The 142131-nt window shown below is 45.0% G+C and overlaps 4 protein-coding genes across 5 annotated transcripts in view; 2 read left to right on the top strand and 2 right to left on the bottom strand.

Moving 5' to 3' along the window:
• Nucleotides 1–1826: 1826 nt before the first annotated feature.
• HEXA (hexosaminidase subunit alpha) lies at nucleotides 1827–12381 on the bottom strand (the record flags this gene model as incomplete). Its single annotated transcript, XM_082005190.1, has 14 exons — nucleotides 11973–12381; nucleotides 8222–8320; nucleotides 7781–7846; nucleotides 7577–7623; nucleotides 7123–7233; nucleotides 6192–6293; nucleotides 5960–6092; nucleotides 4740–4920; nucleotides 4372–4458; nucleotides 3958–4030; nucleotides 3325–3505; nucleotides 2895–2985; nucleotides 2391–2495; nucleotides 1827–1890 (listed from the first exon to the last, which is right to left on the bottom strand). The coding sequence occupies exons 1-14, from the start codon at nucleotides 12211–12213 to the stop codon at nucleotides 1827–1829; spliced, it is 1581 nt and encodes a 526-aa protein (XP_081861316.1). The 5' UTR covers nucleotides 12214–12381.
• Nucleotides 12382–21461: 9080 nt separating this feature from the next.
• Nucleotides 21462–85757, top strand: ARIH1 (ariadne RBR E3 ubiquitin protein ligase 1; the record flags this gene model as incomplete). The annotated part of the gene is made up of 14 exons (XM_082005017.1): nucleotides 21462–21830; nucleotides 47098–47165; nucleotides 55998–56142; nucleotides 61763–61855; nucleotides 62236–62291; nucleotides 66422–66488; nucleotides 67667–67773; nucleotides 68287–68329; nucleotides 69446–69517; nucleotides 77686–77816; nucleotides 77915–77972; nucleotides 79261–79521; nucleotides 81251–81363; nucleotides 84176–85757. The coding sequence occupies 14 exons, from the start codon at nucleotides 21462–21464 to the stop codon at nucleotides 84258–84260; spliced, it is 1668 nt and encodes a 555-aa protein (XP_081861143.1). The 3' UTR covers nucleotides 84261–85757.
• Nucleotides 85758–86952: 1195 nt separating this feature from the next.
• BBS4 (Bardet-Biedl syndrome 4) lies at nucleotides 86953–127352 on the top strand (the record flags this gene model as incomplete). Its single annotated transcript, XM_082005442.1, has 16 exons — nucleotides 86953–86976; nucleotides 89112–89163; nucleotides 106296–106375; nucleotides 110299–110362; nucleotides 111154–111265; nucleotides 111882–111954; nucleotides 113789–113842; nucleotides 115403–115530; nucleotides 117371–117425; nucleotides 118917–118985; nucleotides 120256–120408; nucleotides 120540–120711; nucleotides 121191–121260; nucleotides 124923–125064; nucleotides 125441–125651; nucleotides 127195–127352. The coding sequence occupies 16 exons, from the start codon at nucleotides 86953–86955 to the stop codon at nucleotides 127350–127352; spliced, it is 1617 nt and encodes a 538-aa protein (XP_081861568.1).
• A 9601-nt stretch (nucleotides 127353–136953) lies between these two features.
• The window catches only part of ADPGK (ADP dependent glucokinase), a gene marked incomplete at both ends in the record, with an annotated part of 9605 nt that continues 4427 nt past the window's right edge, over nucleotides 136954–142131 (bottom strand). Inside the window, 5 exons of one of the 2 annotated variants that reach the window (XM_082005187.1) lie at nucleotides 136954–137505; nucleotides 138473–138571; nucleotides 139410–139606; nucleotides 141469–141589; nucleotides 141840–141902. In XM_082005187.1, coding sequence (XP_081861313.1) covers nucleotides 136954–137505; nucleotides 138473–138571; nucleotides 139410–139606; nucleotides 141469–141589; nucleotides 141840–141902 — 1032 coding nt within the window. The remainder of the gene's footprint in view (nucleotides 137506–138472; nucleotides 138572–139409; nucleotides 139607–141468; nucleotides 141590–141839; nucleotides 141903–142131) is intronic. The other variant, XM_082005188.1, reaches the window with a different exon arrangement.

Raw genomic sequence — 142131 nt, 5'->3', positions numbered from 1 at the left:
TCGTGGCTTTTAGCACATTTTAAATCAGCGCCCTGAGGTCTAAAGCGCTGGAGGACACCGGCACGGACCAGAAGGTGAAGCTCCTGCTCTACAAATACCCAAAGCGCTTGCGCTGTAGGGCAACACTTCCCAAAGCTGACCCCAAAAGCTGTCGTGGGCACGCTGGGTGGCATCAGCGGGGACGTGGGTGCTGGGGCTGGAGCGCAGAGGAGCGGTACCCTGGTCCTCATGGGGACGAGAAGCTTCCGCAAAGCTTCAGCCGATCAGCGTTCGCTCGCGCCAGGCCCGGGGGGGAGGAAGGAGCACGGATTAGAGCAGCTTTTCGGAGCTCTTCAGGACTTGACAGCACATCAAACCCCAGCAAAAGGAAGCAGCTATTATTATTTCGGGCTTCTGGGTTGCTCAATTTAAGGGAATTGCCGTGGGCAGATGGGCAATCCTGGCTCGCTCCACTCAGCCTTAAACACAAGACCGGGAGAGTATTTACAACCAAAACGACAGCAAAAAGGGACACGCATTCCCCACGGAGAGTTGGAGGAAGCAGAGGAGCATCTTCACCAGGGAAGCAGGGCAGAAGAAGGAAGCCCTTCCATTCCCACCCAGAGTAGGAGGAAAAAATATCCCCCTTTCTCCCAAATCTGCTCGGGGGCAGCTGGGCTTCACAATCTTTTATTCCCTGCCTTTAAGATTTATCACCTAGGAGGAGGGTAAAGAAATGCAAGACTCAACAAGTTCTGAATATTTTTAATTCCAAGTTAATTCAATATTTTTAAATTAAAGTTCAATGGTAAAAGGTTTCCAGCCAGAACAGCAGAACTCACACATGTAAGACCAAGACACATGTACAACAGTCCCATCAGCCAGGATTCCTCCCCGGGAGATTCCCTACTTTAAGCTGAACATGGTTTCTCACGTGGCAACCCCAACCAAAGGATGAGAACCACAACTGTCCCAGCTCCCCGGGACAGCAGCACCCACCAGGCTCTTCTCCAAGGAAAATGCTATCCAAACCCAACCCGCCTCAGATGCAGAGCTGAGCTCCTCACTCCAAGGACAACAGAGCAGGAGAAGGATGGATCAGTGGGTTTGAGGTCTCCTTGGAGAGGCTTCAGGGTGTTTTCTTCTCAGGAGAAGCCAGAGGAGGAGGTGGCAGCGTCTACAGAGATGGTGGCTTGCAGGCAAACCTGCTGCCTGGACATAGGGGCAGAGAGAGAAAGGAGACAAAGACAGGACCAACACAACACTGACCGCTGGTGCATGGACAGCCACAGAAGCAAAACCAAGGTGGGGGTGTCACCATGCAGGAAGATCCTGGCACATTTGACCTCCCGCCACATCCAGGTATGGATGGAGGGAGGTCAAGGTGAAGACTGGAGGAGCCCACACCTTCTCGTCACCTTCTCTCTGCAGGGATGGAGTCTGCAAGAGCAGCAGAGACTAAACGCGGTTTGTCCAACTGAGCAGGCACGCAGCGAGCTCCGGAGCCACCAGATGAGGCACAGCCAGATGCTCCTCCACCAGCATCTCCGGAGCAAGCCCTACCCATCTCCTGCTAGCAATAACCCTTGCACGGACTCCCAAGCCCCAGCTAAGCATGGAGAGGCACCTTTTTCCTCTTTAAATCTATAAATAAATGACCCCAAAGAAATAAAAGTAGAAAAAGCAGCAAAGAGTGCACACTAAGGGGAAAAAAAAAGTTCATTGCAACAAAGCACAAGCAGAAGCTGGGGACGGGGAGGTGTCCCTCTGCCAAGCCAGCGGCTTTTGAGAGCGAGGGATCAACTCCTCCTGCGTGCACAACGACCAAGGGCAGCAGGACTCTCCCTTCAAAACCCGTCAAATTCGTTTTCACAGTATCCTACGAAGAGAGGCTGCGCCTGGACACCGCGCCTGGAAAGAGAGCAGAGACCGCGTTACACGGAGGGCACAGGCAGAGCCCACGGTCAGGTCCGAGTGGTCAGAGGAGCGCAGGGTGGCCATCGGTGCCCCGTTTCAGGTGCAACAAGGAGGGAGCGGCTTTCATCCTGCACTTACAGACTCAGTTTTTTGCTCACGTGTGGGAGCACGGGGTACAGGCAGGTTTTCTGGGGGAAGCTGGTGCTGCAGGAAGGGTGGCAATAGCTGACGGGTCCCCCTTCCTCAGCACAAAACCCTCGGCAGAGCCACCAGCCCATGCTGGCAGCAGGGGCTCGCTTCCAGCGCTGTACAAAGCAAGCTCTGCCCACGCACAGGCAGGAGAAAAGCTCAGGACTTCCCATACAAACGGGTCATTTTGCATCCAGGGAAAGCCCACTTCACCCTCACCACCCTCCCCGGGATTGTGCCCCAGAGAGGGTGGCCTTTGTGCTATCCCCCTGAGCCGGCATCCAGCTGCGAGGAGGGACGGTTACCCGAGAAGCTTGCAGCGGAAGTCGGCCAGCCGCACGTAGGCATCTTGCAGGTCCCTGACGGTCGCGTTACTCCACAGTCTTTCGGCTACAGCTCCAGCTCTTGGCCTTGAGGAACGAGGGAGAGAGGCAGTCAGGTCGGGAGGGGCTTTGAAAGCTTCTCGCACAAAGCCCTCAGCTCCCAAATGCTTTCCCGACCAAAGTCCTTCAACACACATAGACACGCGGCTTCTGTATACCAAAAAACCCATTAGGCACATGCGACAGGACAGAGACCAGCATTAAACACATACTGGTTGCAGCAGCAGCAGGTTACAGCCGTGCAAACCCTCATTTAAGCCTCAGTGAAGCCATTACCAGCACAGAGGCGCTGCCAGGGGACAGGGACAAGCGCCACGTGCAGATAAAAACTGCAGCGTTCGGTGCACGTCGCTCTGTGCTGATGGAAAAAAGGGCCCGAGCCCTGCCCCACACGACTCGAGCTAACCTCCCCACGGCTTCCCTTACCAGAGCCTGGGGACCAGGTTAGTGACGTCCACATATTCACCCCACATGCATGCCTCTCCGCCGATCACCCGATCCTTCTGCTCAGGGCTGCCTGCCAGAGGACACAGCATTCAGGTGATGGGCTGCTGTAAGGTAACGGGGTGACTTATCACCCTGCCCACAGAGGCACCTCTAACAGCGGTGAGTGGCTCAGCTATGGAGGCGATAACTTGCCCTTCTGAAAGCCCCCACTTCAAACCCTGGGCTTGGGGAGAGCAGCGCTGTTTTCTGCCAGCAGCAAGGGAACGGGACATAACACATGAACCAAGGACACGGTCACTCAAGCACCTTCACACCAGCAGCGAGAACGGATTTGTGAGATAGGCAGCCCTGGTGCTACCTCCGAGTGACAAGTCAGCTGCCATATGGGACAAGGACACAAGGAACACACCTTCGAACTTCAAGGGCTCCACCTGGTAGGCTGCCATCCAGTCCTGCCCGTAGGAGATGCGGTTGAGGTACCACGGGGCGGAGAGCAGCGCCCGGTAGCCAGCCTTGGTGACATTTGCCATCTCCTCCATGTATGGCGTGGAGTTCTCCTTCCACACGTGGATGATGGTGTCTGGCCTCACCTGAAGAGCACACGTGAGCCCCGTGCGCAGGAACAGCGTGGCAACAAGAGCACCACCTCCCCTCACAAGCAGAGTGCCCTGACCCGTCCACAGCTACAAACATCCCCAAAGGGAAACAGAGGCAGACTTTGGCTTGACTTTTGAGCCACTTCCCATCTGGTTTGTAGAAGCAATAGAGGGAGGGATAAGCCCATGTGCAGTGTCCTGGACAGGGTTAAAACCTGCCTCTTGTGGGTGTATATACAAGAAACTGGAGGGAAGAGACCATTGAGCACACTGTGGCAAAGCCACCATGAGGGCAGCTCACTGGCACCACCATCAATCCCACTCCCATGACAGAATACCCCCTGCCAGCCTCAGCACGGCACCCCCAGAGCACACCGGTGTGGCTGGCTGGGCTGCTGGCACTCTTCGCCCCAGCACAGGCGTTCAGGAAAGCAGGCGGCTCTCACCTTCACTCCGTTGTCAAACACCTCCTGCCACACAATATAACCTTTGCCGAGGGAAGAGATGATGTCAAGAAGCCTGGAGTGGAAAAAGTACTGAGTTTTGGGTCATCCTAACTACACTCCCCTCTCTTTGCTGGTTGCATACACCGATATTCCCAACACCCACAGCAGGACATGAAGGTACTTCTGAAGAAGGGAGAAAGCACGGCCCCTTATGTGGCTTCTTTCTCCTCAGCCCCAGGCTTTTTTGTCATCAATCTCCCAATACAACGCAGCGAGGCTATTTCCTTTGGGGTCAGGGAGACATGCCCAAATGGACGTTCTGCTGAAAAGGAGATCTGGTATCCCCAAGACAGCAGAAGACATTTGTGCTGGTCACATACTGCAGCTGTAGGCCCAGGATGCAACCGTCCTTACCTCTGGATGTAGAACGACTCCAATTTTTTGTAATCTTCACCAAAGCCCATCTCCTTCATGAAAGCACGAATTTTTGGATTGGATTTCCTGTGTGCCAGAGAAACCCAAGCTGTGGAGTAAGGCCAAGACGTGGCCAAGTCCTTCCCACATTGGTCCAAGGCTAGCCCCAGCATTTCAAGAGCTGTGGCTGCACCAGCACCAGCGGCTTCCCACAACCAGCATCACCACAAGCACAGAAACCCCAGGCACCAACATACAGAGCCTGGGGGGGCAGGACACCAAAGATCTGCAGACGATCATGACCAAAAAGCAATGGGCTGGGACTCCAGTCCCAGGTAACTTCCCCCCCAGACTGATCTCAGACTCACCAGCACGTAAAGTCCACCTCATCGCCACCGAGGTGAAGAAAGAAGTCTGGAAACACAGCGCTGACCTCTTGAAACAAACTGGTCACAAACTGGTAGGTGCTGTTAAGGATGGGGTTGATGGGCCCATACGTCCCAGAAGGATCTTTGCCCAAGTAGCAGGGAGTCAGGAGGCCCGGAGCACCTGGGTTGTAACAAAGACAGGACAGTGAGGAAGGGGCTAAATGTGGCCACATCACTCCGTACAACCCCCCTGGACCCTCCTCAGCATGGCCCAGGGCCTGCCAGGGGACCTAAGACCCAGGCATGGTGCACAAGCCATAAACACAGCAGCAGAAAAATGATCTCTGGCTCAGGAAGCTTGACCTGACAGGGAGTGTTCTGCACTCCTGTTGTACTCCCCCCACGCACATCCACTGCTGCCCCAAACACGTGTTCCCAGGTGAGATCAGCAGGGCTTTTAGGCTGGACACCCCTTCTTCCCCGCCTGCAACAGCTACCATGAGGATGGGACACAGACACACCAAATCCTTGCAGCATGCTACAGCTTCCACCCTTCCCAGGTTTCCCCTTGGTATCTCTCATGGTGGGCCCCACTGCTTTTTTGGGGAGATTCCTATGGGAAACCACACATAGAGCTGCTGGGGAAAGATAATGCCAGTGCAGAACCCAGCACCCTCTCCCAGCTCCACGAACCTGCTGCAGACGGGGAGCTGGGGGCAGCCACAGTTTTGGCTGTGACCACACGCACAGGGTGCGGGCCACGGCATTGGAAGGAGAGAGAAAGACAAGGCAACATTTCCCCGGAGCTTCTTGCACTTCCAGAAAGGGAAGAGGCAGCACTTACAGTCCTTCGAGCAGAGAATGGTGTGTCAGGACTGGGGTACAGCTGAGCAGAGCAAGGAAGCTTGGTCAGCTGTACCCCCAGTTAAACCCAAAATCCTTGCAATACCCACGATGTTGGTTTTGGCAGAGCAGATGTTCCCCCAAAAAATCACCCAGCTTGGACCCAAGAAGAGATGGAAATGTTTTCCCTTCGGATTTTGTTCCGGAAGTTGGACCATTGGGTTCTCCTTCCCCTAGATGCTGGTTTGTTCCTCCTCAAAGCTAGCCCGTGGGACACGGCTGCCCACACCCGGATTTTGGGATCCAGATACCCTTCCTCCCTGCGGTACAACTACAACTCTCTTGAGAGCAGCAGCAAGCAGGGTTTTGCTCCTCACCTGGACCCCAGGAGAGGGTGTGCCCAGGAGTGTCGAACTCTACGATGACTCTGATGCCACGCAGCCGGGCATACTCGATCACTGTCTTCACATCACTAGCTGTGTACACGTGGGTCATGGCATTGAAGGCTCCCTGGGGGGAACATGGGAAATCTCGGCATCTTGCTCAGGTGCCAAGGGAAGGATCTGCTCACCCTGGGCTGGAGGCTACACGGTGATCGGGGTGGGTTACCTGCTTGCTGAGCTCTGGGAAGGTGAAGCTCTCATAGGGGAAAGATGGGTCGTCCACAATGTGCCAGTGAAACACATTGAACTTGTTGTAAGCCATGACATCCTAGGAAGGAACAGCAACAATGATGAACATGCCCCGTCCGTTCTGAAAGGTCACCCAGCTTGCCACACAAAGGGGACAAGGGCCCTGTGCTCCAGAAGGACAAGGCAGAGTCTCTAAACGCTCCCCAGGATCCAAGAAGGATTTGGACACCTCTCTTCAAACACATCAGCACCACAAAGAGCTGCAGAAGGCCAGCAGTACTTCTGCTCACAACGTGATCCCTGTTCTCCCTATAACTGAGCCCATGGTGGACACCTGGAAGTTTAATTCTGCTTGGGATGAACACAAAACCACCACCCACCTTTGTCTAACGTGGCTGGGAAGCAGTGAGTGTTTTCCCTTTTCTCAGAAACAACCCAGCCTTGGAAAGTAATCTGGATTGCAGGAATCCAAGATGCCCCAGGGTTTTCTTCCTTATCCTATTTACAAAGGGAGCTGAGAAATCACCCATAAGAGGCAGCTGTGAGTTACATCGGGAGCACACACAGCCATGGGCACTGGGAAGGATCTACAGCACGGAAGCATTTTTCCATGATGCACATCTGTATATTAAGAATTGAGGTCATGCTACCATCCCACCCCAGCCTGCTGCTTCATCTAGGGACAAGCAAACTGGTTTTCTTCAAAAAGCCTAGGTTTGACAAGCTCTTCCTCAATGAGATGTAGACGCAGTGACCTACAAGTTAGCTCCTAGGATCTTTGGAAAGGAGCAACACAAAAAAAAACATAAAGCCCTGTAGGCCACGCAAGGAGACCTCAGTTCTTGCAGAGGAAGGGACACCCAACTAAACCAACTAAACCACCTCGTCTCCCAGCACAGGCACCCTACCAAAGTTTCCAGGATGGCTCTCAGAGGCAGGTAGTGACGAGAAGTGTCCAGCAACAGTCCCCGGTGAGGGAAGCGCGGAAAGTCCACGATTTCTGTCTTGTTGATGTAGTACTGCACGCAGAGAACACCAGGAAGAAAGTGAGCAGGGCTTTGGGCAACACAGTCATTAGCCCGAGACAACCAGGGTCACCTTTGTCCCCAGGGCTGGCAGGACGAGGAGGGGTACCCTCACTGCCCTGAGTGCAAGTTAGCCAGAAAGAGCTGCAACGCTGTCCCCGCTCAGAAGTGGGGATCTGGCTCGATTCATGAATCTCTACTCGGCCCTTGGAGAGGCTGTGCTGCGCCGCTGGTACCCCCCTCATCCCGAGCATCCCGGCAATCCTCAGCCTGTCCCCATGGAGGCAGGAGCATTATGGAGAGCTGACTGTCCCCAGGAGATGAAGCCAGGACTCACCGTGCCGTTCTCATCTCTCCCAACGAGCTGGCTGAACGTTTCCAGGCCTGCAGGAAAACCACACATAGTCCGTTTCTCATCACGCAGTCCCCCAAAGGAACAGAGCTCAATTAACAAATAAGTCTATGGAAAGAGAGAGGCAGAGACATCCCCACAGGCCTGAGGCAGGGAGAGCGGGAATGCCCTGCACAAAGCACACCTCACCTCTGAGCGCTCCCCAGACGGCATCCGCGGAGAGCAGCAAGGAGCCTTCCGAGACAGACAGCTTATCTGAAACACAGCATCGGAGGTGGCATTAGGTCCTGCGCTCCATCACGCACTGCCACGGGCCACGACAGCCCCAGCAACAGGGCTGCAGCAGCACCAGGCACAGGTTTTGATATAGGACTACACCCTGGGATCCCAGAGAAACGATTTTTCGATTTTTTATTTGTTTGTTTTGTTTCAAACCTCTCCCACGGCTTTATCAGCATCCTCAGGTAAGTTGCTCCCTCCCTGCCCCAGTTTCTGATTAATACAGTGAGGATTTCTGCCTCCCTAAAATTGGGGGTGAGTGCTGCACAGTGCCATTTCCAACTGATGGGCACAGAAACAGCCACACACCCGCTCCAGTCACTCCCTCCCGCTCCCAACCTCAACACTTACAACTCTCTTTGGAGTCCAGGCTGGGAAACCCATCGCAGCCTGGTGTGGCAACAAAGATGAGGAGCTGAGTGCAGGGCATCCCCCAGGGCGGCTCATTCTCTGCAAAGGACACAGATCACAGACATCAACGCCATCCTGGCTCTTTTCCCTGCTTCCAGTCCACTGCTGTCCTCCCAGCCCATCTAGCGATGGAGGAGCGTGAGTGTGTGGACTTTTAACACATGTGGCAGAAATGGGCACCCCCTCCTTCACCCCAGAGCAGGTACAGGGGTGTTCCAGCGGGGGCTTCTTTCAACACAGGCAACCAGGAGCACATGAGCTGATCCCAACCTTCAGCACAGAGAAGGTCTGCTGGTGAGGAAACCCCCAGGGAAGGCTTCACAGTGGAAGCTTAAAGGAGCACACAAAGGAGGAGAGACATCAGAGTAGGGTCTAGCAGCAGCTCCCAAGGCTTTGGCACCAGCCCCTGCTCTTCGCAACAGCCATGACTACTCAAATCTTCTCCAGGGGGGTGAAGCGCTTCATGTTTCCAAACTCTCCCAGCCCTGGGGAAAAAAGCACGCTCCCAAGAGCTCTGCTACCCTACCCGCATTTCTTACAAAGGGTAAAGAAACCCTGTAAAAAAGGGTGGAGAATGAAGCCGAGCATACTGCAGAGCTGGGCTGAGTTGGAGGCCACCAAAAGGTCTTGCCCAGCACAGAAAGGCTCCTGACCGACTTCACCGCCTGCAGAGCAGGCCCCAGGCACACAGTGGCTGGAAAAATACACCCAGTCACATTCAGACCCCAGGCAGGAGCTCTGGCCGTGCTTCCCTATCTGAAGGGGCACTTCCAAGGATGCACAGCCCCAAGCCCTCACTGGAGTCGCTCCCCCAACTCCAAAGCAAGGTGTTCAGCCTTCACCAAAACGCATGGGTCTACTCACAGCAGTCTCTGGCCAGGAGGAGCATGGGTTAGCAGGGTGAGACCCTGCAAAGGCCAAGGTCCATGCCTACACCCCCCAGGCATCCCCAGGAACAGCCAATGCTGAATACAGTCACTAAAAAATATAAAAGCTTGGCTTTGAATGAGCTTGGTCAGAAGCCGGGCACCAAGCAGACTTCAGAGAGACCATGGCACCACCAGTGTTCAGGTGAAATGCAGAGAGCCCGTGCTCAAAAGCTCGGAGGAGCCAGAACCCCCAGATTTCTCCATGAGGGAATGGCGAAACCTCCACAGACAGAAGGGAAGTGGCTGGAAGATAGCCCTCTGTTTTGAGCTCTCCTCTCGGCTACAATGAGCCGGTAGCCAAGGCAACCTCGCAGATGCACGAGCTGGCGTGCCAGCATAGCAAAGACCCGCTCCCTCTGCTCGGCAAGACGGCAGCTCACCAGGGACAGCCACTCTCGAGCCTGGGGACACGGGAAATACTCATTCTGTTGAGAAGCCTCGACAGAATCGGTCCCACCACCATGCACCACGTGTAAACCCGCCCAGGGAGACACTGCCAAACCCAAACACGGCTTCCTTGGCCAAGGAGCAGGCAGGCACCACCACCATCACACCTAGAAGGCAATGCAGATGGGCGCAGCAGGGATCAGCGACCCATCAACCACAAAGGCTGAAGTTCATGGTTCAAAAGAGCACTGTGAAGGCACACGTCAAGTTAATTACAGTCACGGACTGGAAGACAAGGACAATAACACAATGACTGCAGCAGGTTAGCAGCAGTAGGACATCAGGGATGGAGGGTCCTGGCTTGAGTTCCATGCAGGGTCCTGGGTCTCTCCGAGAATTGTTTTGGAGCTGCTCAGCTAGAGGACAAGGGAAGAGCGGCAAGGGAAATCCCCATTAGAAGTAAGGAAAAATACATTCTTCACCTTGAGGGTGGTCAAACACTTCAGCAAGGGCTCAGTTCTCCATCCTCGCAAATACCACAATTTCCGCTGGACAAAGCCCTGAGAAGCTTGACCCAAAAGCTTGACCCAAAGCTGGCTCCAACTCCAGGTTTGGCGCTATCTTGAGCAGGGGCTTTGACCAGAGACCTCCATACATCCCTCCTAACTTAAATTAGTCTCTGTTTTCATGCTTGAAGTGCAGGATGAATGCAGAGTTTGGACATAATCTAGCTTGCTTGTTAAACTGACATAGCAGCTTTCTAAAACATTCAGAAAATGGTTTCTGCCATTTATTTCCTCTATTAATAGCAACTATTTCCTTCCATCCACGGTTCCCGCTGCCTGTTCTTACTAACCACCCATGTGGAAAAAAAGAAAAAGGAAGGGAAAGGGGGGGGAAAGCCTTAAAGTTAATAGTGTAGTTTGAGCATCATAAAGCAGGGCGTACAGAAAGCGATGAGTATGAGCTCAATCTCGTGATCACATGAAGTTGCTCCAAGTGATGTGATGATCATATTTCCCCTCTTGAGAGGAACAGGAAAACATGAATATTAATATCAGCTGGTTTAAGTTTAGTTCCTAGCAGCAAAAAAGAAACAAGAGGAGTCTTCTCAGCTTCCAAATCAAAATTTATTTCTATTGCTACTCACAACAGTTGAGGAAATAAAATAAGCCAAACGGTTCTTCTCTGTGTTTCAAACTTGCCTTTGTCAAAGCATGATGCGCTTGAGATGAAGCAGAGTGGCTTCCAACACCACTACCTTTCTCTGCTTTGATCAGCAGCGACAGAGTTCACATTGACATTTAAAACACTCAGAGGCAGAGTTACTAGCTCTGATGTTTTGATGAATGAAGCATTTCATATTCCCCAGATATAGAGCTTCAGGCTGCCGCAGACCCACGCAGGCACTGAGCATCCATGCGTGCCGGCTCCCCAGCCTGTGTTTTTGCCTCTGTGAAGGCAGCCAAGGGAATTTCCTGCATTTCATCCCAGAAATGCAACGGGCGCTATCACGAAGAAGTCAGGGTGCAAGAAACCTTTAAAACCTATCCCAAATCAAGCCCAGGCCCTCAAAGCTTTTGCCTTTCCTCATCTTACCCTACAATTTCAGGATGAATCCAAGAGCTACTACCTCTCTGCCAGAGAAGCCACGCAGTCTCGGGATGCTTAGCAGCAAAACTTCGGCAGAAGACGTACTTGGAAGAAAAACACACGAAGCAACAAGAGTCTTTCCTCAAGGCAAAGCTTCACACTGGACACCAAGAGCTGCTAGAAACGGGAAGAACAAAGACTTGAGAAAAACCCTGAAGCTGGAACGATTGCAACACCGGCAGCAGCTCTCCCTGCAGTTGCAAGAAAAGGAAGCAAAAAGAAGCGCTGGGGAGCTGAAACACGATCTGGAGGAGATAAAAAATAAGATAGGAGCAAACTCTTCACAGCAAGAGCCTAAGTCCTTGAAAGAAATGCAAGACAACTAATGCTCACTGTGCCAAACAGGATGAGATTTTATTTTAAAACGTGTATGCCACCGGCATCGCCCTCCACGTACGAGCGCAACGCTGCCCTTCGCTTGTGAGACTCAATTCAAGCCTCCGCGCCATCAGACTGCGGCCACCATCCCACCTCGCCACCAGCCTCCAAGGAACTGAGGAAATAAGGGGCTTAAAAAGCAGATCGCCACACAAAACCCGTAGTCTGACCCCAAAAATAAACGAGGGTTTGGTTTTGTGGTTGGTTTTTGGTTTTGTTTTGGGTTTGTTTTTTTTTTTTTAAGAATAAAGCCACACGTGAAAGGGTCGACCGCCCTTCCAGCGGCCCCGCGTGTGGAGGCCGCAGAGCCCCCCGCCCCGCCGGCAGCCCCCGCCCCGCCTCACCGGTCGGGCTGGCGGCGGCGAAGAGCAGCGCCCGGTACCGCTGGAAAGCCGCCTCCAGCACGGCGCAGCCCGGCCCCACGGCGGAGCCGGCGGCGTAGGCGAAGCTGAAGCGGCGGGGAGGCAGCGGGCAACGGCCGCCGCCCGGCGGGGAGCGCTCGGCCTGAGGCTGCGGCCACACGGCGACCGCCGGCTCCAGCACCGCCGCCAGCAGCAGCAGCACCAGCGCCCGCCCCGCCGCCATGTCGCGCCCCGCAGCCTGAGGGAGGGGGCGGCGCCGCCCGCCGCGGGAGGGACGCCCGCGAAATGGCAGCTCGGCCCCGCGGGGCCGGGCCGGAGCCGGGCAGCCGGGCCCGCCTACCCCGGGGCTGCCCGCCGCCAGCGGGCCCCCAGCGCCCTCGCAGCCCCCTCCGGCGGCGGGCAGCCCCTCCGCCCTCACCGCAAAGCCGCCGGGGCAGGGGGGGCGGTGTGTGTGTGCGCGCCTTGGCCCAAGCAAGCGCCTCTTTACTTTTAAATAAATCCACAAAACCCTCAAGGAGGGTCATGTCTTCCCTAGCCATCAAAATCCAGCGCCTCTCCGCCTTGCTCTGTCCCCCCCGGGGAGTCTCAGCAGCCTGACTTGGGGTTTGAGGAGAAGAATAACGCCTAAAACCTCTTTCAGCTGCACCACTTTTCCAGCTGGTGTGACTGAACATGCCCATGCTTTGGATCCACCGTGGGTTTTGGCATCTTTTGTCAGTACCGTGCATTTTTACGAATCATGCTGAATGTAAATCATCCCTTGCGCGGGTTTCTAGGGGTATTCTATAGGTGGCGGCCAAAATATTGGTTGGCTTGTGCAAAAAAAAGGGCTTTATCCCATGGTGGAGCCTCATGCCGAAGCATTGCAGAGATGCTCTGCACAGAGGGTTTGGCTTTTGCAAGGAAACCCTCAACCTCAGCTGAGCCCTTTATTTTGCCTCCTCCCTCTTAGCTCTGCATTCCTCAGCAATCCCCAAGTCAAATAAGGACTTTCAAGCCCAGCTCTTACCCATCTAATTGCCAGCACAACCCTTCCAGCTCCTACATGGGAACCAACTCCATCAAATAATTAAAAAAACTTTTATCCCAGCCCTCCTGAGCAAGCAGTGAAGCCACCAGAAAACTCAGAGCTACCAGGAGTGTTGAGAGGCACAGAGAGCAAGCAAGAGATGACACAAATGCCATGGGAGAAAGCACAAGGGAGGTGGTCCCATCACGCTAGCACAAGATGCAAAACCACTTTGCGTGAGCAGGACACAACCATGGAAGGGGCTGGTGGGCAATTTAAGGGATTGCCCCTCATGTGAGCAGCACAGGGAGAGCCAGCGCAACAGGAGAAAAAAAAGCATTTTGCAGAAAAACCCTCAAGGAGCTTGCTGTCGAAGGTTACAACAGCACCAGCACAAAGCTGGGGACTGATGGTGAAAGGAGAAGAGCTGGGAGGACATGGGGGAGTTTCAGTGGAGCTAGGAAGGAAGGTTTCAGAGGGTTGGAAAAGGCACTCACTGGGGTGAGGGAGCCTGTGAGGTACCAGTGAAGGTTTTGGGGGTGTCATGGAGGTGGAGAAGTCATAGGGATGCTGGGCAGCAGGAGGGGATCACAGTTAAGTTTGGCTCTAAATGGAATTGTGGGAATTTCTTGAGATCAGTGAAAATTGATAGGGAATCTCAGGTCAGGGAAAGCAGGGAGGGGGCTAAGGACCACACATAGATGAGGGAGCTGGGCTCCACCAGGAATGGAGTCTGAGAGAGCCGGCTAGTATTGCCATGAGCTTAACACCTACACAGTGCTGCATCCTTCTTCCACAGCCCCGTGGAGCAGTAAAGACCACCCATCCACCCAAGGGAAGGTGAGCCAGGACCTAGGATGGGCACAACACAAGACAGGCAACAACCTTACCAGCTGGGTGCAGCCCCACAGCCAGGTGAGCAGAGCACAGTGGTGGCAGCAATGGGGCCCATCGACAGTCCAGATGTCACCAGACAAATAAAAAGCACTAAGAGAAGTTCAGTGTGGGAAAGCCTAAGGCACCTATAGGAGAGCTCAACAACAAAAAAGTAGTTGCCCAGATCTCAGCTTAAATAGAGCTCCTGGAGCAATGGGTCATGGGTGGAGGTCCCAGGTGAGGCTGATGGGAGCAATTAAAGCCTGTTGGTATCCTCAGGCTTTTGACAATCCTCATCTGTCTCTTGTTTTCCCTATGGAGAGGTGGCAGGACCCCAATTCAGGACAGTAGCATGTGTCAGGCTGCTTCTTCCCGACTCCAGTGCCATTGCTCCAGGATGTTGGCCCTTTTCTGTCTCCATCCACAACACATGGCAAGAAGGTACGTGGAGGAGAATGTGTGTATTCCAACCTGCTTCAGACCTTTGGGAAAATGGCTCCTGTCATTCCTTGTGCTCAGGCTTTCCTTTGCTTGTCTCACGCCTGCTGCTGGTTTACAGGCAGCTTCTGTGATCTTGAGCAGGGTTTGCTGCCTTTCCCTGTGTGAATCTCCCAGGCACCAGCTGTTGCCACTGCTTTTCTAACAAAATCGATTGATTCCAGTACCCTGGACTTTTCCTCAAGTAGATTCACTGTATTATAATTGCAGGAGAAGGAAAAAAAACCCCACCAAACCCAAGACAGTTTGTTGCTGTGTTGCATCAGGCAATGTCAGCGGCATCTCTAGGGCTGTGCTTCCCAGTGTGTGAGACTGAGATGCGAAAGTGCCCTGGCCTGAAGTGAATCCTTATTTCACACTGGGGAGGGTGCTGTGTTCGCCATGCTTATGTAAAGCATTGTGTTCATAGCTTTCAGTAGTAATATTCAAGCCTTTCTATGGATTCTGTTATTGCTGCTATTTTAGGGGACTTGATGTCTTTGGGGATGACTCAGAGAAGTTCATCTGTATCTGGCCGGCATTAATCTTGACTAACAGTCTCATTCAGGAATGTATCCTTACGTAAGAAAACTGCTTAAGCATAGGCTTAACTTTGGAGCTTGGCTGAAAGAAACTGGTTTACACACTGTCCTGCATCAGGCATGGAGCAGCAGTAGCCAGAAGTTGCTGATGCTCTTCAGTAGCTCTTCAATAAACCAGATCACGGTCTCGGAGCGTATCTCTAGGGCGATATATCTGCCTGGGAAGGTTGGCCTCTTCAGGCTAGTTCAGCAGGGAATAAATGGGAAGACACAAGGTTCAGACCTGACCTGTCCTCCCCACTTCGCTCCCTAAACCTAGACTGCCAGCCTCGCAGCAGGGGTGTATCGGCTCGGGGCACTTTAATGTCAGCGTGCAGGGTTAAGCTGGGTGCTGAAAACATCACACTGGCCCAGCTGGGTGATGCTCGTTGCAGAAGTACCTGCAAACCCCTCTTGTCATCTCTTTGACTGCAAGAATTGGAAGCCGAGTTGCTGGGGGACTCTGCAGAAAACTGTGCTGCACCAGGGCTCCACTGGATTACCTGCTTACTACCAATAACGAATTGATAGAAATCCAGATTCATTATTCTGCCATAAATTGTTATAAAATCTGGCCGGTGTCAGCTTGGGTCTTTCTGGTTTGTTCGCCTTCGGGGCATGAAGGTGGCCTTTGGACTGTCAGTGCTGTTCCTTGTTCCACAGCATTTTTTTAAGGTATAAACCCATTTATTATGCTGCGCTTAATTCCCTGTAACATTGCCTGCTTCTGCATTTAATCAGGAAGGTGTTTTGCATACAGATTCCTCTGCTGGTGAGAAGCGCATGAGCTGGTGAAAGGAGAACGGAGGAAGCCATTCATAGAAACCTTCACAGAGCATGAATTTTCTGTTTGCTTTGCTCTTTGAGCCAAGCGCTCTCTAAGCACCCTCGCTCCTGAATGAAACCAGCTCCCAGGTCGGGTCAAGGGACCTGCTGGTGGTGTAGCTGGAAGAGAGCTTTGGAAAACACAATTCATCTTCTGGAAATATCTGCAACTGCCTGTAGACCTCTTACTTGAGTTTTGGCATCTCAGAAGCTTTCTGGGCAAACTTACTCTTTCCATTTGCTTGTTTACCTTCCCTTTTGTACTTGGTAAAATGATTATGGTATTTGGATTGCAACCACGAGGGTTGCAGCCATGCATTTGTTGAAGTGACTTTACTTGTGGTGGTGATCCGGGGGCAGTAAGGGTCTGTATGTGCTGGGTCTTTGCGGATGTGGACCCTCTGGTTGCATATCTCCATATTTTGGGGAGGATATTGTTCAGCAGAGTGTCACGCAGGCGCTGGAAGGGAGCAAGCCATCTGCATGAGTTGGTGCCGGTAGATCTGTTCCAGCTCATGGCTGCTCTGTGTGGACGGAGCGTATGCTCCGCTGGAGATGTGATGACAAGGACGCATTTCCTCCTTTGGAGTGACATCGCTTTTCTCAGACTAACTCTCCTGAAGTTTGCTGTGGACATGGGTGCACCAAGCAGCAGTGGCAGGCCACCAGCCTCACTGTGCTGTGACCCGAGCTGAGGCTTTCTACCAAAACCAGAGTGTTGCAGGAGAAGGAGTGAGTCTCCCACCCTCTACCCCCTCTACCAGAGATACCTGTCCCTGAGGGGGTGGCGGGGGGGAGCAGTGTCCCTCTGAGCCCCAACACTGTGGACTGGGAGCTGGAGAGGCCAAGGTATCAGCACCCATTTCATCAAGCAGAGGGGTGCTCACATTTAAACACTTAGCAGGAGCCAGGAGAGATGATTATTGGAGCTTTAGCACATGCACAAAGAAGATCCTAAACCAGAAATGACCCTAAATCCATGTCCAGGGTATTTTCACCAGCCAGATCCTTCACTCACAGCTCAGCTTATGGGGAACATCCGTGCTTTCAGGGGCTGAAGCAGACTGGTATGCGGCAGGCTGCTTTCAGAGCCACAAGCACATATCCTGGCGCTTTTCAAACGCACAGGATGACTCGTTTTCCTATCTCTACATTTCCACCTTGACCGCTGTGTATCACGCTAGATGCTGCCATCGAACGGTTTAGCACGTGGTAAATTAATTTCTCAGCACAGATGGAGTTGAGCAGAAGGGACCTCTTCAGATGGGAGAGCACATGTAAGGGGAGCGAGGCCTGGGAGATTCAGAGCGAGCAGGCAGGAACCGGTGTCAGCAAGGAGGAATATTTCAACAATTATGAACTTAAAAGTGGAGTTTAAGGCAAAAAGCTTGAGGTGAGATGTGTTAAGCAGTCTGAAGGATTTGGGTTCCTCACTCAAGCTCAGCCTGGTGATATTTGCACTATTGGTATTGTTTGCAAGGCTTTTTTTGTTGGATTATCTCCAACTCGCACAGCTTTGGGGTGGCTGAACAAACGGCCGTGATCCAAGGGGCACCTCAGCCCATGCTCGCAGTCGAGGTTGTTAACGGGTGCGCAGGCAGCCAAAATCAAACCCAAGGCATCAAGAAGTCTCCCAGTGCAAGATCTCCATGTGCCTCAGGTGATGGAGGAGAAGGGCTTCTCCTGGAGATCCCACCTGGCTCAAGGGTTGCTGGAGCAGGAGGGAGGCTGGGTGAGATGGGAGGTTCACCCCAAATCCGTGGGTGAACCTCCCAGGTCAGGAGCCCCGGGGCAGTTTTGGCGTGGAGCACCAGCACTTTCGCAGCATTTTGGTATCACGAAATGGGGCTTGTCCCGAGGAGATGCTGCAAGTCATTGCAGGGGCTGAGTATTTGTGGCTGCTGTCCCTGGCTGCTCTCAGTCACGGCTGTGGGGCTGAGCTGGAATCAATCAGAGCCCGTGGATGCGCAGTGACAAACTCCTCGTGCGCAGAGGCCCTGCTCCCATAAATCCCATAAGTATGTGCTTAACTTCATGGAGCAAGGTGATTGCAATGCAATGTTTTATTCTTGTCAGCTTCAGCATTAACAGTTACTAGAATCACCTGGGTAATTAAGCTCTTGCAAGAATAAAATGAAAAAGTGCCAGGTGCCTATGGAGATCTAAATCATTTTTCAGAGTGGGTAGAAGAGCGATTCTCAACTTTCCTTGGTAGCTGGAGTCCTAAAATTCCCAGAGGCAGCGCAGTTTCCCTCGGGATGAGCTGAAGGCAGCTGCCCTACTTTTCTCAGGTACCTTTTGCCAACCATCTACACGGAGGCGGTGGGTACCCAGGGCTCCATGCATCGCGTTGGGTTGGAAACTTCACAATGGAAGGAAGACCTTTTGCAAAGGGCATGGCTAAAATTTTGTACCAAAGAGAATTTTTGAGAAGTATTAGTGTTTTAACTGAGGAGTAACTGGCAGCAAAAAGCTGATCCCTGTCTTAGAATCATAGAATCATTAAGGTTGGAAAAAACCTTTAAGATCATGAAGTCCAACCATGAACCCAACACCACCATGCCCACTAACCAATGTCCCAAAGTGCCACGTCTACACATTTTTTGAACACCCCCAGTGATGGTGACTCCACCACCTCCCTGGGCAGCGTGTTCCAATGTTTGACCATTCTCTCAGTAAAGAAATTTTTCCTGATACCTAGTCTAAACCTCCCCTGGTGCAACTTGAGCCCGTTTCGTCTTGTCTTGCCATGGAAAAAGATAAGGCTCGGACTGTAGGAGGAGAACGGCATTCCCATGTCTGTGGGATGGCACGGGAAAGATCCCATCACGGTTTATAAATGTTTATTACTGGGTTTATACGAGAAAGGGAGACAGTCGGGTGCCCAGGGAGGTTTGAACGTGTTTCTAAGCGGCTGTGCTCTGCGCTGCTGAAGGATGGCTCTTCCCCTTGGGTTTTGAAGGGCTGTGCGAGGCGATGGCTTCAGCTTGGTGTCTAAGCTCATCTCGGGAGCTCTGCAGCCTCGGCAGGGGCCGGGAGAGGGCAGCGGGGAGGCGCTGGGACACCCGCGGTGGCGATGCCGGGGGGCAGCCGGGGGCCGGCCGGTCCCTGCCCCCGCACCGCCACAGGCAGCCCGGGGCCGGCGGGGGAGAGAACAGGTTACCAAACACACCGGTAACCCCGTCCCGGAGGGGAAGGTCACCTCCGGCGGAGGGTTGGACCCGGTTGTGCGGCCAAGCGCGGGCTCTGGCAAGCTGCAAAGCTCTGCTAATGCTGAACCCCGCTGCCAGGTCAACCTGTCCCGGCTCCTTGGGGCTCGGTGGGCAGCTCTGCTGCCCCACGCCTGCTCAGGTGTTGGTGAGGAGCTGAGCATGTCACCAGCTGCGCAGGACAATGCCCCGTGGGGTGACGCACAGGGCCCTCGCCGGGGACAAAGTGTAGGGCGAGGACCCAGAATGACCCACTGAGCCCCCGAGGCTTGATGGGGGAGATGGGACCAGCCTGGCAAACAAACGTCCAGCTGGTAAGTCCGGAGCTGAACGAAGCTGGGGCTATTTATATTTATGTAGGGCAGGATGATTATTGCCTGGGCCTTGGCCATTCCAAATAAGTAGGGTAATTAGGGAACTGGCTTTATTTACTAGGTAACTTGGTGTGAGGCAACGTGCGTGCCCGGCCCGTGCTCCCCTGTGCCGCTCCTGACCCAGGGCAGAGCAGGGCTCGGGGACCGTGGGCTGTCCCCAGCTGCGCGACAGGGACGGCTTTGCACAACAACCCTTTGGGGAGGACAGCGGGCGGTCGCGACTGTAGTGAGCTCGCTGGAAGCGGCTGTAATGCTATGAAACGCCCAGAGCCGATTTTTGGAGCTGCTTGTGTGTCTGAAGATGCAGACTGGTACCCAGTGACGTTTCTATAAGTCATCTACCCAGGATGTCGGACGCTTAATCTGCTTGGATCCCCAAGGGCACCTGCTTGCGTCACCCTGAGCTTAAACTGTCGCTGTGGCCATCATTACGCTTTCCGTGCTCCAGCAGAAAATAAACACCCTTTTGGAGGCGGCTTCTAATTTTCTGCCTGTTTCACAAGGTATTTTGTGCAGGAGCAGGAAGCAGGATCCCGCTGTGCCGCGTGCTGCCTAAACACAAAGCACCGTGGTGACTCCTGCCCCAAAGAGCCGATGAAACTCGTCACACCTACGCCGCATACCGCCAGGCTGAGTCTCCCCCGCCCTCTGGGTGCCGGGGCATCTTCATTGGGGTGGAGCAGGTGAATAATATCACCACATCAGAATGTCCCCACTTCATCCAGGGAAGAAACAATTCCCCGGAGCGGGAGGAAGTGGAGGATTAGCGCCAGTGGAGAAGGTATCCCTGGAGCCCTCCCGGGGCTCTGCTGGCTTCTTGCGTCTGCAGTGAATAGCAGGGGAGGGTTTGGTATCAGCTGGCTCTCCTCTGGGCCAGGCTGCAGCCTTGTTTCCAAGCCAACCAGAGTCCCTCACACTCCCCAAACGGCTGAAAACAATAAGCCCAGCTCGCCTCCCCCGTACCAGGCTGAGCACGGCTGATGCTGGAAGCAGAGCTGCTTTGGCCGTGCTGCCGCAATGGCAGGGAAAGCTGAGGTGAAGGGTGCTCAACCCCTGCAGCACCCCGACGTCTGCCCTGTCCTTCGCCGGCGGCTCAGTGTCCACGCGAGGGGCCCCAGCAGGGATGAGGCCACCTGGAAATGGCGCTGGCCCCACGTCCCTGACCTGCCCGGGGCGCTTGCCGATGCCAGGCTCGGCCCCAGCTGCCTGCAGGCGGCAAAAAGGTCTGTCTGTGGTCTGGCAACAGTCACTCGTGTATTCTTCCCCCCTGCAAAATGTCAAGTCAACAGAGAAGAAAGTGAATCAAGCTTGGCACCACTGTGAAGAAAAACTGGGTATTTTTATCTCTGCTGAACCAGAAGGCAGAGCTGGAGCTCAGAGGTGCCACCCGGCATGGCTGGGGTTCCCTCGGGGGACGGCAGCCACGTGTTTATCCCATGGTTTCACATGAACTTCTGTCTGGAGGGTCTCAGTGCAATTTTATTCTTATTTTGATGCAGAACAACCTATTTTCCCTCATGTTTTTCTCACAAGTCGCTCCACACAGGAACCGCACCACTCTTTACGTAATGGTGGTGCTGAGGGCCTTGCCTCCGGGCTCTGCTGACAGGACACCTCAGGAAGGCTCCGCTCCCACACCTCCACCACACGCCCCGCCACCCCAGAGGACCCAGACCCGGGTCGGTAGCGGGTGAAGCCGGTAACCTCCCCCCCGCGCCACCCACCGCACTCAGCATGGCGACATCCCACACTCAAGATGGCGCCGTGCCACACTCAAGATGGCGCCGGCGGACGGCGGGGTTAAGGCGGGGGGAGTGTGTGGAGGGGGGCGTGTGTGCGGCGCGCACTCAAGATGGCTCCCGGCGCAGCGAAGGGGAGATGGCGGCCGCCGCGCAGGCGCGGCGTGGCGCGTCACGCGGCGCGGCATGACGTGCCGTGCGTGCGCGGCGCGCGGTGACGGAGCGGGTCGGCCGCGTCCCTTTGTTGGCGGCGGCGGCTGAGGCGCGGCGGGGCCGGGGCCGGGGCCAGCGCCGGAGGTGGGGGGGCGGCGGCGGGCACCAGCCAGGCCGGCGGGGTGGGGGGGGCCGCGGGAGCCGCCGCCGTTTCTTCACCGCCTCGCCATGGACTCGGACGAGGGTTACAACTACGAGTTCGACGAGGACGAGGAGTGCAGCGAGGACAGCGGCGCGGAGGAGGACGAGGAGGACGAGGAGGAAGACGAGCCCGACGATAACCTGGACCTGGGCGAGGTGGAGCTGGTGGAGCCCGGGCTGCGCGTCGGCGGAGAACGCGACGGGCTGTTAGGCGGTGAAACGGGAGGGCTGGGCCCCGGCGGCGGTGGTGGTGGAGGCGGCCTGGGCGGCGGGCCGGGCCCCGGCGGCGGCGGCGGCCCCGAGCAGGAGGAGGATTATCGCTACGAAGTGCTGACGGCCGAGCAGATCCTGCAGCACATGGTAGAGTGCATCCGCGAGGTCAACGAGGTCATCCAGGTGCGACCCTCCGGGACCGGGGTGTGGGCGACCGGGATGGCGGGGAGGCGGGGCGGGCTGCGCCGCCAACGGGCCTCGCCTGAGGGGCGCCGGGCCCGGCGCTCCCGCTGCCCAGACTCCCCCTCACACACACAGTCCTTGGGGAGCCCCATGCCGTCCGAGGAAAGCGGGGGGCTCTCCGGCACCCCTTCCCCCGGGAGGCCCCTCGGGGCAGGCCAGGAGCTCGCTTCCTGCCATGGAAGCGTCGGGAAGGAGGCCCTTGGCTTGAAAAGGGCTCCTCTTTCTTTGTGTGGTTTCCAGCCGGTGGGCTGTAATCTGTATTTTGCCTTCCTCCCCCTCCTTCTTCACGCTGGCCGGGGGTGGTTTTAGCCCCTCCGGTTCCTTCGGTAACCCGGTGAGTCGATAGCAAGCTGTGGAATTTGAGGAGAGGCAGCCAGGCACCGCTCTGGTTTTGTTGCCTTCTCTCTTCCCTTCCCCCCCGCCACATACAAACGCTCTCCTGCTCCCGGGGTTGAACCTTGCCGTGTTTATTTCCAGCACAGGCCAGGAGGGATGTGAGCAGTTGCCTCAAAACAATAACTTCCCCCTTTTTTTTTTTAGCATGCCGCTTTAAAAATGAAGCTGAGTTCAAAATACCATTTACTGTCTTCAGATAAAAATATCTAAGTCTTACCTCTTAGCTCCTGAGCTTTTGGGAAAAAAAACCCACAAAACCAAGCCACTGAAACTGTCTGGCACCCTTTTCTAAATCTTTATGGCAAGGTTTTGTTCCAGCTCACCATAAAGTTTCTGATGCCGTTCACTTTTTCTGCAGGTGACCAGAGTGCCTGGCTTTTCCTTTGTTCCCATTTACGTGGTATTATTTAGAGTTATAACCAGTAAATAGAAAATGCTTCTCCTTTTCCGACATGCAAACAGGAATAGTGTGAGAAAGTGAAATCTATGGATATTAAATATTGAAGGACACAGTGCCCAGAAAGCAGTTGTTTTACTAGTTGTATGTACTTCCAGTGTTGGTAAATCTGTTTAAATATGAGATACTTTAGTGACTTTTTTGCCCAACTATTCTGTGTTCTACGGTGGCTATAATAGCAGCTTTAAAATGTTGCTTTATGTGCTGTAAATCCACAGTAGTTTATATGGAGGCTTGATGCAAACAACTGTAAAAGTATTTGCGTACTAAATTAGTAAATGGCATTTCTTAAGTCAAATTAAAGTTTATAACTTTAATAATAGTACTGTACATGTAAAGCTGAATAAAGGAATCTGTCTAGATTAGCTGATTACCCTCCAGTTAAAGATCCCATGGTTAAGTATGGATACTTCTTTGCTACTAGTTATTGATTGTAACATAGGGAAGGAAACAAATGGCAAGTACATGTGCTAACAGTTGGTAACTTAAAGTTTTTATCCTTTGAAATAGCAATTAAAATGGTGAGTCTGTATTTAATGACTAAGACTGCAAAAATCATGACCCATACTGATTGCATTGAACAGGTTTTGCCATTTGTCCTATCTTTGCGTAAGCAAAGCGATGGAAAAGTTCATGCCAGCGAGGAGGAGTGAGTATTCCTGCTCGTGCATTTCCCAGACCTGGCCGGTATGGTGAATTCACCTATGTCCTGAGTTCTTAGACAAGGTTCTGCTTTCTGGTCTATGGGTTTTTTTCCCTGCCTCTTATGCTGCCCTTGATCCATATGAACTTGACCTCAGAGTTGCAGAACTAGTGGAGAGAAGTCAATATAGGTAGAGACACCCTTCTCCTGCTCCTGTACCTGGAGTGGCGGTGGGAGGCCTGACCCCGCCATGGAATTGGCGGCGCTGGGCTCTGCGGAAGCTTTGCAAACCACCTACACAGAACCACTGTGGCTGCTGCTTATGCTTTAGTTTTAGGTTTGCAGTAGTTATTCCTGGTTTAACAGAGTGCAGAAAGCCAGTTTGTTTAGAATGTCATGGGTAGACTCAGGACCTAAAATCAGCTTAAGCCCTGGAATGTATGAGAAGAGAGTAGAAAAACATTCAGCTGCTCTGAATTGATTTTAAATGCAGGCTTACTGCCATTATATTTCTAGTCTGTTCAGAGGTAAGTGAACTGAATTCAGTTGATGCTTCAGTATTTGCTCATCCTCGCTTCTGTTGCTGGTGGTGAAATCTTCCAGGGCTCTGTTCTGTTTATTGCCTTGCTTTTTGGCGCTCAACCAGGGTTGCTGCTGCTGCTTTTCTGGTTCAGTAAACCTTTTCTGGAGTCACATTGGCTCAGGATCCTGCTGCGGATCCTCGGTTGCAGTGCTGTGATTCACTTGTTCCAATCGAGTGCTGGATGGCTTTTGGTCTCCGTGCATCTCCGTTGGGTTCTTGGTATCAAATGATGATGGTTGCGGTGATGTTTTGTAGAGCTTGGGAACTTATTTGTTCAAGCGAGGACGTAATGCAGAGCTACCTCATACCTGAAAACTTCAGCTGTGGGTCTTGTTCCCTCTAATCAGTGAAGGTGCTGATTTCTTCTGATCAGGAGTAAGGTTTAAATAGGATTTTGTTTTTTCAGTTGATCATCTTTGCAGCTGCAGTGAGCCATGAAGTATCTGCAAGGGAGTATCTGAGCTGTGGCAGGTATAACTTTGTCCATATTAAAACACTGCATTTGAACAGTTCATTAGCTGATAGTACTACTAGTTGAAGGGACTGAATTAAATTTATTCTCCCATCCATTTAGTCATTTCCAAACACAAGCTGTATAAGAAAAACATGAACTTCTTCTTGAGATCAAATCCATGTCCTGAGACTTTGCAGAAGCAGTAGCTAACTTGTGGTAAACTTACTGGTTACAGAGTGTGTAATTCGTGCTGTAGCGTGTAATGGGCTCTTGAAGTGGCTGCTCGATGCTGAGGTATCACCTTTTTATATTGCTTGGTCCTCTAAGACCACTGAACTTGCAGTGAACGAGGGAAGCTTCAGAATGAGTCAAATATTCAGAATATTCGGCATTTACTCTTTCTTGGCTGAGCATAAGTGGGATTTCAGGTGTTTAATGATGATTTTTGCAAATTGTTTAGCATTTATGCTCATAATGTGGTTTGACTCTTGTGTGCTGCACAAGAATTCCCCTTCCTCTCCGAATGCAAAAATAGGGGTATGAGTAAGCCCCTTAACCTTGTGCTGTCGATTGGCTGAGACTTTTAAACCCCACCTCAGATCACGTCCATTAAATTATTATAATTACATGGAGTAGAGTGTCATTTGACATGTTATTTTGAATTTTAGCTGTCAAAGTAAACAGGCAGATTTCTGTTGGTTTTCGAACTGCTACTAAACAATTCTAAAACAAAACTCTCAAAACCTGGACATAGAGATGGTGTTGAACAAAAGGCTTTCTCCTCTCACAGGTGTTTTCCCACAGTTGAACATCTTCCCCATATTATTCCTCTGTGAACTTTTGTCCAAATAATTTTCTACCATAGTTACATCTTTTTTTATATCAGCTTGCTGTTTGCATCATTACTCTAGAGTTTCTGAAAATACTTGAAAAAAAATGTTTAGAATAGCATGTTTATTTCTACTGTGAGTAGAGCACATGATCTGTGTCTCTGTTGTCTTGCTTGGCCCAGTGCTCCCTTTGTCTTGTTGCAAGCTTGCGTGATTTCAGTATTTCTGAGTTGGGTTAATTTCCCCTTTTTGGTCACCTTTTTCTGGAGCATTCCAATGACATTGTTGTGATGTCACTGACCATATTCTTTCTGGACTTTGTAATGGTGAGGTGTTGAGAATGCTGGGATGATGCTCTGAGGTGGCTGATGTTTAAAACAAAGCATGGAAAAGGGAGTTGAGCCTCTTCTTTTTATTCTCCCCACCTTGCAGCAGAGAGTAGGATCCTGGACGTGGCTCAGTGTTGTGCCCAACCCGCTGCGTGGTTGTGAGCCTGTTGAGCTTTGAACCTGGGCTTTCTCTGGAAGGAGGTGGCATCACCAGATCCAACGAAAGCTAGTCTAGCTCAAAAATACCTTTTCTCTTTACTGTAGCCTTTAAAATACCTGTTCTTCTCTGAAGAACCTTGATGTGTAACATCAGAGCATTTGTACTGCATCTTGGTTTCTCATTTAGGGGACAAAGCTGGATGACTTCTTTGAAAGTAAGGTCAGGTCCTTACTGGGTAAAAGCTTTGCTGTTAAAATAAGCCAGAACTCCAGACCACTCCTAAGTGACAGTGCTGTGTGTGTTAAATTTGTTGAGGAGTAGCTTTTTTGAGAGGCCAGCAGAGTTGAGGCGGTGCGGATATCCCCCAGAATGCTGCAGCTTTGCGGTTAAATAGAGCTCTGTTACGGCGAGTGTGAACCCATTGTCGCTTGGCAAAAGGAATCTTATTAAAGAGTGGCTTTACTTGCTTGGACAAAACATACTGATTTCCAGTCATAACTTAGGAAATTTCCCTGGTGCTGGTATAATTCAGTGCTGTTGGCAATACGTTCCAAATACGTTGTCCAAAATAGGAATGACTTACCATTGAGCACCAGGAATTGCTGCTGTCGTACAGGGTTGTGCTTAAAACTGTATTTAATGTTAGAGATGACATCTTGAAAATTCGGAGTACTTGAAGCTGCTTGACAAGCATTAGGTAGGAGTCTGTGGGAGGAAGCACTTCACGCTGATGCTTCTTGCATTTGGGTCTGCTCGTGCTGCCTGTGCGGAGTTGATTTGCAAGCCTCTAACTTCTCTTATTGTGTGGTTAGTTATTTGATAATAAAATTCTTGTTGGGGCCCTAAAATGTTATGATGCTGGAAGGAAATGCTTTGTTAAACTCTGTGTTTCTGTCACGTGGCATTTATAAGGTGTTTCATTATAGTAGGAATGCATTTAATATTTCCAAGGAGCAGAGTGAACTTAATTGTGACAAAGCATTCCTGAAATCTGGTATAAGTGATTACTGCAAAACTTTTGGAAATGACATGGTATCTGTTTCCTGGCTGCCTAGACATGTAATTATGAATATAATAGACTTTATTTTTCTTAGAATTATTATAAATTTCAGCATTGCCACGTAGAAGAGTCTTGTTTTATCTGTTAAGTCTCCAGAGTAATTTAAACTTTGTACTTAAATGACCCATTTGCTTAGTACATTAGATTTCCATTTCTGTTAGGCCAAATGTAAATCTCATGGCTGGCCATGAGTGAAAAAAAAAAAAAAAAAGCTGGTTTCTCTTGTCTCAAGATAGTTTTGCAAAAATCACAACAAGGCAGCCTTCTCTCGGGGGGCCTTGTGAGTGCAGATGGGGACTGGCATGTATTAGGGATGTTTTCAAAGTGAAACTGAAAACACTCTTTGTTTTCTAAAAGCAAGAAAAAATAGCTAGAAACAAGTGTTTAATAAGTAGTAAATGCAGTTATTCCTATTCCCTGCTGGTTTAATTTTGGTGAGCAGGACCATACTTGCCATGCAAAGTGGAAGTGTTACTTCTGCTATAAATTGGAAACTGGTGTGCCACAGAGAAGTCATAGTTGAGACTGCAGTGTTTGTGGTCCTTGATGTGAAACAATAGCTGTATCTGGGTGTTAAAGCATAACTAAAAATGAAACTATAGCTTACACTTCTATGCTTATCCTAAGCTCTGAGTTCTTAGTTTTAGCCTTGCATGAGTTAAAGTTCACAGTAGGAAATAAAAACCCAAGTATCTGATGCTCTTTGTGTTCCTGTGATACAGTATAGAAGTACAGGGCAGTCCTGTGTCTATTCAGAAATATTTCACATTTCTTGCTTAGCTCTGGCAAGCAACGTGAAATTTAGGAGCATGGTGCACAGAATTTCAATTTGATAGTCTCTGCTGCTTATGATTAAAACTGCGACCTGGAAGACTTCAATGTTTGTTCAAAGTGATGCTGTTAACTCATAAATTAAAAGTCATTCCCTGTACAGCACCTCCCCAAGTGTCCTTGCCACCTGTTGAATTGTTTTCAATTTTTTTTATTTTGAAAATAATCTCTCTTCCCCTTTACTCTGAATGAAATAAAGTAAAGAATGTGGTTCTGCTGTTTGGTGTCAGATGTAATAGAGCAGTTTAAGGAAGTGACGGTTGATCTCGTGTTGTTATAGTGAGTCAAGGTTTTCATACAGAAATAATTTGTAGGAGCCTTGTCTGGAGAATGTAGCTGCTCATTCCTCTGCTTAGGAAAGATTGTTTTGAACAGCTGAGAACTGGGAAAAGAATCCCAAATTTGTCACGAGAGCTGTGACTTTCCATGGGAAGTAACTGTGAAGGCTGAAAGTCCTCTCTGTGTGTTTTGGCCCACAGCTTATCTGTTTGGAGTCATGCTTCCAGTCCTCTGGACTTCTATTACTTTTGGAGTTAGAGGGATCTAAAAATACTGCACATGGTGTTTTCTCTTATTTGTGGCTGGCTACGCTGTATAATTGGCAGGCATAAAAAATATTTGGAGGCTTTTGCATGTATACAAGCATATAACCCTGCTGAATTTCATGAAGTCATTCAGTAGCTTCAGAGAGAAAATTGCGGCCTCGTTTATTGTAAAACACACACAGAGGGTTCATAGCTACTCAGTAATGCCAAATGGTGCATTTGAGTGCAGCCCAGAATACAGATGCCTGCGTGTTTGAGAGAGGTCTGCCGAGCTCGTGTAGGATATCGGCACAGGCGGCTCCAGTGTTGAGGAGGTAGAGACCGACTCCGTGTGAGCTGGAGAAAAAAAGTTATTTTTTAATTTGATAATGGAAATTCTGCTAACATTTAAATATCTTCTTCATCCCAGGTGTTTGCTGTTGGAAGTGTTGCAAAACTTGAGTTTGCCTGGTCTATATTTGATTCCTTAGCTTGCTTTTAGCTTTTGATCTTGAGCTGTGATGGAAATATTGTTTAAATAAATGCTTTGAAAGCTGCTATACGAGGCTTCCTCAGTAGCTGAATTTCTCACTTTGGTAGTGTTTGTGCTTCACAAATCGGTGCCTTTTTAGAATTTGAAATGGCCATTTAACTACAGACACTCTTTCAAAAGAGGTCCCTTGTTTATGTGGTGTAGCAATGCTGAGTAATTATTTTTGGTATTCAGAGTAGTTCACTGTGGTGAGTGTTTGCACCCCTGTATATATGCAACACTGCAATACAGCTATCTGTATCAAGTCTTTTGACCGTTTTTAGAGACTGAGAACTTTTGCCAAATGAATAATTTCAGATTCAAAATCTTATGTAGATACTTAACAGTATCTAAATCACTTGGAACAAGGAAGAAGTTAATAAGCCATTTAATTACTTTTTAAAATACTTTGTTGCTTCCCATTGTAGCTTAGCTGCCTGCTTCTGGACATGTTGGCTCGCCTTGTGCAAGTGTCTTGGCAATTGTGGCACTGTTTGGCGATGCCAACGGTCTTGCCCGCTGTTTTGGGCAGCATTTGAGAGCTGGTAGGCATTACCACTGGTAATTACCATTTGGTCCAGTAAGGACCAAAAAAAAAACATCTGAAAAAAATGGCTTAGGAGGGATGTCCCTTTGGCATCCCCGCTTTGGACAAGCGTGGAGCCCAGATAGCTTAAGTGTCCAGCAGCTACTTCTCCGTGACAGTGTTATGGTGTATGCCTCTCCTTGTTGCCAGACTCTGGCATGTCTGTGCGACAGCAAAAGGTTGTAGTTGTCTGCAGATACATTGGAGAAAGGAGCCAAATACTGCTGCTGGGGACAGGGGAGCAATTGAGAGCTCTGTGAGCGGGTGGCTTTTGGCCATAACCTAGGAGTAACTGGGTGGTAGCCTATGTACCTACAGAAAACTCTGCTTCTTGGCCTTTTCCTGAGCGCTACTGACGGTTTCTAGCTGGTGCCTCCTTACGTTGGCATGTTAAGTTCCTTCCTCTGAACCTTTTCTAAAGCATTCTTGGTTTTGTATCTTCATCGGTTAAAGCTTTTCCATCCCAGAGCACTGTGTGGTACCTCTCATTTCCAGGGATGAGCAGTGCAAGGATCTTGTCTTGGCCATCTGCTTCAGAAGTAGGTCTTCTGGGAAAGTACTTGTGGATGAAATGTAATGGTGTGAAGGAGAAGAGGTTTTTATTATGAATTAACTCGATTCTCCGCCTGGCTTCCTTGTCTGAGGCACCCTGCATGTTCTGGGACACCATGAACATGCCTTTTCATGTGGGGAGGGTGCGTGTTAATTCACAAAAGATCAAGCTTTGATTGTTTGTGATTTGAGAAATTTGGGAGCTGGAAGGAGATAATCCCCAATGTCGGAAGTTAAAAGCTTGGATATTTGCTTGTTGCCTTTTACAGCCCTTCAGAAAAACATTGTCTGTGCTTGATGGAGTAGTGTTCTGTGTGTTATTTCACCAGATGAGGGATGCAGACTCTAAACTGTTTTCCAGCGGATAAGCAGGATGGAGTAGGAGTTCCTGCTCAGAAGGATTCTGCTTGTGCTCAGTTAAAAGTCCTCTTCAGGTGGAGAAGGCACACTAAAACATAGAACCAGAACAATCTGTACACTTATATCTGAAAATAGTCAACTGGTAAAATAACTGCCTACTTTGGGTGTTAGTTCAAAGAATAAACTTAATGTCTGCCTGTTCCTGTTAGAGAGAAAGCATGAAGAGTCTTTCTTCCAAGATAAAGAAATGAAAATTTTAAGTGGTTCTGAAGGCTTCTGTTTCCTGCCTGGTGTTAGTAAGCTAGGTCAACGTCTGAAGGAGTGTGTTGAGTAAGCATGTCCTACCCTGGCAAGGTGCATTTGACCTGTTTACATTAGCAAAACTTTTCCACGGCCACAGAAGAAGCAGTTGGTATTTGAACAAGTTCATTATATAAAAACCACACCAGGACATGCTTGATTTTACCATTCCTGTGCCGCTTTGATGTGCGTGTGGAAACTGATGGAATAGTTACTGCGTAGTGAAGTACTTCGCTCCTGGTAGTAAACTTCCTTTTAGGGTTTTTCTTTGGTTTTCTGAGCTAAGGCAGTATGGGCTGTTCTTGGTAGGCTCCCATTGCTGCTTGGCTCGAAGCATCAGCCAGCTCAAACTGTTCTAGTGCTTTGAGGTTTTTCTTTGAGTGTTTAATACTCACCCCAAGTAATGCTTCTGGAGCTGCAGGGGTGTATAGAGATGTGCATGTGCAATCTGAAATGGGGCAGGCATGGTTACATGGATGTTGGTCTTGGCTTAGGCAGTTCCTGTTCCCTGACTGCATGGGTATAGCTGTTTGCAGGGCCAGGTAATGAATGGGATCAGTGAACTTTCTGATTAAATGTGCCTTGTCTCTGCTCTTATCAGTCAGCCCACTGTTTGACCCTGTGAGCAGTTGCTTTGCTCCATTTGCCAGAAGTGATGGTGGTTGAATTGCTCAACTCTGCACTGTCAGCAAAAGAAATGCACACCTAAAGACAATGTTTTTGTGGCCTGTTTTGGGTGCATGTATAACTATATGGACGTATTTAACTTTTGGAAGAGCTCTGTATAGTTTTTCAAAACTGATCCCCTCTGCAGCTGATAATTTGGGTTGCACGTGTTCTTGTGTAACAAAATACAAATGCAATCAGCATTCCTTTGTCTGGCAGAAATGTGGAGAGGGATTAAGGGAAAACAGGAGAATTCACATGAGTAAACAGTCTCCCTTGCAATGTACTTTCCTGTGTGGGGAGAATAATTGAAGAATAAGTTAACTCTTGATGATCTACATGGTAGTCAGGCTCAGGGATCTGAGAAATTGGGAGGGGGAAGGAATGATGTGGAAAAAAGAGGAGTTAAAGGCTGCTTCTGGGAAGAAGGGGGTATGTGTGTGAGCGCTACGTCTCGAGGGACTAACTGAAGGAGAAACTTTCCAAGGCCTGACGAGGTTATACTCCAGAACAGGTGCTCAGAAGTGACAGAGCTTTGCTGATCGGTGTATTTTAAAACTAGGCCAAACAGCACCTTTTTACGAAAAAGACAGGAAAGGAGAACACTCCAATGTTTAGTTAGTGGCTTCATTTCTCTTCTGGGAGCTTTGACAAGCTCTAGTAAGCCCTGACCATGAGTCCTTGCCTTAAAGTGAAGAGTGACAGTTCTCATTCTGGGATCATTTATTCAGGTGTAGAGGAACGTAATAGATGCTATTAATGTGAAGGTTTGGGTTTTGGTTGAAGCGGAAGGCCTTTGGAGTAAAAATCCCACCTGGTATGCATACGGGGAAAATAAAGTAACAGTTTCCAAGTACTATGAAGATCTGATGAACAAATGTGTCTAACATCTTTGTTGTGGTAGTTAGCTTTTCGGTCCTCGCACAAGTATTACTATCTGAGCAAATTGAGGTATTATTCTTGAATTTATACATATTTTAGATATGCATTAGCATGTTCTGTAATAACCCTTTTCTTTATTTTACTTGGTAAAATGATGTATTTGAAACTTCCTTATTTGTATTGTTAAGAGAGCTGAAGTTAATGCTTGAAAATGTACTCTGCTGTAGTTTTATATTGGATGACAGCAGTTGATAGTAAATGCAAGTGTGGTTCTGTGTGACAGTAAGGATCAAGTATCGTGATATAGTTGTCGAATATGGTGAAATGTAAGATACTTTGGAAATGTAAGATACTTTGCCTTCAGTTGGGAATTCTGTATTGACATACTGGAAATGGGTTCAGAGACTGTCTAAAAACTGGTATGATGCTTGAGAAACTGATAAAATGCTTGCTTCTTGTCTTGCTTTCTTAATTTCTGAATCTCATCTCCTTTTGTGTCATTGATCAACTTTGGGGGTTACTGTTTGGGAGCTAGCTTTGTGTATCTGCTACTTATTTTTTAGCTGGGATGATAGCTTCTAGGAGGGAAGCAGAGTGCGAAGACTTGGAGTTGTCTTCAGGGATGCCTGATGCTGAAACTAGCTGGAAGGAAGGTGCTTGGAGATGTTTGAGATCTCTGTCATCCTGGCGTACTGCAGTGCAAGCTCCCTGACCGATGTCCTGCTGTCGCTTGCCAGAGTATCTTCACAGGCAGGCAGCGCTGAGATCTGGAAGAGGCTGGATGCTAACCTTTTCAGCGCACTTAATTACGCTAATGACCGGCAGGTAACGATTCATATTGCTAGCCTCCACATCAGGTATAAAGCAGGACTGATTAGGCGGGTTTTTTCTCTTTCAGAAGCCTGGGTTCTGATGATGGGGAGTAATATCGTAATGTGAAGGGAACAAGGGGTATCCTTATCAGCGGGCATGCAGTCCATCAAATACAAAATTGCACATCCAGGTTTCTTTCTTATTCCCCAACGAAAGGGAGATGTCCCAGGTGCTTTGGAGGGTTGCACATGCTTGCTGGTTTAACCCCACCGATTTAGAAACACTTCTGATAAAATGTATGCAAGTTTGTATAGAGGCAAGTCTTCAAAGCCCTTAACGAGAAAATAATGAAGAAGTTGGAGGCTTCCTGTTCTCTCTCACTGCTGCATGACTTTGGTTTTTGTTATTTCTGTATTGAATCCCAATATGATATTTTCTCTAACTCGAGGGAGCTCAGGTAGTTGGTTAAAAATACCTGCAGCAGTTGGAGACTGCAGTTACAATTTTAGGTGTATCTTGTTAAAGGATGGGAATGAGGATAAACAAGGCACTTGCTAAACGCTTCATGCCTCCAGAATATCCTTTCTTCAAAGGTGGCTTCTGTGGAGCCCTTGGAGGAAAAACTTTTGGGGTGTAAACAGGCAAAATTACTTCTTGCAGTGGAAATCCTGGCACATAAAATAGGATGTTGCCAGGGCTCTGTTTTGTTGGCTATAAAACTAAGTAAGACTAAATGGGCAGAGTATGGTAAATAAACTGCAAAGTCATCATTAAAAAATGGTCTGAGCTAGAAGAGGCTTGTTGGGAAAAGGATGCTGGCAGATTTTCCTAGTGCAGATGCAGATTCTGCCAGCAGAAAAAAGTGCTTTTGCAGGTAGAGCTGCTTTTGTGCAAGGAAGTGATATAAGCTATAGCCACATCTGCTCTGGGGCTTTTGCCAATGTGAAGATGTTGCCAAAGATTACATCCCCAAGACACTGCTGCATGGGCAATGATTTCCTGGGCCTATATAGTTTAAAAGTGTGAAGAGTGCTAAATTTTTTTTTTCCTTGATTGAGAGTTGTAGACTAAGGCATAGGCATCGCTGGGGTAGATCTACTGCCCGTTTATCAAGGTGACATCATGTGTACGGAATATATTTTGCCAGTAAATATGTCAAAGGGCTAAGCTCTTCCTGTTTTGTATTGCCTTGCGATTTGGCAAGACATCTGTCTTTCTGCTGAATGGTGCAGAGATGATAACATGGGTAGGGTCTGCTGTCAGAAAATGAGAATGTGGTGGTAAGAACTGGGATCCAGTTGTGGAGCTGGATTGCTAAATTGGAATGCTCATTAAATCAACGCTGAATGTTGACTGACTGCTGTGACGTTGTACAGCGTTGTGTACCCAAGTGCTTCCTGTAGCCAGGTATGTGCGACAGTAAACAAGTTTAGGGCCTTTTTGCAGTGATGGGGAGATGAAGTCAGCCCAAGGGTGGTGTGTTTTTTCTTTCCTAAAGTACTATAGAGCATGTTGCTGCTTAGGTGAGTGGGTAGAATTTCTTCCCTGTCCAAGTGAAGCGTGCCAGAGAGGGAATGGTGTGTAAAAGTGGGTGCTGCTCTGAGGAAGGGACAAAATCGGAAGCGATAATGGACAGACAAGTGAAGAGCAATACGTAGTGCTTGGATGGTCATCAAACTGAGGCTTGGAGGAGAAAGAGAAGCTGGAGGAACGTTAAGGATTTTTCCTCCATAAAAATTCTCTAATGCTCTTGTAAAGTGCCACTGGCTAAAAATTAATCACCTAAGCCTGTGTTTCTCATCAGTCACGTTGTCTCTGAAGGGGTTAACAGTTGCATGCCACCAGTGACTGTACATCAAAATATATTTGAGCTAAGCTGGCCGTTGCCATGAGAGAAGTTTTTAATTGGGATGGCTTTCGTTTAGTTTTTTGTTTTGCAGATGCTACTTCATTGTGCTCATGGAAGAAGTTACCGTGCATTACCATTTTCTTCTCCCTGTCTGTGTATGTGTTGGCAGATGTTAATTATGTTCTGAAGTGGAAGTCCAGATTCAGGACAGGCTGCACAGGCATGTTATTTTAAGATTTTTGCATAGTAAGTATTTCCCCCCAACTACCTGAGAGTCTGAGAGCTCTGACTTCTGCTGCAGGAGTTAACCTGTCCTTTTGTCCTCATTCTTGTCAGAAGAGGAAGATGCTGGGTAATCAAGCACCACAATAAGTGCTGGGTGAGAAGAACCATGAGTTTGTGCTGGCAGTGCACTTTGGGGTAAAGCTCTGTTCACAGTCAGGGGTTATCCTGGAAACAACTGATTTTGAGGGACCAACTCAACAGCAGTTGTCTTGAGATGATGTACAGTTTGGCTGGGTTATCTTTCTTCTATGATAAACACCTCATCTATATTTGTGTTTGAGCATACTGTGATAGATGTTCTCCACTAGTGCCCTGTAACAAAAACAGGTGGGAGACCGACCACCCGGCAATTTGAGACTAAACCAGCATTTGAGAGACATTTCATGCTGAACATCCTTGGGGTCTGATCCTCTGCTTGCCTGCTATCTAAAGAGAGGACACCCTTTCTTTAATCATCATCTGGAAGGAATTTTGAGACCAGAAAAAGGACAACTTGAGAGACCTTTCAAGAGAATTTATAAGACTTAATCCAGGGAATCAATTAGTTGTCGTCTTGGCACATGTTTGAGCCTACGGACAGACCTGCTATTGGAAACTGTCTGTGGAAGAAGAATACAAGTTATTGGGAATTTATCCTTTCCAGTACTGCTGTGATGCTGGGTGACAGAAAAATATTCTAATCCTTTCAGAGTTTGGTTCATTTCTTCTACACACTTTAAATATGCCGTGGTATCGTTATTTCTTTGAGTTATCCTAGAGGAAAAAAACAGTCTTTTTGACATCACAAAATACTTCTAGGATACTCTTCTAGGAAGGACTTTGCAGGTGTGGGTTTAAGTGGAATAGGCATTTTTTTAGTCAGATACTGTTCAATTATAGCAGATCTTTGTGGATGAAGCATGATAACAGATCCACAGGAATGAAGTGATGGTTTGGCCTTTTTGAAAAGGGCAGGCAGTATGTTGTATATTGTGCTATAAGATACTTCCTGTAAAAGAGCCATCAAAAAAGCAAGTTCTCAGTGCCATTCTGTGTTGATAGAAGACTCTTGTGCAGTACACATTTCTTACTACAGTGAAGTACAACTTGTGATACCTTCACAGATCTGCTAACAGCATCCTTCTTAAGACTTACTGCTCATCAAGTGCCTTTTGACCAGGTGATGCCTTTGAACATGCTTAAAGTAACAAGTGAATTCTCTTATTTTAAGGGTATGCAAAATCCATAGAGAAGTCCCAGTTATTGCTGACCAGTAAGTAGCTCACTGGCCAGAGTTGAAACGACCTGTTCTTTATGTTTTGTGAGCTGCTGGAAACTGGAGCTGGCACAGACAGCAGTTTTGCTACCTGATGGGAAAGGAACAGTGACCGTTTGCTACAGATATATCAAGCCTGTGAAATGGGTACAGCCTTATGGGTGAATCTGGCTCTGGACCAGAATCTGGCAATGTACAATGCTGACTATGGCAAAAGTGAAATTAATGTACTGATTTATATTTGAGTGAGGGAAAAGAAGCAGGGAAAGCTTTTTTGAGACACCTTAAGACTTCTACAAATGATTTAAAGGAAAAAGCACTTGTACAGTTCTTCTTTCGGCTTTATTTCTTTACCCTCTGTTTCTGCATGCAAACAGGACAGTTTCTGCAGCTCACATCGGCAGACCTGTACAGTTCATTCAGAAGTTGAGTCACTGAAGACAACGTTCCCCTGAAATCCAAATGTGGTGCTTATGAGTTGTTTTCCTTCCATCAGCTTGACGGCTAGCTGACCTGACATATGCCACTTCTAGTCTTTCCAACATAGACTAATAAAAGACCTTACCAAAAAAAAGTGTATTTATGTTTTGCCAGGCTCATGACTTGGTTACATTGAGGGCACATCTTTATAGAGATTGGCAGTATTCCTACAGTTTACTATCAAAATCTTATGTTTGGTAGCCCAGCTGAATTTAGCCCACAGACACGGTAATGATGATACAGATGGGGCTAGGTCTGCTTTTAATAGTTGGACTGCACTCCTGAGCAGCCCCCTCCCTCAACGTCTGTCTTGCAAATGGAGAAAGCTTTTGGAAGAAAGATGTTGAACTGTTGCATTTTTCTTCAAGATGAGAAATAAGATTTCTGGATTATGCTTTCTGAGATACAAGCTAAAGTTGCTGGTGGGATAATGGAGGGGAGAAGGTGGGACCTCTGGCTGTAATTTGCATCAAATTATACCCTGATATGCTTTAAAGTCTTTTGGGACAAGAGGATCTGGGGACTCTGACATGGGGAAGACCTAACTTTGACACGCCTGACACATGGCCCTTCGTAGACTGATTTCACAAACAAATTTCTTGGAAGGAAGTCCTTGTTGTCCAGCTTGTGCTAGCTCAGCTGTCTGGCACATTATAACCCCAGTCTGGGCTATAATAAACCAGTGCCCCCCTTAGCCCTGGTCAGTTATATCTGGTTCACTTGTAGCTGTGCGAGCAGTCGGGCTCCCGTTGCTCAGGCCCAGGAGCCAGCGGTTCCATGAGCTTGAGTTGCTGCTGAGTCACTAAACTCCTCTGCCTTTGTTCAGCATCATTTCTTTCTGTAGCAAAGCGTGCTTTTGCATTCCTCTTGAACCAACATAGAATGTTTTCTTTGAGCCCTGCACTAGTGAGTAGGCATATTTGTTTGAGACCAGAACTGAAACCATACCCATGTGTGTTCTCTAGTCTTCTAGAGGTGGGTGGTGGTCTGAGAGACTGTGTGGGACTAAAAGTATCCAATGATGCTGCTTTCTGTCACTGTGGATACTGGTGGTCTGGGAAACCCAACAGTTTTCTTCTGTATTTGATGGAGTCGGATCTGTTTGTGGTACATGTATATGGACAGTGCAGTAACTAACTGGCAGGTCAAAATGAATTGTAATGGGGTGAGAATCTTTATACCGCAGGTTCAGGTACAATAGAAGGGAAAAACAGAGCCTGGGCGTCTGGAAGAGCAGTGGTGTATCATGTCAAGAGGGAAGGGTGCTGAAATATGCTTTGTGGACGGTGCTTGTGCAAGTAGTATTCTATGGATGAGCAGGGAAGGTGACTGCATGTTCTTTGTGATTGGGACACAGAGGTATGTCATTGCTTTTTCTAAATAGCCATCTGTTTGTTTCATTGATTTCTCATCCTACCAGAAGCAACATTGTGAGGCGCTGGATCTTGACTGAAGGTTTGGGATGAGGGGGAAATTGGTGATTACCAGACTCTACCTGGGTGAACCTGTGGGTCCTTTACATTCAGGGTAGCCAAAATTCTTTTGGAGCTTTTAATATCGCCTTGTCCACAGCCTAGCTGCAGTGCTGCACGCTGTTTTCTTCCTCCGTACGGGCGATATTAAGGAGATACTGAAATAGTAAACTGGAAGAATTATATGGAAATGATGCCATCACCTTCTCCTACTCTTTTAAGGCAAGTCTTTGCAAATTCCTGAGTGGGAGGCAATGGGTTGAATAAACCCATTCTGAAACGTACTCTGGCACCCATGTGCTCCCACTCCGGTTCTCTCTCAGTATGTCAGCTATAGTCGCTCAGTGGCAACGCCAGAAACTACAGCTGTTGCTTACGCAGATTTTCTGAGCTTTTGCTCATATGTTGGGATTGCTTGTGGTGGGAGACACCAGGAGGAGGGAAGTACTTGGTTTGGTACTGCCTTTGTGGGCAGTAAAACAACAGTGCTCCTTAATCTAAAAAAATTCAAGTGAGAAATGGTTTGTGAAAGTGTGTACATTTGGAGACCTCTTGTTCCATAGTCCTCAAGGAGCGTACAGTGGCGTAACTTGCTTGAATTCACAGGTCCTCTGTACCTGTGGGTCTTTGCTCTTTAAAGGATTGACTTTATACTCCAGAACTGTAGCAAAAGCAAGTAGAAGCCAAAATGGTCTTCAAATTAAATATATAAAATAAAGGTTAACATCTCTCTGTATCCTGTCACCAAACCATAGATCTCCTGGTATGGAAGCAAGTGTAGCTGAAATACTGGAAAATACCTTCCCTGATCGTAGCCCGTATGCAGTTTTTAATTTGTGTTGAGTTGGTGGTAGAGCTGCTGCAGTCATCTGCCAATTGACATTGGCATCAGCCAGTGCTGCCCAGCACACTTGAGCTGCGTGGCAAATCCATCCGATCTTCTTTTACTTAAAAGTATGACGGTGTGAACTCAGTTTTTGCATTTCCAAATTTGCTAATTCTTCCTGGAGTTGTTGCTTTAGTATTTTTTTTTTCTGATTTTAAGAGCTTTGTTAGACAATGGATCTTTGTTGCAGCTTCTAATCATTAATCTGAAAACTTTCCAAAAGGCTCAGAGAAAATGTAAAGCAGCTGACTGCTTCATTTCTGTCTCTTGAACCAATTAACTGAAGTAAGAGTTTTCTCCAAAGTTGCTTTTTATTATCTTCCTCTGCTGAAAGAGTGTATGTTCATCAGAGCTAGAAACAATCACTAAAGTGCAGATAGGTTACTACAAACCGAGATCATAGTATCAAGCTGCCGTTTGGTGCCATCATGTAATGGTACTAATTCAGTAATTCTACAAAACCTAATTTTCAAAATTAAGAGATGATGTGTGAAGGGAAGTTAATGAGATGAAGAAAGATGTTGGAAGCTAAGGAGGTGATCAACATTGAAGCTGAAGCCGATGTATGTGTTAATGGGAAGTTATAGTGAAGTGGTAGATGCCAGCTGGAGGTCAGCAGTGACTGGCAGTGTCACAGGGAAGCAGCTTGGCTTCATGTGGAGTTGCTTGGAAATGCCAGTAGCAGGAAACGGGTACATTTTTGGGTGATTCAGAGCTGGGTGATGTGCAGAAGTCACTTAGCGTGGCTTCAGTTGGGCTGTAGGGTGCAAAGACCATATATCCTCAGTGGGTGCATAGAGGTTGACTAGTACTGATTTTGTTGTTATTTGTAAGAGGTGTTTAGAAGATGAGAAATGTCTCAGATTGACCTGAGTGTGTTGTACTGGCCACATCAGCCATGAGGTGGCTCATGGTAGAAATGGCCTGTGGTGTAATTCTCTCTCAAGCCTCGGGGCATGGCAGAAGGGGAGAGTGTGGATGGGTGGTGGTGGACTGATCTGTTTAGCTGCTGTTGTCATCTTCTCACAACAGCCCTCTTATGTTCTGTCTGTAATCGAGCCAGGGAATATTAGATTACACAAAAGTTTTCCAGCAGCTTCTCAGCATGCTCAGTTGGTGTTTAAAAGCTAGTGAGTTTGAAGATAACTTCTTCAGAAGATCATGTCCTGAAGGTACTCAACACCTGAATCTCATCTTCTACATTTGGTTCCTGGGAATTTTATTAAGCTGCTAGAAATGAGTTTTTGTGCTTGTAAGATTCTGAAAGAATAGATGTGAATGGATCTTCACAAATGAAGGTCGCTCAGTGCACTTGCAAAACAATGCAAGCTTTATGATGCCGGTCTTACTGTAACGTGATGCAGGCTAAAACCTTATTTAAACCACTTTCTATTCTATGTTTCTGTCTAAGGTTACATGTATGGGGCTAGGAGAGATGCAACTGAAGAGCAGTGGTGCTAAAACGAAGTAGATGACCTAGTTATTGCAGAATTTTGGGGCCAATTTCCACTTTGTTATTACCAAAGGAAGCAGCTGTACAGTGCCTGGTCTGTTGTGTTGGTTGCCCTTGTGTGCTGTGGGTGGAGAAGGAGCTGTTGTCCTTCAGAAAGGAGTGTCAGTGTGCAAATGTGTTGTGTTTTGAAGTAATTGAAGGCATATTGGGGGGGGGGGGGGGGTGTCATGCTCCTGCTCGGTGGTGGCACTTCATGCAGTTGAGTATTGCCTGTTTGTACCAGTCTGACTCGATTGAGGTTTTGGGGCATGCCTGCCTGCACCACCTCCATGGCCTGAAGTCATCTGGAGAGCGGTGGGGAAAGACTTGCAGCACACCTGGTGATACCGGTGTCCAGACCATCAATGAGAGCTACAGCTGAGGCAAGCCAAAAGTCTCTTAATTTATCAAGAAGTCTCCTAAACCTTCTCATGGTGAGGTTGCTTACTCTACCTGCTAATGTAAAATGTGACATGTTGGTTATTTTATTAATGCTTCCTTCCATGGTATGGTGTGTGTGGTGACAAGCTTTGGAGTTGCTGTTTGATCCTGCACATGCTTGGAGGGCAGCTGGAATTTCCACTTGGAGTTCTACTATTGGCAAAAGCCTGGTTTTTTACTGATTAATTATTTACAGTGGTGGTGTGACATGCTGTCCCTGGGTGCTGCTTTACCAGAGCAAATATTTGCGCTGCTTGGTTATTTCAGACAGCCGTAGTTTCTGAGATGTTCTTTTCATGGCCCTTTGCTCCTCTACCAGTGTGGGCGATACGTCACCACCGAGCAAAACACTTATTCTTTGCTCTCAACCGACTTGAAACCAGTCGGTTTCCTTCTGCTGGGGAGTTTAAATATGATCTTATGTCCCTTATGCACCCGTGGAATATAGCTGTGGATGTTGATGAGGTTTGAACCATTTACAGATGCGTGAGGCTTGGGCAAAGCCAGTGTATCTGGGGTGTCTACTTTGACTCATGAGTGCGAAGGCAGTTGTGTAGGAAACTGAAGTGGAAGCTGTATCAAACTCAATCTTGCTGTACTGAGTCTGAAAAAGCTGGTGCTATTGGGAAATAGATTCTGCAGTTAGAATGAAAACTGTTGAAACACAAAAGCTGCCATGTTTAGAAATCAACCCCCAAACCAACCACGAAATGGAAAGAAACAAAATGAAGGCTCTACCAATACCATGTCTCATGGAAGTGGGAGAGGATTTTGCTGGAGATCTGAGCTCAAGTTGTTCTTAAATGGGTTTTTTTATCTGCAGGGAATGCTCAGATTGAAACAGGAACTCCCAGCATGTGGTCAGAAGCTGAACTCCCAAAATATGCTTTTGTCAGTAATAACTGCAAGAATTAATGGCGCAGCTCGTCTTGATGGATGAAAGCATGAATGGATCAAGTACTGCAAACTGTCATTCAGCAAATTGAGCTGTGTGGAAATTCTGGTTTAAGCTAATGTCCTAATAATCTTTAACTTATAATTCATTTAGGCGTTTAAGTGCATCCAGGTTCCTCCTTCCAATTCATACTTTCTTATTTTGACAGCAAAAAGAATTTAACTCAGATATTAGTAACCGAGCTTCCAATTCTATTAAATTAAGGGGGTTTATTTCAATTAATAATGCTTCTGTGGACAAGTCCAGACCTTTTCAAGGTTTCCCATCCCTGTATCTCAGCTCACTTTGGTGTGCTTGCGCATGACAACATAGATAAAGATAGTAAATGTAAATATCTCCAGTGAAAAGCGATGGTGAAGTGGGATCTGTCTGAAGCCCATTTGGGACTTGGCTGTTTTGTTAACCTAAAAAAAATAAATCACTGCTGAAGGACTGACTGTGTTTCTCTGTGGGCAGAGCTTTGTTATGAATGTTTTGTTAGTGAGATAGTTGTGACAGCGAGTCTTTTTAACGCACCCTGAGAAATTTCAACAAAATGGCTGCTTTTCCTCGGGTTTCGTTCCTATCTGGATATCAACAGGCTCACTGCCCTCAGCTCTAGGCGATCTTCCTCGGCTTCAACATGTAAAATTTAATAGGTGGCTGTTGTAAATTAGATCTGTTGTTTCAGCTTTCATCAAACTACATTTGGAGGAAAATGGAGCATTTGAACGTGTCGCCTTGCTCACTCTCTGGTTCTGGCTGCTTTACTTATTGAGGTCTTTGTAAGCAGAAAATACCCTTTGTAAAAGCATGCTTCTCCTCGCTGCAGCTTCAAGCCTAAGCAGTAATCCCGTCTGAGCGGCATCGTAGCCTGTTCATAACTAATCTTTGTGGTGTAAGAGTCGCAGACAGTAATCCTGTGTGCCAAGTGAGAAGCCCATCCAGCTTCAGAACAGAAGCTATAACATACCAGCGCTGCGTAATCTGGCGTTGTTTAAACGTTCTGCTAATTTTTGCAATGCTGGGCAGAGCGAGCGTCCAAAGTGATCGCTGAGGTGTCGTACAGCAGCGGCAGGGCTGTAGCAGCACTAGTGTCAAAACAGGTGGAAACATCAAATTATTTTGCTGTCTTTTTAACCCCATATGACCGAGTTACAGGACATAGCTGCTCTGCAGCAGCTAACCTCTCATTGTGATAGATGCTGTGATTTTTCTCCTCCAAAGCTGCCCTCAAATAACTGCAAGATAAGTGTGCATGCAAGCAATTAATGTGGAGCAGCTGTTACCCGGTACCTTGTTGGTGTGCCTTGCCTTAAATTAGAACAATCCCTAATGCCAGAGGTTTTTACATTTGTACTTAACTGTGGTTTACATTATGCAAACCAAGCCTCTTAGCGCTGCCTCCCTCCCTCTCTTCAGTCCTCCCTGCATAATGCCAGCTCAAGTTCTGTTGCTATCCACGCTGCGTATGAGCAAGGGCACAGTTGTGTTAAGCCTTGCCTTCTGTATCAGCGAAACAACTAGTTAAGTTTTAAATTAAGTTTTAAATACTAGGTCTCGGATGCGGTGAGGGGAGAAAGCAGGCAGCCCGGCTATTTCTAGTAGCAGTTTGTCATGCTGCTGGTGTGTGGGGTTTTTGGTGGGTTTTTTTTTTAATTAACAGCTTGAACAAATACTGCTGTAGCTAGAGGAAACTAAAGGCCAACAAGCTAGTAAAATCTACCCCCTCACACCATATTTGCGTTATAATACCCCAAGCCAATGGTGCTGGTGTCTGGAGTATAATACTAAATAACGTGCTGTTTCATACACTGCCATTGCAGTGGGAAAACAGCTTTCTTTTTGTGATGCTGAGTTACTTGGGGGGTGGGTGTCTGATGTAGGGAAACTTGTTTTAGAAAGCTGCAGTGCTGCTTCGTTGGGAACATGGAGAAGCCACAAATGAAATGAGACCCTCTTGTTCTTCACGACCGCGTGTCCTTTGGTGAGAGGTATTTGCTGGATTTGCCTTGTCACACTTGATAATCATTGCAGACCACTTTAGTTCATCATTAATATGGCGTAACTTACCCTTCAGTGCAGGGGGAACCTGTCTGTCCTTTAAAACGAAAAGTCAGCCAGAGACCACTACCTCAGTTGCCTCTTAGCGTATTAAGTGATTAATGGGTATTCCCAGAAGCCTTAATACAGTGGCCAAGTGGGCTGCAGTAGCAGAAGGTAGGGCAAGACTTCAGGCTAATTTAAAGCGCTCTTAATGCTGTTGCTTGAGAAATTAAGAAAATACTGTTTCTTTGTACATCTGGCAGATCCCCAGGCTGAGTGGAGAGTCCTTGCGTTTGAGAAGAGCTGCAAGCTTTACTGTCTGAAACTCCTTTGTTGCTCTAGAGCATGGCAGGAGTGAGGGGCTCAAGTAATGTGCTTTATAGATGTGAGTGCGGGAAGGATTACATGGAGAAACCTAGACATGCTATCTGCCTGGTATGTTTAGAAGGAGATTTCCTGGCTTGAGGCAAGACTTGTCCTAGAATGTGGAAATTTTTTAAAAATAAAAGTTGTACTGACTACAGGAGCTGGTATCATAACCCAGATAATCTAGAGGTAAGATCGGTTTGTTTACTAAAGTATATTTTCAGCTTTGATTAATTTGTTCTAGGAAACCTGTGTGTTTGTGAGCTATTAAGAGCTCCTTTAGGTACTGCTACGTAATACAGATAGTACCACAGAAAAAGATGTTGTGGAAACCCAAATACAAAGTAACCTGGAAAGATTAAAAACTAAAGCCCTGAAAGAGGCTGCAGTGTCCTCCCTGACGCTGGAGTAGCCTTTTGGTGAAGGAGACCTTTAAATTCCTCTACAGCTTCTTGGTGCTAGGACTGACTTGAAAGAGTTCAGCTGCTTGCTGCTCTCTGCAGTGCTGGCACAGGCTCTGTGCTGCTGCGTGCTGGGCTGGATCAAGGATTGATGCTATCAGAGGGACTTTTCTTGATTTCTGCCCCCCGCCCCCGCTAAATGGTGGGGGGGGAGCTCCATGCTGGAGCATGATTCCTGCATGGCTATAGCAGCTTGAGCAGTGTTGGCTGGGCAGAGCATTTGTCAGCCCCACTGGCAGGGAAAAAGGTGAGGATGCAGCTCCCTAAGGAGATAGACATGGTGCAAAGACCATCCTGTTACCCGAAGAGCCTCTCACCCTTGCCTCAGGGTATATGCTCGTGCGATTGCACAGCGAGGTGTATCACCTTGCTGCTTTGTCTGAGAGCTTCAAAGAGAGGGGAAAATTACTCCGACGGAGCGGCGAGTTAGTCCAGCTTGTCCTGGAGCTGCACCATTGCTGCTTTTGACGCAAGGAAATGGGTCAATATGCCTGAAAGTGGGATCGCCCCCTTAGCAGGCGGCTGCAGCACTGTTACCCCGACTCCTGCTAGCATGCTGAAGGTCAGGGTGCTCCCTCGCTGTTTCGTAATGGCCACTCGCATGTGGTGGTCGGCCACGCACCTCGTTGTATTATTACAGTGAGGAGCTTGGATCTGTACTGCCTGGGAGACTTGTTCAAAGATGGACTGGGGCCGCATTTTCACAATGCAGAGTGGTAAGGCCAGTTTCTGGTTTTTCTGCCCCATACTGTGTAGCAGATTTGCTGTCCCAGCTGTTTATGGGGCTCCACATGGACCGGATCAGGGATCTGGTCTAACCTTTCTAAAGCTGCTTTTGTTCATATGGGTCTTTTAAGCTGGAAAAATTTCTTAATTTGGCGTTAACCACGCTGTGCTGGCATTAATAAGAAGAGTAAGAACACACTGCAGAAGGAAAGGAGTGTCATTTTTATACTACAAACCACAAGGCTAGTCCTTTGTGCTTACATTTTGACCCTAGGGCTTTAGTTCTGTGAACGTTTTGTTGGTGTCCCTGCTGAAAGATGCTGTCCCGCTTGTCCCCTCCTGCCCTCTCCCTTGTGCTAATGCAGCTGTTGGTGTGGTCAAGTAGCCAAACAGATTGGGGAAAAAGTGAAAAAACAACTTAAAGAAAAAGAAGAATAAAAGATCCATTTCTGAGCCAGTAATTTGCAGCGTTGCAGCTATAAGATGGCTTGTGCTAGCATGGACTGGTGAGCACAGGACATGCAAGCATGAGGCTGAGGGTAAGAATGGGGTGGGATCACTGCTTTGGATGGCAGCACTGGCTTTTGGCAGCTTTGAGTTACAGCTATAGCCCGCAGGCTCAGAAAATCACACTGCTAGTTTATGTGCTACTTTTCAACAGCTTCAGAGTGTCCATTGAAAATTTGCCCTTAGGCAAACTTCCATTTTGGTGTCAAATGGCAAAGTACACATAGCCACTCTCAGGACGCTCTTTGTTGCCTCTGTTGCATGTCCTCAGACTGAGACAGTTTGGATTTAGGGAGCGAAAACAGAGTTCTGGGGTGTAACAGGAGCCATATGCTTTGTTATGTTTCTCATATGACCAAACCCTTGGCGGATGGTACGATTAAGTTGGAAGAAGAACTTGTGGACCAGTGAAAACCAGCTTCTTCTCTCCGGTCCTTTTTTGGACCTTTCTAGGCTGTATTTCTTTCCTTAGTTGTATAATTGCATGGTATTTTCTGAATTTCGGGGTGCTTTGGGAGCATCTGGAGACTTCAGAGGACACTGTCGTCTTACACTGGCAGCCGGTTATTTTCTAGGAGAGTTTCCAGCCCAAGTATTTTGGTTATCGGGGCTGTGATAAACAAGGAATATTCTTGTTCTGCAAACAGTGTGGAGCTTGTGGCAAAAATGGATAGGATGGATGGCAATTAGCCCTTCCTGCACTTAGAAACACCCTGGGTTTACATTGTGGAAACACGCTGGACATGGAGATACTGGCATGAGGGCACCTGTCGTGGTAGCAGTAACTAACCTGTTCCTTAAGCCTTCAACTGTATTCTCATTTTATATAGTCGTTTTGTTTTATGGATTTGGGTTTTTTTCATTTTTCTATCTGTCAAGTAAAAACTATTTTCTAGTATACGTTAGTTAACATGTATTGTCTGCACAATTATGTTCTCAGACACATGGATTTCCCCATTTGCTTATTCAAAGCTCTGCTTGATGTTCTCATAACTGTACCAACTTGGTCAAGCAGTTACTCAATTACTATTTTTCTTTTCTTTCTCTAGAATCCAGCGACTATCACTCGAATACTGCTTAGCCATTTCAACTGGGATAAAGAGAAGCTGATGGAGAGGTAAGCAGCCATCTTAGCATGCAGCCACATTTTGCTTCAGACCTGCAAGAAATGGTTATTACTGGATTAATGTGAGAATGGATGAATGCACAGTATGTGGCAGGAAGATCTCTTGTGTAAGCTCTAAATGTTCCCCCTTAAACTTTACCAGCTAAGATTGACACTTTGTTTTTAATATTAATAATGCCTGTTAGACTTCAGAAGTTTTGGAAGTTGGAGTTGCCCCTTGGAGGAAGGGGTGCCTCCCAGTTTGAACGCATACAGGCACAGGATCTTCACAGGCTGTGGGAAAAAAGCAAGCAGAAACAGGTTCCTGTTATCTTGCAACTGTTTTGGATTTGGATTTAGTTGCTCTTGCATGTCATTCTAGCATGAGTACTCCTGACATGTTTATTTGTTAGTCTTTACTGAGACGAAATTGTTCTTGACTGATAAAGGGTACTGATAAAGTGCATCTGCCTTCCTCGTCTTCAACTTTGCAGCGCTAGGTTTTCTTCAGTGTGTATGTGTAAGTAATGGCTTGAATTTTGCCTGCCTCTCCCCCTCAGAGCAGAGCATTTTATGATTACTTCTCATCTTTGATTCCCAGCTGTTGCGGGATGTTGCTGGTAAAGGTACATTTTATAGTTTGTTATTACACAGTGGAGGTCAAGTCCAGCTACAGTGGTAACACACCCTTTTTTTCAATGCCAGCGTTGCTGTTGAGGAGAGTTTGAGGGAGCTGGAGAATCCAGTTTACTTCTAGAAGCTGGGGGGAGAATCAGTCTGGACCGGGCGCAGCATAAAGGCAGTACAGGGACTTATGGGTTGTTACGGTCTTTGCTGGTCTTAACAACTGTTAAGAGACACAAGTGGATGGGTTGTGGGTGAGGGCAGGATGACTCTATGCCTGGTAGGATTGTTTGTTTGGCCTTCTCTTGATTACCATTCCCTTTGCCTGGTGATCAGGGGATGAGGAGAGGGGATGCTTTGTAGTCTATAAAACCGTGCGCAGAAACAGTTTATTGGTAGTAGTGCTGAACTGGTAAGTACCAGTTAACAGCCTGTAGGTGCTGTGGGCTGAGCCCGGGTGGTTTGGTGCTCTTTTATGCAGGCTGCAAGTGTGGAAAAGCAACAGGTTTCTTTCAGTCTGCTAGTAGTTTGGGAGTTCAAGTGTTTCCCCTCTCTGAGGATAATGGATTTAGGACACATTTATCCTCCTTTGTATAACATTTTCAGTTAGTGATGGTGCTCAGGTATCTCTTATGTTTTGTTTGGCCTAGATTTTTTTTTTTTCCTGAGGTTATTATATTTTTTAAGCTTTCTAGTCTTTGCTTTCTTTCCTGAGATTGACCTCTTTTAGTTCATGTTGGAAGTAAGAAAGCTGTGTGTTACAAATATAGTCACATTGAGGCTATCTAACTCTGGCTACAACTGTTAAGCATTCTGATTTAGGTCCTTCTCTATAACATGTGTCTGTTCATTCTGGGTTTTTTTTTTTTCCCCTTGTGCTGGTTCTTTTGGTCAGCCTAAAGTTCACTCTCGTTGGCTATCTCCATCTCACTTTGAGATACCTCTGCATAAGTGTACTGAAATGTCATCTGTTATTCAATAGGTATTTTTCCCTTCTCAGTGAAAGCTTGTTTAAGGCTGCCATCAATTTAAAAAAGAAATAAAATCGAGCTGTGGATTTTTTTAAAGAGGAGTGTCAGCCACTTCCATGTTTGTTAAGGCTTTTACAGTTTCCAACCCAGACACTTTAAGTATGTGTAAATGTTTACCTGTGGACTTCATAAATATTTACTGTTGGTACATATTCATTAAAATACTTATCTTAATTCTATAGGATTACCCCTGTGAGTAATGCAGTATGTGACCCTTGCTTATGCAGACCTATTGCACACTAGTCACAGTTTTGGTGCTGATGTCCTGTTGTGTTAGAAAAACATTAAAATATTTTCTCTCAGGTAGCTGGTGCTGCTTTCTTCACTGCTGTCACTTCTTCACCAAATAGCTTCCCTGAAGCCCTTTGCAGTGCTCTGCTGATGCTCAGCTGGGTTAAAGCGGGAGCAGGAGGCTGGGGAAGAGGCTGAGAGCTGGCTTTTAGTGTTCAAGAGGATTTTGTGATCACTGTCTTAATAGGTGAAGGCAAGGGTGGGAGGTGGGTGGTCACTTCAGTAACCAGGTTGCAAAACAATCAGTTTAAAATGGTGATGGAGCTGGAAATGATGCCATGAGCTTGCTACAGATCACCCCTTTTTGCTAAAATAGAGGTTGTTCTTGTTCAGGTTAATGTGACAAGCTAATTAAGCCCAAATTTAGATTTGGTTATTCTTCCAAAACTGACAGCACTTTTGAGACTTGCTTGGCTTTGTGTGTTTTATTGCAATATATTTTGCAAATTCACAAATTTTTGCAATATATATTGCAAATAATCTTATTGCAATATTGTGCTAGTGTAAACAAGCTGAAAAACACTGGGAAGCATTCACGGTCAGGTGGAGAGGCATGCTCTATTCAGGCAACAAAATAAATGTAAGCACTGCTTTTTTTTTTTTAAGGGAAAAAACCCCAAACTTAATTTTTATTTGAAAGTAACACGCTCCATTCACTGTGTCTCCAGCATCTGACCCCAAAAAAGTCTTGGGTCTGAAATCTCCAGCTCGCTAATGACTGAACTTGTGTGCTGGCTTGCCTATCGACGTGCACCCAGCACCCTGCGGGCTGTACCCAGGCTGAGCCTGACCCTGGGGCCAGGGTGTCTGCTCGTGCTGGGGAGCCAGCAGGTTAACTGCTACTGTTGTACTTCTCACGGGCGCCAAGCAAAGGCGCTTACACGCAGTGTTCTTCTACGCCAAGTGAATCCATGTGCTGCAGCACTGTTGGAGACTTAGATTTATTTTTTATTTTTCCTGGGAGACTCTTACATTAAACACTTAAACTGATATAAATTTGGCCTCTTTTACTCCTAATAACTATTAGAAAGACTTCCCAGGAACTTCCTGTTGTTGCCTGCAGTCTGGGTGGGTTTAAAGCTTGCTAAGATGTAATGTTTGGGTGCAATTTTTGGTATTTAATTTCACACCAAGTCAGAGCTTGAACTCAGTTGCTTAATGGCATATATTTACAGTATGTAACCAGTGTCTGTTTTACCTTAGTTCATCGTGAGTCAGCATGACCTTACGGGCGGCCTTATCAAACTTTGCCTGTAGTAAAGCAGATAAACGAAGTGGCTTCTTTTTTGAGAAGTGTTGAGTGGGACGAGGTCTGAGCTTGTGAGCTGAAAATTTCCACGTTTTAAAACATGAAAACCTCTCCATGGCTTTTTCATATTGCTATGCATGTTTTTAATAAGTGGGTTATTATTGTCTGTGTCAGCTTTGTTGTGGAGTAATTGCATGGCGTTATTAAGAGGGCAGATATGTTACAAGTATTTATTCCACTTCTAATGAAGTAATAGCTACAATTGAAAAACTGCCCTATCACACTGGGGAGGCACTAATTATTTGACTGTGTCCAAAGGCAAAATTGGTGTTTTGGGGTGGATTTGTTTGTAGGATGGAGGTGGGTACTGGAGGAATTACCTGAATTCAGCTTCTGATGTGCTGCATGTGTTTTGGAGAATAAAGATTGTTGAATATTATGCTTTCCTCTTTGTCTCGCAAGCTTGGTTAATAGAGACAGGAGACAAGCAGGTGTGGATTGACCAGGTAACCCCAGAAATAAGTGAAGGAGGTGCTTTGGCTTACAACTTTATCTTGATTACCTTCCAATTTTACCGTGGCTGATAGCATCTGTCCCTTGTGAGGGCAACTTTGAGGACGAATCTACTCATAAAGAAGAGTCTAAAATGTAGCTATCCTGCTTCATGTGCCTTCTCCTGGTCATTTCTTTTTTTTTTTCTTTTTCTTTTTTTCTTGCGCTCTCCTTTTTTTTTTTTTTTTTTTTTTAAGAAAAGTAATTCAGCATGTAACCAAAGGCCCAATTTAATCCCTGGAGGTACAGACAGAGGTATTGCAGTCCCTTGTAGGTGCTTATCTTGGTGGCCGCATGTCTGCTTTCCATCTGAGCAGAGGACGGATGCCAGGACTGCCCCAGTGGCTTGGCTGCTAGCCCAGATTGCCTCTTCCCCTTGCATTCAGGGTGTGACTCCTCTCTGTAGGTACCTGGCTGTCTCCTTTGCTTTGGGCAAGTGCGTGCTTAACACTATTCAGCAGCAGCTGAACAGGTGAAAAATTCTGTATGGCAGACTTTTTGGTATGAAGATATCTCTTACTGTGAGTATACTGATTCTCTGACATTCACAAATGCCCTTTCACTAAAGTAAATATCCCAAAGTGTGTACTAGAAGCATTTTTTTTTTTTTTTTTTCAGTGAAAAGACTTTTTATCTTTTACAGTCCCCTGGGTAGGATTTGATTATGTCTAGAAAATTGTGATTAGGCAGTTACCAACAGCAGGAGGAAATTTTGAGGAAATAAAGAAGCTGACAGCTTGATCTGCCAAAAAGACCTGATACTATTATGGACTTGGTGTTGGAAAGCAGTGAAAAAATAATAGAAAAACTTGAAAATAATTCACTGGTGTGTCGGTTCATTTTAAAGTAGCAGAAAAAACAACTTTGTGATGAAGAGAATGAATTTTGAAAAACTAATAGAACCAGTTGAAGTCAGCTATATTGAGCAAAGAGTCTAATGTTGAATAGTCTATAACATTTCTTGAGCACGAGAAGTGCTAAAACTACTGAATATCTGCATTGCAAAGTGAGAAAAGGATTTAAAACACTGTTAAAGGTGCTGTAACTCCTCCTTAAGATGAAGAGGAGGACTGAGGTACTGAGAAACAACCTTTTAATAGGGAGAAGTTGAACTCAAAAACCTCAGAGTTGTGAAGGAAGCGATGAGGGAATTAAAAGGTTTTTTTCTCCCACATTTCACAACAGAGATGATGGCATGCAGCTATATGATACAAAATATGGGGCAATCGTTGCGTTCAGCTGTTGGTATGGTGTGTATGGAGTTACTCTGCTCAAAAGGGAAGTAGCAGACGAGATGGAACCTATTAGTAAGTCCCTTATCGGTTAATTTTGGGATGAATGGTTGTCAGTGTTAATGAATGACTTGGCACAAATCTGTTGGAGGCATTTGGTTCAGAGGAGGATCCAGACATCGTACTGGAAAAATAACCCCAGACAGCTGGGAGGATCCTAGCAGCATAAGTGGTACGAAGTGTCACGATGGGTCTCATCAACAGAGATACGGAAAAGAATATGAGGTTTTAACAGAAATTAAAATGGAGCTGCTAACATGAAGGAGCTCTGGAGACAGGTAGACATCACTTAGGGTGCATTAAGGCAAGCGATCTGCAGGAGAGATGTAGGTGAAATTGTATGAGATGGTGGTGAAATCTTAACGCGGATTGCATTTGTTTTGGCCTCCTTGGGTTCAAGGAGGATGAATGGAAATGGAAACCAGTGGTTGAGAAGGTTTGCTGGGACAGGGAAGTGGAGAGCTGTCATGCGTAGAAGCTTATCTACTGTCTTGGGCAAGGGTGTTACAGCTGCTGCCTGTGAATCTGTCGATCGAAGAACACGGGAAGGGCAAAGGGAGATCTGCTTAAATGCCTGGTCTGTGATGCTTGAACAAGTGGAAAAAAGGCAAGGTAATAGGAATTAAGATTCGCTCCTAACCATTGAAGGGCCCTTGGTGTGTTTGCATAAGGAGTGGTGGAGCAGTTAGAGGTGTTGGACTTTGGAGTACCCATTGCAACTGTGTATTTTCAGGGAGATCCAGGTTTTTCTTTGGCATTTTCTAGAGTTCCTGTTTCCTTACTGCCCAGTGACAGCATGATTTTAAGTCTGAGGTACACACATGCAAATAGTTGTGGAAATTACTTGCTCAGCGTATCTTGGCACAGCAAAGAAAGCAAATGCATTAAAAGAAAACAGCTTGTGGGCCCAGCATGGAGAAGAAGGAATACCCCGTACCCTGTTTCTCCTCAACACTGGTGAGGTTTACAAGTGGCAATCCCAAAGAGCAGGGTGAATACTGTAAGAATTAGCCTTTTTTTCCTGAGATTTGTGTTTTCTTCCTCCTCTGCATGGCCCTGGCTGAGTCTCTCAGCTGCCTGGTTTGCTTCTTCTCTGTATAAGTGTAGGAGAGACCAGGCACTTCTGAAATGGAAACCATTTAAGAAGAGCTGTGGCTCCTGTACCGAAATGCAAGCACCTGCATGCTTTGCAGTGTGTTTGTGCTTTGGAAATGTTTAAACTGTTTAAGGATCCAATCTATGCATTTTACTTGAGTTACCTTTATCACTAGCCTTTAGCCCCAAGAAACACAAGATGTCACGTCACTTTTTTTCTATCCGTTACTGGGAAACTACTGAAAGCCTAGGAAGGAAATGGTACTGAGTTAGTTACCCATTGGTATCTAAAGAGGATTGGTAATTTCAGGTGAAAAGCAGTTGCTGGTGACTTTTCTGTCCCTAGTCCCTGTTTCTTGGTGTAGGGCAGTAGGTGTCAAGGCTCAGAAGAGTAACTTTTACGGAGATTTTGTAAAAACAGAACTGCCTGGTGCAAGTGGTAAAGTCAAGTTCCTGATGTGGATATGCACCCTTAAAAACAGCCCACCATTACAAATATCTCTGGTATTTCCATAAGCAGGTAGCTGACCACAAATGCCAGTGTTAAAGTTGCATCATAGCATTTGTCTTCAAAACTATTTTCTTTGCAAACATCACACCCAACTGTTTGTCTGCTCTTTTCAAATGGAGGATGTCCTACACTGATAGTGCTGCATGTAAGAACAATTTGAAGGCTGGAAATCTTTTGTGGAGTTAACATTTATCCATGACTCTCTAATAAAAAAATACTCTATATAATAGGACTGCACTGAATTCACTTGCTAAAATTTTCTAGATATAAGTAGTCCTGAAAGCAAAGAAAAGAACATGATTGAGCTAACACTGAAGAACAGTGACAAATCCTCATGTATGCTGCAATGGCAGAATTCACCACTACCTTCAAAATTCAGTGTCTTGAAAATTAAGATCTAAAGTACATGAACTGCATTGAGAAACATCAGTGAATTTAACCCTTTTTAACTGTAAGTTAGGCCTTGTCGGTAGGTAATGCTGTAAGAGAGCTTCCATGGATTTAGGACTCTTTGGGAATACTGTGGGATAAGACAATCTAGCCAGAGGTGTTTTGGTGAGATCTGGTATGCCAGGGCTAGTCCCACATTTTTGAGACACACCTAGTAACTTCTTTCCCCAGCAGAAAGTCTTGGTTCTCTTCGATCTGTTGGCAGACAGGAGATTCTTTTTTTTTGGATCTGGTTTGTGATGAGTTTCCATATGTGCCCTGTAAAGACTTTAACTTCAGCCTTGCCTATGTGCTTAGCTACAGCGACAGTTATCTGCTGGGGGTAAATTTGCCGGTCTTAAGCGTAAGTGATTGCACTATGGCCAAATGTGGGCTTTTTTTCCTAGGTAGGTGCCACCTTATTTGGATTTAACTTGCTGCTGCTGGTGGTGGTGGGAGGGGGGGAATACTTGTTTACTGGCACTGACTGGGGGGTGTATGTGCAGGCAAGGTTAGCTGGTTAATTGGCAGATTTGATTAGTTCTTTGCAGCTGCTGCAGGCTGGAGAAAGATGGGTAGTGTCTTGATATTGGGGGGAGGCTGATCTGCCTACTCACGGTTCTTCTGAAACTGGTGGTCCTCACCAAGTTGAAGAGCTTTCTGTAGGACTGGAAACCAAAACAGTATTTTTTTTTTCCTGACGGGAATAGGAAATAGAAAGAAAGTGGTCCTTCATCTCTCTCCCCACCCCAAGCAATTTTGCATCCTCCCTCCCATGAGATATCTAATCTTTGGAAGCATTGTAAACCTGGAATCCTGTTTTATTAGGAGGTTGTTAGAATACCTCAGCTTGGCTGGAGACAAAAGACACTCAAATGGCTATGATTTGGGCCCAAGCGGAGGAGGACTGTGTGTTAGCTCTGTTGCAGGCTTTGGACGTGGGTAAGGTGTTTAGTGTGAAATAAGATAAGACTGGAGATAAGAGTCCTGATGTGATAGATGCCTGATGCAGCAGCAGTTGTTCCCAAACTCTGGAGATGCCTGAAGCATGTGAAACTCAGTCCTGCAGTTGCCTTAGTTGGAGATCTGTGGCCGTACACACTTGCTCCATCAGCTGAACTGCGTGTCTGACTATGCTGATGCACTTCTTGTTGGATCAGAGAAAGAATTGCCAAAATTGAAGTCAAGAACTCTTTGGGGCAAACTTAATGTAGGCTGAGTGCACAGGGGAAAACATAAAGTACAGGAACTAGGGACCTGCTGAATCATGACCCATGACCATTTGCTTCTTCCTGCCTCCTCTTTAATATTTTAGTGATTAAACTATTAAGGAAAAATGGAAGGCTTACGCTGAAAAGAGAATTGAACCTAGGGGCATTAGACCTGTGCTTTAGGAAGGTGTCCTGATGCCTGGACTGCAGGGTAAGACGTTCTTGCTCTAGTTTCCTGTCTTGGAGCTTTAATGCAAAGAACTCACTGTGGCAAGTCATCATTTACTTGAAATGCAGCTGAAGAATTGAAGGTACCTCAATTTTCAGGGGCATGCAGTTCAGGTCCAAATCTCCAAAATGATGTAGTTGTCTAACATCCACCTCTGTGGTCAGGGCTGTGTTGTGTAATATTAGTGAAGAGTTTGTTAAAAGTAGTGGATGTGTGAGCTTTTTGAAGTATTAAACCCGACTTTGTACGTTTAACTCCCAACTAAAATTTGATGAAAGTCTTACAGGGAAGGTAGTTAAATTTTCATTCTCTTCTGTGTGTGTTATGCAGGTACTTCGATGGCAACTTGGAGAAGCTCTTTGCAGAATGTCATGTAATTAATCCAAGTAAAAAGTCTCGAACGCGCCAGATGAACACAAGGTCATCGGCCCAGGATATGCCTTGTCAGATCTGCTATCTGAACTACCCAAACTCGGTGAGTACCTGGCAGCCAAGGTGGTATCTCACCAGTGACTCCCCCAACTTTGCTATCTGAAACAAAACATTTTGAGCAGAAGTCTGTAAGGACTTCTCCAACAATATTTTAAAAAACCCTTGAAATGAAACTGAGATTTCACTTTTTTTCATTGAATCTTCTCATCTGTAGTACATGCATTAAAAAAAAAACAAACAGTGTTCAAGATTGCTTCTTAATGCAATAAACCTTGCACAGCAGCTAATTCCAGTAATGCAGTGGGGGACCACAGAATTATGTAGTGCTTTATGTGTTCTCTTTAATTCTTACTGTATAGTTTGACAAACTTTTTTTTATAAGGAAACCTCAATTAGTTTAGCTGAAATGGGATTGTCTTTCAAACGAAATTACTATCCCTTTTGCAAAAACCTTGGGTGCTGCGGTCTGGGCAGCAGTGTAGTAAAGTTCTTCAGAAAAAAACCCAGCAGTGGATCAAGTGATTTTTACAAAAGTCAGATACCAATTGAGATATGCAAATAAATGATACTTAAAAACATGTGGAAAGCATGACACGCAAAGGGATTTACTTAAATAGAATGATAAGACAGGAAACAGCTTATAGAAGTAGTAAATAAGGATGCAAAATTGTCAAGCTAGAAAGCCTAGAATGAAACGAAGTAGGACATAGGAGTAAAATACAGTTGTGCTCTTCAGAGAACACAACCAATGTGGATAGCTTTGGTTCTTTATTATGGTTGTGCAATACTTTTTTAATCAGAGAAGATAAGGGTAGATGTGCTAGCTGGGACTCTAAGTTAGTCTTCTGGTTTGATGAGATTGGTGATGGTGCTTCTTAGGTTTTTGGGGTTTTTGTAGCTATTCACAAATAGTCAACTTTCTGATACGCTAATCAGAGGTCCAGGCTTCTGCTGTGTTTTGTACGGGCGAGCAACTTGCTGTAACTTTCCAGGGGCAGGATGTAACGATGGGAAATCCCGGAAGAAAATGAGATTAGTGGAAAAGCTCAAACATGAGAGTCCATCTGTGGCTTTGCCAAAAGGCAGGGTGCTGACATACGTGAGGAATTCTTCCTTTATTGGAACTTGCCGTTCCTGGTGGAGCTGTCCTGACCCTCCAAAACACTGTAATGCCTGCCTGACCTTTAAAGAGCAAAGCAGCCCTTACATAAGGCTTCCAGTTTTGCTCTGGGTGTATTTTATGAGCTTGCTTTTCAGCAAGAATGGAAACCATTATGAGCTTTGGGTTTTATGAGTAGCCTTAAATAAAGTACCCTTGCCGCTGTAGGCTGACTGCAAGCCTTTTCCTTGCTCTGGACCATGAAGAGCAGAGCAAAGCCCAGTTTCAGGCAGCTGAGATTCTCAGTGTTATGATCACTGCTGCTCTTGAGCCAGTAACCACAAGACTTGCGTGCATCTCCTTTTAAGCCTTGTGTGCACTGACATCCTTTTTAGAGAATAGCTGCAAAGGAAAATCGTTGCTTGCTTTGTGCAAAGAGGCGCTTTGAAAAAGAAAGACAAGCTTGGGAAAGCTTGGTTGACCCTCTATCATATGCTAAAATCCTGTTGTTTAATCACTACAGACTCTCCACATTAGGTAGTAAGGAAATAATTTTTATTTTAGGCTATGCAACATTCTTAATGAAAATAAGGGAAGGATTCAGGGGAAAAATGGGAGGAGACTTTAGCATCTTAATGTCCATCTCCAGAAGAGCTCCTCTTGGAAACCTCAAGTTAGATTTCCTGTTCTTAATATCTTCTCCCTTTTTTCATGTAGTTGCTGTGCTGGGTGTGAACAATATGCTCAGCGCTCACAACTGCCAGGCCTTTCCTCTGGCTGGGGGTACATGTGCTGCCTGGGAAGCAGCTTTCTGGCTACGGGAAAGAACTGCACGAAGCACACCGATATGTCTTGCTTTTGTAGTTTGACTAGCACAGTAAAAATAGTAGTGGCCCAGTTATTAGAAGAGCAGTTTCTTAGCTGGAGCAGTGAGATGCTGCAAGTGATCAGGGGTGTCTCTAAATGGTTAGTGTTGATTAAGTCAAGAGATGACAGAGGGGAACCTCACTGTTTCTTTGCCATACCATGAAGTTGGGGCATAGAAGAAAAAATAATAAATATTAGTTTTCCTTAAAAGGCCTTTGTGTCTAAGGTGACCGTAAACCATCTGGTTTGAAATCTGTTTTGAAGCTGTTTTGGTCAATGTGACTTACAAATTCTAGGATAAGTTATGTTAAATGCCTAACACAGAATCTCAGCTTTTAAATCCTCTTGCAATGGTCAGCTACTTTTTTCCCCCCAGAAAACGCTGTAATTTCTCTTGAGAGCCTCTTTCAGCCTATAGAAAGCTGGGAGTTTGGAGTAGCACCTGTTAAGAAATTTTACAATGTACAGCTATTACAGGAATGTAAGAGTCTTGAATATTCACCCTCTCATGAGGTCACTGCGGGTGGTATTTGTCTGCGTTTTAAAGCACATGTGAGGGAAATGCGAAGTCTTTATAGCTCTTCAGTCATCTCCAAAGAACTGTGATTTGAGGTTTTTGGGAAGCACCTGCAAAATGAGGCATTTGATGTTCTCAAGGCAACCTGCACCCTGATGCTTTGAAAACTTTAAGGGAGATATTTTAGTCCCTCTGGCTCCCCATGAACCCGTGTCAACACCCAGTAGTTATTTCAGGCGAAATCTTCATTGGTGAAGACAGGACTTCACAGAATCACAGGGTCATTAAGGTTGGAAAAGACCTTTAAGATCATAAAGTCCAACCATCAACCCAACATCACCATGCCCACTAAACCATGTCCCAAAGTGCCACGTCTACACGGTTTTTGAACACCTCCAGTGGTGGTGACTCCACCAGCTCCCTGGGCAGCCTGTTCCAATGTTTGACCACTCAGTAAAGAAATTCTTCCTAATATCTAGTCTAAACCTCCCGTGGCACAACTTGAGGCCATTTCCTCTTGTCCTATTGCTGGTTGCTTGGGAGAAGAGACCAAAAGAAAACCAAAGAGACCAAGAAGAGACTTGAGAGGGTCATGGCTTTGCCTCCCCCCCTCTGATATCTCACCCTTTAGGTCCTATTTGAGAGCAAGGGATGGGAGTGTTTGGGGGACATTGTGCTGTTGACCAAACTGTTTGTTCTAAGGACATGCAGATGACTTAGTCTGTCGGTGCTGTAATAACTGCTGAAAGTAAAGAAAGCCTGAGTGATGCTGTGATGGTAAACACATCTTGGAGCAGCTGATCCCTTCTTTGATCAGTTTGATGCTACTGGAAGAGCAGGGACAGGTATTGAATGGCAGTTTGCTGCTCGCAAGGAAGGTGTTGAGTATAGACGGGGTGAAAGTAGAGCTGTCCCCTGTGATAACGTGCTGTTTCAGAAGTCACTGTTACCCGTTGCACTTTGGTGGGTTTATGTCGGCTTATGTTGGGTGGGTACCTCCTATTTTTACTTGGTATCTCCTATTTTTGTTTGCTCCCTTGACATCCGCTGTCAGCTTAGCCAAAAATAATTGGGAACTCCCTCAAAGTAAAGAAAGGAGTTGAAAGATACTCTGAATTCTTTGCAGCCTGGGAGGAAGCGTGGTGGCTGCCTTTTATGGGGGCATTTAGCGAACCTTTTCACTGCCTGAAGTAACTGAAAAGAGTCTTAAATGAAGATATGTGCTTAGCTATGTTCTGTGGCGTCTCCTTGTGAGTGCTTGCCGCAGGAGTATTGAGGTTCGTTAAGGGATGATCCGCTTGTCTGTGCCTATTTCCCGTCACATGTGGAGAAGCCATAATTCTGGAAAAAAATCAGTGCCATCTTCAGGCTGGTTGTGTGCTGTTGGCATCCCAAAAATTAGTGATGTTGGGGCTTTTCTACCATAACCCTGCATCTCCAGGGGACGTCACTTGGCCACAGGCCTGTCTGTGGAGGATCAGATAACAAGGCTCAGTAATGGTTCAGAAACTGGAAGTGATACTTTTTTTTCCCCTCACTCCTGGAGTTGATATACCTTGGCCTCGTAGCTGTCTGCCGCCTCTCTCCTTGAGCTATGGTGCTGACAGGGCACACCACTGATTTTTGTTCCAAAGAAAGCAAAGGTTTTGGTGGGTATCTCCTATTTTTACTTGGAGCAGTCAGATGTTCAGCTGGCTTCTCGCTGACTGGTCAGGTCAGATTTAACTGCCTTGCTGCCCGTGGTAAGTGCTCTCTGGTGGGCTGTGGGAATGGCAGGCTTAGTCGAGCGCGCTGGCTGCGGCATCACAGCACGTTTCTAAGCCTCAGGTTCAAACCTGTGCCTCCGTTGATGGCAGGAGTGCCAGACGAGTGTGAATCACAAAATGGTGAGGCCGTGGGAAGAATGTGCTAACAAGCATCTTCCCTGCACATCCGAAAGATGAGCGTAACCGAGCTAATAATGCCAGTGTCGGATGTACAAAATGGGTGATGTGGCCGTAATCTTGAGTCTGTAATGATCAAGGAGGCAGTTTAGGAAGAACATTGTTTATTTTTTCTGAATGGACTCTCTCCATTTCTTAATTATCCTGCTGTTGTTTTGGGCTGTTCCGCAGAGGATACCAGGTTTCTTTCATTTGTGGAGTTTCGTACCAGTTGATGGTATCTCAGGGTGGAGCTCTTGTTTTATCTTACTGGCTGAGAATAAGATGGTTTGAAAAACCAAGCCATCAAAACCTGCATAGTGGTATGAGTGAGCTGTTTTAAATATGGTTTGTCCTTGTCCCTGGCTCTGAGTACAAAATAACTTTAAGATGACCAGAGAAAAGGAGCTTAATTTAGTCTTTCCTCAGCAGTGCTTGCTTCTCCACCCCGTGAGTAACCATTCAGTCCCAGATGGTATCTTGACATACTCCATGTATGATGCCTACACAGATGAAGCTGTCCTTGTTGCTGTCTGCAATAGCTAGTAGTTATTGAATTTTATTTAGTCATTTGCACCTGCCAATTAGGATCTTTAATGTCTCCATCTGATGAGCATCTGGGTTTCAGAGGGAAGTTTACCAAGCTGGCAAACTTCATGCATACGCATTAAAAACGTAAGTGCACACAATTCTTTCTATTTCTGTTGTTCAGTGCTCACCCAGTCACGCAGACTGCTTGCTGATCACTTACTGTTTCCTATACCAGAAAGAGCTAAATTAGTGCCTGTGCATAGCTGGTGTGCTGTTCTGGGACTTCTGGGCAGCACCCACATGCGATAGCAAGCCGACTGGGGAAAATAGGAGGGAAGACGACTCCGTATCATCTTATAACTGTGACCTGTTTGGTGGTGTTCCATTTATTTTACTCATTTGCAAGAGTAAAATACTGGAGAGACACGCCGTGCTCTGTATATACTCCTAAAACAAAGATCAACTTAAATGGCCAGGCAGGATGGAAATGTCAGCCGCACCTTTCCTTGCTGTTAGGGTTGGGGATTAAAGTCTGGCGTTGAATACATGACTAAAGCTCCATTGGTCATGTTCTGTAGTAGTGATGATGCAAAATAAATGGTAGTGTCTCAAATTTGGTGTGGGGGGATGAGAGAGGTGATAAACTGCACAGCACCAAGAAGGGTGAAATGATGGAGGAATCCCTGAGATAAAATGATCCAATGTCTTGTGTTCTTTGTCATTGCAGTATTTTACTGGCCTAGAGTGTGGACACAAGTTCTGTATGCAGTGCTGGAGTGAATATTTAACTACCAAAATAATGGAGGAAGGCATGGGACAGGTAAAATGTCAACTCACCTACCTCATGACCTATTTCTAGAAATTCTGTATATGGGAGAGGGAAAAAAAGGGGAGAATTCTTCCCCACTGAAGTTTTAAAAAACCAAAACAAACAAAAAACCCCCCAAGAAACAAACAAAAACAACAAAAAAAACCTCCACAAGTGGAGCTGCAAGGGAACTACATGGAGTTAGTGCATGCATCTTTGCTCTGGGTGGGAGGAATCATGCTGTGCAGGGTGGCGTGTCTGGGATGTGATGATAGAGCCCATGTACTATTTTTGCTATGGATTGTAGTGAAGTCTGTTGCCTTGGAATTCTTTGTGATGCAAGAATAGGATAAACACTGTTCCTTGTATGACCTTTTTGGTTTTTTTTTCAGACAATTTCATGCCCTGCTCATGGCTGCGATATCTTAGTCGATGACAATACAGTTATGTAAGTATGAGTTGCTACCTCTTGACTTTCCTCTCTTTTTCCATTTTGTTACTCATGTGCTATTCAAATGTACTGGCTTATTTAAAAAAAAAAAGGCACAGAGGCTTTAAGGCAGCAGAGGGGTTGGTCTTGAACTGTTTATTTTGATACCAGTATGTCTCTTAACTTCCCATTCAGCTCTGAAAAACCCATGCCACAGTACTTGGAGGAAAGACTCCTTGACCAACTTGGTCAGCATGGCAGCAGAATAAACACCAGGCAGTCTTTCCAAACTCTGTTTAACTGCTTTGTGCATTTTGTTTCCTTTGATTTACGTAGGAATTTAGGACTTCCTACCTAGGTCAATCCACTGGTTTGCCAAGTCCTGTAGCTATAGTTAATCTGTGAGTCAGAGGAAAGAAGTCCTGTGTACAGTCTGATGTAGGGTGTGTTGTACACCCTCTGATAGAAAGCAGTTGACCCTCAAACATGAGATTTGATTGAGCTGGTATGTCAGCCTATGTCACTTTGCTTATTAAGTTGTCCAGCAGTAGGATGACTGCTCGTACATGGTGGAGCAGTGAATTCCATGAGCTTCCTTCTCTTCTATATTGGGTGATGTTATTGCATGAGTAATATCCTTCATAATTCTGAACCTTGATTTTAATTCTTTATGTTAAAAAGCATCTAAATAGAAGCTTATTCTGTTACCTTATTCCTTCCTTCCTGAAGTCGGACTCATTCATTGATATTAATTTGCTGGTTTTTATATCAGTTGCTTTCAGACTAGTGATTCCCCATATCCCTCTGCATTAGTGGCTCTATGTTAGTCATGAAGTGTAGGCTGGGTAGAAGTGGAAGTAGCTGAAATGTTTTCTTGCCCTCTTGAGGGGTGGCTCATAGAGTTCAGTGGGTGGAAACTGAACTGAAGCTGGCATAATATCTTGAGTGACTTGATTGAGATTTTTGTTTACCGGAGTCTGAACTCAACTTGTGTTGTACGCTCTCAGCAGGAAATTTCTAGAGTGTTTTCTTGGTTGCAACAGTTCGAATAAGCTGTTCAAATAGTCCATGTAAAGTAGACTATCTGAAATGGTTGGAGCCTGTGGTGGCAGCAGTAGCAAGGAAAGGGTGGAAGAGGAGGACAGCAGCACTGGCTCTTGTTGTTCTTGCTTGATAACAATAGTAGGTCTGACTATCTTTGTTGCACTTTGTGGCTTTTACAGCACGGAAAACCATGATGCTGGGGTGAATCCATGCAGTCTTCAACTTGCACCATGTGCTGTTGGATTCCCCCTTGCATAGAAATGGCAGATATGTCTGGGCCTGTGATAGTGAAATGGCATCTAGGTGGTAAAGCAAACAAGTTCTCTTTGTCGAAGTAAAACTATATATGTTTTGTGGAAGTACAACCGCACCTTTCCTTGATCTTACGGAGGACACCTGGAATGTGGGGGGGAGGGAGGTGCATTTTTTTTGCAAAATGCTTCCCTTCAGAAGCAAAGATAGACAACTGCAGCAATCTTATGATATGGCAAGAATAAAAATGTAAGTGATACCACCTGGAATCTGCACCCCCTCCCTTGTCCTTAATTATTCTCTTTTTAGGTCTTTTCCTTTTTACAAAGTCTTCAATTCTAGGTTTTCAAGCTATAGGAACCCAAGGTTAATGTGTAATGTATAGAGACAGTTCTCCATCAGAAAGTCGGCGTAGATAGGCCATTCACTCTGTTCTCAGTACTTGCCCTCGGCAAGGCAGTGCATCTCCAAGTTGAATTATCTCCATACGAGTCCAAACTCAGCAATTCAGATAACTTTCCTGGATTTGAGAGTATTTAGCCAGCTCATTGTCCATGTTCCTTGTTACCTTTGAGCTAAAGTAGGAAGGTTGAAGAGAGGGTCCCTTTCAGCTCTTTCAAAACCTTCAAACTGGCTGAAGGTAATCTGTTTCTATCCCTTGTTCACCCTTGCTAATGCTTCTGGTAATGGCTTTAACCTACATGCAGAGATGTTGATTTCATTAATAGGCAAGGCGAGCTGCCTTCATTACTGGCATGTCTAACAGCTGCTGCTCGTGGGTGGCAGCAGTCTGGTAGTCACCTCTGAGAATCAACCCACTCAGTGGGAATGGATGGATTTTGGGTTCCCGTATGGAAGTCATATGGAGCGCTGCCTCATTTTTAATCTTCCTTTGCATAATTGCAAATACCACTGCTGGTGTGTCAGGTCGGGATGAAGTAAAGTCTTGAAGTTATTCCTATGGGAGGATCTTTATCTCTCATGTGATGAGTGTTTTGCTAATTCCAGTGTTTTGTGTCTTTGAGGAGTTTGCATTATCAAAAGGGAAGAAAAGTACAGAATTTATGGCCCTATGAAAAAGATTGCTGCCATTTGGATGAATTTTTGAGATTGTCCTGAAAACGTGTCACTGTATAGTACTTTTAACTGAGCTGCCAGAAGAGATCAAAGGAGTAAGTTTTTTTGCAAGCAGTTTGCTTTTCCAACCTAGTTTCTTTGAGATTGCTTCTTTTATAGCTTGGCTTTTAGAGGAAGGACCCCAGATGAAGGTTGATGGGCACTGGGAATGGTTTTCCTCTCAATTTGTCCAGTTTCATTTCATTATTTGTCAAAAGACAATAATACCCAGAGCAGAGTTCTTGAAGATCTTGACCTGAGTGGTGCTGTGGAAGTGCTGTTGAACCTAGAGCAGGTGAGGCTGCTGATGTGGAGCGTTTGTAGGCAGTTTGGTGAGCAAAACCAGTGGATTGCGTACTCTGTGTGCTCTGGTTAGCTATGGCATTATGCTTAATTTAATTCCTATTCCTGATATATACATAAAATACAATAAATTTTTAAAGTGACATTTATTATGCCTGGAAGCCTAGGTATGGAGTAAGAAAGTGAAATTTATAATTCATATTATAAGTTCAAGTTGTTTTTTCATTCTTCAATAAGTTTCACTCCAAAATTGCAGGCTTGCTACGGACATGGGCCTGATGTGATGCTTTGTCAGCTGACTTGTTTTATTTTAGCACTGGGAATTTGGCTGCCACGTGCTACGTTTATGTAATAACCAGCATGTTGTTTGGTGAGGAGCTCCCCAGACTGCTAAGGGCTAGGATTTATGCAACATCGCATCGTCACGTGCGCTGCTCTTTAATGAGTGTTGGCATGATAACATGCAGGAGCACACTTGATTTTGGCTGCACCCTGAAATGGATAATCTATTAATTTCAGTACTTATATGTGAGATATATACATATATATATATATATACACACACATATATATACATACATATATATAGATACCCACACACGTGATATTCCACAGTATGATTTAAAACAGAAATACTGCAAAGTGCGTATTAGTCCAGCTTTGTATATATGCAGAAGACACTTCAGTTGTAATGGGAAGACGTAGATAAAAGTGCTCAGCAATACATAATTAAATTATTTTGAATGTATTTAGGCCGGACAGTCTGCAAATGCCAGCTGGGTCGGTGTGTCCGGGAGAAAAGTGGTCACCATGCTTTTAAAGGATTCCTATCTGTGTAGTTTGCTTCTGCTCTCCTGCTTCTGAGCTGACTGACTTAATTTAAAGTCAGTGTTGTGTACACCCTCTATGATGTTGAATTGAAATCAACTTTGTTTTTATGGTAAATAGATTAAAACAACATTAACATTTAAACTGAAGCTGTAGCATTCCACTGAAATCCAGATAATGTTAGGTCTACCAAAGTTATTAACTGCACAACAGTTGTTCTGGAGATTTTTAAATGGATTTGCTGCAAAATGTGCATGTTTAATAATGTAAATGAACTAATGAAATTGCTCTGTTTCTTGGGTTGTTCAGGAAAGCGTTTTTAACTAAAAAAATCCCCACACCAAGAGGTTCAAGTTGTTTTGAACTGCATGAGCTTTCTGTATGATTCTGAAGCTAATACTAGAAGTTAAATACAATATTTGTACTTTTCATAATAATATAATAAATCATCCAACAACTGAATAGAGAACAGGTAAGTACAAAAAAAGTACCTGAAAGTGTAAGAAGAGGAATCGAAAACATTTGTCTGCCTGAACTTACTGGCTATGTATGGAAAAAAAATGAGTTTACAAGAATTTTTTTTTGTGTTTCTTCCCTTTCCACAGGCGTCTGATCACAGATTCCAAGGTTAAATTAAAGTACCAGCATTTAATAACCAATAGTTTTGTAGAGGTGAGTTTTTATTTGGAATTTGTAATGGCTTCGCTGATGTACCAAATCAGAGAAGTGAGGCTTATTTGTAACTGTAGAGCAGGTTTTTTTGCATAGTCTCTAATCAAGTGTGACTAGAGGCTCTGCAGGGGTTATTTTGTAGCCTTTTTAGTCACAGGTGTAGTTGTAGGAAAATACAAAAAAAACCCCAAGCTGCAGGACAAAAGACCTAGAGATATAGCAAGCAGCTGTAGATAAAGAGGACGCAAGAGCTGTTCCGTATATAGGTTCTGAGGAGCACTTAATATTTATAGTTCTGGAATGTTACATGAGATACTTCAGATGGAAAACCAAGAAACGTTCTTGCTAAACAAAAATGTGCCTTAAACATTTGCCACTTGAAGTAAAGCTGCAAAATTGCTTTTAGCAAAACACTAATAGCTTTGCAACCTCAAAATCAAAATAAACTTGGAGAAAGATGCGTTGGGAGATATTTCCGCTGTCCCAACTTCCCCGTTCTGTGTGTTCAGATTCACTGTAGAGCCCAGTATGAAAGTTGTTATGGGGATTAAGCTTTCACTCATTGTTCCAAGTGGGGTTTGGGTTTTTGCTTGTTTTTTGGGTTTTTTTTTTTGTGCAACAGTGGAGCTAAGCACATGTTGCAGACTGAAAGACTGGCAAAAGTCTAGCAATGCAGACCCATATCTGACTGCAGTACCGCAGTCGATGACATGGTGTTCAAAGGGTGTTAGAAAGTGGTAGTTTGAGGCGTTGTAAAAAGCTAGTGTGCGTGGCTTGCGAGCAGTTTCAGAAAGGCTGTTGCAGCGGTGGAACAGATGGGAGTTGCAAACAACTTGACAGATGTGCTTTTTTCAGTGGAAAGCCTCATAGCTTCATATTCTTCAAGTATTTTCTCTGGGTGAGCTAAGAAGTCAGCAGAAGCGTTTACGCTCCTCATCTTTCATAAGAGGTGATTTGACAGTGAAGAGTTGGCTATCATATTCCCACTTTCTTTCAGTAGAAAGAAAGTAAATGCTTAGATTGAGGAGACAGCACTCTTATTGCAGAGGACTGGTAAGGCAGAAAGGAGTGTGACTGAAGGTCATGGCTGAAAGGATGAAAAAGGGATGAAGGGCAGGTAGTGTCCTTATGCAGCATCCTTTTTCTATTATGGTTTTTTTTTTTGCTTTATTTAATAGTGTAATCGACTGTTAAAATGGTGTCCTGCCCCAGATTGCCACCACGTTGTTAAAGTCCAATATCCTGATGCTAAACCCGTTCGCTGCAAATGTGGACGTCAGTTTTGGTAAGAACAATCAAGTAAAAGATGTTGATGCTGCTTTTTACTTACGAACTTGAAAGTTTATTGGTATGTATTCTGTAAGCCCTTACATTGGGATGTGGTTTAGGGGGTGGGCTTCAAATGGTAAGCCAGGATTAGGTACAGCTGGCTGCAAAGCCCATCACTATGTAGTTATTGCTTTCTGTGTCTTGGGCCTCCTTTGATGTAGAGACAGGTCCAGCTTTCACCAAGAGATGGCCTTCAGCTGAGTGGTTTCAGATTAGGTGAGATTCTTGACTGCAGGCACTGTAGAGAATGAAAATGTATTGAGATATATACTGCTCTGAAACGGCCGTTGAGGGATTTGAAGTTGAGGGGGTTTTTTTGACGTGTATAATGTTTTCTTAGTACTGGTCTTTCAGTCTTACGGTCTTTCAGTGGAGCAACCCAGAAGAAAACTTCCATGGTGTTAACGTAGTTAAATAAACATATAATCCTCTGCGCTATTTGCTTATTTTCCCCTTTTTTCACTTATAGCTTTAACTGCGGTGAAAACTGGCATGATCCTGTTAAATGCAAGGTGAGCACGTCAAAGTTCTTTTCTAAATGCATGACTTGAAATTAAAGCCAATTTATGTGCAAGATGTAGAAATGAAGCACAAACTTTGCAGCTCTCCACATCCAGAAACATAGTAGTTCACCTGTTTAGATCGTAGCGTGAGAAGAATCAGTGAAATCATACTGCATGCCTCTAGGATGCCTCAAAGTTGGACTTTGTGAGGGAACAGTGCCTCAGCCAGATGGGGAAATGTCTGGAGGAGGATGCTGTTAAGAGCTGTGACCCCCTGGAGAGGAATGAAGGTGCTTCAGGAGTGAATGCTTCACTTGACAACACGCATTCCTGTACTAGGTGTTTCTGTAGGTGTTTGGTGCTTCAGCAGGCTTGTGGTTCATTATCCTGAAGGAATTAATTTGGTCCTGGGACCTGCTGCTGTGCAGTGTACTCTAGAACTGTTCATGGAACTGGTTGAAAGCTGTAATCAAGCCTGGGATCCTGTGGCCTGTGCAGAGCTCAGACAGCCATGATTCATGCCTCAGGGACAGAGTCAACTGCGTTCCTCATGACAAATGCAAAATAAACTTCCTCAAGGAGAGGGGAGGGAAACCTCACCAAGGGTTTCTCATGGTTTAGCTGATCTTTCTAGGCTAGGTGTGGTCAGCTTATCTAACAGGTGCAAGCAGCCTTTTGCTAGTTGGCATTCATTTGATAAAGCCATGTTCTTGGTAAGGTTTTAAAAAAAAAAAAAGCATAAGGTGAGCATGGTAAGCCTAAGGAAAAACTCTGCTTGATGTAAAGCTAGGCATCACAGAGGGTCTGACTGCAGTTTTGACAAATAGCTGTTACAACATCCTTATTACTTTAGAGTCCCATGTGAAGTTTGTGTTGATTGAACTTAAGACTGCAGACTCATTGCTGAAATGTTTGTGCTGAGTGATTGTGCTCGCTGGATCAGGACGGTGCTGCAGGAAATGTCTGCAAGTAAATGAGTTGCTGCTTGCTCTGCTTTCCAGCACCAACACCCCCCCATATTCCCATGTGTCTGTGTCTACCTTACCTTAATGTAAGCAGCTGTCTTGGGAATGGTTACAGTCCCTCTATTTAAGTGTAACTCTTCTTTCTTTGTTTCTCTAACAGTGGTTAAAGAAATGGATTAAGAAGTGTGATGACGACAGCGAAACTTCTAATTGGATTGCAGCAAACACAAAGGTGAGGGGTTTTCTCATATTTTATTTGAGAATATATAGACTTACAGACTAATCAGATGAAAAGAAGAATGACGACCTAATTCTTCTATGCTGGTATTATTTTTTCTGTTGCATGTTATTAGTTAAGAGCAAGCCTTAAAATTCACAGTATGCTGAAGTACTCTTGTTTGAAGAGCAAGTAGGTGTTACTGCCTTGAATCAGGTGAGGTTCTTTGGCTTAAGTGGGTTTTGCTCTTGTAAGAAAGAGTTAATGAGAGACCCAAAGGAAGCTCAAGTTTTAAGTCTTTGGGCTCCTGTCTGGCACTGATGGCTTCCCTAAGCAAATCTGTGCCTCGCTCTGTGTGTGAAACATGTTAACGCCACTCATGGTTTGATTTGGCTGTGATAATTTACATCTGCCTTTAAATCCCCTGGGTTGGCCTCTTGAGGAGTTGTTCATTTCCGCTGGGCAGGATTCCAGATAGAGACTGGCAAAACAGCTGTTAAGATTTTATTATGTAAATGTCTTCATTCTAGCTAGCCCAACTTTGCCTGAAACTTCAGCATTTGTTCAGTTTGGGACAAATTAAAACAAAGGTTGGCAAGGTGGCAAGAAAACAAAGCGGCAGATGCCATGGGGGGGATTTAGGAGCAGACCTGGGTCTTGTGACCACTGAGCCAGGAGGGTGGAAGAAGGTGGGGAGGGTGTGAGGAAATGGCTGCTTTGTTTTCTTAGCTCTGTTGTGTAACTGGTTAATGGTATTGTTAGCAGCAGCGGCTGCTTCTTTCTGGGGCTGGCTGCATGTTTTTCATTGAACTGGAGTGTTGCATTATGGTGAAAGCAGAAACACGAATCATGCTGAAATGCACAGTTCAAACCGGGCTGAAATTGTGCAGTCGCGGCTGCTTCTTTCTGTTCCGTGGGCTGAGACTTGTGTGGTCCCCGCTTGGAGACTGCATGTTGCTTAATAAAGTGAACTTGGCTTTTTCTGAGGTGGGCGTGTTCAAAGATGTATTGTGGCTCAAGAACTGAACCAGATCTGTTCAACTGCTTGGTCTCGAGGTGTTGCTCGTGTTAAACCTAAGGAAGAGTCACCAAATAGCTTGGAAAGGGCTGAGTATAAGCACATGCAAAGCAGCTTTTAGCCTTGGGTGTCAAATATTTGGGGTGTCAGAATAGCCCCAGCCCTGTTTTGCCTGGGACAAAGCCTTGGGAGCCAGATGAGGAGCTGCTGCTGCCCCTCAGGGGTGTGATCTTGGTCATGTCTTTAGGACTCCCCATCTTCTACCTCCTCCTACCTTGGAGGAGCTGCTGAAGACCAGGATCTGAGCTCTCCTTGCTGGGTTTTGCTATGATCAAATGTTAAGCTTTCCCTTACTGGATTCTGTGCACATTAAAAAAGCTGAAATGATATATACGTATGTGTTATGTAGACCAAACGTGAATAATGTGCCACTAACGCTGGCTATTGGAAATAGGAAGCTACTTGTTTCTTTTTCAGACAGGAAGATGACTGTTTCTGCCAGCTTGCTTGCCCAAAGACTTAAGCATAGACAGAAATATTGTAAAGATGGTCATCCTTTTCTTTTTTTTTTTTTTTTTTTTAAATCAGGATCTAGACTTTGGCAGGTACAAGCCATGCTAGTGGCTGTGCTGGTATTTAAAGCATAGCTCGGGCTGTCAGAAATAGTATTGAATGACCACAGTAAGATGACTTTTTTTATGGGAAACACCATAGGAGGTGTGTGAGGAGGAAAAATGAGCACAGCCAAGGCATGCTGGCATCAGCCCAGCTTATCTGTTGGTTCCTGTAGTCTGGTGTGAGCAAGCAGAAGAGCCGTTGTCCTTGAACATCCCTGTCTAAGCTACTTCCTCTAACACTGTATGAGATGTTTCTACAGCAAGGGAATACTTTGGAACCCAGGCTGTACAGCAGCAACAGGAAGAAAAATAACATCAGGATAATTACACCGGGCATTTGAGCAAGCCATCTGTCCTAGAGTCTTATGGTATCCATATCAATTGAATTAACTGAAGGCCAATGTCGCAATTCTTCTCTCTCCGAAGTGGCGCTCGATTAAACGAGGGGAGAGTTGGCAGGAAATGTAACCTACCCCCCCGTAATGATCTCCGCCTTCTCATGGGCAGCGAAGGTGTGGAAGGTGGCAATTTCACGCTGCTATAACGATGAAGCGCGAGCAGTGCTGGCTGCTGGAACATGTGCAATCGGAGCTGCACAGCCTCCGGAGAGCCCAATCAGCCCAGAGCTGCGGGGCTGCCAGCCACCACCTCCTCTTGCCTGATTTGCCTGCTGGCCCTCGGCCAACGGCACGGAGAAGCCCAAGTGCCTATCTCACAGCAACACAGTCCTGCTGCTGTTCAGAGAAGAACCGAGTAAAATCCTTCCCTGCCATCATGTGAGGTTGTAGCGACAGGAATGGCACAGTTGGAGTGCACATACATCTGTCCTTACTCTCTCTGTACTATTTCTAGCAGGAAAACAGAGCAGTCGTCTTTGGGGAGAGATGTCTCATGGCTTCACAGCTATTTGCTTCAGTGACTGCAAGTCAGAGCCCAAATTCTGTGTTGAATTTCTTCATTTTGAAGAACCTAGAAGGGAATCAGATCAGATGCAAAAAAATCCCTGTGTGCAGTAGAAAAACTCTCCAAGTAATTTAATTGCTACTATAGTCTCTGTTGCTGTTCCTAGCTTTTGAAAAGTGCTTTCTGGAGTCCTTCAAGCCTGATGCTGAGCTGCAGTCCTGTCCCATGTGGTCTCCATTCAGGGAAGAAAACTTCCTGTCTTCCCAAGATGAAGGTGTAAGAGAAAAATACCAGTCCTCCTGGAATGTGGGCTTGAAATCTGTGTAATCCTTTGCAACAGGAGAATGTGAGATACATTTGTTCCAGCTTGCCCTGAGAGGCAGAATAGGAGAGGAAAATTAGGCAATTGTTGTATCAGAGAATAGAAAAGTGAAACCCAGCTGAATTGGTTTCTGTTCACAAACTGCAAGTGATGTGATGCATTTTTTGATGAATTATGCAGAATGGTCTGAATGAAAAATGAGGAAATCGGAGTAGCCAGTTTTGTGGTCTCCTGTATAATTTTTTTTGCATTCATTTATTTGCACTTAAGAGACCCGTGCTAAATTCTTTCTACTTATACAACAGATAGAGCCCTTGCAGCAGAGTGTGTGCTGGAGTAGATGACCTTTAACTTAAAATAAGCTGCTTGCACATATGAGTTCAGCTTAACTAATTTCAATTTGAGATAAGCCAATACAAGTTCTTTATCAAGCCTTTAATTTTCCATCTTGCAGAAAAAAGTTGAGTAGTCCAAGGTGTTGCATGTTTATTTCTCAGTTTGTTGAACAAATTTGGTTCTTAAATAGGTCCTTTCTTGAATAAGCTAGGCAGGTTTCAGGTATTGTTTGGTTCTTGTGGCTTTGGGAATAAAGAAACCACATAGATCAGATAATTATCTTAAGTGGGCCTTCAAAGGAGTGAGGAATACGGAAAACTTGGAGTTGTGCATTTATTCTGGGCTCTTAAGGTATATCAAGACTGTCTTGAAAGGAGCCTGAAAGGAGGAGGGGGAACCTGTTTCAAGCCTGAGTTTCAGTGATGTTAATCTTTCTGCATCTTGGAATACTAAAGCAAGAACAACAAAGATGCTAATGGTGCCAGTCTTCACCCAAGGCACTGTTTTTTTTGGGTGGGTTTGTTTGGTTTTTTGTGGGTTTGGTTTTTTCGTTGTAGTTAAATTGGTGTTAATGAAAGTTGTTCATTTGCTACAAAAATGCCTCTGCCTTACTGCTTTTGGCTCCTGGCATGTCACCATCTCATTATCTTCTGGGCTAGACAGGGCTTGAATGTCTGATGTATAAAACAGGCAGATTTTCTTCCTCCAAAAAAGCTATTGGCCATTTTTCTCCTCTAAGAGAGATAAAATGGCATGAACCCAGTTCTCTTCCTTTTCAGGTCACTTTTTAATGTCTGAACATGCGCTCCCTCTGTACTTTCTGGAAGTCCTACACTTGTTCTAACGCGTGGAAATTCTGGCAGCCTGCTAGATCCTCCCCGGGCACCAGCATCGAACTTTGCTCTTTCATTTCTCACCAGCGCAGTTTTGTGCCAGAGCTGTGAACGGCATCTTTTCTAAGATGTCAAAGTGTCATCTTTTCCTCTCAGAGGAGCAAATGTTTAAAATATCCTGCTCTGCTCAATGACTCTAGGTGTTGTCACAGTGTAGTATTTTGCGCTGGCCATAATTAAGTTCGGTGGGTTTGGATTTTGTCGAAATGCATTAAGAAATCCCCGTGGTGTTTGAGGATTCTTTTTCTTTTTTTTTTTTTTTATAGGGTGGGTTATAGGTGAAGGCGTTGCTGTGAACGTGGCTGGGAGGCTGATGTACACCAGTTGCCTCTGGGAGCCTCGGAGAGGACTAATGTGTTTCACCTGCCCTGAAATATGAAATATGTTCCTATTTAGCCTCTTGTTCATAAAACAGCAGCTGAGGTTTATGGTGTTTTATGTATATGCTGCCTTTTATGACAAAATAGGGATTGTTCTCCTTTGCCAGGTTTGCCTGGGCTTTTGTTTTGACGTGCAGCATGTAAGCACAACACCGAAGTGTTTAAAGTGGAACAGTGTTAATGAGGTCACTTGTGTATTGCAGCATGACAGATAACGTGCAGAATAATCTACTGGTTTAGTAATTTAATTTGCTGGCTATTATGTTGTTGCGTAGCCGTAATTCTCAGTAAGATCCTCCTTTCCTATTCTTAATCTATAAATCTCTCCCACTCGTTGCGTTGGTGGCTTGAGTAGCTGCTGCTTTTTTCTTTCTGCTGGTGTTCAGCATTTCTTTAGCATGTTCTTCTCATGGTTTTTTTTTCTGTAATTTTTACTAATACTCAACTTCTACCCAGCTTCATGCATCTGTATAGCTTACTGTGTAATCTGTCTTCCTTGTGCTTTGCTTGACAGGCATGTAAAGGCTTGGAAAGGATGGCGTTCCCTGTAATAAAAGGGCTGTAATTAGGGTCTTTTTGTTCTAGTTTGCATCACAGGGCTAGAAGCCCTAAGCACTGTGCGCTATTGAGACACTGAGGAGCTTGGTCTCATCCTCAGACACGAGAGCAGAATTTCAGTGCTCCTAATCGAGCCTGGCTGCAGATGAGGATGGCCCCACATCCTCGTGGGGTGGACGTGCCCCGCTGTGTTTCTCCAGCTTGGCAGGTCATCTGGGAACTGTTTCTCTCTTCTTCCAGTCGCGGGAATTTCCTAAGCAGGAGCGATCGCTGCAGCTGTTTGTTGGATTAGCTGCGTCTTCCACTGAGGCACGTGGATGTCGGCATCCCATCGGACAAGATGTGTTTGGAAGAAAAAAAAAAAAATCACAACTCTGTGACCACCATTTTCTCTTGAAAAACCACTCATTGCTGTGTGCCCCAGGATCAGTGTTTAAGTGACAGGAGAGCTGTGTCATGATGTGACAGGGATGCAGTGCCACTGTTACCAAAATGCACCCTGGCTGATGAGCTAATTGAGCAGGGATCTTCATAGCTGTGAAGGATATTGATGGGATAAACCTAAATTTGAGTCCCGAGGTGTTGGTGCACGATTGGCAGAGGGAGGAGGGCTGCCTGGAAAAGGAAAATAGATACAGCGCTGGGTACTGTGCTCAAACGAGAGGCCATTTTTTGCCTCTGAAGCTCACAGAACTGTATTGACTGATTCGGAGCAAGCTTACCTGGCGCGTATCCATCCTGCAGACAGCCCAATAGGACATCTCGATGGTGTCCCCCCTGGCTGGTGTGAGAGCTACTCTGCTTCGTTTACTCTGTTTGTAGTACAGTTACTCGGGTTTTAGGACAAACACAGGTGATGGGGAGGGAAGGAAAGCAGAGCTGGAAAAGTCCCCTTATGTGCTTGCTTGCTGCTTGAACCCATCAGAGTAACAACCAGCCCAGAAAAAACTGAACCAAAACAAGTAAGCAGCCAGCTAGCATGCGATGTACTGACAGAGCATGCGGATGGGAGGAGAGGTGTGACTGCAGAAAGGACATTCATCAAACTACTGGAGTAGTTCCCCAAATCGGGGGGGATCTTATTACTTACATGACAAACTTGGTCTTCTGGTTGGAAACTGAGCTTTGTCCTTTTACTCAGGCCAAGCCCCGGTCGTGACTTGTTGATGGGATGGGAGCGCTGCCTTTCTTGGCTGAATAGAAGGGCAGTGCTCTCCAAACAAGTGCTGTAACAGCATCTCCTTTCAAAGGAAGGGCTCAGGAAAACCTTGCTGGTTGTGTGGGATGTCATCTGTTTCTGCCCTAGTCCTTAACCCTTCCTCTTCAGGATCAGGCGGTAGGACCAAAGCAGGACTTTGAAGAGGAAGAAGCGATGGCAGTACTCAAGTGGAGTGCTCTGCCATTGCTGGGGAGACCAAAATAATGAAATGATTTAGATTGGAAGGGAACGTCATCTTGTTCAGATGCCCAGCTCGAAGCAAGGATAAGCTAAGTTAGGGCAAGCTGCTGTAACAAGCCTTAGTTTTCATTAGTGCTCAAGTCTGCAAATTTGCAATAGTTAGGAAACAAAACTAGCTGAAGACACTTAAGTTACGTTGGCCAAAAAGAAGTTGCAGTCCCTCATGTCTTCCCCCTTGTCTTTTTTTCCCTTGTAACCTGCTTTGCCTTACTGCAAACCACCCTCCCTGCAGTGGGAAGGGCCACATCTGACATCTGGAGACCACATTGGTCTTTTGCACCTCCTGAGCTAGCTCCCGAGTATGCCTCAGTGTGCAGATTCTCCTGTTTTTTACAATACAAACAGGCAAACTCACATGAAAATGTACTAATAGTTGGGACATAGTTGGGTGGATGTACAAGAAGTAGCAGTTATAGATGGATTGAACATGTTGGCTTCTTCCTGAGAGTTTATCTGAATGCCAGAACAGGAAATGGTGCTCTTGATGTCTCCTCTGGTTAGCAACCAGTGAAGACGTGCTCTGAAGTAGGGATGGCATTTTACACGCTTCTGACCCAAAAGCTGCGGCTGGATTTACACAAGTGTGGATTACTTGTTTTGATATGTTTATTATTTATTGCCTTGGAGATAAAACTGGCTTTTGCATAAACTTCATAAATGCCAGTGTGGTTGTGTGAGCTGGATTGAGGAACTCACCCAGGCTAAAATACTTTTTGGTTTTATTTTTTTTTTTTTTTTTTTTTCACCCAGCTCCTGTGCAGCTGCTTTGTGTCCCAGCACAAGAGAAGTGCCACGGGGATGGGAGCGAGCGGCAGAAGAGAGTTGGACTGGCTTCTGTTGCTCATAGGGGCAGCTTAGTATATTCTTGCAACCTCAGCTTTGTATATTCATTGGGATACTCCAGAAATAATCTTTTATGCTCTACATGAGTTGATTATCATTTTAGGAAGTGGCCATATGCTGCTGATGTACGAGAATGATACTGGTGTTATAAAAGAAAACCCATTCCCTAAGGATTTTCCCTGTGCAATGCTGTTCTTCCGTATCCTCATATTTGCCAAAGGCCTCACACCCGAAAGGGAAGCCCCATGTGGGCATTTGTAGAAGAGCCTTCGGTGAGGTGACACATGAAGGGGAAAAAAGGGACCTGATGGGAAATGTGCAAATGCCCCAGGAAAAGAGTGTCTTTTTAGCAGACAGAAGCTTTTTTGAAGCATGATAGTCTTACTGCGTGTTTTCAGATACTTTTTGGGTGGCATTTTACAACTGCAGGTGTCTCAGATTGATAACAGCATGATACGAGCTCACCGTTAGGCTTGTTTCAGTTTTGAGTGCTGAAGTGGACCAAACACTTGATGGTGAGGAGAGCGAGATGCCTTCCCCTGGGCAGCTACAGACCATCACTGCTGCTGTGATTTTGGAGAAGGTCATGAAATTACCCATCCAGTGTACCACTATGATAGCAGCATAAATAAAAAGTGTTATTCCTTAGAGGTTTTTTTTTCTGTCTAGCCACTCTGATTTTGGAAGTGTTTTAAGGCCTGATGCAGAAGAGGATCTTGATCAAAGGGAAGAAATAAATCATGTGTTTTGCTTGACGTGCGATCTCTTACTGCCACGGGAACCTGCCTCGCTTTACAAGACTGTTGTGGGTTCTGTGCTTTCCCTGCTAACGGTGCTCTCTTTCCTGTGAACAGGAATGCCCCAAATGCCACGTTACCATCGAGAAGGACGGGGGCTGCAACCACATGGTCTGTCGGAACCAGAACTGCAAAGCGGAATTCTGCTGGGTGTGTCTGGGCCCCTGGGAGCCCCACGGATCAGCCTGGTGAGTTCAGGAGTGTGCCTTGCTGGAAGGCGGGGAAGCCGTGATGCAAACGGCATCGATGCGGACTGAAATCTGTGGAATCGGTGTCCCTGTTATAGGTACAACTGTAATCGCTACAATGAGGATGATGCAAAGGCAGCAAGGGATGCACAGGAGGTGAGTCCATAACCTTTGGTGATAAGGGAGGTCACCAACCCTGTGGCGTGCTTTCGGGCTTTCTGTAAACCTATAAATCATCTCTGAAGAATTTCCTGGATTTGGGCACAAATCCAGAAGACAGTGAAGTTCCCTGGCAGCTTTGGACTCTTGCCTCGTGCCAGAATGAAAAACGATCAAAGTCACTTTAACCCAGTTTAAAGAATATGTTAACTTAGTTGTTATCTGTCATGCTGCCTTGCCTGTTTTATAGCAGCTCTTTGCATGAAGTCATCATAATGCCATGGGTCTGAGACAACAATTCTCACATCCTTCGTAAAATGCTCTTTACCGCAAAGTTCTTGATGCGAATCCCAAGGTGTTTAAACACAGCAGACCTTTTGAATGTAAATAGACTCCTGTCCTTCCAATAACTGTATTTGAAGGCTTGATGTAGAAGAAATTTTGGGTGAAGTCGCAGCTACATTAAACTGGTTAGTGAATATGGATCAAGCTAAAACCCTTTTTGACAGGGAGGGATTGCATGCTGTGTGCTGCAGAAATCCATTTCCTGCAGCTTTGTTGAAGTACCGTTATAGCCAAGAACCAAAGTATTTCCTGCAGCCCCTCCTCCTGTGGACAGGCATGACTTTGGCTGATATGTGCTACCTTTGTACGGCCACAACATACAAGTTTAATTATGCCCATGTTGTAATTTTTTTTTACAGCTGGTCTGTCAGTGAGAAGAAAATAAGATTAATGGCTGTGTCTTGCGTCAGCTTGAGTTTCTTGTACACATGGTGTCTTTCCCCTGCTCTACAATCAGTGTGGCCTAGGCAACCTGAGGTTGCCCTCCACACAAGCACAGTAATTGTTTAATTAGAATTCCTTATTAACAACAACAACAAAAAAGTCATCTGTTTCTCACTGTTTGTCATGACACTGGAAGCATTTAAGTCCTGTAACTTGAATTGAGAGTCTGAAATTCAAAACTGATCAGGCTTTAGCAATGTGATTCTAATTATTTTCAAGGCTGGGAGTGAGGATGCCACAGCTGAGCCAGCAAGTCCCCCGCATGACGGCGAGCCACAGTGGGTCTGGCCTCTCATCTCCGCACAATGGCAGGGTTAACGGTGCCGCACAAAGCGGCGCCATCTAAGTCTGGCCAACGTGAGAGGAGAGGAAACACCTTTGGAAAGGAAGCTCCTTCTCAGGGTCAGGAAGAGCTGTGTGAAGGGTTTAATTCTCTTGCAGCCATTACTTTGTTTTAACTATTTGTTTTCTTTTTCCCTAATGGGAATTAACACAGCGATCCAGAGCAGCCCTGCAGAGGTACCTGTTCTACTGCAACCGCTATATGAACCACATGCAGAGCCTGCGCTTTGAGCACAAGCTCTATGCTCAGGTGAAGCAGAAAATGGAGGAGATGCAGCAGCACAACATGTCGTGGATCGAGGTGCAGTTCCTGAAGAAAGCAGTCGACGTCCTCTGCCAGTGTCGTGCCACACTCATGTACACTTACGTCTTTGCCTTCTACCTCAAAAAGAATAATCAGTCCATTATTTTTGAGGTAGGAGAAAACATGGTTGTCAGGAGTTCAGATTACAAAGCTAAGAGAAATAGGGATTTAATGCTTGGAGAGGCTGTTGCCCCTAACTGTACAGAAGTGAGTCTGTCTTAATATCACAAAATCACTAGGTTGGAAAGGACCTTTAAGATCATCAAGTCCAACCATTAATCCAGCGCCACCATGTCCCCTAAACCATGTCCTGAAGCGCCACATCCACATGTTTTTTGAACACTTCCAGAGATGGCGACTCCACCCCCTGGGCAGCCTATTCCAATGCCTGACCACCCTCTGAGTGAAGAAATTTTTCCTAATATCCAATCTAAACCTCCCCTGGCGCAACTTGAGGCCATTTCCTCTTGTCCTATCACTAGTTACTTGGGAGAAGAGACCAACACCCTTGTCGCCACAACCCCCTTTCAGGTAGTTGTAGAAAGCAATAAGGTCTCCCCTCAGCCTCCTCTTCTCCAGGCTGAACACCCCCAGTTCCCTCAGCCGCTCCTCATAAGACTTGTGCTCCAGACCCCTCACCAGCTTCGTTGCCCTTCTCTGGACACGCTCCAGCACCTCAATATCTTTCTTGTAGTGAGGGGCCCAAAACTGAACACAGGATTCAAGGTGCGGCCTCACCAGTGCCGAGTACAGGGGCACAATCACTTCCCTACTCCTGCTGGCCACACTATTCCTGATACAGGCCAGGACGCTGTTGGCCTTCTTGGCCACCTGGGCACACTGCCGGCTCATGTTCAGCTGGCTGTCAACCAGCACCCCCAGGTCCCTTTCCGCCGGGCAGCTCTCCAGCCACTCCTCCCCAAGCCTGTAGCGTTGCGTAGGGTTGTTATGGCCAAAGTGCAGGACCCTGCACTTGGCCTTATTAAACCTCATACAGTTGGCCTCTGCCCATCGATCCAGCCTGTCCAGATCCCTCTGCAGAGCCCTCCTACCCTCCAGCAGATCAACACTCCCACCCAACTTGGTGTTGTGCAAAAGTTAGAGGCTGTGCTTGGTATCATGTAGCATCCTCTGTTGGAGGAGGAAGTAGAGTTACAAATTACTGCCCTCTGAAACAAGAAAGGGATTCAGGTTGTGCCTTAATGGCGCCTTTGCCAGTTCAAAGCTTAAATCTGGCATTTTGCCTTTCCCTGGCGTTGGCGTTTTTCCAAAAACTTGCACTTGAAGGTTTAAACGTGGAGCTCCAGCCTGCTTTGCAGGTGAAACTGTCTTGGCTCTTTATGATTTAAAACAGTCCTTTGCTGATCTTTGTGCAGAACTGAAGCAGGATGCTTCTGCGCTGCATCCTCAGCAAAGGGCCCACAGAACTACTGAGCGGTAGTGAAAGCCGTGCTCTGATGCTGCTGTGCGTGTACCAGGAGTCACTAGAGGCTTTGCCAATGCTGGTAAAAACATAAATAGACAAGGAACAGAATGGGATATAAATTGTCTTGTAAGGAAAGGATTTTTTTTAGGCTTGCCAGGATATTGCAGGTTGAGGGAGACATAAGACTTGCCGGTAGATATGCAGATTCTCTTGTGATCAAATGAAGAAATTTCAGCTTTTTCGATCTTGATGCTCAGAGCAGGTTACTAGTGTTACCCAGTGCATATTTAATCCCGCTTTTTATTTCAGTACTAATGAAGTTGGATTGAAGGAAAAAAAAAACCTCTTCCTTTCCTTCCCTGCCAAAAAAATCCTTTATCTCTTTTTTTCTTTTTTTTTTTTTTTTTTTTTCAGAATAACCAAGCAGACTTAGAGAATGCTACAGAGGTCCTTTCCGGGTACCTTGAGCGAGATATATCCCAAGATTCGCTGCAAGACATAAAGCAGAAAGTACAGGATAAGTACAGGTTTGTTTTTGAATAATCCTCTGTCTCTGAGTACCTGTATCGCCACGCTGTGTGTGACAGGTAGTGGCATGTGTACTTGCCGAGCCACAGTTTTCTCCAGAGTCACATCCCTGGGAAGCTGTTTGCTGTTGGCCTTCTGCCGTACATCGTGATCATCAGCCGGTCCCTGAAATTGTCAGCAGTGAAGCCCTCTGCCATGCAGAGATGCCGGCAGCATGTTTCTGTGCTCCTGCTGGGACCCCAGCCCTCAGGGGAGATGACAGCCTGCAGGGAGAGGTTCCCAACTCTGCTTTGCGTCTGCTCTGCTGAGCAGTAGCTGCAAGATTCAATCCCATAGTGGAAAAATATTGTGACCAAAAGCAACGGCTTTCATACACTGCTGTTCCTGCACAGAAGGAGCGCGTGGGATTGGGCAGGACCAAGACAGGACCTATATAGTGAGGGCCGGAGGAGAACAAGGAGTGACTTCGTTGTTCCCAGCTGACAGCTTTGGCTTAGGATGAGTTGCCATAAGAGCAGTCAGGTCTCTTTATTTATCTCTTGGGTCCATTTGTACAAAAAGTGGGTGTAGAAAAGCCGTCTGAAAGAAGAGGGAGAGAGCAACCTGCCCAACTGGGGAAGAGAAGCGCCGGGGTCCAGGTGACACAAGTGCCAATGCTTTTTACAGTCCCAGAGGTATTGCTTCTGCACAGTGGAAAAATACAAAGCTGTAAATGCGGATGAGTCACAGGATTATGGCTTGCATTTTTGAGGCATTTTGCCAAAGTCACTAAATTTGTTATGCCTAGCTTTGGAGGGGGGGAAAAAAGGCCAAAGTAGGATGAGCTGTAGTGACTAAGGGACTCAGGAGAGTGGAAGCAGCCATTTAGCTGTGGTGGGCCTATGGTCCACTCTGCCATAGTCTGGCAGCACAGCTGGGGCTGGACAAGACTATCAGACCTTCTCTTTTGAGACATTTTATAATTTACCTTTTAAGACCACTGTTAAGTTGGTATCTCAGCTCAAGCTGCTTGTTCACTTAAGCCCTCTGAAAGTGGATGCTCTTCTAGGAGTGGTAACAGCTATCCAGAAGAAATTAAAACCTAATATAGCCTGAATTGCCTGAAAACGTAATATCCCAAACCTGCCCTCATGTTTCTGGGAAGAAAATATGCATCTGTCAAGCCCGTGCAGGTCCCTAATTATCTAGTTCAGTCATGTCTTGATCACGTCCTGCATGGTGCTTTGTGCACTGGCTGTGGTGTACTGCTGCCAGACAGGGACCAAGGATGTTATCGAGGTGGGTTTAAAGGGCTCTGGGAATTGCAGGGACTGACCTTCTAGCTAATTTGGTTTCAGCTCTTTTGATCTCTTAGCTTGCAAAGACATTTCTGGAAAGCAGGAGTAAAACCCCCACCACCAGCAGCGAAACGCTGCTGAAGCTGGGAAAACAGAAACTGTGCATGTTTGCCATCACATGCTTCAGAAAATCAATGGGACTTTGTGTACGATGATTTCTGTTGCAACAGCTGATGGGAATGAGAAGAGCCAGAACAGTTTTATTCAGATAAATCTGTTGGTCTGGTCAGCTACTGAATGGTAGCAGCATTAGGGCTACGGGTTAAGGTGAGGAGTTTCTGCCCACGTGTTAGCATGCGTTGTGATCAAGGATGGCTTTCTGCTGGAGATACCTCCTGTGCGCTTCGCTTTAGCGAGCAGAGGGATGTTTGCCCACTGCCGAGCAAGTTCCTGGCTGCGAGAGCCCCTCAGATGCTGTCCTGGCCGATGTGCGTGCCCGGAACGTGAACCGCACAGTTCCCAGATGGAACCGGGAACTCGGCAGTTGGCTCCTGGGTTCCAGTTTCTCACGTTCCAGCACACCGCTCCAGGCTGGGCGCTGCCGAACCATGAACCTGCTACACAGCTGTGCCTGGGGCCTTGGGAGCTGTTACTAAGACTTGTCTTGTCCCCCGTGTGCTTAAAGACGATTTAGGCTTTGGCATCACTGCTGGAAGGGGTTTAATCCAGAAATTCCTGCTGCTTATTTATAACTTGCTCTTGGAACCTGAATACTTTAAATGTTTCTCTGCTTTTTATCTTTTTAGTTGGCTAACGCACCCGAAATGAACATGGCATCTTTTGATACGTTCCTATGATATCACTTTTCCTCAGTATCATTGATGCTGGTAGGACTGTACCGAACTCTGGGGTCAGTTTTATTTGCAGCTTTGTTTAAATGAGCATAGGTGGGAAGACCCTGCAGGGCGTAGTGCCCGTCTGAGAGCCAGGAGTTGCGATGCGAGGTAAAACTTGCACTCCAGCCAGACCCGTAACCCTTTTTGTAGCCAGTTTGACTGTTTCCATCTCCACCGGGGCTTTGGAGGGGAATAAAACCGGGTCAGGTTTTGCCCAGCTAGCTCCTGGATTTTTCTTGTCTTGATAGGGCTCAGTGAGCAGGTGCCAGCCCACCTTTGAGGAGAGCTTTGTCCCGTTTCAGGTGTCGCCGCTAACCTGTGCTCTGGCTTCTTGCAAATTGCAGCTGCTGCTTCTTCCTTTTTCAGTTATTAATGGAGGTTTCTCAGCTGGAGGGGCTTTGGGGATACTTTTGCATGGGGAAAATCTAAATTTGCATGCTGTTTTTTCAGCTGGGGACCTGGAGTTGAGTGACTGGAGTAACTGAAGTCTTAATTAGCGCCGTTAACAGGCTACAAAGTCCCTTCTCGGGGGATCTCTTTCAGAAGCGAGGCTTTAATGTAGGTTTGCATTACTTGATGCTGGGGATGAGCTGTGGTTCCTAATGTGCCTTTTCTGTGCTTGTCCCCCTTTGCTGCAGATACTGCGAGAGTCGACGAAGGGTTTTGTTGCAGCATGTGCATGAAGGCTACGAGAAAGACCTGTGGGAGTACATCGAGGACTGAGACTGGCCCCGCATAAAACGAACTCTGAAACCTTTACCATCTAGACTGCTCATGCAATTCAAATAAAACACACAACAAGGCGCTACTACGCCTGTTACACCGCTGGTCTGTAGTACCGGGATTCTGTTTTGTTAACAGAAAATTTAAGTAAATTATATTGTAATAAAAAAAAACCCAAGGTAGATAAACCATTGTACAACAGTATTCTAGGTGGCCAATAAGAGTGTGACAGATGCACTAAAAAAAAAAAAAAAACAAACAACAAAACCCTCCAACTTTAACTTGTAACGTAGCTTCATTCTCCAAGCCGATTCCTTTTTCTTTTCTAATCTTTCTTTTCCTGTGTGTAGTACAGATGAAATTTATCTTGACACTGCTTTTCATGTCCAAACCAGCCATTTTGATGTACTTTGGTAAGAGGGGGAAGGCTCTCCCGCCCTCCTCCTCCTCTCTGCCACCCAAGTACACGGATGAATGTCGATTGGCTCATGTGAAGATGAATCTTGGGGAGGGGAGGAGGGGGGGGTACACAGCAAGGGAAAAAAAAAACCAACTAAAAACCAAACAAAAACTTTGTATATGACTTTTAAAACAAAAAGAGGACAACACAGTATTTTTCAAAGTTGTATATAGCGCATATGCATGGACAAAGAGCAAGCGTGGCACGTGTTTGCATAATGTTTAATTACAAAAAAATATTTATTCTTTAAAAATCTTCAAGATTATGTCTATTTGCTGTGCATTTTCTTTCAGTTTGATTTTTTTTTTGTTGTTTTATTTTCCCTGGGATGGGGTGGGGGAAGCGTGTGCTGATGTAGTGAGTATTTTATTAATTTTTTTTGAAGGCTTTTATCAGAGAAGTTGGTTTTCTGCTCTTCCTGCACTTCCTTTACGTCAATTTTGTGTGTGTGTAGCCATTGCTGGCGACAGACCTGTCCCCTCGCGCGCAGCTCCTGATGCTCGGTAACCCGGTGTACGTTGCGTTAGCGACCGCCCTATGCCGTGATTCGGGATGCTTTGCCTTTTCTTTTTTTGGCCCCTGGATTGCTACCTGCCCAAATCCACCTCAGCTGTTTCCCCACCACGAACCCAGAGGAGGGGGTGTGTGTGTGTTTAGCATTTTATTTTTAATTCTCAGGCAGGAAAAGGAAGGGGTATTTTGCACCACTTCTCAAAAGACTTCTGGAAAGATTTTGGCTGTGGATCTCCTCTCCCTCCCCCTTTCATCTGTCAAATGGACCGTTCTTGCTGTTTAAGTTTCACTTACATTATAACAAGTCGTGACATTGAAAAGGAAAGATGATGGAATTGTCTTTGTGTTTGTTTTGGGCTCAATTACTGGGCATACTGTCCTGGCAAATATTTAACACTCCATCTAGTGCAGTAGAAGTTAAAATCAGCAGGGTATTTTTCAATTAAAAGGGGAAAGAACTAATGAGTTAGCTACTGAGTCCATTTTTATGATTTCTGTAACAAGAGCTATGTTAAAGTAAACAATTGGTGGTGGTTTTATTAAATTTACTCCTGTATAGGAATTCCTTCTGTGGTATTTTTCGCCAGGCTAGTCTCCTCAAAAGCTTTCTCCCACTCTGCCAGCTTCAAGGGGGAATAAATTGCAAAGGGGCGAATTAAAAAAAGGTGGATCGCAGGCAGGCCTGTAATGCAAAATGCTGTTTGCAGCTGGCACCTGCATCATTTCGGCTCCCTCGCTGACAAATACCAACACAGTTTTGTCCCTCCGTACCTGCCTTCTATTTCAGCTCCCCTCACAGGGGTTTATTTACCCTGGGGAATTGCATGTGAGAGTATCTGCACTGCAGCTGGTTTCCCTGTGCTTGTCCAGCCACGGCTCGTGAGGGGTGGGACGGAGGTCTGTGCTGCCAGTTGTTGGCCTCTACCTGCAGGCAGGGGCTAGTTGGCTTTCTCTTTGCTCACAAAAGTTCCCCCTTCCATGTATTAAAATGCTTTTGAAAGCCTGGCAGGTGCTGGGCTGGGCGAGTGGAAGCCTGGAGTCTACCTGGCGTTGGGTTTTTACTCCATCTTCCCCAAATGGAATATAGGAAGGATGCGGGCAGGCTCCAACCTGAAGGAAACCTGGTCCATAGCGTGTTCAATCTTGATGGCTGTTGATAAAAGCTTAAGCGAATGCTCGTTAAAACCCTGTTCTGTGGGAGCAACGTGCTGCCGTGCCTCTCTTCCAGCCTTCAAACGCTCCCCCGGCACTCGCCTGTGGGTAAGGACACCGACCCCGCTACCACTCGCTGCGGCGGGCAGCTCTGCAGCCCTCCTCTGGGGAAAACAGAGAGAAAAAACCACCCCCGGCCCCCTGAGGGCCCGTAGCTCTATACGGGGGCTGAGGGGAGCCCGGGCTGTGTGAGGAGGGAGCCGGGGCCTCCTCAGGCCGGCTCGGCCCTCCTCCTTCGCGGCCTTCCTCCACCGTCCACCGCGAGGGAACCGAATAAACCTTTCCTAACAAACGTACGTTTTACTATTTCATTAGTTACTTTGGTGTTTTTCATGGCGAAACGCCGCGGTGGGTACAAGCTCCTCCCGCCGCCACCACCGTCTTCCCGTCGGGCGCAGCGCCTGGCTTCTCTATGGTTGTCCCGGAAGTGCTGGGAGGCGGGGGGAGAGAGGGAGAGGGGCGGTTGGTAACCGTGGTAACGGGGCGCTTCTTCCCGCTGTCGGAGACATGGCGGAGCTGCAGGCCGCACCGGTGAGAGGCCGCCGATCGTTCTCTTGCCCGGGCCCCGGGAGCGCTGGGGGGCTGCAATGGGACCGAGCAGGGCTTGCGGGGCGAGGGGAGGCCGGGGCGGCGGCGGGAGATGCTTTTAAACGCGAGTTTTTAATCTTTGCGCACTTGGGGTCGAAAGCATAATGGAAATTCAGCCTTATTCTGACTTTTCTTGGGGTAATCTCGTGAAATCTAAGCGTTTCTCAACATCTGTCGCAGCTCGCTTTCGGTCCTCCTGCAAAATTGCCCTCGTTCCTGCTGAGCAGGCTGCATCGTGCAGCCTGATTTCTTGGTGTCGAATGCTCTTTAGGAAGCTTAAATGCTCTTGGAACAAGGCAAAAAAAACCCCAACCACAACTGTTATGGATCAATATCTGATTAAAGGTGAGAAGTAGAAAGAAGGAATAAATGCTGTTTTTGTTGTGTGGTGGCTCTTAATGGAGCCCTGCAGGGTTCTGTACCGGGCCTGTGGTGGTGTTCAGTGTATCTAGAAATGACCTGGACAAAAGGATGACTAGAAAGTTATTCAGGTGAGGAGGAGATGTCAGAAACTCCAGGAAAGTCTTAACAGTGCTGAGTGATAGGACTTAGAATGGGAATGATGTGTAGAGATTAAAATAAATGCGCAACTATATTAAAAAAGTGAGGGGCTTTGTGCTGGTTATTGCTGCTTTAGGAAGGAATTTTTAGTGTTGGTTAATTCTGTGAAAATATCAAGTCAGCTTTTCACAATAGGAATAAAGAGCAAATAAAATGTTAGAAATTATTAAGAAACAAAGTTGGTAAAAGCCTCTCCCGTGTACATCTAGCTTGTTTTCCATACCTCAGATACTGTACAAGTTCTGGTCCTCCCCAGGAGGGAGGACCCAATAAAAAAAGAGAGCAGAACTAGAAAGCATTGCCAAAACTTTACAAGGAATAACAGTAAACTGAATCTTTGCTTTAAAAAATTGATTATTAAGGAAGGGGGAGGCAACACGAGTCTATGAAATCCTGCGTTGTGTCAGAGTGTGAGGAATGTCTCTTCCCCAAGAAGAATCGGAAGACAAAAACACTTCCCTTGTGTAATAATGTTTCTCTTCTGTAAATGCTTGATTTTTGAGGCAAAATAAGAAAAAAAAAAGTATAAAATGCATTTCTTTTCAATGGGCTGGGTATTGGCTTGTCTGCAAGCTCTGGGCAGGTCGAGGTTTGTTGCCTGCCGTGCAACGGGACGTTGCTGCGCCCACACACCCACGGACACCCATGGTTTTCTGAAAGCTTTTCCTCAGCCATCTGCCCTAGATGTGCCTTTGTTTTGCTCCCTCTATTCCAATGCATACATTCATTTTCTGTAAGAAGACTGCATCTTCGCTAAGAGTACTTAAACTTCCTGTCAAAAGCGGTGAGAATCGGTTAGGGACCTTGCAAGTATGTTGAGAATGCACCCGCTACCACACAGCGCGCTGGGAAAAGGGCATTTGGCTTTCTCTCCTGTCATGCTGGGTGACTTGCACTTGTCATTTCTCAACTAAGGAAAGGCAGCGGGCTGGGTATGTAATTAAGTCACCTTGCCCCCAAATAAATCCTTTAAGGATGACCCAAAACTATTTTGAGGTGCACTGTAAAACTAGTCTTTCTCTGAAGTGAACTTCTCTCAGGCAGGGTCTGATCCTGCACAGCCTTGTGCATATCTTTGAGGTGTAAATCCATACAGAGGCTATCTGTTATTTTCATTCTCTTTCCCCAGGAACAACTTTGTTCTAATTAACTTTATAAATATTTTCTAATAAACGCTTTTGACATTTTCCTGTGTGATCTCTAAGTAACATCTTAAATGCTCGAGGTTTGTTTTTTACAACGTGATGGTTGCTTTCTGGATTCCTAATAAGTAGCATTGAGCCTACGGAAGAGGAATGTGGTGTAAAATGAGTGGGTTTGTTTAATCTACCTGGCAAACAGAAATCTCTACGTAGCTATAGCTAGGGAAGAACAGCGCTTGGCAGGGCAGAGTTTGTCTAGCAGCAATGATGCCCTCTTTTGGGATTTGCCAGTTGTCCTTTCTGATTATTTTCTGGAACAGATTGTCAGGAAACCTTGCCTGGTATATTTAATACTCCTCTTTTCTGTCTTTTCAGGTTTCTTCATTGCCAGTGACTGCAGGACCTCCAAAACCCCATCCTAAAAAAGGTTTGTTTGAAAATGTGATTGTGTTTCTTGTACAGGTTGACTTTAAGATTTCTTTTATAGCGTGTGCGCTGTAAGTATTTATTTCTAGTAGGAAATAAATGTCCACTGGGAAAAGACTAGACTATCTAGTAAGCTGCTGAGTACAGATACTTTTTTCTAGGTAGCTGGCTAGTGCTGTTTCTGGCTGCCTTAGAGTACCTGCAGCCTCCATCATGTTTGCTTATGATCTGAGCAATTGTTTGTTTTATTGTGTACGTACTTCTTGGTCTGCTAATGAGTTTGATAGTCATTTATCTTCTTAGATAATAAGAGGTTTTTTTTCATTTTAGGTTCTTCAGAATAATGTCTTGCTGTAGAAATGATCTTGGAAAACCAAGGTTGTCTCTTGTTAATTTCTTATGTTGCATTTTCTAAGTTTTGAAGTAAAAGAGATGTGCAAGGCAGATCAAACCAGTCACCTAACTGTTTTTAACTATAGGTTGTTTGGTTTTGTTTTTTTTTCTTCGTACTGAAAGCGAGAATTACTTAACTCAGTCTGAGTTGTTGTTTTGAAATCTTTGTTGACTCTGAACTGAGCAGGAGCAATTTCAGTTATCAGTTCAAAACGTTTGACTGAAGCCTGATGTTTTGTAAGGGGTTCACTAAAGCCTGCAGCACAATTTGATGTTGGAGCCTCTCCTTTCCCCTCTTCCCTAGCTCTTGCGACGTGAGACTTGTCCCAGTGCACACAATGAGCGTTTCCTTCTCTGCAGGACTGTGCTCACGTTCCTAGTATGGGGATCTGCTCACTGTAGAGGCTTTTGTACCTACCTAAGGTGAGGTTTGGGGTTTGATGGAGGTTTTTTGTGGATTTCCCTTTCTCGAGTGTTCAGAGGGCCCCATCAATTCAGATTATAATTAAGAGTGAACTTTGCAATGTTGCTAGAACCCCAGTACACTTACAGTGCAAGTCAGAAGCAGTCCTCTTTTTCCCTTGCCTTTTAATTCAGGGAAGCTCAGTTGGGGAGCCCTGTGCTTTGGCCTTTTTCTACCCTGAGTGTGTGATGTGCCTGTCAGAGTATGCTTTGGGAGGAAATCTGCCATTATTTCTAAATTCCTTGTGATGGAGATTGCCTTGGTGACAATGCTGTCTTTAAAAAGGAGCTTGTTGGGCAACTGGGTACTACGTCATAGTTTCTGCCTAAAGGTGAAGTTCTGCATTTTGGATGTAGGCCCTGGGAAGCTGGAAAATCCACTTTGCTTTTCTTTTGAGGAGGTCAGGCTAACATCATGTAGTCCCTATTCCTGGCAGCAGAATTCCAGCGCTTGAGCAAAATATTGTTATCCTGGAGATGATGCTTGATGTAGACCTACAGCTGTCGGCTTGCACAAGTCCAAGCCTCTTTTGTACATTGCCCAGAGCTGAGACGAAACGATTGCTACTGCTTCAGGCCTGTATGCAAGTAAAAATAAAACCAAAATTTACTTTTTCTCTTGACTGCCAACTCTTTTAAAGTAAGGACAGCTTTTACTTTGAACCAATTAGCATGGCTTCCATGGAGGCATCGAGTCACTCCTTAGCGAGATGGTTCGTCTCCATCCTTTTCTATAAAGATTACGACTGATCTCCTCATCCTCAGTAACCTCCACCTTGCTCTGCCTTGTCATGCGTGTCCCATCTATGATATTTGTGCTGACCGTGTGGGTTGCGAGGCTGCGTCTTCTATCTGTTTTTACAGGACAGCACACGCTTCCAGTTCTCTAAATGAAACATCTGTAGGGGGATTAGGCTGACGGTGTTTGCCAAGAGATGGGCTATCGTTCCAGCGCTTTTTCCTGGCGGGCTGAAGTCTATTAAATCAACTCTGCATAATTCATGAGCAAATGGAATAGCTGAAAAAGAAAGATGGGTCCATCAGCCTTACAAACAAGCCGTGGAGGTGTGCTGGATAGAAGCTGTCATGCTTCTGTCGGCTTGCTTGTTAAACTGTCAAGTGCCTTCCTGCTTTTAAGTGCGCACAATTTAAAATTGATTGTTTGGGAGAATGAACTGCAGCAGTCACAACTTTCTTAATGGGACTGCTTCTCCAGATCCCGCCTGCTGTTTGATAAAGGGCTGCTTGTTCGTGGCTGCCAAGGAGGAGTCTTCTCTCCTACTGAGCATTTTGCATTAATTTCAGCCCTGAAACAGAGCTGGACACTTCTTTAAAAAGGGCCACCAACGTTTCTTCAGGTTTTAAGGCTGCAAGTCTGAGGTTGGGCAAAGACCATGTGAAAGAGTTGGTCTGTCTCCATCACCAGCCAATGTTCCTTCTACTTCCTTCATTTGGCGTTAGTGTTCACACAGTGTTCGCAGGGGAGAAAGTAGTAAACGAAATCCGGTTATTCGTGGCTCTGGATCTCCCTTTTACACTGATACGACCCTTGACTCAAGGTTAACTATGGTGAAGAAAGAAAAAATCTAGCCTGTGACTTCTGTAATCCTGTTGTGTCTCTTAAGGTAAATTGAGGCATCTCCAGTACTGGTGCACCTTGGGTAGATCTTAAATGAAATGCTTTGGAAGCTTTTGTGCTTTGTCATTTAACATTTGACTGTGTTGCCTTTAGTGCACTGGGCAAAAGCTGATTTGAGCTGCCTGATCGTTAATCTTTAGGAAATGAGGGCAGCAAAAAGATCTGTAATAGGGAGTGATTTAACAGCGTCCTTTGTGTGGGAGTGTGATGCTGGGGGCACGTAGGAGAGGCGGGGAAAGAACAAAAGTGATGTTCTCTATGCTTCTGTGGAGAGTGGCATGAAAGAATAGCATCTTTTTCCCACGACAGGTGGTTGGTTTGTTGGTTTTTTTTTTTTTTACATAAGATTTTTCTAGAACATCTTCATGAAGTATCTCATCCTGTTTTAGTTTGGCTGAGGAGAATTATGGTGAACTTTAAGGAGCCAGGCAAATCTGCATCAGTTCTGTTTGAATAGAAGAGTGCTGCTAAACTTATTTTAAACTGACATTTTTAAACGCTAAGTGGTAACTTTCTGTTGCAGCAATTTGCCTTTTTATAGTTGCATTGTATTTTCAAGTAGGATGTAAGAGAGATCCTGAAACCAACATTAGTGCAAGGAGGTCTATGAAATAGAGAGACCATATGGTGTAATAGCATATGCCCCTCCCCTGTGAATGGTTTGATGTGGATAAAATTTGTGCCCAAATAGAGCAGGTATTGCAATAACTAAAGAAAGTCATCGTACACAAATGTAGTGGAGTATGACCAAGTCATCACTGAAATCCTAATTTTAATGGTGATGGGGCCTGGATTCAAACAGTAACAGCTAGCCTGGGCTTGTACTGGCTGGGAGTAAGGTATAAAACGTGTATTTCTGAGAATGTGATTGCAAATTTGCAAGAACTGATTTGCATGACAAGCGACAAATGTGAGTTTTGTTGCTTAACCAGAAGGAACACCAGAAGACCGCATTTTCACTCTGACCTGTGATGCAGATGAGAATATGTTGAGTACCGTTGAACCGTGTGACCCAAGAGTCGCGTGGCTTCCGGATCGCGTTGCTTTCCTCCCGTGGATGCTCCTTTGATCCTGTCCGTGAGACAAGAAAAAATGGAAACCTAGAACCAGTGTTTAGCAACATGGTTTTACGGCTCTTAAACAAGAATAAAGTCGAGTTAAGAGGCAGAATTTGCTCTTGAATTAGTTGCTGTCAGGGCTGATCCGCCATGTGGCTTTTAGGCTGCGAAAGCCTGAAAGGTTTGGATTTAAGAGAGTCTGTTTTGCAGGCAGGTCAGCCCAAAGGGAAGACGATGAGCATTCAACAAGCGTATAAAGGGTCTGGAGCGGATTGTGGTGGTGGGGAAAGGCGTTGTACGCAGCAATCAGGTTAGAAATCTCTAAATCTAGCAATCTAAATTAAAGGGACTGGCGGAAGGCAAACCCCTCGGAGTGTCTTGTAGCTGTGCTTGGTGACAACCATTATTCAGCAGCTGACACGTTAGTAGCTAAAACCATTCATTATTTTGTCCTTTACCCCCCATGGGGAGAGCTGCTCTGAAAATCAATTCCCTTTGTTGCTACATCAAGATCCATAACTCTCCCCATGTTGATATTTTGTCCCCACGCAATTGATGGTAGAATAAAGGGAACTCCGTTCCTTGAAGCGGTATAGAGTTAATATCAGGCTGTGGAGATGGGGTTTTAATCTCCCTGCTGCATTTTAAATTAATCAGATATTTTCCAAAATGCTCTACTGGTTTTGAATTGAAAGAGGCTGTCTCCCATTTTTCCACTTTCCTTTTGCCACACGGGCCAATTAAGTAATTTTCTGGTAACTGATAGTACTGTAGCAGAGAAGCGCTTTTACCAGCTTGTATTGTTGATTTTTATGGAACGTATCTTGAATTTATTTCCCTTTATCGTGGAAAAAAAATATTTAGAAAGGACATTCAGGGCTCATGTGAGTCTAATAACAGTTCAGAGGCTAATGGAACAATTTTAAATGCATTTGGATTTCTACACAAATATTAGACCTCAGATTTTCTGAGATACAGTGATGGCTTTTTAATAACAGGATAGAATCCTAAAATATATATACTGTAACAAATACACGGAAGCAAAAGAAAATAGATTTCACTTGAGTCACTGGGAAGAACTTGGGCTAGAAATCCATTAGACTGTGAAGAAGGGGAATTCTGAATTGTTACCCACCTCCTCTATGTTTACCCAAGGAAGGATCAGGTAGATAATTTGCAAAACCAACATCTTCCCCTTGTGAATTGATAAAGGATTAGCAGGGATTAAGTGTTCTCCCCAGCCCTGGGCATTGGGATAGTTTTTGGATACTTTGTAGGTTTGTTTTTTCTAGGGCTCGAAGCAAGGAATTCTGCCTTGGATTAACTGTGACCTTTGGCAAAGCGCTTCGACTTTTGTTTCTTTCCATTTATCAACTGCAAGATTGGTCTAATATTCAGTGACAGTATTTGGATGCTGCAGGCTTTCAGTTAACAAAAGATTTGGAGACATTAAATGAAAAATATTGTATAAATGCATGCATTGCAAGGTACTACTCGGCCTGTTTAAGTCCTCCTGAAGATGGTACTGAAGGGTGTGGGCAAGACGTAGGGGAGAAATTTTAGCATACCTTGTGGTCAGGTCTGCCTGTTGGGCATTTTAACATGCTCAGCACTTCACATCCGAGCACTTGTGTAAAATAAACCAGGTGTCTGGACGTTTCAAGGCTTGTGATTCTTCATCTTATTTTTCTTTTTTTTTAGGCGAGTTCCACTTCTGTCTTGTATGATTGTGAGTGTGACTAGCAAAAATATTTTGTAAGGCCGTGGCGAGTTGTTGAAAGGGAAGAAAGGAAGTTCTCTCTGCTTTTATTACATTCTCTGTTTCAGAGACAAAGTAAGTTACTGACCCGAGATTAAAACAGCTAATGAAGTAGGTTTATCAGAGATGAACACACAAGTGCTCGGTCTCCCTTTGTAAGTAATAGCAAAATTCGATTCGATTTGGCTATCGCAGATAAAAAGAAGTAATAGAAATAGGGAAGTGTGTAATGTAAATGTATGTTTTAAAGCTGTGGTTGTATCCTTTTCTTAAACTCTGCGGTAATGAGGATGTTCTTCTTTGTGGCTCAAAGTTACCACACAGAAACCTGTGTTTTGGATAGATGATGATGACACGGTATTTTGTATTTTGCCAGGCTAGTTTCTTTTTTTTAATTGAATTTTGAAATATTCCCAAGCGGTGTGTGTCATTCTTGCCCAGCTAAATCCCATGTCAGTATTTAGCTCAAATACTGATAGGGCCGTCCTTTTCGTGTGGGTGCTCATCCTCAAAGACAAGGATGTAGCCAGTGGGTTCGAATAAAAAAATAATTGCACGTGCTGATTTGCTGTGCAGTAAAGCTCACTTTGTCTGGTATTGGCTCTGGTTGGGAAGTGGTCATGATGATAAGCAATCTCAAAACGTGACTGTGAGATAATAAATAACTCCCAGATTATGCAGAAGTAGGTATGTGGCTTCTGATAATCTGTCCTGCGAAAATGCATCCCTCTCTCCAGGTGGCTCCCACAGATGAACTGACCTGCTCCTGCAGGTATTTTAAGGGATCCTGCAAGTATTTTAATGCCTTGAGCACTCTGATGAGCAGGAACCTTTTCGTACCCTGAGGAGTTGATTCTGTGCACTTGCAGAGCTGATAATTTCTGAATTCCTGATACATTTCCTTAAATCAATATAAATCCATTCTTTGAGCCAGCTTCAAAGCTGCCTTTGAACTTGTAAGAGTGAAGCTGCCTGAGAAATCCAGATAAAAAACACCCCTTGAGTTAAATTAATTAATACTTTTAAGTGTGTCAAAAAGAAAAGACGTTAGTGGAAATGTCGTGATTGTGGGGGAGCAAATGCAGTTCCCGGTATCTGTGTGTACCAACTCATTTCCATTTGGCCATGTGCAAGCCAGACATTTTTAGCCCCTTTGAACCTACAACCTTGTTGGAAGAAAATTGTTTCTAAATAACAGAGATTAGTTGGTAATTACATCATTGTTTTATTTAAGAGAATTTGATATTTTAATTTCTCTGCGATAAGTGGGTAGTAGTGCTGTGTGTATTTTGTTCAGGACCCGATACAGCTGCTAGTTTTGAATAGCGAGATTTAAAAAAAAAAAAAGAATATCATTTTGGGGTAATTAAATTGTACAATGTACTTCATTTCATCCTCTTCTCCCCAAAATAACAGCCTAGTAATCCCTGCACCACAAAGAACCGGTAATATTTAAGTTTGAATGTGCTAGCACAGCTCTGCCCTCTTGTGTGTGTACATTAATATCTGTGATTACAGGACCAGGCAATCCTTTGCAGACAGCTTAGTGGGTGTCTTTTTCTGTCAAGACTGATACCACTGTAAAATTTTAGTCCTAACTTTTAAACCAGAAGGTTCACGGTTTCAGTTCTAGCTTTACATCTTTTGGCAGTTGTCAACGTACTTCAGGAAAATCTGTATCTGCTTCTTAAGCCTGTTGCAAACTTAATTAGACAAGGAAGGTGCCACAAAAGTGCCACCTCTTGTAGAAAGCGAGCATAATCTGAGTGTCTTCTGATAATTTGATAATTAAGAAATATATTACAAGGGATTAGGATCAGGAGGAGGGTGAAGTACAGTAGGTCAGCTTTAGAGGATCTAACTGTACAATTGCAACATATTACTTTAAGATCACATTTAAATTTGTAAATTTATTTTTTGAAGTTCCTTTGAAAGTCCTTGGTGTTAGGCAAGTTTCTTTTGTATTTTGAAGCATTCATCTTCACATTTGTCTGTTGGCAAGCTGCTTACAGGTAAAATGGCATCTCCTAGTGTAAATTCAAAAATAATTTTATAAAAACAGTAAGTAACAAATTTAGGAAGGGTGGGATTCATTTTTCTGAATTGAGATATCTCTGACGTACAACAAGTCTCAGCAGGTCACCTGTGCTCCGTGTTTACTCAGCGGAAAGCCCGTCTGATGCCAGTCCTCTGACCTCTCTCAGCCACCTATCTCAGGCGCTGAATCGCTCCCTGAGGATGCACATTCCTCTCCTTTAACTTAAAGACAGCCCAAGGCAAGTAACTCAGAGGTCTTAATTTTCAGACACTTAAAGGAGATGCATCCCACTGGAGCATGTCAGAATTAATGTTGTCTGTGCAACTTGAATTCGAGTACTTGAGTTTTCAGTGACGTAACCCCATGTTGGCTTTAGCCCAGCTCTCCAACATCATCCGTTGCGCAGGAATGATGAGACGCGCTGAAAAAGGAACAGCTCGCTGAGGGCTTTTAAAAGAAAAGATATCGCCATTATTCAGTGTATAGCCAGTTGTTGCGTTTGTCTTCAGCTATCAAATGCCATAGATAAATTCCCTGTCGTACTCAAACCATGCATTATACGTTAAAGTCTCTTAACAGACAATACTTGTTTGTCAAGAAGACATTGTGGGTTCCCCAATGGTTGAGGTCTTGCTCTTTCAGAGTTACCGAGCACGTATGCTGCAACGCCTCCGTGTCCAGAGAACGGCTGCGGCCCATCCCGCTTGCTGGAGCGAGCGTTGGCTGGGAGGTACCGGCTCTCACATCTTTCAAGTTGTGCTGCCAAAAATGATGGACGGGCATGTAGTGGCAGCCTTCGGGAAGCCTGGTTAGGTTGAATTTTCCAACTTTGTGACAGAAACCGGAGTGAGGTTTCTTGTCTCAGGAGCAGCTTTACAGCATCTTAACTCCTTCCAGGGTCTGTCCCCTTTGCTTTAGATGTTTTAAGCTGCGTAACAAATGCTGCACAAGTCCTGTAGTTTAGTCACTATTTTATTCATATTTCTCAACAATTCCGTTCGCTGTCTGACCTTGATTCATTTTTATATCCAGCGTCATTAGGAGGAGGCAGGGCACCTGGTGAAAATACCGGTGTGTTCCTGTAATAGTAGATGTGCTCATGTAATTAAAGTCTGCATCGTAAGACATGCATGCAGTAGTGAAGAGTGAAGGCTGCACAGGCAAATATTCATCCTGAGACAGACATCCGACCTGGAAAACGTCATCCTGAGGCAACAAGTCTGCAAAATTTTGCGCATTCAAAAAAACAGGGACTCCTAGTAGGAAACGCTGAACCATTTGCAAGGCCAACTATAAAATATTGTTATTTTGCAGCACATTAAATGAAGACAGGTTCTAGGTGTTACTGCCTATTGAGTGGGAAGTTTCAAAGATTGTCGGGGCTGGATTGTGGTGCTCTCCCTGTTGTCATTTTATTTTGCTTTTTTAAGAGGAAAGCTTTTTCTTACAAATGCCTTGTAATGATTTTAGTTTCGATTTCCATGTAAAATACCTCACGCCGTAGACAGAAAAAGACTAAGCGTAAGAATTTAAGCCAAAGAAAGGATTAGACTGGAAATCCCAAAACTACCATGCTCCTGATACTGGAATTAATGAGAAGCTGGTTACACAGGTTATTTTAGGAATGCCTGCAGCCAGTGTTGCTTCGTTAGCGGGGGAAATATCTTCCCATCCCTGCTTTGCTGTGGGAGGAGACAGTGAGTAGTCACCAGTTAATCTCTCAGACTGTTTATAAGCCATTTTATTCAAAGCCCTCTGTGACGGTGTGCTCTACCTCCTTTATTTAGGAACAGCATTGACAAATAGACGCTCGGCGAGAGCTCGGGCTCGTTCTTACCTGCTAGGATATTGAGCATCAGGAAAAAAATGGTTTCAGTGGAAAAGATAACAGTTGGGATGCCATTCAAGGGGTGGGATCCTTGAATATCTCCAAGCGTAGAGTCTGCATCTCCAGGGATTGGAGAACTGTTGTGCGAATCAGCCCATTTTTTTCCTAGATTTTGTAGCATTTAAAAGTGGAAATAGGAAAAGCTCTTTCAGATCCTTGGTTTTTTTGTGTTCAGAGTGTGTCTCTGCTCAGCAGTCAGCGCGGATGGTCACAGTTGGCTCGTGCAGAGGAAAGAGACTTTCAGTTTTGATTTTTTTTTTAAGGAAATAAAGAAGATTATACTTTTTCAAATTCCTTTTTAGTGTACTCAGTTGTTACTAAATTTCACCCCAGTGTTATATGTTTGAATCAAATTTTAGACCTGAAATCGAGCAATATTAGCCTTGAATCAAATTTTTTGTGTAGTAATGATCAGGCTAATGTACTTGTGCTAATGTATGTAATTCCTCTCTCTCTCATCAAATGGATTCAGGACTGCAGAGTGGTATCTTGCCAGCCTTGTACTGCTAATGGAGATTTCCCAGTAACCAGACTGGTTCTGCCAGTGGGAACCTCTCTGTGGTGCTGGGAAGTCCAGGGGGGTCACAAGTGTGTATTTATTTACAGATCTTCCCACTTTACCTTAAGGTTAAATTTGAGCAGCCTGTACTAGAAGACATTTATATTGAATAATCAGTGTAGGTATTTGTCTTGTAAATAAAAACATCTTTATTTGGAGTAACTTGAAACTTTAAATGTCTTAAATCAGAAAAACCACTGAAGTCTGAGCTAGCAACTCTTTAAGATTTATCAGTCTAAACTAACAACAGAAAATACCTTTTTTTTCCTTCGCCCTAGCATATAAATCAGCTTTAAGATGCAATTTTTAGCTCTTTATATAGCTTTGGCTAATTTTCCTGCAGGGGGAGGTGTAGAGTCAGAAATGTTGCTTTTTGTTTAAACCTACTGCTGTTTTTCAGCCTCCTTCCAGTTTTCTCTGTGTATTGTGAAGCTATTAATACACGATAGTAAGATCACAGCTATGAATTATGGCTTTCTTGCCAGCGCCAGAATTGTATATGATGAGTTTTATTAACCCCAGCTGACTGTAAATAACGAGGAACCACACGAGTTTATTGTTTGATTTAAAGGTGTTCCAGCAGCGATCTGCAAAAGGGAAGACAGGGGAAAGGGGATTAAATGGAGAGAATGGTGACAGCGAAGAGCGCTCTCCTTTTTTCTCTTGTTTATATCCATTTTACAGGTATTTGTGTACACAAACACCTGTATTCTCACAGATGCATGCGTATACTCACACGCGATGAGTGAAATACAGCATATACAGCCTCCTCTGGGTGGTGATTTTTGGAGTTATTTCTCATCATTACTGAGTTTTGAATACATTAGGTCTCCATTTTCAAACTCTAAGGATGGATCCGGGTGTAGGAAGGGCATTGTTCCTGTACTAGTTTTCTTTCAAAGCTGGAATGTAATATATATTGCTACAGTCTCAATAAAAGTCTTTGAGCATCTGAGTAAGGAAGAGGATTTCTTGTTAAATTTGTCTGAGCACCAGCCCAGCGAGGAATTGTAGGATGCTCCTCTGATACCAAGCCAGTCTGTTATTTTTAAATCTAAACCCCTTGATATTAGAGCTTAAAAATGCTTTCTATCCGTTATTCATACCTTACTGTGGAAAATACAATTCCCTGGCAGTGGTATGTTGTTTTATAGTAGCTATTTGAGTTTGTGCCTTTATTATTTTAATATTATTTCTGTGTAGAAGATACTCATTACCTCTCTCTTCCCCCGTTTTACAAATGGTAGCATAATTCCTCGCATTGGCAGCTTGTGAAGCTCAAGGCAAAAAGGAGATACGGTTTCATCCTCTCCTTTCTCTCCTTATCAACGTTTATTTAACAGGGTTGTGAGAGCACCAAGCTTCGTTTTGGGCTGTAACCAGAGCTATGCTCGACAGTAAACCTTCCGAAACTCTGCAAAGGGGAGTAATTGAAACCCTGGGAATAGTGTCGGCAAATGTCTCTAGGAGACCAAGCTGGGAATTGAGGGATGGGGTGGATGTTGGTCCTGAAAGACGTTGATGTGTTGCCTCTCGGATTTGGGTGGTCTCCTGCAATGGCAGGTGAATTGTCTTTATGTTGTGAGTTTGCTGTTAAGCCGATGACTGGACTTACTTTAAAATGGGAAATTAATCTCAAATTGAAAAGATCAATTCTACTTCTCTGCGTTAGAGCAAGCCTTGCCCGGGGATGGGAGCGATGACAACCTCGCTCCCTCATGGCTTCGCCGCAGCAAAGCTTCCCACTGCGGTGTCTTCAGAGCAAGACGCGCTTTACCAAATTCTTCTTTCCTAATAGCAAGATGTTACAATAGAGACCTGAATCATTAATAAACTGGAGTTTATTAATTTTGCAAATACCTGTGTGTTTGAATGCTGTTTTACAACAATTTTTACAATTTTTAATTAGGATTTGGAAAGGGACAGTTGAGTCAGGATCCAGATGAGGCCTTTTGGATAATCTTACCCATGTACGTGGTACCTACCCCAGTGGATCCGGACTATGGTTTGTGAGGCTACTGCAGAATTAAAAAACACCCCAAACTTTCATTTAATTACTTTTCTGAAGATTTTCCTACCCTCTATTTGTGCTGTATGTTATTGTGTGGTTTAGGTTGTTACGGATTTTGGTCTGTTCTTCTTTGTGTCTCCTTGAGTCTTTTGCCTCTCTGCAAAACCGGAGGGACAGGGAGTGAGCTGCGGCTCAGACTCCTTACAATAAGCCGGGATGGAGGAAGAGCTGGACTCTGACCTGTTTTGTGGGGTTTTTTTTTTTTGCTTTTTAAAGTCTGATGAGACTAAAATGTGTTCTTGAGCTCCTTCTCCACCTCAGAGAGCTGATCTGTGCTTTTCACAGGAAGGGTGCTAGACTGCTCCAGGCAGCTGACAGTTTGCACGCTGGAGAAAATCAGGTGAAAAGCTGCCTGATGGCTACAGTTGGGCAGTTATGTTGAAATCCACTTTACTCTGGCTGTGCCCACAACAAAAGTGGTCTCTTTGTACTGGGCAATTTCTTTAAGAGGAGAGCTGGTGCTTTAGCAATCTTTTCCCCCATGAAATCTGATAGGAGCCTTCTGGGTCTTTTTTTCCCCCTCCTCTTTACAGCAATTTCAAAACCCTTTTATTAAATCTAAAACCCACTGTTTGATCATTCGTATCTAAGCTATAATTACCCAATATGAAGATGCAAGCACAAAATAATTTCCTACGGGGGTTTACACAAAAGGGAATAACTCTGATTTTTTTTTTTTCAGTCCTTTGAGAAAATCTATAAGAGGATGAATAAAGCAAAGAGTGATGATAGTGCAGCACAGATACAAACCTGATGATCTTACTCCGATTCTGTCGGGTTTTCCGCTCCAGTGGCTTCCTTAAAGGAGCATTGTCAGAAAGAAAAATCACATTGCTGGAAGTAGGTTGTGCAATCAATCACTGGCCACCGAGAAAGTGTGGGATCAGATGGATTCCCTTTTGAATTCAATCAAAACACACTTCAAAGAAACTGGCATGTCTCTTGGCTGAGGTATTTAATCATATATTTGGCGCCTGGCTTGCTGTTGCAATTGCTTAATGAGACTAGACTTTTGTAATCCCAGAAAAGGTAATTATGCAAGTTCTAAACTCTTTTCACTGTAGATACCAAGTTTTTGGATAATTGCATTTTCTTGGATTGGCCCTTGAACACATTGATTTACAGAAAATAATGGCTTTTTTTTTTTTTTTTACTGCTAGAATGATATAAAGTACTATTTATAACCTGTAGTCCCTGCATCCCTGCAGTGCCTGGATTATTTGCGAGGGCTCTGCAAAAGGTGATGAAGAAATACGCATTTTGATACAGTCCATATTAGCTACATATGGGGAACTTCTGAAGGTCCCTGTATTGAAGAAGACAGAAAATTTCAAAGTAGACAACCTGAGGAACTTGATGAATGTGCTCAGCTCCTCCTGGTGAGGCCAAATTCGGCAGCCTTTCCCCATGCAGAAACCTTCTGAGCGACCGGTTGCGGCAGTATGTGTTCCCAGCTCTAATTAACGTGAGATTGCAAACCATTATATGCCATATGGAGCCTCCACTGTTCCCGATCATCCTTGTGCTCGAGAAGACTGAGGCATGCTGCCGGCACTTCTTTCTGTTCTTCTGCCCCTCGTAGCAGCCCCCGTGGCCGGATCCAGCCGTGCGTCACTGTTCAGGCCGGTGCAGCAAGAGCTGAGTGACACACATCATCTGTGTGTGTGGTTTTTTTAGGTATTCTGTGAGTAATTATTAAACTTTGAAAAAATATGTGGCTATTAGGACCAGCGATGATTGAATCGTGTCCTTTCAGAAAGGCACAGAATGTTTTATTCCCTTTCTCTGGAGCTAGAGTCCTAAAGAGCTGAGGATTTGTATTTTCCTTTTCTTCAGAAAAAATGCAGTGACCCTTTGCACTGGGGCAGCCCTTACCAGCATGCTGGAGGAGCAAACCTAAGGGACATAAATACACCAGAAATAGCTATCTCGCTGCTTTTGTGGGAAACCAGAAATGCAGGTTAAGATGGTTGTGGCTCTGGAGTGGTGTATAAATAATTTGCATTACATCTTTCTGCATCTGAATAGAGTAGAGCCTGGGAATAATCCTTTACTTCCCACAGCCCTTTTTTTTTTTTTGGATCAAACATGTTCCTGTGTCACCCATATTGATTTTATCATAATTTCTACATTCTTCCTCTCTTCTCAGTCCTCTGTGGGATCCACACCAGATTTGGTTCATGGTGTTTATGTTGGATTTCTTCAGAGAAGGAGTCAAACTGTTCACATTTACTTTCTGGAAGAGACTCGGGGAATGCATCAACTTTTTTCTATGGAATGCATCAACTTTTTTCTATGAAACTGTGTTTGTTTTGTATTCAGGTGTAAGATTCACTTATATCTATGAATTAATCTAGACATCTTTTTCAAAAGGTGTCAGAATTGTTTGCCTTTTTTCAATTTCCTTGTCTTAGGGAAAAAGAAAAGAAAAAAGGAAAGTAATGTCCCCTCAGTCAGGTTTGTTGCTATTTCCAAATGAGTTTTAGGAGTGTAAAAACTCCATGTGTTTTCCCAATTCTGCATAGTTATCCTTAGCTCAGCGTATCACCGGGGGAAACAAAACTCTTTTATCTCTGCAGATGTGAACACTCTTCACTTCTGTGTCTCGTGGTGTATTTTGATTTCTCTCTTTTCTTTCCAGCCCAGCTCTTTTAGGTAACTCCTCTGGGTTTTTGCAGTCTTAGACCCAGAAGGCAGGCAGTGTCTGTTTTACGCTTTTCTTTTGCAGATCAATACTCTGCTCAGCACTCACTCCGACGTTCAGCATTTCTTTCTTCCCAACCCTGTTCTCAGTAGGTGTTTCCGTAGCGTGGGAGTGGAGTATAATGTTCCCTCTGGTCTTAAAAGTGTGAAAAAGCTCTTTCCTTCAGGAATTAAACAACTGATCTTCCATCCACTTGCTGATGTACTGTCCTCTTAGCTTAGCCCAGAACATTTGTGTAAGCTCTAACATAATTTAGTCTTTCCCATCTCAGCTGGCAACACACCCCAGCCAGCTAGCTTTTCTGTATATTTTAATATTTAATGGTGCTGCCTATTTCTTTTTAACCTCCCAGTAAGATGTGCACTACAGATGGTTTGAGACCATGTGGGGTATGTCTGGAGGGTCTTCTGGTTAATCCCTGTTTAAGACAGTTTTCCTTGTATATAATGATGCAGGATTTTGTAATTTTAAGCTGTATCAGTAGGCACAAAACGGCAGAGTTTACTTTAGTTTTGACTGTAACTGAAATCTTTAGGGTTAAATAGAGTTTGCAATGTCTGCACTTAAATCCATACTTACAAAAGAAGGTAGGAAGTGCCCAGGTGTATCAGAGACGTGCCTGTTTCGGTGTTTTCTATCGGATAGTAGCACAGGGAGACACTATGCGGGAAGAGGACTCAAGTCTTCCCATTTTCTGCGGTGCATTTCTAGCATCCTCAAGTGCTGTGTTTCTTGGAAAAGAATGTTCTGTCAAACCCTGGCACCCGTAAGAACTTACACAAGGAAGTCATTACAAATCCGTTAACGAATTAGGTAACCCCTCAACAGGCTTCAGAACAGCAGCCCTCCAGACTGGTTATGAAATAGTGTTTTTTCAATCAATTTTTAGCTATTTAGGCAGCCTCTTAACTGTTCCCTTCACGGTTTCACTGGAAGAAGGACAAATGGAAAACATGGAAGTCATCAGAAATTTATTAATCTGATCTGGGAACATGCGTGTTAAAATACCTTACTTACAAAGATCCAGATATTACACAGCAGAGCAGAATTTGAGAACATTTGGATCCCTGATCTATGCGTTTCTGTAAGTTTAGCATATCTGGATTACTTTTTTGTTTGGACTGTGATTTTTCTATTTCTTTTTAGGGTAGTTGAACCTTCTTTATAAGGTATTTGACCTTAAATTGCTGGTGTGCACAGCTTAAATCTCAGCTCAAGTCTAAATCTGGCTGGATATTCTGGAATTTAAATTAAAAAAAAAAAAGCCAAAACAAACCAACAAAAAACCAACAAAACCAGAATGGCTTTACAACATCTTTTCCAACTTCAACAGCAGAAGAAATTCTAGTTGTTTTTAAGTGCTCTCAGTGATACTAGACTTGGTGTGAATTGTGGGGGAGAGCCTGGTATGCTTGAGAAATGTGTTTGCTACTAGCTGCAGGGGCAGTCCTCGCATGATTAAAACTCAGCGTTTCTAAAAGATAATAACTCTTTGCACCGATAACGTCTCCCGACATGATTCAGTCCTTCCAGCTGCAGAGTTTCTTCTTTCTTCCCTCTGACCGTGACCCGTGCCGCTGGCTGGGAGAGGGGACTGCGGACCACTTCTAGTAATACCTTCTGCTCTGGGTTGCTGGAAGCGGAGCCCGCGTCTCCGTCAGTGCCACGGGTCCGTGCCGTGCTCCATGGGGCTGGAGGAGGTGGCCTGGCGCCGTGTCGCCCTTGCCGCTGCCCCGGCTCCTGCGCCAGCCCTTGCCTTGCTTCGCTTCTGCGCTTCTGTCATAATATTGACTTGCAAACATACAGCTTTTTTGCTAGTTGCTATGGTTATCTCTCGGCTACCCACATCTGAACCGTAGAAGGAGTAACAAGCAATACATTTCAAGCCTTAATGAAATGCACAGCAGTGTGTTAAACTTTTAAACCCAACGTGAATATCACTAAGCAACATCCATTCGTGATTTGCCATAATTACTGCTGCAAGCTCCTTAGGATTGAAATGCCGGAGCACAAGTCTTTCTCCTCCACTGCATCAAATATGTTTTTCTGCCAGTAGCTTCACAGTCTCTCAGACCTGTGATATTTCATAGTCCTTTCACAGTTTCAAAGAACTAAGTTTGACCTCTTGAAATTATTCACACCTTCAGACCAGCAACATCTCCAAAATCTCCTTTTGTGTGTATCACCCATTTCCTCCTCATTCACTCCCAGAAATTTATTTTAAAGACCTTTGATTCTTCTGCCCTGATAGTTCTTCTGCTTCTGATAGTTCCAAAATGCGAATCCAACTCATTTTCCTCCAAGCTGCTTCTTGCATTATTAGTGTCTATCTTGAGCAACGCATTTTATCCATCAGTTTGAGAAGTAAAATAAAACCGGACACTGTCTATATGTCCACACTCCAGGCTTCAAGTCAAATAATTAATTGCACTGCCCCGTGCAATTGCAGTTCTTGAATTAGTTGTGCTTGCAGATTGGGCTGTTTGGAATAATTCTGTGCTGTGCCCAGTTTCTCTGCTGCTCAGTCTGATTTCCTGTATTCTCTTAATGTTTTACGTGTAGCACTGGAGTTACCAATCCCAGAGAGGAAAAACTGGTTGATCTATCTGCTGTATGTTCGCAGAGACTACGATGAGTGTAAGGTAAGAGCTGCTTTTGAGACTTTGCATTAGGAAGTATTTTGCTAATGTTATGAAACAATAGTTTTCATACCAGTTTTCAAACCACCCTCTTTCCTGACTGCTTTTGGAGTAAGAGGACCCGGAGAAAATATGAGTAAAATAACTTTAGTGTTCTCAAATTGTTGGCTACCTTCAGGATTCATGCGCAACAGTTCTCTGGAGCAATCTGTGAGCTCACTATGTCTTTGGGACTGGAAAAATGGAAAGAATTGCAAACTCCTCTTGCTCCAAGTGATGAATAGAGTCTTCCAAACTGATAACAACACAGTTCCATAGTGCAGGTCTCTCGATGGTACTACAGAGACGCTATGAAAAACACTTCAGTTGAGAAAAACGTTACTACCAAGTCTAAAAAAAACCCGAGGTCTTGGTTACCCTTGGACAAAATTCTTTCATTTTACGCATGATGCATTGCACCCTTTAATTTCTCCTGGTTTTGCTGAGTAGCTTGGAAGTGGTTGTTTGTTTGGGATTATAATAGTCAGTGGACTAAGGAAATGGCAAATCTGTTATTAAACAGTGTTTTTTCCTAATAAAATGAACACGAGCTATTGAAGATGATGCGCCAGTGGGCAGGAGGAGGGGAATAAGAGTTGCCTTTCTGTTTCTGTCATGCGTGAAGAAGATCTGAAGAGACTTTTTTGCTTCTGAAACACCAGGGTTGGTCAGGACTTGTCTCTCTCTGCTGGAGAACTCCTGGGGGTGCTTAGGAAAGAGGCAGGCTGGGGGAAATTCATTTAGCTTTTAATTAATGGAGCTGGAGGGTTGTATCATCAGCAGCGCGATTTCCTCTCAGATCTTGGTTTAAACAGATATAAACAAAAGTTGGACTGGCAATCTAAATAGAAAATTGTTTCCTTTTTCTGTTATCTGACGGCATTTTTTTGGTCTCTGCGTACTTTTACTGTTGCTGTGATGGGATGTAGAATCACAGAGTGCAGAAAAGATGTACGGCTCAGGAAAACAGGGAAGATAACCAAGTGGATGATATAATGGCAACATCGACTTCTCCACATCTTCATCAGTCATGGAAGCAAGCAAAATGTGGTGGGGGGGGAAAAAATCAAGAAAAGACAGCTAATACTCTTTTGCTTGGCAGGCCGGCTTTGTAGTAGCTGTCAAAGTAAAAGGCAGCAAAGCCTTTCCTCAGAGCTCACAAAATAGGCTTTTTGCAGTAAAGTTGGAAGAGTTTGGCACCAGACCATAGCTGGTTAAATGATCTTCCATCCTTTTGCCCAGATGTGATGGATGGGGTTGTCCAGAGGCCTGGGGTTGTCCAAACAAAGATAAGAACTTCAGCATGCCAGGATGCTTCTTCAGTCACCGAGGAGTGACAGGCAGGTCCAAAAGGTGATTCGGATCTTAGGTGGGCTCAGCTGCATTCTGGTGGTCTCCATCTTTCTCCGCTGGTGTTACATGGGGCAACGGATCTAACCTGGATGCCCCAGGTACTTGCCCTTATACGTGATAAGCATAGACGTTCCCAAACGTGCTATTTGAGGCTAATACCTTCAGAAATGAAAGAGGTATTGACAGTATCCCCAAGGGCTTAAATTGCTGTTAACCCCTTGATTCCAGTGTAGTTTGGGCATTCGTTGAAGTCCGTTAATTTTCTTTTAAGACTCAGCTGAGAAACAGTTGACCTGTGTTGCTATTAATTTTGGTCTGAATCTTGCGAGACCCTCTTTCCCACTCATTGCTTTGAAACGCTTCCTCTGTAACACGGTTTTAAAAGCTCCCATATTTTTCAATGATGTACAAGGCCAAGAAGAACCTGTTTGTTTACCAACATTAGCTCTCCAAAATGACGGCATTAAATTGATTTTAAGCCTTATGGTGCCACTCCTGCATCTATTTTGGTGTTGCCAAGCTTTTTGACAAATTTTGCCACTCGTTACAGTAAGAGATTAATAACGCTGGCTGTTTGAGTCACCTCTCCCCCTACCCAGCAAGATGCAAGGCAAACATCCAAACGTGCCCCGGAGCCGGCGGCTGCAGCATCCCCTGCGATCGCGCAGGCAGAGGGGAGTGGAGGGAGAGGAGGGACAAGCCCCGCTAAGCAGTGGTCATCACTCAGCCCTCGCTCTTTGCATGTAAAGCCAATAAACTGTGTTTTCTGCTCGCAGCATCAATTCCAGCCGTACCCCCCTAACCGTTTTTCACGACAGAAATCTTCTGCTTCTCTTCGGTGCGAGGCAGGAATTATTAAAATTACCAGATGCTTTTAATTAATTAAAATTGCTCGTGCTGCTTGGTCTCCTGCCAGTATGTCTAAATTCTGTCGGTGAGTTAAATAAACTTGGGAGGAAAGGCTGGGAATACAGATCATATTTCTCGGCTCAAGGCCTTTTGCTATGGGATTTTTTAGGGCTTATAGAATTAATCAGATCTCTCTACAAGATAGCTCTCTATTGCCCTCTCTTGCTCTGAGAAACGGGTTTTCTGTACATGGAACAATGTAGAGTATCTGTATTCAGAAAATGCTTGTTTGTGCCCGAGTTGTCCTATAATGATGTACTTTGTAAAGACTAAAATGTAGCTTGTGGAGGGTCTCTTGTTGAGATATTAGCAGATATAGATCCGGGGAAAGAGCGGCTTATACTTGTTCTTCCTTTTCCTTCCTCTCTTTAGTCTTCTTTTTCAGTGAGGATTCTCAACAATAACTCTCCTTGCCTTCACCCCGCTTTCCTTCTACGTGCTGTATTTTAGGATCAGTTTTCCTCCTTGTTTTCAGGTCCTTCATTTATATTCATCTCGGAGGCAGGGGATGCTGGTACTGCGGATGCACTTGACAGAAGTGCCAGATGAGCACCAGGTTATTGCTAGCCCAGAAATCTTTCTTTCCCCGCTTTGTCTCTTCCACTTCTGAGCAAAAGAGGAGTCTCAGAGCAGAAATGATGTAGCCACAGTGCTCATTCTCCCAAAGGTTACTCTTTTTGATAGTTTTTTAAAGTTTTATTTTATTTCAGGTCATGTGTGACTATGCGATATAGCCACACTGCACCCACACCCCAAACTGTCAGCTGCATGAATGCAGCCAGCAAGAATTTACATTTTCATCAGGTTTTTTCCTCCTTCCTTTTCCCATGTATTCGTCATTTGTTCATTTGGCTTTCATTGACTCAGCTGCAGTTCCTCCAATTCAATTTATTTCTTCACAAAGGGCCTTGAGTAGATACCCTTATCAGCAGAGGATGCTTTCAGAGATTCCTTGTGGTATTTTCCCCAGGTAATATCTAATTATTTTTGGTAATAGGAATGAAGAGAGAAATACTAAAAAGGCTGCAATATTCCTGGCACAGTGCTCTTCATGCACGGTGATGAGCTTGTACTCTCCTGTGCACTCCTATACTTGTCCCAGCCACGGTCCAGTGCCTTTATTATATGCGGGGTTGCAGTTTCTGTAACTGAAACCACATCTCTGTCATTAGCTTTGTTAAAATATTGACAGTTTACCACTTTTATAGCGTTTTAATATAGTATATTGCGGCAACTAGCTACAAATTCTGTATTAACATCGACTTCTCCAAGCACAAATTCTGATTAAACAAATTCTGTAATTCTCATGTCCTGTGTGATACCACTGTTACCATCACATAAGGAAGAACTGTGTCCATCAAAATCTTGCGTGGTGTTTAAATTCAAGTTGTTTTAGAGCATTCTGCGATAAGCACAGACACAGCACAGCTATATGTAGCACATACAAAAAATTCTCCAAACCAAGGTTGCAGAAGGTGTTTGGTCAGTCAGAAATCAATTTTCTTTCACAGGGATTGCCTTTATTAAAATATTTGAAGGGTTTATATTCTTCTGAAAGCTGCTGTGCCGCAGGTTAGTAATGGAGACCACGTTGGGCATCTACTCTCTGCACTTTGTCATTTCAGGCTGTCATCAAAGAGCAGCTCCAGGAGTCTCATGGGCTGTGCGAATATGCAGTCTACGTTCAAGGTATGTCACAGGAGGCCTCTGAAAGTCTTAATTTCGCTAAAGCAAGTTACTTCTGATTTGAGATACAGTGGACAATAAGAAGGGGAACAGATATAAAAATATAAAATTCATATGTAAAGAATATTGGACTTTTTTTCTACTTGCCAGGTCTAGTTTTGAAGTTTGGGATTTTCACATGGATGGGCAGATTAGATTTTCTGTTTTCTCTGTATTGATGGGTTTGTCATCGATTCCTCCTTGGACTATGGGCTCTTTCTTGGCCTTCAGTGTGTTGGTATGTGCTTGGGTTGTGTGTTTGGATTGTATTACAGATGCACGTTTTCTGTTCAAGCTACGTACCACAGGTGATTATTGTCTTATTGTTTGCTTTCAGGATGCTCTTCCTCTCCTGCCCTCTGTCCCCTAAAAAATGTTCCCCAAAACTTGGCATTGCAATTCCAAGTTCTGTGTGTCATGTTAGCAGATGACCAGGGTGAGGGACAGCTGAGATGTGTTGGCGAAGGACATATTGCAGCCTGGGGCGGGGGGAGGAATCCAGGCTGCATCTTAACGAGCGATTTGTCAGGGTTTAAAGCTGCCTTTCTTCTGAAAAACAAGAGTTTTTCCAAGCAAGCACGAGTCCTTTGCATGCGTTGTCATTCTGCCCTCAGACACAGCTTCTGCCTTTCAGGGGGAAGACCAAATGAGTGCTGTTACAATATATCTGTACTCCCCCTTCCTTTCCCTGCTGTCAGAGGCACGTTTTTCCTGCATATAATGGACTGATTTGCCTGGCATATGTTGTCTTACAGCTTTGATACTTCGCTTGGAGGGGAAAATTCAAGAATCTCTTGAACTTTTTCAGACATGTTCCATTCTGAACCCTCGCAGCGCTGACAACCTCAAGCAGGTGGCACGATCGCTGTGAGTGGTGTTTTATTGTTTCTCTTTGATGTGCCACCCAGGGCCTTCCATGTTTTGTTTTTCCCTCAGGAATCAAGTGAGATCCCAGGCTGCCTAATTCCAAACATGCTTCCTCCTTATCAATACTTGAGTTGGCTTCCAGGAGCGTGGGATACCCTTAAAAGCAGAATATCTGTTATCTGCTTGGCTGCCATTGTATTTTCTTTGTGCTTTAAGCAGGAGAGGTGACACACTGATGTCTAGCTCCAGAGCTAAGGGTGCTCACTTGAGCTGTGTAAGCTTGCCCTACAAACCCCTTTCTGTCTGTGAGTGTCTGGTTAGATCACCTGTCTTTTTTCCTTTGAGACAAAGGCAGAGTGCAGAGCCTGTGAATTCATTCCTTGCATCTCCAGTAACGTCAGGGAGTGCCTCAGCATCTCCCAGGATTGATGACCTTGGCCCTGAAAGGGAGCAGTGCTCAGATTGTAATATTGCTGAGATTGTAAACTTCTCAGGGCTTCTCACGCAGGTCTCCAGAGAACTAGCAAATGACGTCATTTCTCACTGGCAAAGGTGGTAGTGGTTGTGCAGCAGGGTTTCAGAGCAAGCAAAAATAAAAATTGAAATGCTTTTGCAGGTTTCTTTTGGGGAAACACAAGGCAGCCATTGAAGTGTACAACGAAGCAGCTAAACTCGATGAAAAGGACTGGGTAAGTGTTTCAGTGATTATTGTAGTATGCAGATGTCTCTGCAGTTTTATGAAGATGGCTGTAAACTTGTTCCAGGCAGAGGAGAGCTCACGCTGCCCGCCGTCTGAGCAGAGGAGGAGCTGCAAGGCTGAGAGGCGTTGCCTTTTAGCACAGGCTCACGAGCACGGGTGAGCCTCTGCAGCATCTGGTTTGGATCACAGGAGCAAGGCATCATTTCTGCCTGCAAAATCCTACACCTTGTCTTGGGGCACAGAGAATTGAGCAACACGTTTGAGCTTTGCAAAGTTATCGGTATTAACATAGCCATATATATATGTACACATTAAGGAAAGTATGGGAAGTAGCTCCCTGTTTGGAAACCCTCAGTTATCACTAGAACTTGCTTGAGTAATTGGGAAACCTTTTGTAATGCAAAACACCACTGAAAAAAGGTTACTCTCAAACTAGCTGTGAGGGTTACTTGTTGCCTACCAAGCATTACTTGTTTTGGCAAAACGTAGGCTGATATCTACAGGAGCTTAATTAAATTAGCTCTTCTGTATAAGAAGACAAAAAGTGAAGGAAGAGCGTTGCAAAGGGAAACGTGTGACAGTGGGTGAGAGGAGAGAGGACCTGGCTTGCGGTTAGCGGGGGACACCCTTCTGCGGGTGGCTCTTTTGCCTGTGGAAGTGGTGTTTCTAAGATAGACTTGCGACACCTGATCTCATTCCCTAAGACATCGGGCACTCGCTGACTTTAGCCATACTTTTGGTGCTCAGTACATCTAAAATCCAGGCTTGATACAAGGGTACATTTGGTTTTATTCAACTTACCCTGTGCCAGATAACTCAGAAACCTTTTATACCGTGGGTCTTCTTTCAGGTTTGCATTCCCTCTGCTAACCAAGCTACCTGCAGTATGTGCTTGGCATGCCTATAGTCCTATTTACAACCACAGCAGGCAGTCTTCAGTGGGTATTTTGATTATCTCCCATACCTGGCTCAGCACTGGAAGTGGAGCCAGCCTGTGCTCTTCCCTTACGCTGTCTCGTTCTGTAAGCCGCAGTAACCAGGAGTTACCGATTCATTACTGTTCTCCACAGTTGGAGAGACTGTGTGGAGGAAAATATCATTCTAAGAGGGTTAATGGGGAAATAAGAGTTTCATCTTAAAGGTCAAGGCTGTCTAAACTGAAGAAGCAGTGAAATGCTCACCAGAATAGAAACGAGGAACTGGTGGACCTTGCTTTTCCAGCAACCAGGACGTGCTGGTGAGGAGGGTGGCAAGTAGCTTGTCTGTTAAACTGTTGGTGATGAATTAGAGGCGTGATTGTTCCCTATGGTGTCACTGGAGTGTTTAGGATCCCTAAGTGATCTTCCTACTCTGCCACAAATGTGTTTATAAGATGCCAGAGGGATATCAGCCCTCCTGGTGCTTCTATTCGACTTTTATTTTGAAAAATTAAGCACATCTTCAAATTTTATTCAGCTGGGTGCAGTGTTGTTCATATCCTAATGACTGTACAGGTAGATTGAGAGCCACCCAGAAGGGCGTCTTACCTAGCTTCAGAGATCAGTCTTTGCTCCTTCTTCTCCAACAAAACCATTGTAATTTCTGTGTTTTCGTCTCGGTGGCCTGCAGTCTTTTGTGTACAATCACATTTAAGCTCTATAGGTACCTGAAGCAACTTGAATTTATAGATGTACTTGATCTACAGAGCCAGAAGGGTGTGGGCAGGTACAAAGGTCTCCCTATCCAGGTCAGTGATGATTGTTACCACTGACAGATTACATACCATGTATCTCAAACCTCATGCTGATTTGGTTTTTGGTGTTTTGTTGGTTTTTTTTTTACAGGAGATCAGCCACAACCTGGGTGTGTGCTACATGTACCTGAAGCACTTCAACAAGGTAATGCAAATGCTTCTCTTATCTACCTGACAAATGTGAAGCAGGGTTCCCAGAAATTTCAGTCTTTCCGGTAGTTTGAAGTGGGGCATTTGCAGTGTTAAGTGTTAAAGAAGTTTTTTGCTTCAGTGGTTGTTTCTGGGAGCAAAAGTTTGTGAGCTGTCTCTGTTTTCATTTGCATGTTGAATTACTTTGAGTCAGCTGGAAGTTAGTGAAGCTGGAGAAGAGTGAAACTGAGGTTAGCTTTGTTGCTGGCCAGGAGGCTTTTTCTGAACTAGGATTTTTCAGAGAGTCTTTCTGGTTTTAAAGGGAATGTTTGAGAAACCTCAAAGAGCTGCCTCAAACTAGACAGAAAACCAGCTGTGCTCCAACAGGAGCTGCTTCTGTTTACCGAGCCTTTTAAAACCAGAACCATAAACACCGCTGGTTTTGTGAGGAGCAGCAATCTGTAGAGCATGCCAGTTCCATCTTCCCGAAGAAAGAGAAGTGTAAGGGTAAAGACCCAAACCGTTTCCCCAGCATGCAGCTCAAACTGCTGCACCTCATGCAGGGAGTTTCTGAAGGAAAACTTGCTGCCCCTTGGGTCTGGCAGGAGTCAGTGAGAAGAGTTACGGGGTTGGTTTGCTGGAGGTTGCAGCAGGCACCTTTTTTCCTCCATGGGAAGTATTTTCTCCTGTGTCTGAAGCTCCTTTTGCACCAAGCCTGGAGCAAAAGTCACAAAAGAGCATAGCTGCAGTGTGGGCAGCACTAACTTTATTAGTTTTGTAGCTAATGAAGAACTTCTTGGAAGCTTGAGATGGAGTTTTGATCCCTGGTCTGAGCACGCTCTCTGCCGACTTCTTAGCTTTTCCGTAAGTCTGAGATGTACTGGTCACCTGGGCAGCAATACTGCCATGAGGACGTCTAAAGTATAACGAAGCCTTCAGGGATGACTCTCTCTTCGGTAGTTGGTGGTAACAAGTATCCCAGAACTGGATTGCAGAATTCCATTACTGTGTCAGCATTTCTCTTTCTAATCTATCACGTGTTCAGAGACAGCAAATCTACTTTGCTGTCCTGCTGGCTAGGCCTGAGGCAGTGAGGGGAAGACATGCTTCAAAGCGTCTCCTCTTGGAGGGGATTGGTGTGTGCCTGACAAGAGCTGATTCACTCCCCTTATTCACTTGGCAATCCATGCTCATTGCTGGAATAAACATTAAACGAAGAATAATCTGTAATGTACCTATTAAGCTAACAAATCTGGAGATTCCCTCAAACCAAACAAAATTCAAATACAGGAACAGGCCTGTGCTCCTCTCCTCCTTGGGAGGTCATTGCCTCTTCTCTTGGCTTGAAACATGCCACGTTGCCTTTTTCTGTCCGTAAAAGCACGTGGCTCCTGATGCAGAACTCGTTTCAACGATTAGCTAGGCTGGGTTTTGCTGGCGGGGTTCTCCGAGCTCAGGGGGCGTTAGCTTTTCCCTTTCGCTAGCTGCTGTGGATTGCTCTTGGGCTGTTGCTTCACTGAGGTCTCTGTAATCACTTTTTTTTATTTTATTTTATTCTCTGTGGTTGTGTGTTTAGGCACGAGACCAGCTAAACAATGCCCTGGAGCTCAACAGACATGATCTGACTTACATGATGCTGGGGAAAATTCATCTGCTGGAGGGGGAGATGGATAAAGCCATTGAAGTCTATAAGAAAGCCGTAGAGTAAGAATATATCCCTTTTTCTATCTGCTCATGTCCCATCCTATGCCAGGAGAAATTTGATTGGTGTCCCAGATCTGAATTGAGGACACGATTAAAAAGCTAATGGTAATTATAGTGTCTCTGTGAAAGCTGGCACTTTCAAACTCTTCAGCTGTCTCTGCTCTCAGCTGTAGTCCTCCTCCTGCTGACAATGTGTCAGGGAAGAAGGTAGCTGTTTGAAGGTCTGCCAAAAAAAAAGTGGAAAAACAAATGGACAGAGATGCCTGGGAGCAAACTCATCCAAAACTGGCTTCATAAATCCCAAAGGTTTATCTACCAAAAAGATCTAACCCTAGGTGTCTCTCTAACCTTGATCGTCTGTCAAAAATCAGTTGCTGGGTTTCACAGACTGTTTTCACTTGGAGTGATTTGTGTTTGAAAGCGTGTGAGTAGGCAGACTAGAGACGGGTCGGTGCACAGTGAGTTTCTCCCACCCCGTCACTGTTTCTCAGTACCATTATATCTTGGTTTAGGGCATTCCTGATTACGGCATTTCAGATTTGCCCATGCTTTTAAAATGTAGTTTTGTAATGGAGGTAAACCTAAAGAAAAGCAGGAGCATGCCAGAAGCCGGTGCAGGGTCTACATTTTTTGCTGTCTCTTTTCAAATACCGTTCCCTTACGCATCTGCTTTTGGCTGCTGTCTGACAGTGTATTGGGTTGGGTAGACATTTGGACTAATCTAGAATGTTTATTACGTAAATAATCCTTGCTAAGCGTCTTACCAGGTTTATATTTCTTATCTCGGTGCCCCCCTCCCCTCCCTTCTTCCTCACTCCTGTTTTTTTTTCCCCTTTTTTTATTCTCATCTGCCTATTACATTTGGCCTGCTGTTATCAGCCCCAGGATAGTCTGTCATTGCTCTGTGTTTATATACCATCACCCACAGGCAGTTTTGTTCTGGTTGAGGTTTAAAGGTGCCAGCACGAGTGTGCGTATTAGACTTCTTAAGTCTCAATAGCAGAGAATTGAAAACTTACTTCTGTTAAGGTGAGTGAGGCCACAAATACAGCATCTCTTTCTGCTTTTTCTTTTTTTTGTTGTTGTTTTAATCCTACTTATGTCTTCAAAATCTGCTGGGAATGGGGATGCTTTTAAAAGGGTTCACAACATTGCTGTGTGAACCCCAGACTAGCAGTGAGGATTGGGAATTGCATACAGAAATGAAAGCCCTTGGGACATGTATTTTCAAGCTCCTCTGTACTGAATGGAGAGGCGTGTATGGCCAGGGATACATTAACAGGTAGTGCCTGTCTGAGCGCTCCGGTCTGCAGGCTGCAGCGGAGCACAAAGCCATGGTGAGCAGTCCACAGCTGGTCTGTGAAACCAGGTTTGTAATCTTTTTATAGGGTAGTGAATTAAAAGTCTGATGACGAGTGTGTGTAGGATCCATCAGAAATGCTTAGGATTGCCTGTGCTACATGGCCCAAGAGGCTTGGGATGGATTTACAGGGTGGTTTATGGGAGTCAATGGAAAATCCCATTTTGTATTTCCAGGTCACTGATGCAGATTCATTTTGAAGCTTAACAAAGCCACATTATTTTATTATGCATCCAGATCTATTTCACTGAGCTATGTTGGCTTCCCATTTATATCTAGACGACATTTTGCAAGCTTAGGTGTAATACTGTTCATAGGAAGTCCCCATGATGGCAAGTGTTCTAATATTTGCATTTAATAATAACAGTTAATTTCCTGGAGTGATACTAGTATAATGTAGCATCGTAATTCCATGTTTTGTTTTTACCTTGTTCTAGAAGGACTAATAAACAATGCAGCTCTCTGGCTTTTGTATTACAGGTTTTCTCCAGAAAACACAGACCTCCTTACAACGTTGGGGTTACTTTACTTGCAGGTACTGAATACCTTTAGCTATTACGTGAAATTATTTTCAATATGACCAAAGTTTTGTTTTTTTTTAATAGAGTTAATTTCTATCCACCTTCATCTGACTTGCACACATTTCTCTAAAGACTGCCTTTAACATGACAGAGCTTGCTTTCCTATATCTTCTTTTTTCCTTTTGATACTAAAAGCAAGTTGATTTTCTGGACCTGAGCCAGAGCAGGAATTCTGTTTGGCAACTGCACTAATTCTGTTATAAATCCTCCAAGTATAACAAAACATGACTAGTCATTACCTTGTTTCTGGAGCACGAGTCTAGCAAGTTATTCTCCTACAAAAGCAGCCATGAAATTGTTAGTGTTAAAGCACCATAGAAGAAAATTGGAAGAGATTTAAATAACAAAGGCATGCTTATCACTTGGGTCTGTAAAATGTATGGGAAGGACCGTCTGATTATCCCAAAAGTAAGCTTCCCAAAGCGTGAACAAGCAAAGAAGAATAGGCAGTAGTGCCTGAAAGGTTTGATGGGCTAGAAAACTTACACCAAGTGCTGATTCCGAAAGATCCGTAAGCATTTCCCTAATTGTTTAGATGCTTAAGAATAAAATTTCGATCTTGAAAAACATTGCCTTGCTCTAGAGATAGGGAAATTCAACAGGAGCCTTGGATCTTCAGTGGATATGTGTGGATTGAGAAGGGAGTATGACATCGGAAGGGGGATCTGTGGATATGTGTGGATTTAGAAAGGAGTATGAGTATGACATGGGAAGGGGGAACTGTAAGATAGAAGTAGCTTAAGTATAACATTTGCTCTGTGAATTTAACCCCCAGTTCTCTGTGCTGTGATTTCTTTGGTTGGTTTATTGTGTCTCTGGATACAGACTCACCATCAGGAGTTCAAAGATGCTTCTACAGCCTTCCCACTTCACTATTAATTACAGAAGTCACTGGACACTGATGCATCCTGTTTGGACTGGTACAATTCTGGCATAACTCAATTGAAAACAATAGGATTTAAGTGATTCTAAGCAGTCTTGTGCTTCTATATGGACACAGTCGTGCCCACGAACACTTGCAGTCCCTTAGAAGACAAGGAAAGACTTTTTCCTGTGAAAAGAGTGCCCTGGGGAGTGCGGAAGTTGTGGTGAGGGAATCCAGGATGTGCAGAGTAGCAATTTGTAGCCTCTTTGCTGGAAGAGAGGAAGGAGCAGAGGAATATCAACCCAGAGCTCCTCCTGTGCAGAAATGTCAGAGCACCAAACCATATGAAAACCTTTGTTTTGGTCAGAACAGTGGATCCAGCCCAGCAAAATAAATCTTTAGAATCTGTTTTGTAACTATCAAACAAGAACATGTATCTGTAATGGCAGCACTGTAAAATTCAGTTTTCTCAACATTTCTTTTAACTGAACCAGAAATTCTGGTGCCCAAAAAGCATGTATTCTCCTTCTTACCCACCCTTATTCCTGAATTTCTGATGCTAATTTACTTCTTTTTCCAGCTTGGAGATTACCAGAAGGCTTTTGAACACCTTGGAAATGCACTTACGTATGACCCAGGCAACTACAAGGTATCATGAGGAGTGGAAACGAACCAGCTGAATGATGATGAGATACCTCTTAAAGCTAATGCCAGTATCAGAACTTTGCCATCTATATCCAGGGTCTTAGCCTGGAGAGGCTGAAAAGGGTCATGCCCAGAAAGGTTCCTCTGAAATAGATTTCTGGGACCTTTCCCTGGGTAGGGAACTGGATGCGTGTGGAGGTAGGGAAAGGGGAGGAGGCAGAATATGGGATGTTAAATTGATCCCTTTCATCTTTAATCTGAAGTCACCCCAAACCCAGGTGGAATTAACAAAATGGAATTTATTTTGCAAGGAAAGTCTTCTAGACATTATTTCAAAAATCCCAAGAGCTCTTCCCCAGTCCCTGCGACTCCTAGGCACGGAGCACAGATACAAATGATATTCCGTTATATTATTCTCCCATCTGCTCATAACCCTGTCCGTGCTTCCAGCTGTTGTATACAAATGTGACTTTTCCTTGGCTTTGGTCTGGGGAGCCAAGCTTGGCATCTAGGTTTCATTCCTGACTGTGAAACTGCTTCCCTTTTTAGCCATGTTACTTCTCTCTGCCACTTTTTCCTTCTGTACGATGTTAACGATGTAGAGTTTTGAACTGTGGGGTTGAGAAACGATGTATGAACGCAAGCCGAATGTTATTGTGAAAACACCTTTACACTTACAAATTTTTCTTGTCGCTGTGAAATATTATAAAGGACTTAAATAGTGTGGTTTAAATATAGTGTGTTGCAAACACTTGCTTTTTTTTTCCCCATGCATATTTCCATTAATTTGCAGAATCAACCAGTCAGTGTCAACTAGACTAGCTTTGCTGCATATGTCGTGCTTGCAGAGTATGTTTTACTCTCCGGTTAACTTGCACTAGAAGTATTTCTATCTGTGCTTGTTGGTAAAAAGAAACTATTAGTGCATAGATCTTCTCAGAGGCTCAGTCTCTAGGAGGTACTACTGTCACCCCAAAACATACCCTGAACGTTGCAATATTTCCGAGACGGTTGTGATCGAGATGGTGCAGGAAGAAGCAGCTTCAAGTCCTTTCTTTACCCCGTCTTCTGCTGTGTGTTGGGAGATTCTAGAGTCCCCATCTGCTCCTCGCTGTTGGTCTTGGCATCCCCTAGAAGAAAACACCTGAAAAAGTTAAATGGTTGCTCTTGAGATGGCTTTAGTTTATTAATTTTTTCCTGTTGTCTTCTTGCTATATTTGGGGAAACACAATTTTCAGCTGGTTCCTCAGCTGGTCACTTGTCTTCTCTCAAAGGCTACCTTGGCAGCTGGCAGCATGATGCAGGCCCATGGAGATTTTGACGTTGCCCTCTCCAAATACAGGGTGGTAGCCAGCACTGTGCCTGAAAGCCCCCCACTGTGGAACAACATTGGGATGTGCTTCTTCGGGAAGAAGAAATATGTAGCAGTAAGTATCTAGTTGCCTTTCTTTTTTCATCTGGAGCTAAATTCATGCAAGAACAAGATTCCTCTTGTGGCAGAAACAGGAGGTTTGTTCTGGGTGGGGTATGTGACAGCACATTTTTTCCTTTTTTGAAGGCTATCAGTTGCCTGAAGCGGGCAAACTACTTGGCTCCCTTTGACTGGAAGATCTTGTACAATTTGGGGTTAGTCCACCTCACGATGCAGCAGTACGCATCTGCTTTTCACTTCCTCAGTGCTGCCATCAACTTCCAGCCCAAGATGGGAGAGCTGTATATGCTCCTTGCAGGTATGCAACGCTCTGTTATCCAGCTCCGGTGGATATCCAGGTTAGGGGATGCAGCATTAGAGAGAGAGAAAGTTTGGGCTGAAGTAAAAAAATACTGGATAAAAGCTATACTAAGAAGCTATTCCGCAGTACGTCACTGACAGGTATGAAGTCTGAATAGTCTGTTCTCTCTCTGTGGTAAATAGGAAGGTTAAATTGTGGTCAGATCCAGACCAAAAATTAGAAAATACTTTCTACATGTAAGAGTTTGGGTTTGGGTTGCCTAAGGAGAGAGCATAGATTTCCAGCACTGGACATTTTTGGGATCAAGCGAGACAAATATTTGTCAGAAATGACGTTAGTACAGTTAATCCGGGCAGCAGCCCAGCCAACCCTGCTAGCACCTATTTATTTTAAGATGCAATGACATTCAGAGTTGTCCTAAAAATGAAGTCCGTGTGAAGCATTGACTTGTGTATGTACATTTTGCTTTGGTACAGTTGCTCTGACAAACCTTGAAGACATTGAGAATGCAAAACGTTCATATGAGCAAGCTGTGGCACTGGACAAGTAAGTCTTAATCATAGCTGTCAGCTGTTTGATCGTGTTGCTTTGCCTCCCTCACCTGGTTTCCTTTCCATGCTTTGTCCCTTGGTCTCCTTTGACCCTAAATGGTTTGCAGTAGGGAAGCATTTTTATTCCTGCAGCTGTGCTAGTCACTGTTTTAAAACCACCATTTATTTTTCTTCTTAAATTCAGGTCAGCTCTGAAAAATGAAAGGGAAATTTTGTTTCAGACCAACCCAAAGCTGATTTTTATTATGCTGTTTAGTTAGTGAGCCAGTGGTGATGACTTTGGATTCCAGGCCTCCTTCCAGTGAATATTTGTACACAGTGGAGCAGGTTGAAGAGAAGAAAATCAGTCATCCCAGAATATTTTGTAACCCCAGGTTTGAGCGCTGTGCAGAGCGATGAGAGGCTTGGGATGAAGCCTATTCTGAATTGAGCAGAAGGAAGATTTTAATTGGGAGAATGTGGGCAAGAAGTTAGTATAAAGCATATAAAAGGGCGGCAGTGTAGTCCTTTTTCCTCCATTTTGTTATCTGTGTTTGCCATCTAGCTCTTAAAATCAGAGTGCTTGGTTTCAGAAATGTTAAAATGAACCTTGCAGTATTTCATCATTTCAGGCAGAAAGACAAATTGGTCTCAAATGTATTAATAGTTTTGTCTCTGTCCTCAATTTACTGTGAATATTTGCATACTTACAGTACGACTCCTGAGCCCAGGAGTCTGCATGCTGGTGACAGAGCTGTGGCACAAGCACTCTTTCCGTTTGCAGTGGCTACCACAAGGTGGCATGAGAAAGTGTTGGTCCCTTTCCCTCTGTCCTCTCTAACCTAGGTGCATTAGGCTTCATTTTGGGAATTCTGAAAGTTCCTAAGCCCATTCGAAAGGGCAGCAGCTTTCAAAAATAGTGTCTGACACTGTAGTGCAGTTGTCTTTGTGATGTCTCAAGATGTTTACTGGGAATTACGTGGCTTGCACGCATGACGGCTCTTGAATCGCTTAGCCCTGCACAGCCAGCACCCATCTGGCACTGAAGTTCTTCATCTTAAGTATGAAGAACAGAATTCTGCATCGACAGAATTACACAGCAGGTTTAAATATTACTTCTGCATCGGTTTCAAACATCAGTAGGTCTGTGCAACCTCCTCAGAGGAACCAAACCTGTGCAAACTATGGTCAAAGACTTGTAAACATATTGCTGTGCAAGAGCGTTCTGCAGTTATGCATCAGTCATTCCCACCAACATCACTGACTGTAAGTCCAGTTGAGTCCTTTGCCTGGCTTTTCCTAATCAGCCTTCCATACCTAGCAAGGCAGTACAGGACCTTAAAGATTGCTCAGGCTGCTGAGTCATGAGTTTGTGTGCTTTGGTCAAAGGGAAGGAATAGAAATTTAGCTCTACAGCTTTGCCTAAGTATTTGGCACTACTGTGATGCTACAGCTATATAGTCTTACCAGGAAAACAAAACCTCCTCAAAGCAAAAATGAATGCCAACTGCCAGGGACTGCTGGGAGGAATATCCAGACTTTGTTAGGCTTGTTCTGCTGACATGCCGTATATTTTAGACAGTTATTGTGTGGCTGAATCCATGTCCCCACAGGCGTTCTTTGCTGGCGTATTAGGAACTGTTTGGCTGGGATGAAGATAGCCGTGTTTGTTTCCATTGCCATAGATACTTTTATAGCAGCGCTGCGACACTTGGCCTGGGTGCCATGCTGGTCTCTGGCATGGAAAGCATCTTGGAAAAATCTTTAAAAAAAGGTGTTTCTTCTTAGTACTGGTTCTAACTCCTAGCCATCCTTTCTTTCTGTGGTTATTTAGCTATTGATTTTTTTCTAATTGCCATATTGCTTCTCGGCTCTTGAAGGTGAATTAGCTTTATAAGGTTCAATTAATTTTAAAACTGGCTGTTCCCAGATCTGTCTGATGTCTTCGGCGTTTTGTTGTGTGGGTCTGTTTTTTGCATTTTCTTTTTCGGCTTTTTCTTTTTGGGTGAAGAGGTGGGGTTTTGATTATTTAATTACTACTTTTGCTTTGGCAAAGACGATGAGGAAGGTTTGTGGGTTGTTTTTTTTTTGGCAGGGTCAGTGTTCCAGTTTCTCAATTAAAGGAAAACCAATGGTTATAAATGCTATCAGATTTCTTCTAATAGTCTTCTTTCTTGCAGAGCTGTCATGTAGCTTACCAAAGATGGATAGTCATGGCCTGCAGATAACACTTTCTATTCATTGAACAGTGTTAGTAGAAGCCTTCCCTTCTGCACTTTTCACAAAGGGTGCTCTCTCTGTCTTGGCCCCCCAGGTGTGGGTTCTGGAGTCCTTGGGTGGCTCCAGTTATCCCTGCCACACTCCAGGAGAGGGCACCAGTCCCTCGCTCAGATTTATTGAGCAAACTACAAAGCATCTCTCACTGACCTGTGTGCAGTGATACATGTATGCAGCTCCTCTGCAGGGAGCTGTGTTTAGACAGTGCTCTTCCACGCACCCCTTGACAGCACGTCCCCTCTTCTGGCCAAATGCAACCTCTGGTCTTCCAGGTCTCGTCTTGCACCCTGGATGAGCCGAGCGTCTGTGTGAGTTTCCGTGCTGGGGCTGGTGATCCTCTTGCATTTCAGTTCTTTGTCAGATAATACGTATGCATTTTGCTTCTCCAAAATAAGGGTGAAATTCAGACTGCTAAAGAATGGTCAGAGCAGATTGTTGAGTGCGGCTTGGCAGGCAATTAAGGAAGGATCAGGTCTCTGAGAGCTTCACTTATCAGTTACAGAGCCAAGAGAGTCAGCTCGCTCTTTCCCTCCAGCTTACACTCCTGCCTATGCCAGAAGAAAAGCTGCTGTTTGGGGTTAATGTATCCTAGTGAAGAAAATGGATACTGTGGAAAATGAGACTACATGGAGCAATTCTGCCTTTTTGAAATCTTCATATGCTGTTCTGCATCAGGAAGGGAGGCAGGACTGCGCAGGATAACAGCGTTACCTGCGGTGCTGGGCTCCTCTTCGAGTCCTTCATGAATAGGTATCGCCCGCTGTTTCTCTGTAACAATACATACAGTTGTGTATGGTTTTAGTAGGTGAATGAGAGGGAAGAGGTGGGGAAAAGAAATGCAAACTGCATGTTCTGTAGCATGTCAGGTTGTAAAATACAATCAAAAAGCATGAGTCTGTTCCCTGACAAGCTGCTGTCTTACAAATTGGGAGAGCTGTGAGAGCCTGAGATAAGTCAGAGCAGAGATCAGAGTCAGAGCTTTCAGAGTATGGTGAAGCCCCCGTCACTGCTCTATCTCCCCACGAGCGAGGGGCTGGGAGACCAGGCAGTTACTAAAGACAGTCCTGAGATGGTCCCCAAGTGCAAAGAACTGGCTGTTGCAGAGGAGGACCTTGCAGGGGTGAGGCAATCGGCAGAGTCGTCGATATTGTCATTGACACTGCGATACTTTGCTGAGCCCAGGCACCGGGTCACTCACCAAGCACGTGGGACTCTATCGTGTTCCCACACGGCTCTGGCTGTGCAGCCCCTCATCTGCTTCGGGGTCAGAGCACACCGTGGCTTGTCTGTGCCAGACAATAAGGTGTCTCCAGCTTTGCTGCTTGGGCACGTCTTAGCGTTATTCAAGTCAGGATAAGTGTTCCTGCAGTGAATGCGATGCATCCTGTGTGTTTGCTGCAGGTGCAACCCCCTTGTCAACCTGAACTATGCTATCCTGCTGTATAACCAGGGCGACAAGAAGGGAGCCCTCTGCCAGTACCAGGAGATGGAGAAGAAGGTCAATGCACTGAAGGAGAGCAGTACTCTTGACTTTGACCCTGAGGTATGTGCCTAACAGTTGTCAGCGGGAACAAAGTAGGCATGCTAAGACTGGCAACAAACGAGGAGGAAATTTGACTTTGGAGTCCAGTTATTAGGAAGAAATTCTGCTTATGAGATTTTCCAAGTAAAGTAGTCGCCTGCTGAGAGCTGCTTGCTTCATTTCTGCTCTTTGCAGCCCAGTTCTTCAATCAATACACAGCAAGACAAGATTCCCTCTTAATTAAGGGAATGAATTAGCGTAGATGTTTCCCTTGAGCACCGAGGCAGTACCAGCTCCTCACAGCTCTCATTTTCTTTATGTGTGTGGTGTTGTTGACTTTATTGTTGTCTGAAATGTTCCTGTTTACAAGGATCTCCTCTTTTTGTTGCTTGAGAAGATGGTGGAGGTTGCCCAGAAGATGGGAGCTGCCCTGCAGGTGGGGGAGAGCCTGGTCTGGACTAAGCCTTCTAAAGAGTCTAAATCCAAGCAGCGAGCTGCTCCATCAGGGAAATCCTCCAGCACTCAGCAGCCTTTGGGCTCTAACCAGGCCCTGGGTCAAGCCATGTCCTCAGCTGCCGGGTACGGGAAAACCATGCAGCTTCCCCCAGGTACTTCTCTTTTCCTTCTCGTTAAAGTAGAACTGTGGGAGGGGAGAAGGGGAGAAGAGAAACTTGTCTTTGAGTACAGAGTTACAGCACGCGTTTAGGAAGGTATCAACTTGCTTACACAGTAGTGATGTCAGTATTTGGTAATAGCTTTCCCAGTTTTCTCAGTTAAGGAAGCGTGGAAGGAAGATGATCTCTGTGGTGCATTATACTATCCTGCTTTTGCAGGGGTGTGGAAACCCAGTAAGGTTTCCTTTCCTATCTGAGCCATGATGGGCAAGACTCCATTAGCCTGGGATTGAGATCTTGCTCTGGGCAGGAGGTGGTTTCAGAAGCCAGACCTCTTGTCTTCTTTTGGGAGAGCCCAGGAGCTGCCATGCACACGCAGAGGGAGACAGGCTGCTGGGGAGAAGGGAACTGATGGACAATTTTCTGAAGTGCTTTATCATTTCTGTTACAAAAATAACTGCGACTGGACTGCTTTTTGAAGCTGTCCAGCCGAGTCCTTCCCTTGCAGGTGTTGCTGAATTAGCTTTTAGTGTGGGCCACTGGACTGGCGGTTGCTCAGGAGATAGCCTCAGCCTTAGAAGGCTTAGGCCAGTATCTGCACGTGCGGCTTCTTGCTGGGGCTGGGTAGGAGCATTTCCTGAGGCACCATTCATAGCCTGACCCCCTCCCACCACTTGGCTTCCGAGGAGGAATGCACTAGAGAGATTGCTCATCGTGGTGATTTTCTGTCACTCTTAGTCTTGTTTCCTGTGGACTGAACCAGGAGAGAGATTTGTAATCCAGACCTCTTTCTTTGGCACTCCTAAGGACCTGTTCCACTTCTCACGCATGGAATAAACTTTCTGTGCAGGGAAGACTTAGTCAGGAAAGCTGAAAAATAAAACATACAGGAGTTTGGGGTTTACCTGAAGGACTTCAAGCAACCTGGTCTCGTGGAAAGTGTCCCTGCCCATGGCAGGGGGGGTGGAACTTGGTGATCTTTAAGGTCCCTTCCAACCCAAACCCCTCTGTAATTCTATGACATTATCATCCACATCACAGAATGGTTCATAACATCATTTGTCAGCCTAAATCTAAGCGTAGAAACAACTTCAGCGTGGAAGGGTCCTGTTTTGATTTTATTAGCTAAGTCGCTACTTTAAGTGCCTGGAAACTCTCCCTGACTTTGCTAACACTGTGAACTGAAAACAGTACTGTGGTTTTGGCTCCAGCTTGAATATAAACCAGCTTCAGTAGAACTATTTTATCTTCCAAAGCATGAGTTAATTTGTAAGTTTGTACTGACTTCTCACAGCAGCCCAGCTAAATGAGATCCTGTACCTTAGCTTCCCTTCAGCAGAACTGCGGGTACTGTAAGGTCTCCAGCTGGATAACTCACGAGAGTTGAGCGTTATCAATAAGGTAATGCTAGACAGAAGAAATCAGAGAGTAATTAATAGTTGTGATTGTTCTGCATCTCCATGCTGCCTGGAAGGGCAAAAAGAATAGACAAAAGCCATGCAGTCATACAGTAACTGTAACCGTGTTCTCTCCCCAGGTGCTGGAGCATCAGCTCCGCTTGCAAAGCCTCCCTCGCTGCCTCTGGAACCAGAACCAGAACCAGGCTCAGAAACAAGCCCCGAGGAGAGCTCGGTGCCGACAGGGGCCGAGGAACAGAAGAAAGAAAAGCGCAAGAGCCGGCAGGCAGCGGACTAGGACGGACTCTGGTCAGGACAGGCAGGTGCAGGAGCATCTCCGGAGCTGCCTGCTGACTTGTGGGGAAAGGGACCTGCCCTCTCCCCTGACCCACAGTGGCTTCACCCCCTGTCAGTTAGTCTAAATGCGTCTGTTTTCTGTTAATGGTTTTAGCATGTGGTCTCTACCTTGTCCCAAGGAGTCATTACAGCAATCAGAAGAGGTTTCTGCATAGCTACCGTTCGTGTGGTCTCAGGTTACTACAAGAGGCTGGAGATCCGTCTCTCCACAGGGTTGGCAGTCTCCAGTGTTTGAGTGTAAGTCCTCCAGAAGGATGCTGAGGCATCCAGTATGTTTAGAAAAGCCAGCAGGAGTGACTTAGCATCCTGGATCCCAAAGAGGATCAAACCCTTCCAGTGGCTGAACTTGTAAGCGGCCGAGGAAGCCCTGCACAGGCTGTAGTAAGGTCAGTGGTAATGGGCTCGAGAGGGGGTGAAGGTAGTGCACCTCACCAGGGCAAGTGCAGAGCAGTAAGCCAGGCTCAGGACTAGCACAGCATGGCTTACTGTGAGACAGAGGCTTGTCACTCCCTCTTTCACCAGGGCGAGATTTTCTAAATGCTTTCTCAAAGCTGAAGAGAGGAAGCTGAACCAGCCGGGAGCTGGTGGTCCTGAGCGGGGCAATGTCATGGTCAGAGGGCACAAGAGGCACTTAAAAGCCCATGCTTTCTTTAGCGGTGGCAGTTGTGAAAGCGAAGGTGAGCTGCTGTGGCTTGAGGTGATCACGCCGTTAACATGCAGCCTGGTGGAGGATGGATGGCCGAAGCAGACCTGCTGCGCTGGTCTAACAGCCAGCTGAGCCGGCTTCCGTAGGACTGTTCGTCTTCTGATCCCAGGATCACTTTGTATTTCTTGAATCCAGCCTATTTTTAAGCATAAGCTTCGTTGTGGTAGCTAAGAAAATCGCAAAGCTGTCCCACAGTAGTGCCAGTGCTCAGAGGCTGGCTATTTGGGAAGCAGGCTAGCCGCAGCAGCAAAAAAAGTCTGCCAAATTCCTCATTATTTGCTGAGAAAAAGGGTAAATGAGCCTCAGTGAAGCTCTGCTCATGTGATTTGAGTTCTTCCTACAGAATTTGTATTGCCCAGTGTGTGGGGGAAGATTAGTTTGCAGGGGGGAAAAAGAAAAAACTAAGGCTTTTCAGAAAAGATATGGTCAGCTTCAATGCTAAATTTGAATCATTTTAGTATGATAGCAGCCATGCTCTGAATAATTTAGTTACGCCCTCCTTACAGTTGCATTTTAGGAGAAATCATTTATGGTAGCTGCAAGGTAGCGAAGTATTTTAATGCTCATGTGATACTAGAGATGCTTTGAAGACGTTTCTATCCTTGAACAGCAAAATCTTAGCCTTCCTCTTCTCTGCTACTATCAGTTTGTTGCCTCTGGGATTTACCCAGAGCTTCACCCAGGTCCTCAAAACAACTGCTTTTGGGAACTAGAGGCAGGACCATCATACTTTATGTAAAGAATGAGCTTGCCCAACAAAACTGAAGCTTTGGGGTTCAGTGTATCTGCTGGTTAAGCTACCCAGCTTTTTAAGATGTATTTCCTGCTTTTAGTTCTGCACCGTTGCATTGTGTCACTCCATAATTAACAAGTCCAACAGAGGAGGGTTAGTAATGGCAACTTCTCTGTAGGAGCAACGTACAAGCAGCGTGACCAAGGCTTTGGCTATATTAACAACCTTCATCCTAACCTGTGCTTTGTGGTTAGCTGCTGTTATCCAGAATGACATTAATGCATCTTCAGCGCACAACTAGGAACTAAAGTGCTATCCTGTTCCCTGGAGACCACTAAAAGAGCAGGAACCCTTCACTTTCTCCTCTGGTTTGATCGCCAAAACTGCCTGCTGATCTCAAATGGGGCTTTTTTCCCAGCTGTACTCTGCTGATTGGTTTTCTATCTGCACAGCCTCCGCATAGCACTGCTGTAAGGTTTCCCTCCTGCTAGGAGTTGAAGAAAACAGAGGATCTTTTGTGGAGCACTGGCAAATTTAAACAAACCAGACAAGAAGCAGTGTAAATCAGGTACGGTGCAGCCATTTTTATTCACATTAAACTTTTTACACTGAAAGTTACTGCCGCGTAACAGGGCGCCTGTGAAGAAGAGGTTAGGATTGCAGAGCAAGGGTAGGCAGGGTGTGGGAACTCTCTCCCTCACCCCCAAACTTTAGTTCAAGACAGTTTTTTTTTTTCCCCCGATAGCAACTGATTGCTGTGATCTTTTAGTCTTACCACAAAGCCTTTTAAGCCATGGAGGTTCCAGTACAAGGAACTGTGAGCATGGTTCCAGGTAGGTGAGCACCAGCGTTGCTGACAGAGGAAGGTTTCCCCTCCATCTGCTCATGACCCTGTTTTCATTTTATGAGCTGCTTTCCCCTGCCTTCGGCTTGTAGAAAAGTGACCTTAGACTGTAGCGTTCTGAAACTCCTTTGCTATATTCAGCCCTCAGCCCACCGCTGTTCTCAACTTACAGCCCACCAGCGACACAAGGAACAATCCAAGATGGTTCTCTTCTCTCCCAGTCCCACCGGTGTAACTTACTACCTTCTTGGCTGTTAGGATGCTTCTATAGGGTAAATCTTGCACGTTAGTATGTAGGGTATACTACACTTGGAGGTACTGTAAAGGTATTTAAAATAAATATCTATTTTGGTGAAAAGCTTATGTAGACAAGTAACCAATTCTACAAAAAGAAATAGTAGCACCTTGTTGCTTTCAGGATTTGAAGGGAGCTTCATGTACATCTAAGGAAGCATTTTTAAGCATGTAATTACAGTTGGATAATAAATAGAACTGCAGTTCATTGTCCTGTTCCCTCTCCTCCCCCTGGGTATTGTGATGATGGCATTTGCATACAGTAAATTCATAGTATCTTAATGGAGTGCTTTTTTTATGCTATCTAATGATGAGAATGAGGCCGGACTGTTCTTTCAACTGAAATTAAGCAAGGGATTTTTCAGTACTAAGTCATTTAGGGATTTTGGAAACGATACCTTATGCTCCAAAACCTGTTTCTGGCATCAGCCATAATTCTAATCTTCTCTTTTTACCCCCATAATTGAAATTTTAAGATGGAAAATAATAATGAGCTTAATTTCTAGGGAAGTAGAAACCATCTGCTTTAGGACTTTTTTTTCCCTGTTTTAGAAAAGCATATCTCATTAACCAGGTTAAATCATGCAGCTTACAAGGTAGACTGCAGCTTGACTTCCTTGCAGGAAAGAAACTAGAAGACGCTCAAACAGCAACGCCTGAACAGCAAGACCTCATTTCAGCCAAGAGTGATGGTACATCCATCCAGCAATGTGTATTCAACCCAGTCAACTCTAGTTTTGAGGTCCCCGAGACAACTGGATGTTGATTTATGATAGGGGCAGTGTTAGCGTATACTCGCCATGCTCCTGTACATGGTCTTGCCCAGTTGTGGTGACTGACAGGCAATATTGAGCAAGGTGGACCTTGGGTCCTACTCAACATCCCGCTCTTGCATAAGATGTTAAAAATTTAGACTTCCCTCTTGGGAAGTGGCATTCAGTTGGTAAAGCCTCATCTACAGGGACAGACAAGCCTTGGTGCTGAATGAAATAAAACAAACTGCTAAAATAATAAGCTGCACACATAAATACACTACAAAAAAAAGCACATATCGTAACAAGGAGTTCATCTGCTGAGACTGTTTTATATAATAGAAAGCACAGTTCTGCCACAAGGAAGGCTTTACCACTCGCTCAAACCAAACTGCACAAAAATTGGTGTTTTTAAATGAAGGATACATGTGAGATTCGAACCCAGTTTTACCCAGGCTGCACTGACTACGGAGCAGCTTTCCTGAGAAATTCACAGGGGAGGGTTTCAGGGTATTATTATTTTTTTTTGTTTCCCCCACTTGCATTTAATGAGCTCATTCCCCCTTAGCTGCCAGCATTTGTATCCTTCAGCTGCTATGAGCTCTTCTCAGCGAAGGCTGAGACCTGGCTCAGTCTCAAAGCGACAGCGAGCTGTCTGGAACAGACGCCTTTCCGAGCTTCTGGCACAGAAGGTAATGGCCGCGTGTGCTATTTCCAACTTGCATTTGTTTCCTTTGCTGAGAGAACATCCTCCCACAAGAGTTTGGATCAATAACTCCCTGAGAATTCAGCCTGGTTGGCGCTTAGGATCCACCTGAGATATTCCAGAAGAAACTGCTCCATCTGTTACGGAAAAAAACTTCATCTGACATCTCTGAACACACGAGAACAATTGTTCTGGCTCCGAGAGAAAGTTTTACTGAAGAGTTTGATCAGACTCAGTGCTGCTGGAGCAGAAAGCAGACAGCAGTGAGGGCCAAGACCCGGCCAAGGGATACACTACGCAAAACAACTTCTTACAAATAGGTTTCCTCTGACCCTTATCACTCAAATTTAAAAACAAAACAACAAAGAAACAAAGAGCAAGGACAACCTTTAATATTCCCATTTCTCTCTCTAGTAACCTCATTAGTGCTTGAATGAAGAATGTGAGAGAGTCTTCCTTGCGATCTCTGTTTTAGCTGGTTTTAACCAATGAGTCTATAGACATGTAATTTTTTTTTCTTTTTTAAACATTAAACTACTGCTTTGGTATGATCACAGGTTTAAAACTTAACTGTATGCTTTTACCAAAACATTAATTGCACTAGAGGACAATCAGTACGGCTTGAAACAACCATTCGCTTTCAAATACTGAATTAACACGCGACATAGAGAAGAATGACTAAAGCTGTATAAATTCACTAATTTCCTCCATTTTTATACCATTCTCCCAAATGTACTAAAAAGCTTGACGAGTTTCCTTACATCATAAATAGCAGCACAGCACGCTGTGTGACAGAAGTACTTGACAGGACTGCTTCAGAACAGATTGCTCCAAGCACGTGTATCAGCAGCCAGAGCCAAACACCAACGCAGAGACGGTTTAGCTGCTCACTCGTGGATAACAGCATCAGCTTTCACCTAAGCTGCAAGCTCCAAAAAAGAGCCCAACAGCACAGAGGTGTAAACAACTTTCAGGGTATCTGGAAAGAGTTATGTTGCCTTGTACTGTTCTTGCAAAAACTGTTGCAGTATTCGTTTTAACTTTTTTCTCAGAACATGACTGGAAGGGTCACCCTGGGGCACTTAATTCCTGATAATTCAGGACATGATGACAGAATAAGAAGAAAAAGCCAACCACAAGTAGCATCAGTGGATTTCAGAGTTTAAAAATCTGCTTTATTATTTCTGCTATTGTCATTGAGAGGTGTATTACAAAAAGCAACCCCTACCTTAGGCTAGCTAGTCTTAAACTAAACTTGGGCAGAAGATAAGTGACAGCAAACACGTACACACTGCCGACAGTTTTCTGTTAGGTTCTGGAAGTGGACCTAGTGCTCTGCTGCTATCCAGGCTTTGGATTCCAGGAGCTGAAAAGTGGAGTTGGGCTCTAAAGCAACAACTAGCATGGGTCAAAGCAGCCGATGCGGTCTCTGCTGGAGGCAACGCATAAAGGCTAAGGAGGAGAATTTCAGCACCATTTCTGCAAAAGGAACTCATGAGAAAAGAGTGCACTTAGCCGGATCTCACATACCACAACAGGAGACAAGCAAGAAACACAGAAGTAAGGAAAATCAAGTAATGCTGCAAAACACCCCTGGAGGAAAACAAACAAACAAACAAAAAACAACAACAAAAAAAAAACCCCAAACAAACAGAAAAGATCCTTTGAATTGGAAAGAGTTGGATTTGGGATTGGCTCTTCCATGGCCAGGTGGCAATCACACATCACCATGGGCACACCAGAAAAACAACGTTATCATTTCAAAGTCTGCCAGCCTCCTGTGATCGATGCATCTCAAATAATCCACCACTTCAGTGGTGGATTATTCAGACCTTCAGTAAGAAACATATACAGAAATGATGAACCATTGCTCATTTTTGATCAAGGGGAAGACAAAAAAAACCCCAAAATAATGTGGCTGCACTGGCTACAGGCACACAGAAGTGGAAATATCAACGTGCACAATTTTTATCTATCTAGAGAGCCTCTAGCTTACTGTCACAACAATGAGCTCATCTATTGCGTCGTCAGCAAACTATGTGTGAATAAACATGGAAACCCTTCTGTTCAGGAGTATGAGGCTAGCTGAGGTTTGAGTCATCCGTTGCTGTGGATTTCGGGGGATGAGTAACACAGGAGAACAAACAGAATTTCTACAGATGGAGAGGATCAGGGGAAAGCGGATCATTTCAAGCCTGGTTTTGAAGCTTTGGTATTTTTGCAACTTTTCTGTTTCTTCATGGTGAAGAGAGATCTGGATTTTTATAATCCGATAGATAGATAAATTTGTTTAATAAGCTCTCACCTACCAAGGACTTCTGTATTTTACAAAAAAACCCAGCCAACCAAACAACAAAACCCACAACCACCAGAAATGTCACTAGGTTTCTTCTCCCTCTACAGACCAAAAAAACCCACTAGCTATTTCCATTTCTGTTGTTCAGCAAGGTCTGTTAAAGATGAAGCAGCTTTGCTTTGTTGTCACTGTTGTAGCTGTGCAGAGGTGCAGGACAGCCTTTCACATGCAGGAGAAGCATTTCCAGAGACACTGCAACCCTAATTGTAATTAAGTTTGGAAGGCAGAGGGAAGTTAAGTGCACGTGAAACGAAGTGAAGTCAGGCTGCTGGGTCCCACCATTCCATTCAGTTTTATTATCATATAGATTGTTTCAAAACTTAATCAGGGATACTAATGGCATGTCTGATTAACAGCTCACACTTGTTAAGAATTATCCTTGGTAAGTGAATTTGGTGACCAGGCGAGCTCTGTATGCCTGATCAAAGCAGGTTTTACAATCATGGAATCATGAAGGTTGGAAAAGACCTCTGAGATCATCAAGTCCAGCCATCAATCCAACACCACCATGCCCACTAAACCATGTCTCAAAGTGCCGCGTCTACACGTTCTTTGAACAACCTCCAGGGATGGTGACTCTACCACCTCCCTGGGCAGCCTGTTCCAATGTCTGACCGCTCTCTCAGTAATGAAATTTTGCCTAATATCCAATCTCAACCTCTCCTGGCGCAACTTGAGGCCATTTCCTCTCGTTCTATCACTAAATATAGTATCCTATCGCTATATTATCTGGTGAGAAACGAAAAGCAGCAGCAGAAAGGAGGAGTTAGTAATAATAATTAAAGTCTAACTTTTAGGCCCAGATGAATTCTAAGCAATAAACCCCTTTTTCATACTCGTTTACAGCAGTAATTTATTCAAAGTAGGGTTTTTTTTTTAAAGAAAAAAGATAATTTAGGCCTGTAACACCCCTGTTAAAACCAAGCATAACTTAGCCTTGGACAAGTTCTGTTAGTGCAGCTATGTGGTTTTAAGTGGCCATAAGGCAATGCCAGTCCAATCAGCCTCGCATCCCTGCAAACGTTTTTGGAAGAGAGAAGTGAAATACAGCAGCAGGACTGTTGCTGGTGACAGCTTGTGTGTATTTAGTTTTGTTTCGTTTCCAACTGAAGAATCCACACAGCTTGGCCCCATTTCAGGCAAGTGGGACCTAGTGTAAGCAAAGGATTAGTGCTCCAGCTGGCAGGATGTGTCCTTTGGTGGTCCAAAAGGCTGTGATCAAAGGTTGCAAAATAACCCTGCTAATGGCCTCAGACCTTGCAGACAGCTGAAAGGAGACTTTTTTTTTCTGTAGGAAGACTAAAGCAGAACTCCAAGGCCCACGCTACAATTTATCAATAATAAAAAAATCTGTATAGAAATACTTCCAGTCTTAAGAAGATCCCAGACCAAGATTGATGCTAAGACTCAATGAAAGATCAGGATGGGATAAGCTGCAGGAAAACACACCGCTGGCTGTATTTCTCCTCCAGTACAACACAGAAGACTTTGCTCAGAGGGAAAGCAGAAGTTAAATATACACTGACAGACAGCATTGTATGCTAAGTCAGTACAAGTTACAACAGCTGTCAATTTTTATCCTCACAGAGCGTTCACGATGGCATTTTCCAACAGGAGGATATCACCGACAGCAACACGACGGCATTACTGAAACGAATCACTCCAGCCTAAGCGATACGGACTCTCCTCCCTTTCGTTCAGATGCAAAGACTAACCTAAAGTGACCTCCTACAGATTCTGGCATAGGACAGGCTTGCATAGACACGCTGATTGCATTTAATCCAGTTATACTGAAAAAATGTCCATCAATCACAGCTATGCAAATACGCTTGAAGATCCCGGAAGCAGACAGCGACAAAACCATGCTGGAAAGAGACAAAAAAAAATGCTGGTGCTATGCAATCCATAGCATGCAACTATGAAGAGGAAAAAATGTAAGCAAAGTGTTTAACAAGGACACGTGGTTCTACTTTTTGAATTTCAAAGGCTGTCTGGGGCAAAGAAACCATCAGTGACCTAGTCAAAACGCCAAAAACCAAAATCAAACCCTAAAAAACCCCTCCTCACTTCAGTCTCACCTGGAAAACACTGTTGCAGCTTCTGAGCCTCCAGAAGGACCTTCCTTAATATATTAACCCTTCTGAATGGAGGGCAGGGGAACTGAAGACATTTGCACAACAATTCCCAAACAAAAAAATTAGTTTCCAGCACTCAATAGCTTTTTTATAAAATACCAGATATAAGCACCCACTGTTAGCAAAGAACACCAGCTGTGAGCCCCCCTGGCTGGAACTCTTGGTATTTAGTGTACAGCAAACACAGGTAACGTTTTGTGGTTCACCTGGCAAGAAAATAAAGCTGTCTCCTCAAATGTAAACCCTGGTTATCTTCACTTCCAGTTGCCCAAAAACTAAGCACGGGCTACTAGGGCTCAGTTGAATACCATTAGTCACAGAGACAACAGATACCCAAAATAATCTACGCAGCCTTGAGTCAGGTTTGCTCTGTGCATTTATGGAGTAGGTACAGTGTGCATCACATTTCGGGACTCTGGCCCCCTCCAATGCGAGGGGCAGCAAGGTTGAGAGGTAATTTCAACAGTAAAAAAAAAAATAAAAATTTCATCATCACATCAAGCAAGCGGAAGGTTTGCTCTTGCCATGTAGCAATATGCTGGGAGGAGATAATGCAAGAGCCTTTTATTTTTAATTTATCAGAGGCAAGATGGGGCCGAGCACTGCTGTGCTTTCCCTGGGATCCATACGCAGGAAATTCTCCTGGCTGCTGCACTTTCCAGCACTAGCAGACAAGACCCACTCAGAGTTAGAAACAGCAAACCTAAGCCAAACAGGGATTTTGATACTCGTTTCCTTCCCCACATGCTTAAGACAAAGCAAAGCCAATTTTCACATTAAATACTAAAACATCTGCACCTACATGTGAAACGTTCGAGTCACTGCCAAGTGACTGGAATGTATCTGACAGTTTATACCTGGAATTATTCTTTGGCTCTTTTTCAGTTATATCCAGAAAGCACACCGCACCCCGATTCTGTTCCTATTCCTTTTCACCACTGGCTGAAATCCTAATGAGAACACCACGGTTCCTCAGACATCGTACAGTAGTGGAGAAAAAGGAGGGTCTTAGTCCTCTATTGAGGATACACTTCTGAATATAGCAGTCCTTCAGCTGAAATGGCATCCCCAAGTCCCACGGTCCGGACAGGATCTTTACACACCAAAACAGGAGTGAAATGGAATGAGATGCCCTCTTTGTGCCAATGCACCACTGGCTCATCTGGATTTAAAGAGATTTTGGAAGATGCCTCTATCTGGGAGGTCACAAACTCCAAAGGAGCTTTAAGAAAGACTTTGCTGGTATCGATGGTTTCGGTCGCACAGGCCTGAGTCGCTGCTGCTCTAGCTCCAGCAGCCACCGCAGCAACCTGGTTGCCCCAGTACCCATCCACTGTAACAAGGATATGATAGGCCAGGGTGTGGAAGTGGATCCGCGTGAGATCAGAGGCCCGGTCCGCTGTCTTCCCGTGCTCCTTCAGGATCCAGAAGAGGATGTCGCCGACTACACCCACGTCAGGAACTCCGCTCCAGGAAGCGAGGGAGGCATGGGGACCAGAGGCAGACTGCGTGAGGAACAGCAGCTCCTGTTCGTTCAGCCCAATGGAGTTCACCAGGGGAAAGACCTGCTAACAGAAACACGGGAACAGCAGTTTTTTCCTTCAGAGAAAGAATCAGACTTTGGTCTTCCACATTCAGGGGAATGTTACAACATGGTGTTCCTGGCCCTATCGCCAGCGTGCTCAGCAGAAGGGAGCATCGAGTTTTCTGGAGAGATGCAGGCCAAAGCCACCGCACGAGCTTCCCCAGTTCAACAAGTTGTCAAGAATTACTTAGCCAAGAAAATGTTTCACGCCAAGGGTGCATGCTCATTTTGTGCAATGAATTTTCTAGACACAAGCTTTGACATCAAATCCACATCAAACACTCCTAACACTCAGATTAGAGCTGTGTCAAGCTAAACAAGGAACCATCAGGATCCGCAGGAAAGAAATTCTGCAAAGAAATTGACATTTTTTAAATTACACACTCAGCCAAATTCAAATCCTGTTTTTTCTAGAAATCTGCAGGCCTGCTAAATCTCAACCAAAGATACTTGTATTTGTGGAGTTGTGAGTATTCTCCTAGGTCACCTTCCCTCCCCGTGACGGTGCAGAATTTTTATATCAGAGCCCAGCTGTGTTGCACGGTATTTTTACCGAATACAGTTGCTGAATACACTCAGATCTGCAAAAAATCCTTACTCCTTGCTGAAATCGGTCTGATGATCCACTGACAGCACCGTAAGGTACATCCTAAATGAAACTTCCCAGAGGGACCTTTCTAAAAGGAATACTCTCTCTGAGCTGAAGAAAACAAATCTGTCCTCTGCCAAGTTGCTAGTTTTCCTTCGCTGCACAGCTCTGGTAAGCTCAGTAGAGAAAACAGAAGCATTCAGAATGCAATAGCAGACATTAAACCCATGTTCTCAATTTATCTTAAAACAGATAGCCCTTATTTTAAGTTTTCATTTCTGTGTTCATCTACAAGTCTGTGCATTGTGATACTGAAGAAAAGGAAACTGATAAAAAGAGCGTATCCTTTCCTTTTCATTACCTGATGCATAATGTTGCTCATAAAATCTTGATCGGTCATACTGGCCAACTCCAGGTGTATGGGAATGTCAGTAGGGATATCGGAGATGGAAGCCACAGCCTGGGGTGGTACAGGAAAAGAAAAAACCCACCCTAAAACACATATTCATTACAAAACAGAAAGAACAAAGGGGTTTTGACTCAGAGATACACATCCTTTAATGTTCTTGTGTCTGGATTTAAAACACAAATTCCAAATGAGATGTCTGACAAGTGCCAGAATGTACTGCTAAGGGGAAGAAAAAAAAACAACCCAGCTTCTATTTTTCAGAATCCCAGAGGAGGAAAACTGTATCTAACCCTAATCTGCACCCAGCTCAGCACTTGTCTAATGGACTAATTCAGAACCCTTACAAATCTGAAGCAGCTGTACAAGAGCTGATCCTAGAACAGCGAAAAAGAAAACCAACCCAAAAGGCTAGTGCATTGCATCAGGAAGGGCACTCCTGGTGCAGGAGACAGGCAACGATCTGTAAATAAAAAGAAAACTTGGTGTAGCTCCTTTGGGCTCAGATGCGAAAGCTGCCTCTTGGATTATCTAACATAGATGCTGCTTAAAGAATGCAAGTCTTGATTGTAACCTTGATCGTCTTAGTATGTAGGATAGAAAAAGTGTAATTTAGGCACTAAATAAGCTCCAGTAACTATATCAACATATTCCAGCCAGACAACCAGTCCGTAGACAACCCGCTGAATCCAAGAAACAATAGTGTTAACAGGATTAGACTTTTGCCATTCCTACAGTTCACATTCTTCTTTTAGCATGCAATACTGGAAAGGTTTGTGGGAGGTCTGAAGGCATAGCCTAGTTATAAGTTCAAACCTGGGAAACCAAGACTTTGCCACGAAGCATTTGTTGGAATGGAACTTAAGGAGACGCTGGTGTTCAAGTATCTCACCTCCATAAGTCGTCTCTGCCGCATCTCTTTGCTCTGGCCTTCCATCATGTGAAGTCCTGAAAGTACCACAAGATCCGGCTGAAATTCATCCAAGCTGGACACAAACACTTCCAGCATATTTAAGGCGCCGTTTGATAGGTCATGGGAGAAGATAAAGCGGTTGGCGTTGGGTGCTCTCACTTGTCCCCACTCTTCACCTTAGGGTGAAACAAAGAGAAGCAAGTTAACTCAGAAGAGAAGCAAATCAAACCACGTATCCAGAGATTGTTTTGGGATATCCCACCAGAATCCGAAGGCACGATTTCACAATGTGACTGGGCCCAATTAACAGCCGCTGCCAGCCACAAGAGAAGTCTTGCTCTTTTTCTCATTCATTCTCTTCATTCACTCCCTCTGCCTCATTTAGATGCTTGTCTGATCAGAAGGAAAACTCAATACTTGTTTGGTTTTGTAAGCTTTGTGATGGCTTTATCAGTTATGTTAGATTATCATGCAATTAGGTGAGTGTCGCAGCCAGCTCAAGCCAAACATTTGGAGTGTGTAGGATATGCAAAGAGAGGGGAGACCTTCCCCTTCTGGCAGCGACAACCCGTTCGCTTTACTCAAGCTGTAGCACGAAGGTACACCCTGAAAAGTCTCATGGCTTTTACCGTTTCCAACTGCACAGCTCCCAGAAATGAGCTGCATCAGTGCTGTACATGTAAATGGTTTTATTCCTGGGTAAGTTCACATACTAAATGGGCTTCATCTCTGGGACACTGAGCCATGAGAAAACAGGGTAACGACAGTGAGCTTCGAAGGGATACAAATTACACAAGCCACAGTCCCACTGCCCACCCCTCCGGCAGCTCTCCCCATCTGTACACACATTCATGCAGGCAGCAGGCAGTTCCTTGTGCCAGTTAGGATAACTGGACAGAAAGAAATGTAAGGGAATAAAGAAATACACGTCACAAAGGGCAGCTTGAACAGAAAGCTCTTGAGACACAAGCATTTTTGAGGCTATTATAGGCAGAATCTTCACCTTAGAACCAGCTTGAGTACTTGTTCACTCAGCTCTCCCAGATTGTATACTGGTTATACTATAGAAAATATGACCAGCATTTATGGAAAATTCACTAAAACAGCATCAACAGCCGTCAGTGTGCCTCCTCTTAAGATAAGTCTTATGGCAATCCTCTGTCTAGGACAAAGATCCCCAGAGTTGCATCAGGAGGGCAGTTCTCACCGGAGAACAGAGACGCTGAGAAAAGGAGACATTGCATACTAATGTTTCATCTAATGAGGATGCTTCCAGGAGCAAGAAGAATTAAGATTTACTTAGAGATTAGTCTAATTTTACAAGTGCTACTGTGTAACAACACTTGTCAGTTATAGTGACCTCATTTCTGCCAGACGTCCATCAGAGTGTGTGCTTTGGGTGCTGCTCCACATTAGTTTTGCTGCTGAAAAAGTGTAATTAAGGTGGTTCTTGCCTTCCCTCTTTGCCAAATACTCCCTCTTCTGTCACACCAATGTTAATTCTTTCTGAAGCTATATATTCAGACAGGCAGTGGAATGATTCAGGTTGAAAACAGCAAGAAAATACAGGCAGGGATTTGTTTTAACCATTACATTAAGGTTACCCTGAATTTCATCTGCATGTGGTGACATGGTACCTTTCTGTTTTCAGATTATTACTGGACTATTTTAGTGTTCATACAGCTTTAGTATGACACCCATCAGGTCCACTTAGGCTGTGCATCACAACCAAATGAAAAGTCCACTTGGTTTCTATAGGTTACAGCATACAGAACCCAAAGGGATGGCAAGACAGCAGCATGAGTCAGTATTCACAGTAACCATCATACAAAGGAAAAAAGACTTTTAGATGTCTGTTCACCTACCACAGCTCCCCAAAGCGCATGGAATCACTGGATTAGCCCAGTGACAGCTGCCAGTACTCTTAACTTACACAGTCCTTCCGGAATTAACCGATTCAAAAAAACAAACTTTAAAACCTGGACTATCTTAGTGATATTGAGGGTTCTCGTCTAACATCAAGCTTTTGGCAAGGTACCTGCTTGATACTCCAAGATAAGATGGAATTCATCTCTTTCCTGCATGGATTCAGGTGGCACAACCACGTTGTCATCAAGTAGTTCATGGAGTTTAGGACCAACTGGGCCACAAAGGAGGATCTAGAAAACAAGAAAAAACAATCAAGGATCCCCTGCCACATCCCTTGCCAGCATTTCAGAGTATCACCTAGACATCTGATTGAAAAATAACAATAATTAAAATTTTAAAGATCAGCTATGCTTTTCAACTTGTAAGGCAATCATATGTTCCACCGTAACCTAAGAAATAACTGCAAGATCCCCCAAATCTACAAGGAAGCAATGTGAACCTCAGCGACAAACGAATAGATGAACTTTTCAGAACGCATACCTTCAGGTCTGGATTTGTTGCAAGCTTCTGACCAATGAGAGCAGCATTTCCTCCTACATAAAGCTGTAAAACAAATAGGCAGGTATGGGTATTCCTTTGTTTTGACAGTTTTAGTACAGGCTAGAGATTTTAGCTTTTTTGGAAAGGGTCTAGCATTACACAAGTTAATAAAGCTTACTGGGGCTGAAGGCAAACAATTTTACAATTCTCTGTGAGATCTCAACAAGTTGAGTGTTCCTCGACTTTTTAAAAATCCAAATATTAGTCTTCAGGTAGCTCAGAGCCATGTACA

The sequence above is a fragment of the Phaethon aethereus genome (genome assembly GCF_964289735.1).
Source record: "Phaethon aethereus genome assembly, chromosome: 12".
NCBI classification, from domain to species: Eukaryota; Metazoa; Chordata; class Aves; order Phaethontiformes; family Phaethontidae; genus Phaethon; species Phaethon aethereus.
The sequence above is the reverse complement of the archived record's forward strand: the minus strand, read 5'-3'. Positions and strand labels throughout refer to the sequence as shown.